The 144179-nt window shown below is 38.5% G+C and overlaps 5 protein-coding genes, 1 long non-coding RNA gene and 2 pseudogenes across 17 annotated transcripts; 4 read left to right on the top strand and 4 right to left on the bottom strand.

Moving 5' to 3' along the window:
- Positions 1-17046: 17046 nt before the first annotated feature.
- Positions 17047-20173, top strand: LOC127446924 (uncharacterized). Its single transcript, XR_007898271.1, has 3 exons — positions 17047-17643; positions 19479-19600; positions 19839-20173. It is a non-coding gene; the product is annotated as an uncharacterized LOC127446924 (long non-coding RNA).
- A 468-nt stretch (positions 20174-20641) lies between these two features.
- Positions 20642-23050, bottom strand: LOC127446923 (uncharacterized). Of its 2 annotated transcripts, none has more exons than XM_051708257.1 (2): positions 22913-23050; positions 20642-22583 (listed from the first exon to the last, which is right to left on the bottom strand). In XM_051708257.1, the coding sequence occupies exon 2, from the start codon at positions 21817-21819 to the stop codon at positions 20881-20883; it is 939 nt and encodes a 312-aa protein (XP_051564217.1). In that variant the 5' UTR covers positions 21820-22583; positions 22913-23050; the 3' UTR covers positions 20642-20880. The 2 variants fall into 2 exon arrangements, with proteins under 2 accessions (XP_051564217.1, XP_051564216.1); XM_051708256.1 differs by having other exon boundaries at positions 20642-22705; positions 22853-23045.
- Positions 23051-27827: 4777 nt separating this feature from the next.
- LOC127446922 (interleukin-1 receptor type 1-like) lies at positions 27828-45836 on the top strand. 3 transcript variants are annotated; one of them, XM_051708253.1, is made up of 12 exons: positions 27828-27985; positions 28158-28251; positions 29883-30026; positions 35485-35710; positions 36136-36298; positions 38360-38519; positions 39449-39505; positions 40472-40586; positions 42633-42766; positions 43346-43489; positions 44744-44902; positions 45409-45836. In XM_051708253.1, exons 3-12 carry the CDS (start codon positions 29942-29944, stop codon positions 45819-45821), a joined length of 1656 nt encoding a protein of 551 aa, XP_051564213.1. In that variant the 5' UTR covers positions 27828-27985; positions 28158-28251; positions 29883-29941; the 3' UTR covers positions 45822-45836. The 3 variants fall into 3 exon arrangements, with proteins under 3 accessions (XP_051564213.1, XP_051564214.1, XP_051564215.1); XM_051708254.1 differs by having other exon boundaries at positions 32821-35710; XM_051708255.1 differs by lacking the exon at positions 29883-30026.
- Positions 45837-53154: 7318 nt separating this feature from the next.
- LOC127446920 (interleukin-1 receptor-like 1) lies at positions 53155-76592 on the top strand. 6 transcript variants are annotated; one of them, XM_051708244.1, is made up of 12 exons: positions 53155-53279; positions 53468-53567; positions 56227-56479; positions 61663-61822; positions 62604-62757; positions 63087-63152; positions 64718-64841; positions 65081-65214; positions 66254-66334; positions 72149-72289; positions 73461-73625; positions 75568-76592. In XM_051708244.1, the coding sequence occupies exons 2-12, from the start codon at positions 53492-53494 to the stop codon at positions 75936-75938; spliced, it is 1725 nt and encodes a 574-aa protein (XP_051564204.1). In that variant the 5' UTR covers positions 53155-53279; positions 53468-53491; the 3' UTR covers positions 75939-76592. The 6 variants fall into 6 exon arrangements, with proteins under 6 accessions (XP_051564204.1, XP_051564205.1, XP_051564203.1 ...); XM_051708245.1 differs by having other exon boundaries at positions 53159-53279; positions 53484-53567; positions 64724-64841; XM_051708243.1 differs by having other exon boundaries at positions 53159-53279; positions 53484-53567.
- Positions 76593-85228: 8636 nt separating this feature from the next.
- Positions 85229-85753, bottom strand: LOC127447614 (transient receptor potential cation channel subfamily M member 2-like; annotated as a pseudogene).
- Positions 85754-92246: 6493 nt separating this feature from the next.
- LOC127446921 (interleukin-1 receptor-like 1) lies at positions 92247-115624 on the bottom strand. Of its 4 annotated transcripts, XM_051708249.1 has the most exons (12): positions 115524-115624; positions 115236-115319; positions 112299-112551; positions 107090-107249; positions 106154-106307; positions 105759-105824; positions 104073-104196; positions 103700-103833; positions 102580-102660; positions 96558-96698; positions 95224-95388; positions 92247-93271 (listed from the first exon to the last, which is right to left on the bottom strand). In XM_051708249.1, the coding sequence occupies exons 2-12, from the start codon at positions 115309-115311 to the stop codon at positions 92901-92903; spliced, it is 1725 nt and encodes a 574-aa protein (XP_051564209.1). In that variant the 5' UTR covers positions 115312-115319; positions 115524-115624; the 3' UTR covers positions 92247-92900. The 4 variants fall into 4 exon arrangements, with proteins under 4 accessions (XP_051564209.1, XP_051564211.1, XP_051564210.1 ...); XM_051708251.1 differs by lacking the exon at positions 102580-102660; XM_051708250.1 differs by lacking the exon at positions 115524-115624 and having other exon boundaries at positions 115236-115362.
- A 3326-nt stretch (positions 115625-118950) lies between these two features.
- LOC127447613 (interleukin-1 receptor-like 2) lies at positions 118951-126584 on the bottom strand. The gene is made up of 5 exons (XM_051709545.1): positions 126404-126584; positions 125401-125457; positions 124334-124448; positions 121620-121780; positions 118951-121113 (listed from the first exon to the last, which is right to left on the bottom strand). The coding sequence occupies exons 1-5, from the start codon at positions 126501-126503 to the stop codon at positions 120707-120709; spliced, it is 840 nt and encodes a 279-aa protein (XP_051565505.1). The 5' UTR covers positions 126504-126584; the 3' UTR covers positions 118951-120706.
- Positions 126585-141189: 14605 nt separating this feature from the next.
- Positions 141190-144179, top strand: part of LOC127447610 (transient receptor potential cation channel subfamily M member 2-like) — a 53452-nt pseudogene continuing 50462 nt past the window's right edge.

Genomic DNA, 144179 nt, shown 5'->3' with positions numbered 1-144179 from the left:
TAATGTGATTCCATCACAACTGTCATTTTGATATATCGATTCGCTATTGTTTTATAATAATAGAATGTATATATTTTCTATATAACCAAGTTACGTTACACTAATGAATGGAGCTTTTTGCATTATCTTGAACATTGTCTAGCATTCATTTCATGTGTTATTGTAGTTTACCTTGCTGAATAATTACAGATTAACATTGGCATTAACCTGACTTTTAGTATAAAGAGAAGATCGTTGGAATTATTTGAAAGTTACAAAGCAAGGTAGCTTGCAATTTGTCAGCATTAGCAGGCAAGATCAAGTTAGCTAAAATGACACCAGTCAATCCTTATGGCACTATATTTCACATGCTTTGCAGTTATGTAAGCTTACCTGTCCAATGAGAAGAACGCCAATTCAGGGTCAGTTTTGATCCACAAAACCAAACGAAGGTCCCTCCAGGAATCAAATGCCCTGCCGATGTTCAGTGTAGTTTTATCTCTAAGATAATTTTACCTAGTGTTGCAGTTTGTTGTTGCAGTTGAATAGTGGAAGAGAAGCTATTACTGTCTGAATCAAGGCTCTCGGGAGCACGCATAAACGTCACATCCTTTGGATTTTCCCGGCAAAGGCGACCCGCATCCTCCGCATGAAAATCAGTCTACAGGCTTTAATAGGCAACCTAGGAAGTCCAGGAAGGGCTCATTTTTTAAGTTGCGTTACAAGCCGTTCACCAACTGGCAAAAAAATGGCGAATTTTACATGAAAAATTTTACATATTGCACCTTTAACTATTAATTATATTATATTATTATATTATATAAATTTTTCAAGAAATATTAATAGAAGATTATACTGCACTACTCTTTATTTACTGTCTCTGGATGTTACACCACATGACATTTTTTACTTTAAGCCCCAGAAAAAATATCAAAATGTCTATGAACTCTATAAGAGGTGTATTTCTTTAATTTTGTGTTAATTCCATTTTCTATGTATTTTTGAATAATTTAAAATATCTGGACAAAAAATAAATAAATAAATAAAATAAAATGGTGTCACTTCATTGGCCCATTATTATTATAAATTAAAGTGTAAATAGACACTTTTGACTAGTGGTTGACCAAAATATCAAAAAGGCTGTTAAATCAGCCATTTGATATTTTAAATAATCAGCATTTCTTTGTGTGAACAAATTGCTAAAATGGGAAAACACTTAAAAATCTTGTTTTGTTATGATTTTTGTACCTAGTTAATATATTTGTGTGAAATCGACTAAATATTATGTTTAAAAAAAAGTTTTTTGTTTTTTTTTGTATGTACATAATTTACTGTCATATTAAATTGAAAAATATTCTATATATCGGCATTTTATCGGCCATTGACCATCCTGCTCTCGATTGTCATTCGCCATTAAAAACCCATATGCTTTCGACTAACTTCTGCAATAAAGCAGAATCTAGAATGAATCATGTAGAGTGAAAATGAGTCAATGAAATGAAGCTTTTGAACCAAGTAAAACTCAATTATAGCTCACTGAGTATGTTTGAGGTGCATCCTGAGATGCTTATTAACCAGTTTTGCCCCAATTCATCCATTTGAAAGACTTAAAAGTTACCTTTTGTAAAGAAATGTATATGTAGACAGTAGGCAATTAATGCTTGTCTACAAAACTAGTTTCAAGCTTTTATACATATTTATTTATTTATTTAATACAATCAAAAATCATGTAGAACATTAATTTAGTTAAGTGCATCCAAACAAATTCTGCACAGCTTTTATGAGAATGTGTATTATGAACTTGTATGGGACTAGTTACGGATTTGTGTAGAATTATCAGGTATTTATTATGCCTTTGTTCGCTGATTTCTAACCCTTGCCTAATAGCCTCTTTACATTTGTTTTTTCCTAACAATGAACTTATTAGGCAAAAACAAAAGATACCAATAACCTTAATAGGTTCTTATTACACTGTGTGAATGTGCAGCTTATAAGTATAAAATAAATATAGAAGGCAGAGACTTTTTTTGTTTAGTGTAAACAGCAACAAAAAGCATCTTCTTTGCACTAAGTGCAAATAGTGTTAGATGCTATTTGCACCCCTATTAAATACCACCATACACTATAGGGGCATCAACATGTTTATTGTGTTTATTTACACCAACCCCTACCACTAAACCTAACCCTAAAATAACCCTGCTTTGTTGAAATACTATATGCATACTACATGTATTATATACTTATAGGCTGCACATTCACATAGAGTGTTGAGAACCTTTAAAGGATGTCATTTGCATGATACTAGATATTGATATGTTTTGTTTTTAGCTAATTAATTCATTATGACAAAAGCAAATGTAAAGGGGCTATAAAGCAAGAATAAGAAATCAGCCAATAAAGGCTTAATAAATACTTTATAATACCAAACAAGTCACTTACAAGTGTAGTTATTAGTCAGGAATTACGGTCTAATTTATGAACCCTAAAATAAAGTTTTACCTTTTACACATATTATACTTTGTATTTTTATGAAGTATTTTTATAGTTTAATATTGAAAGTCTGGATCTGGGATAAGACTAAAACAGTCAAATCTATACATAAAAGGCATTTCAAAAGTACCAAAAATAAATGATGAAGGCCTGGTTAAAAAAAAAAAAAAAAAGTTTCCAATTCAATTATAATGAGACCCTCTTAACAAAATGAATGACATGAGATCTCTTCATTAAAAAATATATAAATAAATAAAATCAACCACGATGACGTGAAATTGACCAAAGTTGAACACCTGTATATAAACATTGAATTAAAAGATAAAGGCACAAGACTTAAATTCTTTCTCATCCCATGAATCATTAAAATAATAAAACATAAGGGGGGCTGGGTAGCTCGGCGAGTAAAGACGCTGACTACCACACCTGGAGTCGTGAGTTCGAATCCAGGGCGTGCTGAGTGACTCCAGTCAGGCTTCCTAAGCAACCAAATGGCCCACTTGCTAGGGAGGGTAGAGTCACATGGGGTAACCTCCTCGTGGTCGCTATAATGTGGTACTCACTCTCTGTGGGGCGCGTGGTGAGTTGTGCGTGCATGCTGCGGAGAATAGCATGAAGCCTCCACACGCGCTATGTCTCCGCAGTAACGCACTAAACAAGCCACATGATAAGATGCGCGAATTGACGGTCTCAGACGCGGAGGCAACTGAGATTCGTCCTCCACCACCCGGATTGAGGCGAGTCACTACGCCACCATGAGGACTTAGAGTGCATTGGGAATTGTGCATTCCAAATAGGGGAGAACATTTTTTTTTTACTTAGTCATTATCAGTGTTGGATAAGTTACTCAAAAAAACTACTACTTACATCTTCTACAGTGTAATTAGATTACTGTACTAAAAAGTAATTGCATTTCTTATTACTAATTACTTTCTAAAACCCTGATCAACCTTGACCAGATGAAAAATACAAGGATAGACATAAAATTGTTCTTTTAATTCTTTCAAATAAATCATATAAAATCAAATAAATTATTCATGAACTGGCGAATTAATTTAAGAGGGCAGCGTTAAATTAGAAAACATATATTTTAACATTAAACGTTAAATATTGATTTTAAATTCACTATTGTTTTATATAGAATTGTTCTAAAATCTATACAGTATTTAACACAATTACATCAGAAGTACCTGTAATTAAATTACTGAAAAATTAAGAGTAATACATTACTTTTTCAATGAAAAGTAATTTAATTACAGTACAACCCTGGTCATTGCATATAAGTAGTTTAAAGTATATAAGTAAAAAATAGTCTGCTGTGTGGGAGTGGGTCGTCGTTGATTTTAATTTCCATGGTAACAGCCAGGTGTACAATGCATTATGATTGGATCAGTCAAGTGCATTAAATGCAAGGTCAATTCAATCCAGTTAAAGAATACCCACACACTATCCAGATACGAAAGTCTGAAACAGACTTAAGGAGATGAGAACTGAAGACATTGAGGTTGAACGTGAGAAGGACCAAAGCTTTCTTCTAAATGTGACCAGGGATAGGTTGGTAAGTTTGATTCATAATGGGTAAAAGATTAAACATGAACAAACACGCGGGAGAGGTTGGGGAGGCCCCATGGATTTAACTGAAATGCCCAGAGGGGTGGGGGAATTCAGAAGGAGTTCAGAGTTTTATTTGTCACATGCAACTGGAGTAAAATGTTTTATACTGTGTATATATACATATATGTAAGAGCTTTAGCAGAGAAAGAGTTTAATCCATCAACCTATGCCTTATGATGCACACAGAATCTGTCAAGAATATATCTGGGTCATATTTCACATAAAATAAAAAATGAAAATGCATTTTGCCTAAAAACAAAAAACAAAATAAAAACTCTTTTTAGGACCAGTACGTTTTGTTGTATTATGACATTATATTTAATGAAAATTAAGCACCCGCTCCCCCAGCTATTATTACCGTAATATGAAAAAAATCGTATTCTCATTACTGCAATATATTTATGCAATATATATATATATATATATATATATATATATATATTGCATATATATATATATATATATATATATATATATATATATATATATATATATATATATATGCAATATATATATATATATATATATATATATATATATATATATATATATATATATATATATATATATATATTTTTTTTTTTTTTAACTGTAAAAAAAATATTTTAAATGTTTGTAGATATCATAGATAATATGTAACACTGCCTTTATGCTCTCTTATAAATTAATTATATAACAGTATTTTTACTGTTTGACATTACAGTAATGAAAATATAATGTGAATCACTATTGAAAATAACGGAAATATAAAAAATAAAAAATAAAAAAATAAAAAAAATCAAGAGTTTGAAGTCTGGATGCATTACCGAGAATATTTTTTTCTTTTAGCTATATTGGCATGAAAATAATCATAACAGTCATTTAGACTTAACTTTCCTAATGCAAAATATGTTTTTTGATTTTGGTATGTTATGTGACCTGGAAATGTTTTACATGAGATTCACCCTTCTACTGCAGCCGTCTGTTGACCAAAGGGATTAAATGAATGAAAAGGTCAGGAAAGGTTGATATATGGAGTTTCCAGGATGGTGTGCTGAGTAAACCTGATGAACAGTGGTTAAGTGTTGGCTGGTGAGGAAGATGGTGACCTTTAAACAATCTGCTGCCACTAAACACCCACTCACACTCACTGCAGTACAGGCAAAAAAAGCTGTAAACAAGCACAAGGTCAAGAAAAAATTCTTTCTATGTTTTTAAAATGACAAAAATACAGATTTAAAAATAAAGCAATTTAATGGTTTGTTGATCTTCTGTGAAAAGGTGAGACCACAGTGTTGGCTTCCTAACTTATTTACATGAGTACTGTTAGAGGTCATTCACACTGAGCATGTTTTTGCATCTGTCTGTGCTGTTTTTCAATTGTTTTTCTATGTGAACATGAACTAGACAGATGTCTTTGACTGTAACGCCTTGTCTCACTGTTTTTTTCAGCATCGCATGAAAAACATGTCTCAAGACATGCGTTCTGCTCTATTCGTAGCAGTGTTTTTTTCCCCATTGTAATAAGTTTTGCGTTCTCTCGCAATAAGTTTTGCTTTCTATCTCAGTAAGTTTTGCGTTCCATCGCAGTAAGTTTTGCATTCCATTGCAATACGTTTTGCATTCCATTGCAATACATTTTGCATTCCATTGCAATAAGTGCTGCATTCCCTCGCAATAAGTTTTGCATTTCTTCACAATAAGTTTTGCATTCCATCGAAGTAAGTTTTGCATTCCATCGCAATAAGTTTTGCATTCCATTGCAATACATTTTGCATTCCATTGCAATAAGTTTTGCGTTCTCTCGCAATAAGTTTTGCGTTTCCTCACAATAAGTTTTGCATTCCATCGAAGTAAGTTTTGCATTCCATCGCAATAAGTTTTGCATTCTCTCGCAATAAGTTTTGCGTTCCATTGCAATAAGGTTTGCATTCTCTCGCAATAAGTTTTGCTTTCTATCTCAGTAAGTTTTGTATTCCATCGCAGTATGTTTGCGTTTCCTCGCAATAAGTTTTGCATTCCATTGCAATAAGGTTTGCGTTCTCTCACAATAAGTTTTGCTTTCCATCGAAGTAAGTTTTGCGTTCCATCGCAATACATTTTGTGTTCCCTCGCAATAAGTTTGCGTTTCCTCGCAATACGTTTTGCTTTCCATCGCAGTAAGTTTTGCGTTCCATCGCAGTAAGTTTTGTGTTCCCTCGCAATAAGTTTTCCTTTCCTCGCAATAATTTTACCATGGTTGTACTACAGTAACCATATTTTAACCATGACATTTGTAATGGAATCATATTAATAATACAGCAAAATGAAAATCTTAATAGTTTATGGGTTTATGGTTTTACTCTACAAATACAATAGTTTAACTCTGGTTACTGTAGTAAAACAGTATAGCTTTACTATAGTAGTAACCATGACTGTAGTTGGCTAACCATGTTTTAACCAAGCGGAATCCATGGTTTTACTATATTAATAGTATGTAGTAACTATGAAAAGTAACCATGGTTTTAATACAGTATACTGTATCCATATTGTAATCATGGTTTTACTATAGATTAACCATAGTTAATCTTGTGGTTACTATTGCTTTACTACAAATATCATGGTTAAATTATTGTATTTGTAGTAAAACCATAATAATCACAAAATTAAGATTTTTATTACCATAGTTTTCGTTTTCCTGTATTATTACTATGGTTTCACTACGAATAACATGGTTCCCTATCTGTCACTCACTCGACGTTGGTGTCGATGTAGTGACACTAGGGGTCACTCTTGGGAGCCCGAGACACCTCTGGTCTTTGATAAAAGGCCAATGATAATTGGCGAGTGGTATTTGCATGCCACTCCCCTGGACATACGGGTATAAAAGGAGCTGGTATGCAACCACTCATTCTGATTTTTTCTTCGGAGCCGAACGGTCATGCTCATTGAGCTGAATGCTACTGTTCATTCACCTCTGCTGGATCTGACGGCGCATTTCAGCGGCTTCTCCCCCCTCTGCACTGGTGCACTGCAGAGAACGCCCCTGGGCGCTTCGGCAGAAAAACTAGAGAGTATATTTTCTGAAAGAGCATTTTCCCTCTAAAAGAGTATATATTTCTCTAAAAGAGCGCACACATGGAATGTCTTTTTAAAGACGCGTCTTTTTAAAGATGCTTTTCTGATTGTGTGTTATTCCTGGTTGTGCTCGTTATCTCTCGCCTTCTAACGGTCATGATCACTGTCTTTCGTGTCTGGGCACTGCTCACGTGGAGACAGCATTCGTGGATGGTCATGTTCTCATTGCGAGAATATGTCCATGGCAAGGTTGTGGTCGCGGCTCACCTTCGTAAGAAAGCGAGCCACACCAGAGGCTCCCACCTCGTCCTTTTACCCACGGGTATGAGGCCAGCGCGGCTAGCACTGGGGGCGATTTGGGGACCCCAATGGGACCGCCTCCGCCGGGTATCCCCCCATGGACCTCCCATTCCCCAGCACGCTCGTCTGCCCCGATCGGGCTTCTGGGTGAGTCCGCCGGCTCGTCTCACGGCGAGTTCGACCTCTTATTCGGAGCCCGCGAAAGTGATGAGCTCTCGAGCGCAGCATCGGAGAGCGGGCTCGTTCAGTCGGAAGCCTCAGCTGGGGTCCTCCCTTCGGGGTCAATTGCCCAGTCACAGGCTGATGCGGAGATGACGACATGCTTTCCCGGGCAGCCGCGAGCGTCGGTTAGAGTGGATTTCACTGCGCTTCCCTGAACCCTCGTGGCTCGGTGATTGGTTCCTGGGCTCGCGGCGCCGCTCAAAGCCACGCCCTGCCCCCGTTCCTTTCTTCCCGGAAGTGCATGAAGAGCTGACAAGGTCGCGGGAGGCACTTTTTACTGCCCGGTCCCAATCTTTTCAGCTTCCCTGCCCTCACTACCATCGATGGTGTGGCGGCCAAGGGCTATTCGGCAATCCCCCAGTGGATAAAGGTGCTCGCGGTGCACCTATGCCCGCAGAGCACTGCCACCTGGCGCAGGTGCCCAAAGCCCCCGTCCAAGGCCTGTAGGTTTAAGTCGTCTCTGACAGCCAAGGCCTACGGTGCCGCTGGACAAGCCGTCTCCGCCCTGCATGCCATGGCTCTCCTGCAAGTCCGCCAAGGCACTAAAGGAACTGCACGAGGGTAGTTCCGCCCTGGGATTGATGCAGGAACTGCACTCGGCGACCGACCTCACTCTCTGAGCGACGGAGGTCATGGCGCGGTCTCTCGTGCGGACGATGGCCACACTAGTGTTCCAGGAGCGCCACCTTTGGCTCAACCTGGTCGAGATGGGTGAGGCCAACAAGACATGATTCCTTGCTGCCCCCATTTCCCAGGCGGGCCTATTCGGCGACACCGTCGAGGACTTTGCCCAGCAGTTCTCGATGGTAGAGCAGTAGATGGATGCTAGCCAGCAAATCCTGTGCCGGCACGGCTCAAGATCCCGCACCCCGTCTACTCATCGCCAAGGGCGTCCCCCTGCGGTGACTGCACCGGCTCCGCCGCAGCCCGCCCCTTCGGCCCGGCCCCGGCATGGAGCCCACCGCAGGAAGCAGACGCCACCTGTCTCCTGGCTGCCCCGAACCCGTGAAAGGCTTCAAAGCGCCCTTGAGACGGGCGACCCAGGGACAATGAAACCCGCTGCTCTGGAGCTGGTAAGCAGATCTCCATCTTTTTGTTACCTTTTGCATTTAATTGCGCTGCATGCCCAAGTGGCTGCAGTACTCAAGAGCTCAGCAAGAGCGGTTTCCTTGTTCCCTGGGTCACGTATCTGGTGTGTATGGCCGTCATCACGACCACCGTCCACCACTCTATTTGGCAGGTTTGGCGCTTCAGCGGCAGTCTCCCGCCCCTGAGCGCCCAGCTGTGGCACAAATCCACCCCCGAAGTGACAGTCTCCATGGGCCACGAGCACAGGTCTCTTCTTCCCCTGTCCCAGGCTGTTCCGGGGATGGTCACAAGGAGCCAGGTAAGTGCTTCGATGTCCTTAGACTCAGAGCTCCGCCACGCCGCGAGGCTCCACCTGCCGGTACATCCGATGACGTTGTCCCTTTGGTCCCCCTTGCGCGGAACTTGGACGCATGGCTTGCGCTTTCCAATCTGTCACGAGGGCTGGTCCGGACCGTCCGACTCGGCTGCGCGACTCACTTCGCCGGGCATCCGCCCAGGTTCAGCGGTGTCCACTTCACCTTGGTGAAAGACGAAAACGCTGCTACCTTGCGCGGAGATCGCTACCCTCCTACGGAAGGGCACGATAGAACCTGTCCCTCCAGCTGAGATGAAGAAGGGGTTTTTCAGCCCCTACTTCATCGTACTGAAAAAAGGCAGTGGGTTGAGGCCAATCTTGGACCTGTGAGTTCTGAACTAGGCTTTACACAGACTCCCGTTCAAGATGCTGACGCGAAAACGCATTCTGGCAAGCGTCCGGCATCAAGATTGGTTCATGGCGGTAGACCTGAAGGACACGTACTTCCACGCCTCGATCCTTCCTCGACACAGACGCTTCCTGCGGTTCGTGTTCGAGGGTCAGGCGTATCAGTACAAAGTCCTCCCTTTCAGCCTGTCCCTGTCTCCTCGTGTCTTTACGAAGGTCGCAGAGGCTGCCCTTGCCCCGTTAAGGGAGGTGGGCATTCGCGTTCTCAACTATCTCAACGACTGGCTAATCCTAGCTCACTCTCGAGACGTGTTGTGCGCACACAGGGACCTGGTGCTCTCACACCTCAGCCGACTAGGGCTTTGGGTCAACTGGGAAAAGAGCAAGCTCCTCCTGGTTCAGAGCATCTCTTTTCTCAGTTTGGAGTTGGACTCAGTCTCCTTGATGGTGCGCCTTACGAATGAGCGCGCCCAGTCGGTGCTGGCCTGTTTGAAGGCGTTCAAACAGGGAACAGCGGTTCCACTGAAACTTTTTCAGAGGCTCCTGGGGCATATGGCATCCTCGGCGGTGGCCACCCCACTCAGGTTGATGCATATGAGGCCGCTTCAGCACTGGCTCCAGACTCGAGTCCCGAGACGGCCGTGGCGCCACGGGACACACCGCGTGGCCATTACGTTGGTCTGTCACCGTCTTTTCAGCCCTTGGACCGACCTCTCGTTCCTATGGGCAGGCATTCCTCTAGAACTGGTCCCCAGGCGCATCGTGGTCACGACAGATGCCTCCAAAACGGCCGAGGCACCGTTTGCAATGGGCACACAGCTGCCGGCCTCTGGATGGGTCCGCGACTGCATTGGCACATCGACTGCCTCGAGTTGTTGGCAATTTTGCTCACCCTGCGGAGGTTTCAGCCATTGATCCAGGGCAAGTATGTGTTAGTTCAGACAGACAACACGACAACGGTAGCATATGTCAACCGCCAAGGTGGTTTGCGCTATCGTTGTATGTTACAACTTGCCCGCTGTCTCCTCCTCTGGAGTCAGCAGCACTTCAAGTCGCTGCAAGCCACTCACATCCCGGGCAACCTCAACACTACGGCGGATGCGCTGTCACAACAGGTTACCCTCAGGGGAGAGTGGAAACTCCACCTTCAGGTGGTCCAGCTGATTTGGAGTCGATTCGACAGGCACAGGTGCACCTGTTTGCCTCCCAAGAATCCTCCCCACTGCCCGCTATGGTATGCCCTGACCGAGGCCTCCCTCGGCATAGATGCGCTGGCACACAGCTGGCCCCCTGGCATTCACAAATATGCGTTTCCCCCAGTGAGCCTGCTTGCACAGACCCTGTGCAAGGTCAGGGAGGACGAGGAGCAGGTCATCCTGGTAGCACCCTACTGGCCCGCCCAGACGTGGTGCTCGGACCTCATGCTTCTCGCGACAGCTCCCCCCTGGCAAATTCCCCTGAGGAAGGACCTTCTTTCTCAGGGAAGGGGCACCATCTGGCACCCATGCCCAGACCTCTGGAATCTCCATGTCTGGCCCCTGGATGGGACTCAGAAGACCTAAGCTGTCTCCCACCTGCGATGGTAGACACAATCACTCAGGCTAGGGCCTTTAAGTGGCATCTGTTTGCTAAGTGGTGTTCTTCCCGTCGGGAAGACCCCCAGAGATGAGCAGTCGGATCAGTGCTTTCCTTCCTGCAAGAGAGGTTGGAAGGGAGGCTGTCCCCTTCCACCTTGAAGGTGTACGATGCTGCCATAGCAGCACACCACGACGCAGTCGACGGTAAGTCCTTAGGGAAGCACGACCTGATCATCAGGTTCCTAAGAGGCGCCAGGAGGCTGAACCCCTCCAGGCCATGCCTCGTTCCCTCATCGGACCTCTGTAGTTCTTCAGGGTCTACAGAGAGCCCCCTTTGAGCCTTTGCAGTCAGCCGAGCTTAAGGCACTCTCCTTGAAGACTGCCCTCCTGACTGCGCTCACTTCCATCAAGAGGGTAGGTGGCCTGCAAGCGTTCTCTGTCAGCAAAACGTGCCTGGAATTCGGTCCAGGTTACTCTCACGTGATCCTGAGACCCTGACTGGGCTATGTGCCCAAGGTTCCCACCATCCCTTTAGGGACTAGGTGGTGAACCTGCAAGCACTGCCCCAGGAGGAGGCAGACCCAGCCCTGTCGTTGCTGTGTCCGGTGCGCGCTTTACGCATCTATTTGGATCGCACACAGAGCTTTAGAATCTCTGAGCAGCTCTTAGTCTGCTTTTGGTGCACAGCGGAAAGGAAGCGCTGTCTCCAAGCAGAGGATCGCCCACTGGCTCATTGACGCCATAACTATGGCATATGTCGCCTAGGGCATGCCGTCCCTGGTAGGGCTACCAGCCCATTCTACCAGGGGTGTAACGGCTCCATGGGCCCTGGCCAGGGGTGCCTCTCTAACAGACATTTGCAGAGCAGCGGGCTGGGCAACACCCAACACCTGTGCAAGGTTCTACAACCTCCGGGTGGAACCAGTTTCGTCCCAGGTAGTGGCACGCAACACAAGCGGATAAGCCCGGGATAGCTGGCCGGGTGTATCGCTTGCACATAGCGCCTTCCACCTCCCTTGGAGCTGAAGACGTGCGCCATTAATTCCCTGTAGTGTTCACAGACTTTGTTCCCTGGTTGACTTCCTCTGAGCCCTGTGGCAATCGAGTTTTCGGAGAGACTCGCTGCCGGCCCAGTACATGCGCTAACTAAGAGTCCTATTCTGGGGTAGGTGCTCTGCATGTGGCGGTTCCCTGTAAGGCTAACCCCATACGAACTATATCTTCCGCTAGTTTGTTTCCCTGCTGGCAAACTGTGTCTTCCTTGGGCAGAGCCCCTCTGCCCCAGTCTCCATGTTTGTAGTAACTCCTCCCCCATTGGGCAGGATCTACCTTGAATGCTCTCCACATGGTTGGAAAGACCATGTGATGTATTCTTCCACTTAAATATCCCCCCCTTTCTTGGGGCAAGGTGTGATCTCCGCAGTGTCTTCCCCTTAGGAGGGACCCCCCTCAGACTAGACCTGGCAGCCCAGCCGGATAATCCCCCTTCTTTTTTAGGGAGTGGAAAAAGAGAAGGGGAAAAGAGGCCACGACTGGGTTAAGCCTGTCTCTATCTTTGGGTAGTCGACTTGTCCCCAAAAAGGGCCGTTCGACACTCATAACTGTGTTGGGGGAGGTTATGTGTCGACCTGGTGTGCTGGCTATGAGGCACACAGCAAGTCTGCCCACCACACACCGCCAGTTCACGTAACACAGTTCAGCCTTGTGGCGTTTTGTATAGGGACCCCTAGTGTCACTACATCGACACCAACGTCGAGTGAGTGACAGATAGGGAACATCATGGTTATTGGTGTAACCTCCGTTCCCTGATGGAGGGAACGAGACATTGGTCCCTCCTGCCACAATGCTGAACTACCCGCTGAAATGGCCGGACCTTATATCGGCTCCTCAGCGTAAAACCTGAATGAGTGGTTGCATACCAGCTCCTTTTATACCCATATGTCTGGGGGAGTGGCATGCAAATACCACTCGCCAATTTTCATTGGCCTTTTATCGAAGACCAGAGGTGTCTCGGGCTCCCAAGAGTGACCCCTAGTGTCACTACATCGACACCAACATCTCGCTCCCTCCATCAGGGAACGGAGGTTACACCAGTAACCATGACGTTAAAATATGGTTACTGTAGTAAAACCATGGTAAATTTATTACGAGGGAACGCAATCTATTTAAAAAATAAATAAATAAATTCTGCCCTGTCCTTTAAGGGGCTCTGTAGAACGGCGCAGTAGTCAAGGCTAAAGATACAGTCTTAAGCAGATATTTTAAGTGTTCTTTCTCAGGTTTCCTACTTTGAGAACAGTTGCCCTAACATGTTAAGCAATTTTTCTTTAGATCTTTAAGTTGAGGCTTTAAAATCATGTTTCCTCTCCAGCCCAACCTTTAGAAAGCAATTTTAAAAGGTTTTACAGATAAACCTTAAAGGCATAGTTCACCCCAAAAACAAAAGAAGAAAATTAACAGCCTTGGTCACCATTTACTTCACAACATTCTGCCTAACATATATTCTTGTGTCCCATGGACAAAATAAGTAAATCAGGTTTGGAACAATATGGATGTGAGAATACCCATGGTTATATTAAAGTTGACAGAACACACAGTATTAAACATACATGTTAGACTCAACAGAGGGCAGCATTAATCATCTTTATAATACAGAATGTGTGTGATCTGTCTGATTGTGTTCTGTACTCGTGTTTGAAACATGAAAGATACTGAATGTTACTACTCACCTTCACGATATTCACAGGAACAAAAACAACTTTCAAATCAAAAATCAAAGTTTTAAGTCTTTTATAAGCTTATATTTTGTAATTATTTTTGAGGGGAGTGCAACAGTCTGGTTCTGTAAGTAAACAGCCAATTCATTTTTTTTAAACCTTTAAAAACAGAGTTGGTTGGTTTGGTTCATAGTTTATAAATATTTTGTGAAGGATTTTATGAAATTACTATAGAAAATATAAATGGGAAAAATACTTCTGGAACCAACACACTCTATATCAGCATGTTTAAAATGTTGCAACTACCTGACGTATATCATGGAGACGTTTTCCCTGCTTTTGCACTTGCAACATCTTCTGTTTATCTTTTTAAAAATGAATTTCATCAGTAACATCTTTCTTGTCTGTTTCTTTTGTCATATTTCAACAGAAATCTAAGTGAGTGCTACAAACAGGCGACAGTGTTGGTAGTTGGTAGAAGAGATGACATCAGAACACTGTGTAGGACCCAAGACGAGCATACAAAAAATCGATTCTCATGTGAATGATCTTTTCTGAAATAGCAGTGTATGCAAGGCAGCAAAGGAATAGTGTTAAAGTTTGAGGTTAGTTTAGGTTAGGTTTTTGTCTGTGATTCTTTTTAAATGAAATTGTTGTGGCACTCAGGACATTTTTGTTTCGGTTTTTTTTTCTCGGCTGTGCACAAGAATCCACCATCACCATCTTTGTAGTGTAAAGAAGACTATATAGATGATTAGATGGACTGTATGAAAGAAGACCAATTCAGTATGCAAACTAGTGCCTGACTGATATTAGCCTTTCACCGATATATCAGTATCGGCGTATATGTTTACTGATATGCGATATGCTTTAGAATTGGTGTCATAACGTATTTTTGTCGTGCTCCGACTCCATTGTTTACGGAGCTGAGCTGACGGTGGCTCTGCAGACAGGGCGGATTTAAGCGGTGTCTTCTCTGTAAGTTGCTAACTAATTTGTGAAACACATACTGGAAAGTTAATAAACAATGACCCCATCATTTTCCCTTTTCAATGTAACTAATATAACATTAACCCTGTCCCTGACAACCATGTCACTCATGTTTATCACATCTGTTTGCTGTTCACCAGCTAGTGCAGTAAGTAATGTAGCAGATTGAAAGGTAAACATCAGAGCATCTTTTCGCAGCTCAGCAGACAACGGTGCAGTGGTGGATTTTGTCTGTTGAGTGTTGATTTCATGCTATGTTGTTACCTAGTTGGTGAGACGCAGTGCTGTTCCATCTTTTACTCTCCATGACTACGAGCTTATAGCTAACTAGCTAACCACATAGCTACTTTCATTGTTGTCAGCTGAGTGGAAGCTAATGTGTAAACATGTATTCACCAAACTGTTTTGTTCAGGATTCACAGTTTGGTACCCCCTTCAACCGAACAATTCCAGTCATTGCATTCATAAAATGTAATATTTAAAAGTCTGGTTTTCCACCATTGAAAGTTTCCCCTGAACTTGTATAGCAGAATACGGTGTAACACTGCTGCCGCTGTTTATCTTGACTCGACAGGTGTAAATGCTTCTTGTTTTATAACCTGCCCCTAATTGACTGGCAGTATTAAAATAGTCAGCATTTGACTGATACTAAACATTCAAATTTATTCTTTATTTTCTCAGTGTTCATTTCTAGAATTTGTTGACAGTGTATAATAATGATGTCAAATATTCTTTGATAAAAATATTTGTTTAAGAAAGCAGCCTTCCGAGTACCTTTGCATAGACATATCAGTGCAAAATCAGTGAACAATCCACACTGAAAAGGTCTGTTTTCATTCCAGCTCAAAAATTAACTATATCGGCCACCATATTGGTAATCAGTGAATTTCCCCCTTCTAAAATCGGTATTGGTCTCAAAAATCCCATATCGGTCGGGCTCTAATGCAAACACTACAATGACGTCATCAGTTAGATTTTGAATGCTGTGCATTGTATGGTAACATTTTACATGTTAATATTATTAATTACTATAGTAATAACAATATGTAAATAAAAACACCTCTATAAAACATTTGCAGAGTAATTACATGTAGTTCATTAGTATAACTCAGTAATTACCTATTTAATAACACAGTAAAATAAACACTAAAATAAAATGTGACCCATTCAATCAATGTATGTCAGTGGGAGATTTTTAAAGTTCACTCTTACATTTCTTTAAGTACAAAGTTTACAAAAACCAAACATAAGACTGCACAAGACAAAGTTAAATGGAGTCTGTGCATCAAGTGGGTTTGGGGTGAATTTATTGCAAAAGTTTAATTCTTTTATGCTTAGAGGTACTTAGTGGTTTAGAAAAAAGCACTAACCAGAATGTTTTGAATATATATATGTACAGTGCTGTTTTACAGTTACTGTAAAGACCCAAAATGTGTATCTCCATACTAAGGCTGGGCAATATATCAAATATTTCTGATCTATTCACAGTGATTGCATCTGTGCTATAAAAATAAGCAGCAATGCAAACATTGCAATTACCATTTCAGAGCAAATACATAAATATAGAGATATAAAATAGGCAACACTTTATAATAAGGTTCTATTCATTTACATTAGTAAATTAATTCCGTTTCATGAACTAACAATAAACAATATATTTTTTCAGCATTTGTTAATCTTGGTTAATTTTACTTTATAAAAAAATACAATATGGGTCATTGTTAGTTTATTTTAGTTCATAATGCATTAACTAATGTTACCATATACTTTTTAAAAATGTATTGGAATATATTGAAGTTAACATTAACAAAGATTAATTCATGTAAAATTGTAAGTGCTGTTAATGCAACTAATCTAGTTGACTAATGTTAACTAATATTATCTTTTTGTAAAGTGTTACCATAAAATACCATTGCAAGGCTAAAAGCTTATGTTCGAATTAAGAAATTTTAGAATCAATTGTGACTCCGATTCTAGCTTGTAGGAATCGATGGAAACGAATTAAAACTAAAACTTTGAATAGCTGAATTTTTCCCAAAATCAGATTAGCATGAAGAGCAATAAAAAAGGGAGTTATTTCAATATTTTTGTGATGAGTTGGACATTTTATTTATCTCTTTTTTGTTTTCTCATTCAATCATATACAGTATTTTTTTCATCATTTAAATTAAATGTAGCTTTGAAATGCAATCAAACAGTCTTGAATGCTAGTTTAGTTATCAATCAAAACAGCATTTCAACGTGTCTGTATAAATCTTTTGAAATCTCTTATTTATATCTAAAAGGATCATCGTTCATGAAGCAGTGCCCTGTGTTTGTGGCGGGTAATGGCATTATATGGTTGACGTAATCTGGACATGGTTTAATGGATCTGAAGAGAATTTCATCTCCCAATATAAAACGGATTGCATTCATCAGAAATGCCTCAAGTGTTTACAGCATTTACTTCTGTTTGTGTGTTGAAGAGAACAGGGTGGCAATATACAAAGCACTTTAATACTAAAGATGTCCTACTTATACTGTATTGATGAATTTTGCATAACTACATAAAATGTTTATTTTTTGTTGTTTTAACCCTTTAAGCATGGATGGGCCCACGGGCGGGCCTGCCGTCAAAATATTAATAACTGCAGTCTTGGGGGCCTGGGTAGCTGAGCGAGTATTGACACTGACTACCACCCCTGGGGTCACAAGTTCGAATCCAGGGTGTGCTGAGTGACTCCAGTCAGGTCTCCTAAGCAACCAAATTGGCCCAGTTGCTAGGGAGGGTAGAGTCACATGAGGTGGATCGCGGAGAGTAGCATGAGCCTCCACATGCTGTGAGTCTCCGCGGTGTCATGCACAATGAGCCACGTGATAAGATGCGTGGATTGACGGTCTCAGAAGCGGAGGCAACTGAGACTTGTCCTCCGTCACCCGGATTGAGGTGAGTAACCGCGCCACCACGAGGACCTACTAAGTAGTTGGAATTGGGCATTCCAAATTGGGGAGAAAAGGGAAAAAAAATTTTTTTAACTGCAGTCTTGACCAACACAAAATAGGTTTAGTTTTAAAGCTTGAAAGCTCTACTTTCCAATCCATGTAGGCATTATGACCAAAACAGAACAAGAGCTTTGACATTTTCAGACAAATCAGAACTGTTCCGTTTTGATAATTTATATATATATATATATATATATATATATATATATAAATTGCACAGTATTATGTATGTATGTACTGTACGTATTATTGCAATCAGTAAAAACATTAAACTGATCAAATAGCCAAGAGTCATATGTTGTTGGAAAGCTCTTAAAGAGTAGAATATGTTGGTTTTGCTTATATGCAGCATTTTCAGTTATAACTTCATGAAAAATAAGCAGAACATAACATCTCACATACCATTATTTAGAGGATACATAGATCATTAGATAATCCACATGAAGCACAATGTTGCAAATGGCCACCAGGAGATGGCGCCAAATACATGACACAGACTCAATGATGACTCAAATGACACAGCATGAAACTCATTCTGTGAAATCTCATTACTAAAATCATATCTGCATGCTATGCAAACCTTTAATAATTGTTGTGTTTTCTTTTCAATGATATCAATCACTTGACCCTCCTTGTTTTTTTTTTTGTTTTTTTTTGGTTTGTTTTTTTGTCGAGTTACAAGCCTTTAATTTTGGGTTTACTACTGAAACAGGAAATTTAAAGGGTTAAACCTTATAGACTAGGGTGGGGCAGTATGATGGTGCATATATAGCATTCAAGAGTAGAAATGTGTCAACTGATTTTGCTATAACGTTTACAGCGGTATAAGTGCACATGCATTCATAGTATATTTTGATGAATTTGCTCACAATCTAAAATTCCACAAGATGAATTTTACAATATTTACAATAATGTGCTTTTAGAGCACGTCATTAGATTAGTTTTGCAATCCATCCTGGACTCTCGAGAGAGTATAAAACTGATGTTTTAGTAGCATTCCGGATTTAAAATTCAAAAGCAAAAATGCTATTAGAGTTGGTAAGTTCGATTCGTTTCATTGAATCAATTAATGACTATGATTAAAACTTGATTTGCGCTATCACTCAGAAATGATTAAGGAAGTGTCCTAGTGGCATTTTTCATCAAATAAAATATTGTTATTTATATATGTTGCATATGAACTAAATGGTTTAAAGTTCTGAAAACAATATTCCGGGATCAATATAAGTTTAGCTCAATCAACAGCATGTGTGTCATAATGTTGATTACCACAAAAACATTTTGACTCATCGCTCCTTTTCTTTAAAAAAAAAAAAAAAAAATAGATAAATAATTTAGAGGTTACAGTGAGGCATTTACAATGGAAGTGAATGATGTCAATTGAGCTTAACTTGTTTTAAACCTGGAATATTCCTTTAAAATATAATTATTTTATGTGTTCAAAGCCTTGACTCTTAACTACATTTTTTCTGTATTTACATTTTTTGCATTAAACTATTTGAATTTGGCAACACTGGCTGTTTGGTTAAAATTATGATTCCTCTGACATAAAAAATAAATAAATAAATAAATAAAATCACCCATTTAAGCTGTTTGTGAACAAATACATAAAAGTACAGATTTTTAAAAATTGTATATTTTGAGATATACAGCCCACCCGTAGATGACACACTCCCAATCACAATTGCAAACTAATCTAAACATTAATTGAATTTTCAAACAGTATTGCATCATTATGTCTGCTCTGTGAAAGTGTTAATGTGTCTTTTCCTTTTAAAGTGAAATTCTAGTGGATGACGGTATTTGACTGATTCACACACGCTGAGTGTCTGAGGTATCAGAGGATGATTATAATCTGAATTTCACCTGTATGATGTTCAGCTCGCGATGACTGAACACAGGTCAATTCACACTCTTCCCTGCAGATACAGGAGTTCAATTTACAATATTTGCCATTTTAAAGTTAAACTGAAACACTATTCAGAACTCCATTTCATGTTGTGCCTTAAAACACCCTTTTGCTTGTAGTAAAATCACTGTTATTTATTGCTTTATTTAACTGTGTTTAATTCATAATTACTACTCTTTGGATGTACTTCATGAAACACAATCTTTTTTCACCTCTCACTACATCAACAGATCCAAACATTGTTTGGAAACACTGCTGTTCATTATCGGAGCTCTTCTGTGCCAATCATTCAAGGTGGAGCTGACCTTGGGGGTCAGGAAGATGTTTCCATTCTTCTACAAAACCACAGGTAGTCATATAAACAGGAAACATCTTTTACACTTTAGCACAGTTACTTGGAAATGACCTACATTACTGCAACTAGAATTCACACCTTCTGATGCACTCACAGCATTCTTAACTGTTTTAATGTGTTATTAGTATATTATAAGTATAGTTTGGCAATCGAGAATCTGTTCTTATACAGAACTGGTTCCATATTTAAATATATATATACACACACACACACACACACACACACACACACACACACACACACAAAAACCATGTGGTTTTCATGATGTTTAGTTCTGTTTGCGGTTTGGATCGTCTGCATTCTGTAACAGTAATGAAATATGCAATAAAAGCATCAGAGACATTGTCATTATGATCATGTCATGATATTGTCTTTTGGCTGCGCATGTGAATCAACAGCCAACTTTGGAGCACGTGAATCAGAGTGTTTAAATGTGCAGTTATAATCGAGCAACAGCTGTTTCTTGCCTAGTCGAGCAACAGCCGTCCGAGTATACACGAAACAATGCGTAATCGAATATTTGAAGGAAGGAGAAGTGACTAGAAGTGGCTGTCATTGGAACTGCTGTTTTCTGTTTGAATGCCTTCAAACAGGCCAGCACCGACTGGCCGTGCTCGTTCGTAAGGCGCGCCGTCAGGGAGACTGAGTCCAACCAGGGCACCGCTGGAGCGCCAATCCTGCAAGATAAAGCCCGTGGACGGTAGTCGTGGTGATGACCGTACACACCGGGTATGTGACCCAGGGAGGAAGGAAGCCGCTCTTTTGCTGAACTGTTGGGTACCGCAGCCACTTGGGCGTGCGGCGAAATCAAACAAAAAGGCAACAAAAGATTTTCCACCCGGTCCTCCACCGGGGGATGGAGTGGTCTTTCTACCAGCTCCACGTGAGTGGGTTCCCTCGTCCCTGGGTTGCCTGTCTCAGGGGCGCTTCGAAGACCTCCGTGGGTTCTTCGGTGCTGGCTGTGAGACGGGTGGCATCGGCTTCCTGCGGTGGGCTCCACGCCGGGGCCGGGCCGGAGGGGCGGGCTGCGGCAGAGCAGGGGGACACCCTTGGCGACGAGCAGACGGGGTGCGGGGTCTTGAGCCGCGCCGGGGCAGGATGTGCCGGATTGCTTCCATCTGCTGCTTTACCGTCGAGAACTGCTGGGCAAAGTCCTCAATGGTGTCGCTGAATAGGCCTGCCTGGGAAATGGGGGCAGCAAGGAACCGTGTCTTGTCGGCCTCGCCCATCTCGACCAGGTTGAGCCACAGGTGGCGCTCCTGGACCACTAGTGTGGCCATCGTCCACCCGAGAGACCGCGCCGTGACCTTCGTCGCCCGGAGGGCGAGGTCAGTCGCCGAGCGCAGTTCCTGCATCAAATCTGGGGCGGAACTACCCTCGTGCAGTTCTTTCAGTGCCTTGGCTTGTTGGACCTGCAGGAGAGCCATGGCATGCAGGGCAGAGGCGGCTTGTCCAGCAGCGCTGTAGGCCTTGGCCGTCAGGGATGACGTGAGCCTACAGGGCTTGGACAGGAGCTTAGGGTGTCCACGCCAGGTGGCGGCGCTCTGCGGGCATAAGTGCACCGCGAGCGCCTTATCCACCGGGGGAATCGCCGTATAGCCCCTGGCCGCCCCGCCATCGAGGGTAGTGAGAGCGGGGGAACTGCGGAGTCGGGGTCGGGCAGTAAAAGGTGCCTCCCACGACTTCGTCAACTCCTCATGCACCTCTGGGAAGAATGGCACTGGAGCGTGGCGCGGCTGGTTTGAGCGGTGCCGCGAGCCCAGAAACCAATCATCAAGCCGCGAGGGTTCAGGGGAGAGTGGAGGGTTCCACTCTAGCCCGACGCTCGCGGCCGCCCGGGAAAGCATGTCCATCATTTCGGCATCGGCCTGTAACTGGGCGACCGTCCCCGAAGGGGGAAGCCCAGCTGAGGCTTCTGCGTCCGACTGGACAAGCCCGCTCTCCGATGCTGCGCTCGAGAGCTCATCATCTGCGACGTGCCGGCGAACTCATCCGGAAGCCCGATTGGGGCAGACGAGCGTGCTGGGGAATGGGAGGTCTGCCATTGAGGTCCCCAAATCGCCCCCAGTGCTAGCCGCGCTGACCTCATACCCGTAGGTAGGAGGACCAAGGCGGGGAGCCGCTGGGGTGGCTTGCTTCCTTATGAAAGCAAGCCGCGACCGCAACGTTGCCATGGTCATGTTCTCGCAGTGAGAACATGAACCATTCATAAACGCTGCCTCCGTGTGGGTCACGCCCAGACACGAAAGACAGCGATCATGACCATCCGAAGTTGAGAGAAAACGACCGCAACCAGGAATAACACGCGAACGGAAAGGCATCTTTAGAAAGACGCGTCTTTAAAAAGACGTTCCGTGTGTGCGCTCTTTTAGAGAAATATACTCTTTTAGAGGGGAAAAAGAAAATATACTCTCTAGTTTTTCTGCCGAAGCGCCCAGGGGCGTTCTCTGCAGTGCACGAGTGCAGAGGAGGGAGAAGCCGCTGAAATGCGCTGTCAAACCTGTATTTATAGTACTCTTAATTATTTACCTGTATTTAATATTTTTCTAGTTATTTTACCTGTATTTAATACTATTCTTAATTATTTACCTGTATTTAATTATTTTTCTAGTTATTTTACCTGTATATAATACTATTCTTTGTTATTTTATCTGTATTTATAGTACTCTTAATTATTTACCTGTATTTAATATTTTTTCTAGTTATTTTACCTATATATAATACTATTCTTTGTTATTTTACCTGTATTTAAAGTACTCTTAATTATTTACCTGTATTTAATATTTTTTCTAGTTATTTTACCTGTATTTAATAGTATTCTTATGTTACCTGTATTTAGAATATTCTTAATTATTTTACCTGTATTTAATACATTCTTAGTAATTGTACCTGTATTTAAAATGCTCTTAATTATTTACCTGTATTTAATATTTTTTCTAGTTATTTTACCTGTATATAATACTATTCTTAGTTATTTTACATGTGTTTATTGTATTCTTAATTGGTTTACCTGTTTAATAATTTTCATTGTTATTTTAGCTGTATTTAATAGTATTCTTAGTTATTTTAGCTGTATTTATAATGCTCTTAATTATTTTCCTGTATTTAATATTTTTTCTAGTTATTTTACCTATATATAATACTATTCTTTATTTTACCTGTGTTTATAGTATTCTTAACTATTTTACCTGTGTTTAATAATATTTATAATTATTTTACCTGTATTTAATAGTATTCTTAGTTATTTCACCTGTATTTATAGTAATCTTAATTATTTACCTGTATTTAATATTTTTCTAGTTATTTTACCTGTATTTAATACTATTCTTAGTTATTTTACCTGTGTTTATAGTATTCTTAATTATTTACCAGTATTTAATATTTTTTCTCATTATTTTACCTGTATTTAATACTATTTTTAGTTATTTTACCTGTATTTAAAGTACTCAGTTATTTACCAGTATTTAATAATTTTTCCAGTTATTTTACCTGTATATAATACTATTCTTAGTTATTTTACCTGTATTTAAATTACTCAATTATTTACCAGTATTTAATAATTTTTCCAGTTATTTTACCTGTATATAATACTATTCTTTGTTATTTTACCTGTATTTAAAGTACTCTTAATTATTTACCAGTATTTAATAATTTTTCCAGTTATTTTACCTGTATATAATACTATTCTTTGTTATTTTACATGTGTTTATAGTATTCTTATTTATTTTACCTGTTTAATAATATTTATAGTTATTTTACCTGTATTTAAGACTATTCTTAGTTATTTAACATGCATTTAATATTATTCTTAGTTATGTTACATGTATTTATAGTATTCTTAATAATTTTTCCTGAATGTAATTTTTGTTGTTATTTTACCTGTATTTTGTACTATTCTTAGATATTTTACCTGTATTTAATACTATTCTTGGTTATGTTACCTCTATTTATAGTATTCTTAATTATTTTACCTTTATTTAATACATTTTCTGTTATTTTACCTGCATTTAATAGTATTGGTTATTTTACCTGTATTTAATAATATTCTTAGCTATTTTTACCTGTGTTTAACAGTATTCTTAGTTATTTTGCCTGTATTTCATCTATAAAGCACTTTGTGCTTCACCGCTGTTCAAACGCTCCTCGGATCGCATCATTTACAGTATTTTATATGGGTAAATATTTTCCAGTAGTCTAAACATTCAATAAAACAAATGATAACGGGGGGGTGGGGGGGTGGGAGGGCTGTGTAGCTCAGCGAATAAAGAAGCTGACTACCACCACTGCAGTTGTGAGTTTGAATCCAGGACATGCTGAGTGATTCCAGTCAGGCTTCCTAAGCAACAAAATGACCTGGTTACTAGGGAGGGTAGAGTCACATGGGGTAACCTCCTCGTGGTCGCTATAATGTGGTTCTCGCTCTTGGTGGGGCACGTGGTGAGTTGTGCGTGGGTGCCGTGGAGAATAGCGTGAAGCCTCCAAATGCGCTATGTCTCCGCGGTAACGTGCTCAACAAGCCACGTGATAAGATGCGTAGATTGACGGTCTCAGACGCGGAGGCAACTGAGATTCATCCTCCACCACCTGGATTGAGGCGAGTCACTACGCCACCACGAGGACTTAGAGCACATTGGGAATTGGGCATTCCAAATTGGGGAGAAAAGGGGAGAAAAGCAAACAAAAAAGAAAACAAATGACAATGAAATTTGAAGTAATCTCTTCAGTAATCAAAATAGTTTTTGAATGTAACTGTAATCTGATTACCAACAATTTAAATTGTAACTGTAGTGGAACACTAATATTTTGTATTTTAAGTACGTAATCACGTTACATGTAATCCACTTCTCTTATATAAATATTTTATTTATTTTAAATCAGTGAAAAAAAGTTACCTTAACTTGTCTGAAATGCAATAAGGTGTTAAGAAATAATTCACCCAAAAATGAAAACCCACATGACTTCCTTTATTCTGTGAAACACAAAAGGAGATGTTCGGCAGAATATTAGTCTCAGTCACCATGAAGTTGCATAGAAGAAAGAAAGTCATATGGGTAAATCGTGACAGGATTCATTCATGTTCATACACACACAGACGTAATAATTGTGTTTCCAGCAAGTACTTATGTGTCTTTCAAACAGGTCACTCTAGTTCTATAATGTTCTTACATTGTCTTCTTCATCACTAGCTTCAACACCGTTCAATTTAAGTTTCACAGGTGGTTTTAAAATGTTAGTAACCACAAATAAGGTGAGAAGCAAGAACATGTTTCTGAGGTCAGTATCTGAACAGTCATTTGAAACTGAACTGGTGAAATGCCTCACTTACATTTGTTAACCGCAGAACAAATAAAACTAATGACAACATAACGGTCTCAGGCTATGTTTAGAACAGTATGCTAAACATGGAACCAGCACTGTAAAAACCAACCCATGTAACAATCATCAACAGTTTCACTTATGTAAAAACTAGAACTGTCAGAGTTAATGTGTAAAATGCATGCACTTAATTGTTTTCTTTCCTAAGAAGGAAATAAGTGCATTTTGACAGGAAAAAATCTCGATGAACTATGAAAAATGATGTGATTAATCGCGATTATTTAATCGACTGACAGCACTAGTAAAAACAGACAGAGGTAAAGAAGAAACCTCATCCATACTACTTATGTAGCTGTGCTTAATAAATAGACCGAATAATAAAACTATATTATTATTACAACAGTTTATGATATAATGGCAAGTGATTTTCTAGAACCAAATTAGCAATTTAGCATGATTACTCAAGGATACTCATTTGTATTGTCTCTGACAACCTTATTTTTAGAATATAGGGAGACTGTCTCAGTTAATTATTCACACTGTTTCATGGAAGTGGACGCTCTTTTGGCCTGATTTCCATTTTTATGGTAACAGTGATTTCTCTAATTGGTTTGTGATCACTACAAAATCTCTACACTGCATAGCGTAGTTCCTCACTGGGAAATTAAATGTGATTTTATAAAAATTAAGATAAAATCACTCTGGCTTGTGGCTTCTACAGAAGCATATATCATTGCTATAAATATTTGAGCTTATGGTAGGTTTATCTGGAAAGCATCATACATTATTGCAATAAATCTACAGTATTCATCTCTGGAGACAATGAATGCAATTTTTACTTTTGGTCGGAACTCCACTGTTGCGCTCCATGTACATGTACAGAATGGCTCCGATAACAAAACTTTCCATATGATTGCTCCAGAACATTGTTGTCCACTGAACACGAATCCAAAGCTCCACAAAGTGAGAATTAAAACGTCTATTTTTATGTTTACATGAGAGAGATGTTGAAAATTGGAACTCTTGCATACCAGAATTAATACAATGTTATCAGATGTGAAATATCACACAAAAAATAGCAGAAATTATGTAAATAAATGCAAACAGATTCATTCATTTGTCATCATATGCTCACCCTCATGTTGTTCCAAACCCCGATGACTTTATTTCTTCATTGGAACACAAAAGGAGATGTTAGTCTTAGAGAATGAGTAAATGATAAATATTTTTATTTTGTAATTTTACTTTTCTGATTTTTATTTTATTTTTCTGTTTGTTCTGTTTGGGGAAACTTGTTTGAAATCTGTCATAATTTTTTTGCAATTCCATTTGATGCCAAGCACACACAGTAAATTGCACCCGTTGCCTTTAAATGCAACACATGAAGATTTTCAGAAAGCCACAAATGACAGTTTCTTCCAGTTTCAGTTCAATGCAGCCTGCTCTTTATCTCTCTGTAGGAGTTTCTGTGGTATCGTGACCTACAGACTTCAGTCAAATCACTCAAAACATTTCCAGTCTTGAGATATGAATCAGGATAGGCTTTTGATATATTAAACATAATATAGATTTATAAATAAATCTGATCTCTGAACAAGGGATATAATTAGAAGCTAAAGAGCAATAATCTATGAATCACTTTTAAACAGAGGAACCTCTTACCAATGACCATTTTTCACTACAAGGCTCTTAAGCTAAATTGTTCTTTGGAGAATGAAATTCTTGATGTTTCATCACAGGTTCTTCAGTTTGAATGTAATATATTGGGTTGTTTGAGACCTACTTTAACAAAATTGCAACACCTTTAAAACATTTATTTTGCTCTATTTTTAAACAAAATATGGGTTAAAACTACATAAAACACTGATTAATCATAGCAACAAATTTGGAAGGAAAATATTTCCCAGCATGCAAAAGTCACACATGGTCACTAGTCTAATCACTCTGTTTTGGGTCCATCTTATTTGACTTACAGTAGCCCATTTATTTACTTATTTAAGTATTTGACCAGCAGACTAATATTTTCCCCGAAATGTTTAGTTAGAGAAATGCTTAAAATGACATTTGAGATACTTTTTCTGAATGTTGCGAAAAACAAACGTTGCCATTTACACAACAAAGTTATTTTTCCACTAAATTATTTTCAGTGTTGCCTAATGAAACTTTAGAGGTGTCAGAGGGCTGCTCAAAGTCAAAACCAACTATTATTACCCCTGATTTTATAACCAGTGGCTTCCTTGAAACACTTTTAAAAGGGGAAACTGTCGATCGGTGCTTGGGGTCTCTGTTGAGGTTAAAGCATAGACTTCTAAAGAACTAAAGAATAAGTTATTTGAACATAGATTCTCATATGTCAAAAAGCAGTAAAATCCTTTTCGATTTCAATTGGAACATTTGATTCACGTGCCCTCGCAGGATCCTTTTATGATTAAAAAACCCCCCCAGACTGAGAATTTTGATAAACAGAAGTCACACACATATTTCCTGAGGCAGCAGGGACGGATGCTGTACTCTCCACACATGGGTGTGTGAATGCATAGTGTCTAAACTAACCGCAGTATTCTGAAGAAGGCAGTATATAATACAGTGTGCTGCAGCGGAAAACAGTCGTAACGTAAGCAGGTGGAAATTCCAAGAAGGCGCGAGAGCAGTTTTGAAAGCGTGCGCATCTCCAGTGAGTTCACTGTATGATTATTACAACACAAGGTAAGGCAAGACTCCTTCCCTCTTACACGTATTTGCAATGAATTCAACTAATTTTGATATTTTGTATCAGAGCGTTATTATATTTTACTTGTAGTATTCTAACTAATCACGTTGCTTTTATGTGATTGGACATTGTATTGAGGCCTTTTAACAATAAATATTTTTTTTCTAGGAAAAATCCGTAGTGCGTTGAAACCAACGGAGAACGTTCTACAACATCATGCATTGAACACGTTTTCGCACAACAACAAAAAAGCTAGACTCAGGTGTGTTTTTTTACAGTTTTAGGGGCAGTTGACTCGGAACGTGTTTTTGCATCTGTCTGTGCTAATGTTCTTTAAAAGTTCTCAAAGTTATGAGCAGATGTTTTTGCAGTAATGTTAATAGAACGTTTTTCAATATTTTCCGTTCATAAACGTTCTCAAAACGGCGTGAAAACGTTATTCATACTTTGTAAGTGGAACGTTTTTGAAACGTTACTAAAATACTGTATGTATATTTCCACAATTTTTTCTTGAGTCAAATTTATACGTACAGCTACTAATGTTGTTCAACTAACAAGAAAATGTTTGTACAATGAGAAAATAATGTTTCAATAACATTCCTATAACCATGCAATGTTCCCAGGAGAAGGTGAGGGAACGTTTGCACAACAAAAAAAGTAACGTTCCAATATATTTTCCAGAATGTTCCTATAACCAAGAAAAAAAAAAAGCTCTTAAAACATTTAAAAAACTGGACGTTTATAACGTTCTTAGATCTTTCAGAAAAAAAACGTTTTCACAACATAATGGTAATGTTAGGAAAATGTTCTTAGAACCTAAATTTGGTGGCCGAGTAGATGGGCATCTCGTGCAGGATTGCATCTTATTTTTACACCAGTTGAAACCAAATCAGACGTGCACAAAAATGCGTTCAGTGTGAACAGCCCTTAAGTTTTTTTTAACATATTTAAAAACATTTTAAAAACGTTTCTGCACAAGATGCATCGCAACGGTTAAAAATGTTCGTCTAGCACATGTTTATATAGAACACCAACTGAAAAACAAATCGGATGGACACAAAAATGTGTTCGGTGTGAACAGCCCTCAAGTTCTTTTTAACATCTGACAGGGCTTCTAAAAACACGCCGTTTCTACGAAAGACAAGTCGCAACGTTTAAAAACATCCGTCTAGCGCATGTTTACATAGAACACCAATTGAAACCAAATCGGACACACATAAAAAAGTGTTCGTTGTGAATGGCCCCTTACTACAATACTACATAGGCTACACTACCCAATAATGTGTCTTATTTTGAAAGAGTAGCTAGCCTAGTTTTTGTGTAACAACCAAATAAGAACATATACAGAACGTTTTCTAATGGGTCTTTTCGAAATGTATGATGTTCCCAGAACGTTACAGTTTTTCCTATAAGAACTTAGACAGAACATTCCTAGAACGTTAAAGAGAGGTTATCTATCATAAGAACTTCATTTTTTGTTTATTTTTTATTACCATAAACCAGGGGTGTAGATTCCAGGGGGTAACCACTCCACCCCCCCCCCTCCAAATAATCAAAACAAGCAAGTGCAACCCGCCCATTATTTATACCATGATCAATGGAAACGTAAATGCTTCATGCTGCAACCCCCTTCAAACCAAATCTACACCCTTGCCATAAACTACTGATCCCAGAACAGGTTTAAATGAAAACATGATATAACTTGACATTCTGCTTTGTCATGTTCCTCAGAAGAAAAGGGGAAATAGCACAATTAGATGTTTTGGTAAGTGTCAGATTGCTCAACGTCAGTTAAAATAAGTGTCGGCTACTCGACGGATGAGGTGACTTTGGACGATCTTATATTCAAAGAATAATGAATAATAGGCTAATATGCTTTATGAAACTTTCCAGGCATTGCGATCACTCTCTTTAAACCTGACTGATCACTCCTGAAGGACGTTTGAGATAAAATGCTCCTGCAGCCACAAAAACCCGAAATGAGCTTTTCCGCATTTTACTTTCGGTGGATTCTACTATTCGCGCTTTGTGTTGAAGGTAAGAGTTTATTGTCATGTTGTTTGTTTTACTCAGCACTGTCTTGTCTAGTAGTCTAAACTAATTTGATCTGGTTAGTCTATCTATTTTCATGTTGACTTTGAGGATATGACATTCAAGAGCGAGGAATATTCTGGGTTTAACACAAGTTAAGCTCAATCGACAGCATTTGTGACATAATGTTGATTTCCACAAAAATTTAATTAGAATTGTCCCACCTTTGCTTTAAAATACAAGACGTAAACAACATGTGTGTTAATGTGATTGTAATGTGATAAATCGATTACTAACTTTTTAAGTGCTTCACATTTCTGCATTTAAACCCTCCAAACCCCAATTCACTTCTATGGTAAGTGCCTCACTGGAACCTTTTTTTTTTTAAAGAAAAGCAGGGACGAGTCGAAATTAACTTTTGTGGTAATCAACATTATGCCACATATTCTGTCGACTGAGCTTAACTTGCATTGAACCCGGAATATTCCTTTAAAGAAATAGTTGATTCAAAAAATAAAATTTCAGCCATCATATACTACAGTACTCACCCTCATGTCATTCAAAAACCACATGCCATTTTTCTGTGGAACACCAATGGAGATATTTTGAAGAATGTTTACGCAGCTCTTTTGCATACAATATCAGGTCATAGTGACCTTGGCTGCCAAACTCCATTAAAGTAGTCCATGATTCTATTTCCCAAGTCTTCAGAAGTCGTACGGTAGTTTTGCATGAGAAACAAACGTCATGGTTACTTATGTAACCTCCGTTCCCTGATGGAGCGAACGAGACATTGTGTCGATGTAGTGACACTAGGGGTCACCCTTGGGAGCCCGAGATACCTCTGGTCTTTGATAAAAGGCCAATGAAAATTGGCGAGTGGTATTTGCATGCCACTCCCCGGATATACGGGTATAAAAGGAGCTGGTATGCAACCACTCATTCAGGTTTTACGCTGAGGAGCCGATATAAGGTCCGACCATTTCAGTGGGTAGTTCAGCGTTGTGGCAGGAGGGACACAACGTCTCGTTCCCTCCATCAGGGAACGGAGGTTACACAAGTAACCATGACGTTCCCTATCTGTCACTCACTCGACATTGTGTCGATGTAGTGACACTAGGGGTCCCTATACGAAACGCCACAATTGCTTGAACTTTGTTACATGAACTGGCGGTGTGTGGTGGGCAGACTACTATGTGCCTCATAGCCAGCATACCAGGTCAACACGTAACCTCCCCCAACATAGTTATGAGTGTCGAACGGTCCCTTGGGGACAAGTCGACTACACAAAAGATAGAGACAGGCTTAACCCAGTCGTGGCCCTTGGCGACGAGCAGATGGGGTGCGGGATCTTGAGCCGCGCCGGGGCAGGATGTGCCGGATTGCCTCCATCTGCTGCTTAACCGCCGAGAACTGCTGGGCAAAGTCCTCGACGGTGTCGCCAAATAGGCCCGCCTGGGAAATGGGGGCAGCAAGGAACCGTGTCTTGTTGGCCTCGCCCATCTCGACCAGGTTGAGCCAAAAGTGGCGCTCCTGGACCACTAGTGTGGCCGTCGTCCACCTGAGAGACCGCACCGTGACCTTCATTGCTCGGAGAGCGAGGTCGGTCGCAGAGCGCAGTTCCTGCATCAATCCTGGGGCGGAACTACCCTTGTGCAGTTCTTTCAACGCCTTGGCTTGGTGGACCTGCAGGAGAGCCATGGCGTGCAGGGCAGAGGCGGCATGTCCAGCAGCGCTGTAGGCTTTAGCCGTCAGGGACGACGTGAGCCTACAAGGCTTGGACGGGAGTTTAGGGCGTCCGCGCCAGGTTGCGGCGCTCTGCAGGCATAGGTGCACCGTGAGCACCTTATCCACCGGGGGAATCACCGTATAGCCCCTGGCCACCCTGCTATTGAGGGTAGTGAGAGCGGGGGAACTGCGGAATCAGGGCCGGGCAGTAAAAAGTGCTGACTTTGTCAGCTCCTCGCGCACTTCCGGGAAGAATGGACCTGGAGCGGTTTTTACAGTGCTGGTTCCATGTTTAGCATACTGTTCTAAACATAGCCTGAGACCGTTATGTTGTCATTAGTTTTATTTGTTCTGCGGTTAACAAATGTAAGTGAGGCATTTCACCAGTTCAGTTTCAAATGACTGTTCAGATACTGACCTCAGAAACATGTTCTTGCTTCTCACCTTATTTGTGGTTACTAACATTTTAAAACCACTTGTGAAACTTAAATTGAACGGTTCAGCTAGTGATGAAGAAGACAATGTAAGAACATTATAGAACTAGAGTGACCTGTTTGAAAGACACATAAGTACTTGCTGGAAACACAATTATTACGTCTGTGTGTGTATGAACATGAATGAATCCTGTCACGATTTACCCATATGACTTTCTTTCTTCTATGCAACTGCATGGTGACTGAGACTAATATTCTGCCTAACATCTCCTTTTGTGTTTCACAGAATAAAGGAAGTCATGTGGGTTTTTATTTTTGGGTGAATTATTTCTTAACACCTTATTGCATTTCAGACAAGTTAAGGTAACTTTTTTTTTCACTGATTTAAAATAAATAAAAAAATTATATAAGAGTAGTGTAATACATGTAACGTGATTACATACTTAAAATACAAAATATTAGTGTTCCACTACAGTTACAATTTAAATTGTTGGTAATCAGATTACAGTTACATTCAAAAACTATTTTGATTACTGAAGAGATTACTTCAAATTTCATTGTCATTTGTTTTCTTTTTTGTTTGCTTTTCTCCCCTTTTCTCCCCAATTTTGCATGCCCAATTCCCAATGTGCTCTAAGTCCTTGTGGTGGCGTAGTGACTCGCCTCAATCCGGGTGGCGCAGGACGAATCTCAGTTGCCTCCGCGTCTGAGACCGTCAATCTGTGCATCTTATCATGTAGCTTGTTGAGCATGTTACTGCAGACCTAGTGCGTGTGGAGGCTTCACGCTATTCCCCGTGGCATCCACGCACAACTCACCATGCGCCCCACCGAGAGCGAACCACATTATGGCGACCATGAGGAGGTTACCCCATGTGGCTCTACCCTCCCTAGCAACAGGGCCAATTTGGTTGCTTGGGAGACCTGGCTGGAGTCACTCAGCACACCCTCATTCGAACTCGTGACTCCAAGTGTGGCAGTCAGCGTCTTTACTCACTGAGCTACCCCGGCCCCCCCGTTATCATTTGTTTTATTTAATGTTTAGACTATTCTGATGGAAAACATTTATCCATTTAAAATACTGTAAATGATGTGATCCGAGGAGCGTTTGAACAGCGGTGAAACACTTTCTTATGATGTGTTACATTCATACGAGCAGACAGAGGGCACTTTTACACTGTTATGAGTGAAAAGATGGATTTGTTGTTATTGAGGATCTTTGGGAGCTTAATAGAGAAACTACAGCATGTTTTTTTTTTTTTTTACAGCTTAACAGAAAACAGTTAGAAATACTTTAATAGATGAAACATAAATCCAATAAATAACAGATTACATGATTCATGTCTTGTCAATGTTTTTCATGTGGTTAGGGTATTTTTTTACAAGAAATGCTAACTAATGTAGCCATTAACAACTTATAGAAAGCTACAAATAATATATTTTCTGCCTCATTCTATGAACAGAATCCACATATGATCAGAAAAAGATGTTGTTGTGTATACGCTGTGGGGTTTTGAAGTTTGGAGCAGCAGAAATAGTTAACCTTGTGTAAATTGTCATTGAAGCATTTAGCTTTATGCTAGGCTAAAATGCTATGACTTGCCTTTACATGCATCTGTTACCAGGCGTGATTATATTTTATAGTGAATTCTATGACAGATATTCACATTGGGGCATCACTTCTTTTCTCTAGTAAGACCTTTGATATTAGGGTAAAAATGTACTGCAAAAATCTTATTCATAATGAGAATTTAAATATTGTTTTTCTGTAAAAAATAAATAAAAATGTAATCTTTAAAACAAGATGAATTTACTTCAGTAGCAAAACTGCATAAGATATTTAGGCTTTTTTTTTTTTTTTTCCAGAGAATGTTTGTTTTTAAATATAGGTGTTTTTTCTTTATTTATTTGTTTATAGTCAAAACAAGTGATAAAATCTACCAGTGCTGAAGAAGTAATCCAAAGTATTTATATTATGTTCCTGACCTTGAGTAATCTAACTGAATACGTTACAAATGATATTTTACAGCATGTATTCTTTAATCTGTAGCGGTATACTTTTTAAAAGTAACCTTCCCAACACTGTGTATATTATACTGACCTTTATATTTCCCGATCAACACTGATGGAATGAATGAAACATTAACAGTGTTTAATAGATGGGCAAATCAGAACACATTAAATGTTACATTTGTTTATATCTTAAACTTTACATTTGAGAATGTTCATTATGACATTTTTGCGACTCACTTTGCATTGAAATAATTTAATTATTTTAATTATTTTTTATTATCATCTATGTCTTGTTGCTGTTTTTATATTGTTGTACACTGAACGCTCCTGTCACCAAGACAAATTCCTTGTATGTGTAAGCATACTTGGCAATAATTCTGATTCTGATTGTAGGTATGCATTTTATTATTATGTGTGTCACCTGGAAATTAAACCCAAACCTTTGCATTGCTAGCACCATGCTCACTGTATAAAATGCAACAATAAAAAATGTTTTTATTAGTTAACAGATAGTTACCTTAACATGTTGTATACAGTATGGTAAAAAGTATGATTTTACCATCAAATTAACTGTAAAAATGTATATTATGTTTAAGAAGACAATACATGGACTTTTTTAACGTTTAAAATTACGGTAAAAAACAATAACAAATACCAGATAGTTTACAGTACGGTTAAAAATTATAATATATTTAATAAGACAGTATATGTAAACTATTTTTACAGTAAAATATTTATTTAAAATATTGCAAAAAAATAAATAAAAATAAATAAAAAGTGGTTAGTATTTTAGTTTTTTAGATGTAAGAAGTATGATTTTACCATATAGTTAACTGTAAAAATTTATATTTTATTTAACGAGAGACTACATGTAATTTATTTACTGTTAAAATTACAGTTAAATTACGGTATGGTACAAAATTATGATATTTTAACAAGACAATACATTTAAACTATTTTTACAGTAAAATGTTTATTAAAAATATTGTAAATAAATATTTTCTTTAGATCTAAAAAGTATGATTTTACCATATAATTAACGGTAAAAAAAATTATTATGACCCATCACATTTGATTATACCAGTCAAGCTAAAGAAATATTTTATTTATAATTACATTTATAAATATATTGTATATAATTAATATTTATGAGCTAAGCCATTACCACGTCATGACATCACAATTTATTTTTCCAGCACCTCAGTCCCTCACTAACCTTTATTATTGAATATATTAAAACAGTTATCAATTCCATAAAAACAAATTTCATTGTAATTTTTCCTCTTCAAGGGAACTCGATGCACATGACACATCTCAGAAAATTTCACTTCACTGCTGGTATTGCATTTAAAATTGAATGCAACAGAGTCAGTGAAATGCAGAATGTGAGTGTGAGCTGGAGCCAAAGGACGAATCGCAGCTTGGAAAACATCACAGGAATAAAAATTAAACACAACACACTGTGGTTTCTACCTGCTGAGTCCTTCCACAGCGGAAATTACTCCTGTTTCAGCAGGTATGGATGCAGTTCACAAAGTTCCTGATCATTTGTACATTCTGAAAACTAGAGCTTACTGATTTTACCACAAATACCAAGAGATTGCATGTTCAGTCAGTGTTATTCTTTATGCAGTTACTGAAGTATTAAAAGGGGTCATATCATGCAATATTTTATTATTGAGTAATTTTGTGTCCAAAAAGGGCATACTTGCAACATTTTATTTTCTGAACAATTCCTGTCAAATGCAAGGGATGTGGAACCAAATACTGAAAACTACTTTATCAATAAAAAAGTGCAAAGTGCGAGCACAAATGTCTAGCTCATGTAAAAATATTTATGTGACTAACTGTATGTTTTGCATCCAGTATTGCGCTGTGGCCGGTCTTTCATCCAGATTGTTGTCTCTCTTTTTGTGTGTGTGTGTGTGTTCTATATGGCAGAAATGGCAATGAAACCTGGGAAACCATCTTTTTGGTCTCCGTTGTGAATGGAACGTGCCCTCATTGGAACAGAAACGATATTGCAAAGAGCACAAAGGAACTTCGTTGTTTCCTGGATCACATCTTTGACTTCGACCCGCAATATCAAATCACCTGGTTCAAGGTAAGACATGACATAACAGAACTGAATCAACAGAATGACACATCATATGTTCATCATATCAAGGGCTTCAGCTTTAGCATGCTTATAGGCCACATACACAACACAAAGTTTTGGGAGTTACAAATGCATCAAAATGCAGAAGTGAATCCCCTTTACACTTAGTCATGCATTTGTACTGTTCAGATGGCTATACAACCATAAAAAGAGCATACATCTGCATACAACTACATAAGTAATTAATCATCCTATGGTATTTGGTCATTTTTGACCTAAATAAATTTTCCTCATTTAAGAAAAATTGTTTCCTTTATCTGAGCAGTACAAGACTTGGTGACTTTTCCTCCATTTGCCATCTGAACATACAAAAAAACAAAAAAACAAATTGGGCTTGATTCGATAAGTCCTTCTGTATTTGCAGTCAAAATTGACCGAGCATTGAAAATGAATGGGAAAGTCCAAAAAAAAGAGCAATATGTTTTTGATCTGTCAAACACAATCAATAAATCAGCCACAATATAGAAAAAAAAAAAAAGAAAAAAAGAAAGAAAAAACCCAGACAGAAATTACAGGGTGAGACTCTAAAACATCCTCAGTGCAAAACATAAACACCCACTCACACACAAACACACTTAAAAACACACAAAAATGAACTGGTGAGACTATAACACAGAGCTTTTTTCTTACATTTGTCCAAAAAAAAAAATTTTTAAAAAAAATCGGTCACATTGTAAACACACACACTCACAATGCAGAACACACACACAAAACAAGAGCATCAATAAGTGGAGCTCTACAGCCATCTTTTGGTCATTGTTGGCATTACAAGTCATCTGTTGTTTTCCAGCTGATGACAGCAATCTGACACACACACACACACACACACAAACACAAGTTTGCAAAATTTTTACTAAGAAAGTTTGAAATTGCAAAATTTACTCAGATTCTTCTGTTTTATACTCTAATTGAATTTTCAGAATTTTGCAGTTCATTTCTGTTTGTTGATGTTCATTTTCTTGACATTATTATGCATTTACTTTGAGTTATTACATTTTTATGTTTGAAATAAATTATTGGTAGAAAAATGTTTATTCTGTGTCTTCTCTTTGTAACACCATGGTCAGGTTTGATTGCAAACATAATGACAAACTGCAAAAACTGACACTTTAAAACATTTTTAAAATACTAAACTTTGACAAATAATAGTTTGATAATGTCTAAATAAACATCCAAATGTATATCTTGTGATAAAATATAACTTTAGGTTACATCAATCTGCCTCCAATTTATGTCACATTCTCATATTTTCTTCATGTTTCAACTTATAGAATTGTATGTTCTGAATTTATTTTTATTTATTTTTTTAAATAAATGTGCTTATTTGTATATACAAATTAATGGTAAAACTTAGAAACATACATGTAAATAAGATCAAAATAGCATTAAATCCCATAAGAAATGTATAATTTTAATGTTCTTACTCCAGGGAAGAAGAAATATTATCATTATCATCATCAAAAAAAAGGGTTACACATCTGACCCTTCTGGTCAAAAATGGCCACGAATACCAAAAGGGAGGTGCCATTTTTAAATACCATTAAATACCAGAGTTTATTATGTAATGACATCACGCTACAAATAATCATTATCCTTCACTGTGGGTGTTGTGTTGTAGCTTCTTGGCATTTTCTTTTTTTTATTCCACTCTTGAAGTTGGAAAAAGACACTGCAGTCGATCTTGTCTCCTGATTTAATGAACAATATACCACGAATTATTTTACTGGACTACACTTGAACGTCTTCTGTGAGTGGTCCCTCATAAATAGAATAGGATAAAATTTTGACTGCTGACATAACACTGTATGTACTGTAAGTGGTGTTTTTAATTTTGCTAGGGTAAATGAGATCTGATCACAGAGATGAGATAAATATCCATATGCTATTCGGATACAAAATGCATGTTTGTGCCATGGGTAACTGGCCAGAGCTGCAGTGTGAACGTGACCATAGACTGCATTTTAATCATCTATTGATTTAGCAAATCTTCTTTTTCTCCCTCTGTAGGACTGCAGCCCATTAAATGTGACTAACAGTACGGTTGTCCAGATCAACAGATCATCAGAGATGGCTGGACTGTACACTTGCTTTGTGACCTTCACTTTTGAAGGGCAAAACTACACTTCTGCCCAGACCACACTAATTAAAACCCACTCCTTAGATGATGGTAAACACAACCATACACACAATATGCAATCTGAAAAGAATGAAGCCACACAGGGAGGGAATTTTATTTTCTAAAATAGTTTGAGTTCCCTTGCAATTATTTTGGGTTCCCTCGCAATAGCTTTATCCATCTCCTATGAAAATTAACCATGTTTGGAATTTGAAGTAAAAACATTACCACAACACTTACCATGAATTTACTACAATAACCATATTTTAACCATGATATTTGTAGTAAAATCATGGTTAATTTGTTGTACATGTACTATGGGTATTTTTTACACCATGATACACTTACGTTTGGTTTTACTACAAAAACCATGACGAAACTATGGTTACTGTAGTAAAACCATTGTTAATTTTTGTAAGGGAGACAAAGCAAACTATTTCAAGGAACGCAAAAGTTATCGTGAGAGAAAGCAAACTGCTGCGAGGGAACGCAAAACTTTTTTTATTGCTGGTATTGAGTGTAATTGTATCTGTTCAAATGCTGTTTAATAATGTCACCTGAAATTCTCCTTTGATTTTGTGGCAGATAAATACAAAAAAACAATGCCATCTGAAATATTGATATACTGTATATTATCATCTGATAGATGTTATGTTATATATTTCAAAAGATAGTGCCTCTATTTAATAGCTTCAGTATATCCCACCCCAAATAACTTGTAGTTTGCTACTTTCTATTAGAAGATTTATTGTAAATAACCACTTTTTTCTTAATTAAAATTATGAGTAACTTGTAGTTTGGGATGGTGCAGTTTCAAAGTAGCTTCCAAAGCACTGAGCAGTAGATGGCAGTATGGATTTGGGGTGGAAAGTTCAAACCTTTAGAAGGTGAATGGTGCAGCTTCAGAAAATAAATCATAATCAAAAGAGAGTTCTGTCTGTGGTTTAATGATGGCTTAAGTGTCTGTCTAATGTTAATAGGATTTACGCAGCCCACAGTTATCTTCCCCAAGAATGAAACACACTCCGTAAAACTTGGTGAGTAATGATGATGATTATTATATTCATCACCTATTATATTCATGTTTTAATTTAATTTATTCATTTTATTGTGCTTTTATTTCTAATTCTAATTCTTTTCATTTTAGTTGAATTTTTATTAGTGTCATGCTATGACTGTTGAACTGTTAATTATTATTATTATTATTATTTAATATATAGTATTTAGTTGCTTTATTTTAATTTTTAGTATTTTATCATTGCCAACTGGTATAATTTAACACTATTAAGTTTCCCAGAGCTGTCTTATCATTATGTAGTAATATTTTCATATTTAATGAAGACGGGTAAAAATAGTTTATTTTTTATTTTTATAAGGTACTGTATATCATAAAAAAAATTTAGATAACATTTTAGTTTAATTTTATTTAGTTTTGGAGTCATTATTTTATTTTATTATTATTATTTTACTTCTGCCATTTCTGTGTTTTTCTCATCTGGTTTACATCTGTATTTAAGTGTACATTACCACTCAAAAGTTTGGACACACAAGCTACATTTTATAAACCTTTAGATCTAAATGCTTAAAATTAGTTTTGTAGACGTATGTTTTTTTGTTTTGTTTTTACAACACTATATTTTTAAATGTGTTAATGGATGAGTTGGAGTGAACAGTGAAAGTAAAGCAGCCAATAAGAGTCCAGCATACATGGAAACTCCATCAATATTGTTTAAAAGCATTTCCAGATGAAGCACCTAATGAAGTTGCTTGAGTGAATGAACACAATATAAGATGGTTTTGAGTTGTGTAATGTTTTTAGACAGCTTTACTCACCATAAGTTCCCTTTGTGTTATTTTATAGTTTTAATGACTTGACAATTATTCTAAAATGTGGAGAGAAAAAGTCATAAAGAATGAGTATGTGTCCAAACTTTTGACTCATCATGGGCATGTGCAATGTGTGTTTGAATTTGAATAGTGCATTAATATGTGTATCACTACAGGTGAAAGTTTTAAGCTCACCTGTAAAGCGTTCATTGGGAAGGACAACATAGAGGAAACAATGATGTATTGGTCGAGTGACTCTGAATCTATAAATCTAAACAACTGCGACATCACGTAAGTACACAAGAAATATTTGCACTTTTGTGTAGCCATTGTCTAGATGGTAACCTTTGCTCTGCGAAATGTTTGTGTGTTACAATGTTTATCCCAAACCTACCTGTAACCACAGTCACCAACTGCCCACAATGTTCACTGACCACTTGATGTACTGTATATTGCTGCAATCGCCAGTTTCAATCTGATTGGTTGGTGCAAAGCAAGTTTTGTGATATGGGACTACCACCTAACCCCGGTTTATTATCATCATATCTACTATATCAGATAAATAAGGCTCTATATGGCTTGTAAAAACAAAATGACCTGTCTTAAGTGGGCAGTTCTTGGCAAGAATAAACTGCAAACCGGACCAGTTTCAATAGTTTAAAGTCTAGCTACAGAACACAAGATTACCCTAACTCTAACCACGGTAGCAGCAAATACAAATTTCACTTTGAAGAGCAAAGGTTACCATCAAAAAATTATGGAAGCACTAAACCGCACCATGAAAAAATTCAGTAGGTGAAAACACATTTTTTTTGGTGTCTAGTGCCTTCTGGAGCATTTGTCCTACAAAAAAAAAAAAAAAAAACTCTCTAAAAAATGTTTCTCTCAATTTTTTTTAATTTATTTATTTATTTTATTTTTTTCACTCAGGTGAGAATTTCTTTTTTTTTTTTTTTTTTTTTTGCTTGCTAGCTAACAATTAGCATGTGCTACCAACCTCAGCCACCAGGTGCCACTATCAGTAAGCCTGAAATATTATTCAGTGATACTGTTGAAGGTAGTGATGTTAAACACAAAGATTTTCGGAGCTCTGAATCATCTGAATCAAATGACTCATTAAGTGATTCAGTGTGCCAAAGAGTTTGAAAAGCCACACATTGGTAACACCTGCTGGTGAAATCATGTGATTTAGCCAGTATCAAGCTTAGAAGCATTGGTTAGAAACATATGATTATTGTTAAGATTTCAAAGCTTTAAAAAGTGTGTTTCTTAAGTGCCTATTAATTGTGTAAGTTTGTTGAGACCTGACCTATTGATTGTTAAAGCAAGACATCAGTTTGATCATTACTATCTATCAAGAAAAGGGAAATAATGTCTCAAAGTGGCTAGTAGTCACTCCTTTTCAGTCAATTCCCATACTATACAACTATTAATGTGTGTGCCAAAAGTGCACAAGTTTTTATGTCAGCCAAAGTTCAGTTGAGGTGTAGGCTAAAAGTGGGTGGGCTGTGCCCCCCTGGTTCCGGCGGCCCTGTATACAACTATAAATCAACAGATGAAGTACCACAGCTGTCATCTGTCACCTCGTAAGATATCAGGCTAACTGATAGTGGCACCTGGTGGCTGAGGTTGTTACCACATGCTAATTGTTAGCTAAAAAAAAAAAAAAAATAATAATAATAATAATCATGTGTTGCCTTTTCAGGAGAGAAAAATAAATAGTTTTGAGAAAAAAAATTGAGGATGTTTCTTTTATTTTATTTTAATTAGAGAGATAGAGAGAGCTTTATTGTTATTTGTTACTGTTTTATTATTATTATTTGTCTTGTCATTATCTGTTTTGTGTATTAATGCTTTGGCAATATTGTATGCAAACACAATCATGCCAATAAAGTACTTTAAAATTGAAAAATTGATAGAGAGAGAGAAAGAGAGAGAGAGAGAGAGAGAGAGAGAGAGAGAGAGAGAGAGTAAAAAAAATGTTTTGAATTATTATTTTTTATAGAGATTTTTTTTTTTTTGAGAGAGAGAGAGAGAGAGAGAGAGAGAGAGAGAGAGAGAGAGAGAGAGAGAGAGAATATATATATATATTTGTGGGACATAGGCTCAGGAAGGCACTAAGACGCCTAAAAAAATGTTTTCACCTACTGAATTTTATTTATTTATTTATTTTTTTTTTTACAGTGCGGTTCAGGGCTTCCGTAAAAATTGACACTTTGTGCATTTAAACAGATTGAAATTCCTTATCATTATGGATGTCACTATCCACTCATAGAATGTGTGCATTTATCTTTTTTTTTTTTTTTTTATTTAATTTTTTTAATCTTTTTTTATCAGTGTGGAAGAGAACAAGTATATGCTTTGTACGCTAAACATCCCTGAAGTCACGGCAGAATTTTTGCATACTAATCTTTACTGTCGCATTCAACACTCAGCAGGACATGATTATGGAACATTGCGGCTTATTCCAGGTGGTTATTTCACCCAGTTACATTTAGTTACAATTAGGCATTAACCGATATTGCAATTTAGCCCAATGCTGAGACATTTTATTGTTCAATACAAAATTAAATGGACAATATTATAAATCTTCACTGTTTTGTCTAAACAGAACTATTTTATAATGTTTGTTAATACTGTTTGTTGTTCCAAACCCACATGGCCCGGATGAATTCTGTGGAACCCAAAAGGATATGTTATGCACAATGTTAGCCTCAGTCACCATTCACTTTCATTGCATGTTTGTTTGTTTGTTTGTTTTCTGTGAGAGTGAATGGTGACTAAGTCAATCTGCTTAACATCTCCATTTGTGTTCCACACAGGTTTGGAACAACATGAGGGTAAATAAATGATTGAAACTATAGTCCACAGTTAAATATCCAACATCTGCTGATAAATACCCAACTTTGACAATACTGATCAATTTTAAAATCCTCCATATGGACTGTTTAGTAATATACTAATGAAATTGTGCATCCCTGCTTACATCTGATGTATATCTAGTCATGTCTCCTTTTTTCTAACCTACTCTATTCTCTTTATCCCTGTAGCCAATCAGAGTGAGCGTTATTGTTGGATAGTTGTTGGTGTAGTCACTGTGCTCATATTATTGGGTGCAGTGCTTTTCCATCTGTTTAAAGTGGACCTGGTGCTGACTTACAGGGATCTCTGCTTGCCTTTGTCTGTACAGAGTGGTATGTGTTTAATTAAGATAATTTAAAATAATGAGTGTGTTTACATGCACAGCAATACGCTGATAACTATCATAAAATCCGACAATCCAAGAAAATTACGTTTACATGAAATTTGAAATCATCATGTTGTTCTTTGCTTTTGACATCAAAACGTAAACAGTCACAACACTAGCGGACATTGGATAAGTTCGTAAGAATGGCGGTAAAGGTGTTTATATGCAACATGAAGGTAATGGGCAAAAATGTACATGTGCAGATCGGTTTATGCTTAAATCGTTTACGATCTTACTTCAATAAATGAACACCATTTAATGCGTTTACATGACCACACACATTGTCAGTTTATTTAAAAATAATGCTTTTAAAAAGAATTACGCAATTAATCATGTAAGCGAAACTTCAGCTGTACAGGCAACATGCAGCTTATACAGAGAACAAACCAACCTTCAGCAGATAACATGAGATGATAACACATTCTTGCGTTCAAAACACAGCTTGATGATGCACATATAAGAACTTAGGGATCTCAAGACGTGTTTTTCTAAGTTTTAAAATACGTTTAACTTGACACAGCGACCTAAAGTGAGACAAGTGTCCGTCTGACGCAGGTGTACATTGACAGGCCCTTAGACAAGCCTTCATAATACATTTTGGACTGATTGACAAATTCAGTTGCAAAATGGATTGCTGTGAACTGTAGGCCAATGATTGGCTTATGTTCAATAATATTCAAGTAAACAGTACATTGAATTCTAAAGCCACTTTTTGTATTGTCTTATCAATGGTGAACTCCTCTGCCGCAATAGTGTAATGCATTTTAATTATCTGAAACAATTCTTTATAATATATATATATATATATATATATATATATATATATATATATATATATATATATAGTATGCATTATTTAGTCATTTTTACAAATATATAATATATAAACAGTATAAAACTATTGTTACATTACAATAATCAGATATTTTTTGGGTTCTGCAATGAAAATGGGGGAGGGAACATTTCTTAAATTATATACATATATATATATATATATATATATATATATACATATATACACACACACACACACACACACATTTTCTTCATGCAAAATATGATTTTTTTTTCTTTGATGTTGTTGCTGCATGTGACCTGGAAATGTTTTTATGACATTCACCCTCATACATTACAGTGTATTTTAAAATATATAATGTAATTTTTTTTATTTATTTATTTTTTTTATATTCTCATGTTTAAGATGGAAAATCTTATGATGCGTATGTCAGTTATCTCCATGGTGACCAACTGAGCTTATCTTCGACAATGACCTTTGCCCTGCATTTCCTTCCTGCGGTCCTGGAGGATCTTTATGGTTACAAACTGTTCATCAGTGGACGTGATGAAATTCCTGGAGAAGGTAAACATGCTGTCAGTCATGTGAACACACTGAGATCGTTCTACAGACACAAACACATGGGCGGGTGATATAACACTAAATTATCTTAAAATAACATATTTGTTTGATTCAGTTCTCAGTATATTTATGTATTTGCTCTGAAATGGCTTAACTTCTTAAACTCTGAATATAAACAATATTCATGTGCATTGTTGCAAAACATTTTAATACATAAAAAATGCCAGGCAGTGACTTTGGTACTTCAGACTTTTGGTGATGTTTCATAAATGGAAATAAATTGAACTTTTCAAATCAGTGAAGCTATTAAAACAAATCTGTATCTGCAAGGAGGGATTCCAAAACTAGTGTAATGACACTTTAAAATAATTTTGATATTCATGATGGTTAATTTTTATATCACCAGCAAAATTATGAATATATCATGAATGTTCGATATATCACACAGTGCCTTTACAAACACTTGCATTGCACAAACACATTTAAAAAATGCAAACATTCTTTTTCAGCGGTGCAGGATGCCATTGCTGATAGAATGAATCAATGTAGAAGGCTGATCATCGTTCTTACGTCACAGAGCTTTGCAAAGCCTCAGACTGACGCCAAAAAGAGTCTTTTATCCGATTGTGAGCTAGCTGTGATGCAAACAAATCCTGTGCAATTATGGGGCACATACGAGCAGCGAGTGGGTCTCTATGACGCTCTTGTGAAGGAGGGTCTGAAAGTGATCCTGGTGCAGGTGGACGACGGGGTGGAAGAGTCTCTGCTGCCAGAATCTCTGCGATACATCAGCCGCAACAAAGGCATCCTGAAATGGAGGACAAACAGCAGCGAAAGCGCAAACAGAAAGTTCTGGAAGTATCTACGGTACCGTATGCCTCCAACACGCCAGCAGAAGAGCAAACAGATTATGACGCTTTGAGAAATGGTCTATCATTGAAGAGACTAGCATGAACTTCAAAGCTGGTCCTGGCTGGTTTACACTGGTTTGCTGCTGGTCTAGCTGGTGGATAAGCATAGCCATGCTGTTCACCAGCAAAACAAATAAACAAAAAATATACTGAACTAGTTGCCAATGTTTTAAAAATAATTTAATAAATATATATATATTTTTTAATGCAAAAAGTTTATTTTTCTTACACCATTAAGGGACTCTACCACCACAGTAATCCAAGAAAGCATGCATGTACCATGGGACTTTTTTACATAGACTGTTATTTGGCCTCAGAGTTGAGAAACTTTGCGAAGTTTATTTTATAGGAATATTCCTAGCTTAAGACATGTTATGCTCTGTCGACAGCATTTGTGGAATAATATTGATAATTGATTGGCACTTACAATGGAAGTCAATGGGGTCAATCTGTAAACATTAAAATACTCACTGTTTCAAAAGTATAGACACAAGACGTAAACAATATGTGTGTGTTAACATGATTTTAATGTGATAAAATCACTTACTAACCATTTCAGTGTAAAGTTATATCCAATTTTACAACTTTGTTGCAATGAACAACGTAATGCTGCCACAAAAACAAAAATGTAAACAATTTTACAGCTCAAATAACACACGAGTTTTAACAGAAGAATTATTGTAAATGCTTTTATAAAATTATAAGCATCACATTTCTGCCTTTAAACCCTCCAAAAATTGGCCCCATTGACTTCCATTCCATTGACTTGTGTTGAACCTGGAATATTCATTTTACTACACAGGAAGATTGGTAATTTTATTACCGAAAATAATTTTTTCGTATTTTCAAAAATAAGTAACTACATATTTTCTACACATGGTATATTTAATTTATATGTACTTGATTGTTTTTTAACATGATATTGTTGAAACGTACAACAATGCGGGTTGTACTTGCATGGATTTATTTATATGTATGTAATATTTACGAGAACATTTGAAATGTAAAGAATGCCACCCAATTATTCTTTCATTTCTGCATGTTGAAGTGTTGAGTTTTATGTGTTTATATGATTCATTCATTTCATTTGAACAACAGTTCAAAGTTTTGATATTGCTTTTTCTAGACTTTTTTGGTTTTGTTATTTATTTTTATTATGAGGAAATATGAGGGAATTATTCATATGTTTGGGGATATTTGGGTATATACTGTATGTACACTTTACAGTTTTTCATTTTACATACATTTATTCATTTGGCAGATGCTTTTATCCAAAGTGACTTACAAAAGAGGAAAACATAAGCGAATCATCTTAAGGAGACAGTGGTATGAAAAGTGCCATATTACAATGTTTCACTAGCATCAGAATGGTAGTATTCAAAACAGATTAAAGTGTAACAAGAATTATTTTATTTTTTTGTTGAAAAACTGGTTAAGTGCTCATGGAAAAAGATGTGTTTTTAGCTGTTTTTTGAAGACAGAAAGTGAGTCAGCTTCACGGATGGAGTTGGGAAGGTCGTTCCACCAACGTGGTATTATGATGCCGAAAGTCCGGGAAAGTGTTTTGGTGCCTCTTTGTGTTGGTACAACAAGGTGACATTCCTTAGCCGACCACAGGCTTCTGGTGGGAACGTAGATCTGCAGAAATTATTTTAGGTATGCTGGAGCAGACCCAGTGAATGTTATGTATGCCAGAATCAGAGCCTTGAATTTGATACGTGCAGCAACTGGCAGCCAGTGAAGAGAGACAAGGAGTGGTGTAACATGCCAGGAGGCTTGCAATGAGAGTGTTACAGTAGTCAAGTCTAGTTATAACAAGTGACTGAACAAGAAGTTGTGTGGCATGTTCAGAGAGGAAGTGTCTTATCTTCCTGGTATTGAAAAGCATAAATCTACATGATCTTGTGGTCTTTGAGATGTGGACTGTGAAATTTAGTTTGTTATCAATGGTTACCTCTAGATTTCTGACCATTTTGGAAGGCATTATTGTAGTTGAGCCCAGCTGCACGGTGATGTTGTGTTCAACATCAGGGTTGGCTGGAAAGACAAGGAGTTTCATCTTGGCTGGGTTGAGTTGCAGGTAGTGTTCATTCATCCAGGCTGAGATGTCTGCCAAACAGGCAGAGATTCGAGCAGTCACTGTGGTGCCATTGGGCTGGAAAGACAAGTAGAGCTGCGTGTCATCAGCGTAGCAGTGGTAAGAGAAACCATGTGCCTGAATGATGGGTCCCAGTGATGTTTTGTATATAGAGAAAAGAAGTGGCCCAAGCACTGAACCCTGAGGTACCACAGTAAGTAGCTGATGTGGCTTGGACACCTTACCTCTCCAGGCTACCTTGAAGGACCTACCTGAGAGATAGGAATTAAACCAGTTAAGCACAGTTCCTATGATGCCCAGCGAAGAGAGGATGGAGAGTAAGATCTGATGGTTGACTGTGTCAAAGGCTGCAAAAAGGTCCAGCAGAATCAGGACGGATGATCTGGATTCAGCTTTGGCCTGTCTCAGTGACAGACAGCAGGGCAGTCTCGGTGGAGTGTCCACTTTTGAAGCCTGACTGATTGTCATCCAGCAGCTTGTTCTGTGAGAGATAGGCAGAGATTTGATTGAAAACTGCCCTTTAAAGTGTTTGATCTGTAGTGTTCTACTTGTGTGGGGTTAAGTGCAGGTTTTTTTCAGCAGCGGGGTAAAATTGTTGTCTTTTATTATATTGTTGTTACCGTGTTATTGAAGCAATAAGCTACAGTCATTTTCCATGGCGAAGGGGTCTCATTTTCATGTTTTGCTGCCTAAGAACACGTCCCACCCATGATAAAATCACAGTAACACACTGCCTCCAGTGGCATATTGCTTTATTTTACATATGAAAGGGATTAGAAATTAAACTTCTCTTTGTTAAGGGGGTCAATTTTATGTGCACTTAACCTTATGATAACCTGTTTTGCACTTACGAAAAATGAGCAGGAAGTTTTTGCCCTACTTGTGGCTTTTTATTTTTATTTTTTTACTTTGAAAATTTTGGCAATCTTGTGTTTGTGTGAGGATGTATTATCTTGCTTCACCACCTACAACACAAGAGGATGTCATTATCTGACTTGCATGAGTGACTAAGCTATGAATGTTTTGCAGTCATATTGTAAATAGGTGTTTTATGCCATAGCGGTTACTATATCATGTATTTTAGCACAGCTGGAACACTATTGCCCAATTCAGGACCGTAATTGCCCGTTTTATAATTCTCAAGTAATGCTGTGTCTTGGGTGGTTAACTAAAGGAATGAAGTGTATATCTGAGACATAGTGTTGACTACTGCACACTCTTCAAATAATATCACACACATTATCTATTGCTATACAGGATATTTTCCCCCATGTTCTCTTATCTGCATTGTCCTTCCCCAAACACACAGACAACATACAAAACATTTTGAGCGAGGTTAATGAACAGTACTTGAATTATGGTCTAGAACGGGTCCACATTCTAAACTGCGATAGAGGGAACTTAAGTACAGATGTAATCACCCAAATCAGCCAAAAATGAAAATTGTCATCATTTACTCACCCTCATGTTGCTCCAAATCCTTAGGAATATCTTTCTTCCTTAGAACACAGAAGGAGAAACAGACTGTCAAAAGTTAAGACATTTCTTTTACACAAAATTGGACAAAATGCAAATAAACGTTTTTCCGCAAGATGATAACTGACCACTGACAGACTTGCTGCAGTGTAATGTCATGTGACAACAATGTAGCAAACTACAGTTTAAAATGTTTAGTGTTGTGTAATGTTTGGTGCATAGACTATTAAAAAATGTGTATATACAGGTACAGTACATATATTAAAATAAATTAAAAAAATATATATATACAGTAGAGTTGAGGTACTCGAGTCAATTTTAATGGACTTGGACTTGTCAAGGACTTGGCATTTTTACTCAGACTTGACTCAGATTCGAGTGTTTGGGACTCGGGATTTTTTGCAGAGTCCAGCCGAGTCCATGACATTTGTGATGCAATGAAAAAATAAAAAATAAATAACAAAACAGAAATTAATGAACACATCTCTGTCTGCATGCAGCTGTATTAGCCCCTGAAGTCGTAGACATAGCCTTGAGTTGTTTCACTGTGTTTAAGCAAACACACGCACACACACCTACGCACGTGCACAGGTACACTCATCAGTCAACCAATATGCTTGAATGTTACAACAGAGACTGCTGTATAACATCGACTACCGAGGTGGCTGGCACAAAGAAAACATAAAGACGGGTATGTATCTAACGTAATAGAAACTAAACAAGGCAGTTTCACATGACACGGGACCTGATAACTGGTAAAACTGCATGTGCCGTTTGTGCAGCCAAGACGGTGCTCGCATCGCAGTTTCATCGTGGTTAAAAATTTAAAATCATTGAATCAAGTCACCCACATCATGTCTCTCACAGTTTACTAAAAACAGCATATCGAAATAAAAATACATAAAAATAGGATTGATATTGGATATAAAGTCTTTTTAGGCGTAATGTATCTACACATGTAGGCTTCTGTAGTCTCCACGCAGTGTTGTCAGCTTGAACTGGTACATAATAGCTTGATGAATTAACTGTGTAACTATTTAAATAGTCGGGGGAAAAGCGTTATTGCTAAAGCAGACAGCAACTCTAAACAGATAAACAGCACCTGTTTATTATTGATTGACTATTTTCAAAGCACTGACGAGCTGCTTAAATGACATTCTTTTACAGCATTTGTCCAACATTCACAACATTCAAACATGCACAATAAAATATTAGGATATTCTGGGCAGTGAAATGTTTTGTTTATAATTTAATTATAGACTATAAAATAAATGTATTATTCAATGACAGAGTTTGTGTATGAAGCTAAACTTCATGTTACGAGTTGAATTTAGTTGGTTATGATGTTTTTATTTTAAATGTTTATTTTATTTTATTTTTTATTGTAAACCAGCGGGTAACTTATGCACATCTTTTTTAGCCTATATCTCTGACACTTTTGAAGGACAATTCTGTTAAATTTATGACTCAAAATTATTATTCTCCATGTTTTTGCAGTTAAAGAAGAGCTCAATGAAATTTTCTTTGGTTGGTATTTAAATATTTCAGAATGATTGCAGACGAACGCGGCTGCCGCTCAAGCAAATATCAATTATTATTATTTGTATCTTCTGTGGCAGCAGCTGTGAGACACACACGGATGCATAAGCGATTTAGGTACACGAGCAGCATGCAGAACTGCCCTGCATTGTGCGGTTTCCTGCAAATTAACTAGAAAATCATGTCCATGACGTCATGGCCCTAATATTATCAGTGGGCTTTTCCAGTGTTTTAGGATGTAGCATTTGCAGTCAAATCGTGAGACGTAAATTCTCAGCGAGTGCTGATTACCACTCTGTTGACTCATTTGTACAGTATGTATTTTCCCAAATCAGTCAGCAGATAGAAAAAAAAGTTTCAGAAAGAAATCTCAGTATAGACGATTATTTCTTTAGATAGGGATGATTTAAAATAAAACTAAATTAAATTGAATTGACAAACTGAAAATGACCTTGGTTGTTATGACAAATTCAGCTTTCACTTTCTTTAGTCTATGTTTGAGTGGAGGGCATCTGAAAAACAGACAGATATCTATAATTAATTTCTTAGTAGTTGAAATTCTAATTTCCAATTTCACATACATATAACAATGTATACTTACTAATAAAAATTATATTTTTTATATCAATAATTACATTGTTACTAGTGCAAGTGTCCATTCCTGATATCAACAATTAAATTACTAGAAAAAAATGCTCATTTTTAATATCCGTAATCTTAGTTTTCACTAGTGGCTATGTTATTTTCAGATATCTAAAATGTAGTTGCAACTAGTAAGAGAGTCTTTAGATTTTTTATTTTAATTTTTAACTGCACTTCAGTTCATTGATATTTGATATCGCTTTCCAGATATCGGAAATACCGAATGTAACATGTCGAAATACACTTACAGATTAAAAATAAATCTCATTTTCACCAGCTGTAATTCGATTGTTGATTTTAGGAGTGGACACTGGCAGTAACAAAGAAATTATTTAATTTAAAAATGATCATTTTACTAGTAAGAAGTACATAGCTGATATCTGTATTTGGAATTCAAACAATTACGAATGAATTACAGATATCTTTGACTGCATTTTGAAAAGGAGTGAATGACAGATCATTGCGAAATTCTACTAGTATAAACTCTGTTACAGATATCACTTCCCCGAGACAAAAGAGCCCACCCCCATGTCTCTACGATGTTCTGATCCTGAGATATGAGTGTTGCTCTATTGTTACTAGGGTGGTCCATCTGGTTGCTAGGCAGTTGCCAGGGCGATGCTTATAGGCTGCTTGCTAGCCCAACTCAAAGGAGCCCACCCCCATGTCTCTACGATGTTTTGGTCCTGAGATACGGGTGTTGCTCTATGGTTACTAGGGTGATCCATCTGGTTGCTAGGCAGTTGCCAGGGCAATGCTTAAAGGCTGCTTGCTAGCCTGACTCAAAGGAGCCCATCCCCATGTCTCTACGATGTTCTGGTCCTGAGATATGGGTGTTGCTATATGGTTACTAGGGTGTTCCATCTGGTTGCTAGGCAGTTGCCAGGGTGATGCTTAAAGGCTGCTTGCTAGCCCAACTCAAAGGAGCCCACCCCCAAGTCTCTATGACATTCTGACCTAGAGAAGTAATCCCTGTGATCCTTTTCTCAATGTATGTCTATGGGATTTCTTTCGCCCGATCACTTATAAAAGTCATAGAAACCATCTCCTCAATAAGCCGGTCCATTTGACACCTCATTCATGTGTGTACAACAAATGGTGTGGGAAAGTTAGGTGCAGAAATTTTGTATGGAAGAAGTATTGGTTTAGGGTTTTTGCAAAATCCACTAGTTTTTACTAGTGCAAACATACTGTAATTACTGATATCAAGCATTTTAATTAATACAAATGTAATTATAGATATCTATATTTCACATACTGCACATGATGAAGTCAGTTCAGCTTGCCATATACTACACCAGATTTGGTAGGAAGTAAGTTTGTATTACATTGCATACAAAGTCATTATCATAAATATGCACTACTTGCCATATGTAGTGTTACTTTATATTAATAAGTACAATTTAAGTTTGCTTTATACCTTCTGATGTTAGAACCTTTTAATGTTTTAAGTATTTTCTGTTTGTTTTTATAGATTCAGTCTTGACTTATGATATCCTGTTCTCAAAAGTATCAGTAAGCAAGAGAGATAAGGTAAAGATTATGTGATATAAGAAGCGTTGTATGAACTGCAACACATCCTCTTTTTTAATGTTCTTCACAGAATTGCCTCGGCACACAGTAGCTGGTTACTTTACACCAAACTCAAATAACTTTACTCCTCAACTTTATTAGACCTTATCCAGAGCCAGTGACACTTCCAGACTTTAATAAGGTAATGTGCTTAGTTATACTTTAATTCTGCTGCAAGTTTGAACTTCTCACCATGAACAAGAAAGACGAGATTGATGCATGTATGGCGATTTGTTAAACAGAATAGATCTTGATGAATGTGAATAATCTGGAAAAGCTTTTCTGAGATATTGCATCATAAAACTGAGATTTTGCCCTTAAATCTTTGAGGTCATTTGCCATACAGAGATTATAATGATGTGGCAGATGTTGATGATTTTCCTCCTGACTGAATTCATTCCAATCTCTTCATATACATCAAACTTCACAGGTAAGATTTATATACAATACCTACATTTTTGTAAAATGATTTTTGCGTGGCTCGTTGTACACATTGAGGCAGATTCCTGGTGAAATGAACACTGGAGGTGCGACAACAATGAATTGTATTCACTTTCACACAAATTACGAATAAAACTGCAGATTATCAGCTATGAACATTTATTTTTCACCCTGTTCCTCACAAAATTCTATCTTATGACATCATTCTATAATTGGGGGTACATTTCATGTAAAAAAAAAGGATGTTTCCCTAGTGAGTTTGTCAACTATGTTAAGGACAAACCGCATGGCATTACAGACATTGATTAAACGCTACATTTCAAGTAACACACATAATTAAGGGTTCGTTTGTCTATCCGGCCATATGTGCAGTAATTATTTTAAAATAATGTTAAGAATTGTATGTTTTTGCAGATATTCATGTGACATTTTCAGCATGGTCACTAGTGACACAATTATTGTTTAAAAAAAAAAAAAAAAAAAAAATCATAAACGAGGGCACACACACCCTCAGTGTCCTCTGACACATACTGGCTTAAATGATGACAAACTGATCTATGGAAAAGAATTCATTATCATCAGCGGACATCAGCGGACACATTAGGGTCATGTCAACTGTGTTACCCTACACGGTAAGTTGACAGGTAACCAGGGTTGGGGAGTAACAGAATACATGTAACAGGATTACGTATTTAAAATACAAAATATAAGTAACTGTATTCCACTACAGTTACAGTTTAAATCATTGGTAATCAGAATACAGTTACATTCAAAAAGTATTTAGATTACTGAAGAGATTACTTTGCATCTTATTTTCATTTGTTTCATTTAATATTTAGTCCTTTCAGATGGAAAACATTTATACATATAAATGATGTGATCCAAAGTGCATTTGAACAGCGGTGAAACACTTTCTTATGATGTGTTACATTCATACGAGCAGACAGAGAAGTACGTCTGAAGTAAGTTTGGAGCAGAAGAAATAGAAATAAACCTTGTGTAAATTGTCAGCTTTACGCTAAGATAAAATGATATTTCTAGCCATTTTACATGCACATGTTACCAGATATGATCATAACGTTGGATCATAATTTCTTTTTTTTCTAGTAAGATCTTTGATATTAGGGCAAAAATCATATTCTTGATAATAATTTTTGTATTGTTTTCCTGTAAAAAAATCAGGGCGATCAGTTTGAATGATCTTGTTTTAGAAACAACACTGCATAAGATATTTATGTTTTTAACATGTGTATTGTGTCTTACTGTACTGACAGAGTTTTTATAGTCAAAACAAGTGAAAAAATCTACCAGTGCTGAAGAAGTAATCCAAAGTATTTAGATTACGTTACTGAGCTTGAGTAATCTAACGGAATACATTACAAATTACATTTTACAGCATGTATTCTGTAATCTGTAGTGGAATACATTTCAAAAGTAACCCTCACAACCCTGCAGGTGACATAGTTTACAATTGCCCCATTTTGACTTGTATTTCAATGGTAGGCCTTGTCTGGCCAACCACATGTCATTTTCTTGATAAGGTTAACCTCAAATTTTAACATATATTTTAGTTCATATAATAAAAATATTGCAAACCATAATACTCACTTCAAAAACACAAAAACTGTCAATTAAGAAAACATCATGACAGTTTCAAGCAAAAAGAAACATGGAGTGCACAAAATATTTCTGTGATATTACAATATGCTTTCCCTTAGTGGATAAAATGGGATTTTTCTGAAGAAAATGGTTAGAAAATATATAATTATCATCAATGTACCCAAAATTATAGAAACACTTGACTTGTGACTTGTTTTAATGTTTGCATTACATAATCAACAGATGCCCCACAAAATGAATTGCATTTTTCATCTCCTATTTGCTTTTTTGCTATCGGTTAGGTTTAGGTTTAAGGTTTAGGGTAGGGAGGTCAGTTTTGTTGATTTAAAACTCGATAGAATATTAACATTAAAAACCTCATCTATTCAGGAGAACATAAATCACTTTAAGTGCCACACAGTGGACATTTCACCTCGAAACTGCCGAAACTGCCTTGATACGTGCAATGAACCTTGTAATATTATTTAGCAGGAAATGTTGCAACAGTTATGTAATTTTCATGCCTGTAAAAGGAGCTTAAGATGATTTGCAGGAAAATGACATTAAAAGAACAAGTGGGGCACAAAAGTTTTAGTCATTTAAACCTGAAAATAAACAGATTTTGAGGATTCTGAAACATTGGAAACAAAGAAAAGTTGCGCTGTAAAATAATTAAGAAATATCTGATATTCTGCACAGCTTCTTGGTCACAAATCAAATTAAATCAAATTTGTCACATTAATCATGTGAACAGATGTTCAGATTTCAGATGCTCTTTGGAACATTCTCAAATCATGTTCAAACCAAAAAAATATTTAAATACATATACATTTAGCAATTCAACTTTTCACTCAAATTGTTAGCTGATAATATAATTTCTGTTTAAAATGTTTGTATTAAATTAGAAAAATGCTAAATTTAGCATTTTCACTAGTGGTCTCAGACTTTTAACCCCACTATATGTTAGTAGAGAAAAATAATTTCCTAAAAATATTCTTAAAAAGCATTTGCGCTTTGGCTGGTCTAAAACAGTTGTGTCTCTTTTTTAGTTTCATGTGAAAGATTTCAAGAAAAGAAAACTTTGAGAGTGAGAGCTGGTGAATCCTTGTATTTACCCTGTTCAAATCTTGACTGCTATGAAGCAACTGAAAATACTTCGTATATTTGGTACAAAAACCTCAGCAAAACATTGCAGTTTGAGCAAATCGGAACGGAGGAGAGCGAGCATGTGCATTACCATGAGTCTGTGCTGTACATCCTTAACTTAACTACGAACGACACAGGAAGTTACATCACACACTGGTGATTACACCTATGCCATTCACTTGTTTGTGCAAAAAATATAAAAAATGAAAATTCTGACATCTTCTACTCACTCTCATGTGGTTCCAAATCCATATGACTCTCTTTCGTTGAATACAAAAGGAGATGTTTTGAAGAATGTCAGAGCTGTTGTTTTCCGTACAATAAGAGTGGACATTGATTTTTACCGTCAAGCTCCAGAATAAGAACACAATAAAGAATAAAAACACAATAAAGCATAAAAAAATATAACAAGATGGCGCCGCTGATTTTTGTTACTTTTGTTTGTTTGTCATGTTTTTTGTCACTCTTTCCCGATCAGTTTCACCAGGGATGAACTGCTGAATATTTGGCAGAGCATACCTGATCATTTTTTTCCAATGTGTTTGATTATTCAGACGTTTTATTAGACATCTTAGATGGAGGTGCAGTGGTGTTCTACAAGTGCTCTAAGAGACACAAGCGATAGTATGCGAGCCGGCGCACTTGTGAAGCTTCGTCAATGCTGCTTTAGGACTCCGCTGCCAAGTATTCATCTGGCGGATGTCCGCTCCCTCACCAACAAAATGGATGAACCGCTTCTGCTCATTCAAACAAATAAGGACTTTTCTAACTCTGCTGCTCTGTGTTTCACGGAAACCTGGCAGAATGGAGGCATCCCGGATAGCGTGTTACATCTGCCGGGCTTCTAGCTGTTCAGAGCGGATCGTGTTGCGGAATCATCAGGGAAAGCGAGAGGCGGTGGAACATGCTTTTACATCAACAAAAGTTGGTGTACGGATGTAACAGCATTGAAGAAGATTTGCTGTCCTAATTTAGAAGTGCTCTTCATCAACTGTAAGCCCTACTCGCCGTGGGAGTTTTCCTTGTTTATTCTGGTGAGCGTGTACATCCCGCAACAAGCATGCATGAACGCAGCGTTGCAACAGCTGTCTAATCACATCACAGACACAGAGCAACACCCAGACTCTCTTATCATTATTCTTGGATATTTAAATAAAGCTAACCTCACACATGAACTGCCAAAATACAAACAACACATCACATGCCCCACCAGAGACAGAAATATACTGGACCACTGCTACACCACTGTAAAGAATGCATATTGCTCTATCCCTCGAGCAGCTTTGGGATTCTCTGATCACTGTCTGGATCTCCCGACCTACAAGCAGAAACTATAATCAGCTAAGCCTGTAGTAAAGTCTGTGAAGAGATGGACCAATGAAGCAGATCTGGAACTACAAGCCTGCTTTGACTGCACTGATTGGAGTGTTTTTGAAGCTACAGCCACAGATCTGGATGAGCTCACAGATGCTGTGACATCATATATCAGTTTCTGTGAGGATATGTGCATCCCTACTAGGACATTTTTATTATTCAATAACGATAAACCATGGTTTAAAGGAAAACTCAGACAGCTTCGTCATGCCAAAGAGGATGCTTACAGAAGAGGGGATAAAATATTGTACAACCAGGCCAGAAACACTCTGACTAAGGAAATCAGAGTGGCTAAAAGAAGCTACTCTGAAAAGCTGAAAAAACATTTTTCAGCCAACGATCCTGCATCTGTGTGGAAAGGCCTGAAAAGCATCACCAAGAACTAGACACCACCCCCTCGCTCTCTAGAGAATCAACAAATGGCTGAGGACCTGAATGTGTTTTACTGCAGGTTTGAAAAGTCAAGTCTCACACCCCTCCCTCGCTGTAATCTTCACTTCACTTCACACACATACTAACACCTCCTGGAACCCCCGTCCACCCACCTCCTGCTACTCAACCTGCACTTATGGTCTGTGAGGAGGATGTGTGCCAGGTCTTCCGGAAAAAACAAAAGACTAGGAAAGCTTCAGGCCTAGATGGTGTTTCACCTCCCTGTCTGAATGTCTGCACTGACCAACTGGCCCCTATCTGCACATATATTTTCAATAGATCACTGGAGCAGTGTGAAGTTCCCTGTTGCTTCAAATGCTCCTCCATCATTCCAGTCCCCAAAAAATCCAAAATCACAGGACTTAATGACTACAGACCTGTCACTCTCAAATCTGTGGTCATGAAGTCATTTATGAGACTGGCTTTGGCTTACCTGAAGGGCCTCACTGGATTCCTGCTAGACCCCTTTCAGTTTGCTTACTGAGCAAACAGGTCTGTGGATGATGCTGTCAACATGGGACTGCATTATATCCTGCAACAGCTCAATAGACCTGGGACTTCTGCAAGGATCCTATTTTTGGCCTTCAATACCATCATGCCTGATCTTCTCTCAACCAAACTGACCCAGCTCTCCGTGCCCAACCATATCTGTTGATGGATCACCAGCTTTCTGGCAGATAGGCAGATAAGTTTGATTCAGCCACCAAATCAGACAGAAGGAAACTACAACGGACAGTCAGGACTGCTGAGAGGATTATTTATTGCCCCCCTGCCCACCCTCCAAGACATAGACAACTCCAAAGTGAGGAAACGTGCAGGTAGAATCACTCTGGACTCAACAAACCCTGCCCACTCCCTCTTTGAACTGTTGCCCTCTGACCGGTTCTACAGGGCAATGAGTGCCAGGACATCTAGGCAAAAGAACAGTTTTTACACTCAGGCCATTTTCCACATGAACAATTAAACAGCCTTCAGGACTCCCCCATAGTGCAATAATGTAAATACAGTGGTGTGAAAAAGTGTTTGCCCCCTTCCTGATTTCTTATTTTTTTGCATGTTTGTCACACTTAAATGTTTCAGATCATCAAACAAGTTTAAATATTAGTCAAAGATAACACAAGTAAACACAAAATGCAGTTTTTAAATGAAGGTTGTTATTATTAAGGGAAAACAAAATCCAAACCTACATGGCCCTGTGTGAAAAAGTGATTGCCCCCTAAATCTAATAACTGGTTGGGCCACCCTTAGCAGCAACAACTGCAATCAAGCGTTTGCGATAACTTGCAATGAGTCTTTTACAGTGCCGTGGAGGAATTTTGGCCCACTCATCTTTGCAGAATTGTTGTGATTCAGCCACACTTGAGGGTTTTCGAGCATGAACTGCCTTTTTAAGGTCATGCCACAGCATCTCAATAGGATTCAGGTCAGGACTTTGACTAGGCCACTCCAAAGTCTTCATTTTGTTTTTCTTCAGCCATTCAGAGGTGGACTTGCTGGTGTGTTTTGGATCATTGTCCTGCTGCAGAACCCAAGTTCGCTTCAGCTTGAGGTCACGAACAGATGGCTGGACATTCTCCTTCAGGATTTTTTGGTAGACAGCAGAATTTATGGTTCCATTTATCACAGCAAGTCTTCCAGGTCCTGAAGCAACAAAACAGCCCCAGACCATGATGTTGTTTTGATGTATGATGTTCTTTTTCTGAAATGTGGTGTTACTTTTACGCCAGATGTAATGGGACACACACCTTCCAAAAAGTTCAACTTTTGTCTCGTCAGTCCACAGAGTATTTTCCCAAAAGTCTTGGGGATCATCAAGATGTTTTCTGGCAAAAATGAGACGAGCCTTAATGTTCTTTTTGCTCAGCAGTGGTTTTCGTCTTGGAACTCTGCCATGCAGGCCATTTTTGCCCAGTCTCTTTCTTATGGTGGAGTCATGAACACTGACCTTGACTGAGGCAAGTGAGGCCTGCAGTTCTTTGGATGTTGTTGCGGGGACTTTTGTGACCTCTTGGATGAGTCATCGCTGCGCTCTTGGGGTAATTTTGGTCGGCCCGCCACTCCTGGGAAGGTTCACCACTGTTCCATGTTTTCACCATTTGTGGATAATGGCTCTCACTGTGGTTCTCTGGAGTCCCAAAGCTTTAGAAATGGCTTTATAACCTTTTCCAGACTTGATAGATCTCAATTACTTTCTGTCTCATTTGTTCCTGAGTTTCTTTGGATCTCGGCATGATGTCTAACTTTTGAAGATCTTTTGGTCTACTTCACTTTGTCAGGCAGGTCCTATTTAAGTGATTTCTTGATTGAGAACAGGTGTGGCAGTAATCAGGCTTGGGTGTGGCTAGAGAAATTGAACTCAGGTGTGATAAACCACAGTTAAGTTATGTTTTAACAGGTGGGGCAAACACTTTTTCACACAGGGCCATGTAGGTTTGGATTTTGTTTTCCCTTAATAATAACAACCTTCATTTAAAAACTGCATTTTGTGTTTACTTGTGTTATCTTTGACTAATATTTAAACTTTTAATGATTTGATGATCTGAAACATTTAAGTGTGACAAATATGCAAAAAAATAAGAAATCAGGAAGGGGGCATACACTTTTTCAAACCACTGTAAATATCTCATGTACAAATGTAAATTCACATATTTAATTCAATAACTGTACATACCCCTACCTTGCACATACATTACCATTTGCACATGTACTTACGCCATTCTATGTTATATGTCCTATTATTTGTATGTCTATTTATACTCTTACCTTGTTTTATATTCTGTGTCTCACTGTAATGTTCTGTGTGCACTTGCTTGTTTCTCCTATCACCCAAAAAAATTCCTTGTGTACGTGAGAACACTTGGCAATAAAGCTCATTCTGATTCTGATTCTAAAAGTAGTCCATATGATGTGTGTGCTATATGCCAAGTCTTCTGAAGTCATGCGATAGTTTTGTGTGAGGAACAGACCAAAACTTAAAGGGATAGTTCACCCCAAAATGATTTTAGTTCAACCTGTGTTGTTATAACCCTATATGACTTGCTTTCTTCATATGCTTTCATAACAATCATGAGTCTCGTAGAATAATTTATTAGACTTCTGAATTATACTTTTGTGTTCTTTTGAAGCTTGAAGAGGTGGTCACCATAAACTACCATTGTATGACATCACTGAGAACAACATGTTTTCACAATTTCTCCTTCTGTGTTATGAAAAAGACAGAAAGTCATATAGGGTTATAACAACAAAGGGGTGAATAAACAATTACTGAATTTTCATTTGTGGGTGAACTATCTCTTTAAATTGTTATTCACTGATAATCTTCACTTCCAGTTGCTGAAACTGGATTATTGAGTTGAAGTAAGAACCGTATCAGTACAATTCATTAACAAATCATTCAGACTGATTCATTTGAACAGAAGAAAGTCATGTGGATTTGGAATGGCATGAGGGTGAGTGAGTGATGACAGAATTGTCATGTGTCAAGTGTTAATGCATACTTTAACAGTGTTTTACTGTATGTTGCCTCTCTGTAGGTGGTATTCAAATAACAGTTGTGATGAATATGAAATTGACATTGTGGTTTATGAAGAATTCAACACAAATCTGTTATACAGTCCAATGTCAGAGATAAAAGTAGCTGGAATTTACTGCCCAGTGTGTGATAAACAGGAGGGTACCTTCACCTGGTATAAGGTATGCTTAGGATAACTGTTATGTATTTGTTATATCTAACAGATGTAGATGCACATGCATGTATGCATTGTGTCCAAAAGGCGTCTAATGAAAATGCTTTTTGCATTTGAAAATTTGTTTAGCATTTTTCGCATTTTTTACGGAAGCAATATTAGTGTTAACGTGATTTTAGTGAGATAAAATTTGCTTACAGTGTGTTGAGTCGTCATGACAACAAAGTTGTAATATTGAATATAACTTTACACAGATAAGGTAAGCGATTTTATCTAACTAAAATCACGTTAACACTTATAATGTTTACATCTGTTTACATTGTTTTCAAAAAAGCTTTCTGAATGTCCCCACATCTGTTATTGATCAAACAGATAGCTTGGTACGGTGGATGACCCAACGTACACCATTGGTTGAGTAACGTTGTTGGGCGGGCCTAAGCAGGTGTCTCAAAACAAACAGAGGAATTTTAATAGCGCCACAGAGACACAGTGTTTTTAATTTAACTATGAATGGCTTACTTATAGTTGTTTCTGCATATTAAGCTGGGATAGAGGAAAGTATTTTAACACTGATTTTTTAACACAAAAAGTTACATACTCCAGCTTTAATAATTAATTAGTTAAAAATAAACTGAAGATTAAATGAAAAAAATCCCAGATTTTCAACATGATCTAAAAAAAATTCAGACCCCACTTTGTTTGTGTATATCAATTCTGATCTAAATTATTGTCCTGAACCAAAACTGATCATACACTAATTTGTATTTTATTTTATTTTTTTTTTTGAGAATTTCACTCTTATTCCAAACCAAGAGTCAGGGCGGATTTTACGCATTCGTAATGCTTCAAAAGACAGCGCTGGAATTTACACCTGTGTTTGTACCTGGGAGCATCATGGCAGAATGTACAACACTTCTGGATCTCGTGAACTGTTGATCAGAGGTAGATTCTTCAGTCGCCCCTATTAAGGAACAATATTTGTCCAATATTACCAAAATACACTTCATATAATGTACACATTCAACAACACCAGACTCTGAGACAGTAAAGATATCTGACAGCTACAGGTCACTACGGTGTCTGCTACTAAACCACTGGATAGACTTAGAAAAAAATGTATGAAATATCAAATGTTAGATGACAGCTAAACCAACAAAATAATTTTTGTTCCTACATTTTAAATATTTGGGGCATTTTTGTCACTTTTAGGTTAATTTCTGACCTTAGGTAGAAGTCTGATCTTTCTCATGATATTCTCCTCTGGTTTATAGATCAGCCTCCCAGCAATCCTACAATCATTCTTCTTCCTGTCAATTCCACTATGATCGCTGATCTGAGTGAGTAAACACAAACAAATATACTAAACAGGTATTCGTTCATCAGTAATGGAATCATAAACACTTTTCAGGACACAAATGGGCCAGGAATCTGTTAAACAGATATCATCATGCTGCTACCGTATTCAGTGGCAAGAAAAAGTATGTGAACCCTTTGGAATTAGCTGGTTATAGTGTAGACAAACACACACAATGTGCTTAAGCCAGTAACACACAAACAGTTATAATCTTTCATGTATTTATTGAACACATCCCATTAAACATTATTGCTGTGGAAAAAGTAAGTGAACCCTTGTATTTAATTACTTGTAGATTCTCCTTTGGCAGCAATAACCTCAATAAGCTGTGGATTAGACCTGCACAACGTTCAGAAGGAATTTTGGACCATTCTTCCTTACAAAACTGCTTCAGCTCAGACATATTGTTAGGATGTCTGGTGTGAACGGCACTCTTGAGGTCATTCCACAGCATTGCTATTGGGTTAAGGTCTGGGCTCTGACTGGGACACTCCAAAAGGTGGATTTTCTTTTTTTGAAGCAATTCTGTAGTGGATTTACTTCAGCATTTAGGGTTATTGTCCTGCTGCATCACCCAACCTCTACTGAGCTTCAGCTGGCGCACAGCCACCCTGACATTATCCTGTAGGATATGTTGATAAACTTGGGAATTCATTTTTTCCCTCGATGATGGCAAGCGGTCCAGGCTCCAAAGCAGCAAAGCAGCCCCAAATCACGATGCTCCCTCCACCGTACTTCACCGTTGGCATGATGTTTTCGTGTTGGTATGCGGTGCCCTTTTTATGCCATACATAGTGCTGCGTGTTCTTCCCAAACAATTCAACCTTAGTTTCATCAGTCCACAAAACATTTTCCCAGTAGCGTTGTGGAGTGTCAAGGTGGTCATTGGCAAACTTCAGGCCTGCAGCAATGTTTTTGTTGGAAAGCAGCGACTTCCTTCATGGTGTCCTGCCATGGACACCATGCCTGTTTAATGTTTTCTGTATAGTAGACTCATGAACAGAGATGTTAACCAGTTCCAATGATTCCTTCAAGTCACTCTAGGGTTCTTTTTTACTTCATTGAGCATTCTGTGGTGTGCCCTTTGAGTCTTCTTGGCTGGACAGCCACTTCTAGGGAGAGTAGCCACAGTACTAAATCATCTCCATTTATAGACAGTTTGTCTATCTGTGGATAGTTAAAGATCTAAGCTCTTCGATAACTTTGTAACCCTTTCCAGCTTTATGCAGAGCAACCATTCTTGATTGTAGGTCTTCTGTGATCTCTTTTTTGAGAGGCATGGTCCACATCAGCAGATGCTTCTTGTGAATAGCAAACTCAAAATGTTTAAGTGCTTTTTATGAGTAAAAGTAGCTCTAACCCACACCTCCAATCTAATTTCATCAACTGAATTCCAGGTTTGCCAACTCTTGATGTCTTTAGCCTATGAGGTTCACTTACTTTTTCCACAGCAATGGAAAACTAATTCCAAAGGGTTCACATCCTTTTTTTTTGCCACTGTATTTTTCAGTCCTAATGTCAAATCTGAACACACTTCTTGTTTGCCAGATACAGAAATAGTCCTCTTGTGTTCTGTGCGCTTTGGAATCAATGTCAGAGGTCAGTGTAAAGTTGAGTGGGAAAGAAATAGGACCCAGCTGATTGGTGTGGATGGATATAAGCAGGAATTCAGGTAAATAACACCAGATGTAGTGTAGAACATTGAGATCTTTAAACAATTTAACCATAGAAATATTCTTTATGCAAGTATGCAGATGCGAGTACTTGGGCAACACCTTGCCATTGTGTGTTGGCAAATTGCATTGCAAAATGTTGTCCTTACTTATCTAAAGAGGTCTCTGAGATCCACACAGAACAGCAAATGGTATTATTAAGATAATCTCACTGATCCTACATTGTTTTCTTCTCCAGAGAGGTAGATGGGGTCTCTCAGTCAGTTTTGACCATCAGTAAAGTTTCACAGGTGGATCTTCAATCTGAGTTTCACTGCAGAGTCGAAGATGCTTTTAAAGTGCGTTATGTGTCAGTAACTCTGAAGAGTCGAGGTGAGATCTTACAAGAGTACAAACACAAACCTCTTAGTAATTCCTCTATAGAAAAAACTATTCACCAATGAGATCTCTTTAATATCTCAAATCTCTCTCCTAGACAGCAATGCAGAGCAAATAGAGACCTTTCCAGGCCTGGAAATGTAATGGAAAATAGCAATATCTTTGAAAAGTCATAAAGATTTATATTTTGCTATAGTGAACATAAATTTTTCTAATATTCTTAGCTCTTAAATATTTCATTAGCTATAAATTGCTGATTTGAGTGCTATAAAATGATAAAAAAAAATATATATATTTATATATATATATATTATTGATCCATTTATTATGAAGAACTGAAGAAAAGAAAAACAGAAAAAACATGCAAATTCATTGGTCAAAAAGTGTAATCACACTGACTCTCTTATGTCAAAAATGTGTTTCTATTTGTCTTTCTTTGTAAAAGTTTTTATGAAAGTCATCTGAGGCTATAGGCTAAAAGTCTATATTTAAATGAAGCTTAACTTAAATCTGCTGAGCTATGAATGAGCAACCAATCAGCAATAACATTTTTGTCTGGGTTACTTTGTAAGTCTGCTGTGCCATCCAATTTTAAATCAGGCCAACATATATTAAAAATATCAAATATATATTAATTAAAGCTGCATTGCACTTAAAAAAATATTTTAGCCTATTTTTAATATTTACGCATTCCAATTTAATAAAATTTCATCAAATTGAATTGTGGAACGTCTAACCAAAATAAATTTATAAAACTTTAAATATTTTAACAAAAATCTATAATGCTTGGATATGTTTTCTGGTAGGGTAGTTAAAGCTTATATTGGTTGTCATGCTTTAATGAATCAAATATTACTCAAGGGATATTGTGTTAACGAGGCTGTATCCAGCTTCTTATTTGCCAGTTTTTATTGATGCTATCTGTTCCCCTTTATTCTTGTATTGCGTTTACCATTCCTGAAGTGTTAAACAGGTGTTCCAGTGAATTAACTGTTTGTGTGTCGCTGTTTATTTCTCCTTTCTTTTACCCCAGTCGCAAAAAATTCACAAGCCTCACTCGCCCTTGTGGAGTGGGACATGGTCATGTGTCTGTCACTGGGGGAGAGAGGAAGCGGTAAGGGCCATCACCTGGTGACTAATGATACGTAACACATGTGTCTCGTTACAGTGACGACGGAGATGGGCTTGAAAAGATTGCTGAGAACGCGAGTAAGGGAGATAGAGTCCCAGTCACACAGACCTGCCAGATCGTGAAGCTAAATGCTGCAAAGCTGTTAACCTTAATCATTTATAAGTTCATGTTGTCTCTTATGACTAAAGCTAAAGTAAAAGACTGTTTGTTAAACTGTGAAAAAACATTAAAGCTTGATTTACCTGGACTGCCATCCTGCTTCCCACTTCCTTATTGTTGAGTCTTCTACACTGGTGCCGAAACCCGGGAATAAGGAAGGAGACTGGTCGCCATGGACACCTCACCTCTAGACGAAGTCATCCATGCCCTGACCAGCATCCAGGAGTCCCATCACCATGCCCTCCTCGTGCAAGAACAGCGCCTCCAGGAGCTCCTCCAAGGATCGGCAGGCCTTGCGGAGCTGGTTAGCTCAGGGCGGTTCCTCCACCACGGCCCCAGAAGCAGTGACGAAGCCACAGCTGTTGCTCCAAAAGATGGGCCCCCAGGACGAGCCGGAGGCATACCTGAGTTTCTTTGAGCAGTCGCCACCGCCTCCGGCTGGCCGTGAACCCAATGGGCCCTCCACATGCTGCCGCTGCTTTCCGGGGATGCTCAGCTCGCGGTGCAGCAACTACCATCTGAGGACCACCTGGACTACATCAAGCTGAAGACTGCTGTACTGCAATGGGTTGGCCCGAGCCCCGAACAACACCATCAGCGATTCCGCTTCCTCACTTTGAGCGATGCCAGCCGCCCATTCGCGTTTTCCCAACAGCTCCGTGATGCCTGCCGTAGCTGGATGCTGGCCAAGGAAGGGCATGGCGTGGAGGATTTTATCGACCAGATGGTGCTGGAACAGCTAACCATTCGCCTGCCCTGAGGAACAGCAGAATGTGTCCAGTGCCATCGCCCCACGTCGGTGGATGACACCATCCAGCTGGCCGCAGCCTACATAGCAACCTACCCTGAAGCTGGCGAGCCGCAGTCCAGATCTCTCTCTCTCTCTTGCTTCTCCTCCACATCCTCTTTCCCCTCCCTCTCCTTCATTTCACCCTATACCCGCTTCTCGGAAACGGGGAGTGGTGCCACCCAAACCAGCGCCCCGCCTTCGCGGGCTGCACGATGTGCCGGTCCCTTCCCCTACCCTTCTCCGTCATCCTTCCCAGGTTGATGTCTCCACCGCCATGGGTGCAGCTGGGAAGCCTGGGCCGGACTGGTGGGAAGCCGAGTCAGTCCAAGACCGCCGACCGGTAATGGAGGTGGAGATGTGGATTCGGGTCCCTGCCACACCACAGTCTGCCCCCGGTCGAGCAGGGACGTACAGGATACCGGAAAAAATTAAGGGACGTACATACAAAGCCCTAGTTGATTCTGGCTGTAATCAAACCTCAATCCACCAAGGCTTGGTTCATGACGGAGCTTTGGGTACAAAACACAAGGTGATGGTGAGGTGTGTGCATGGGAATGTTCACAAACACCTGTTAGTGACTACCGTTATTCAATTTCATGGACTAAAGCATAGAGTGGAGGCCATGGTTAATTCACACCTCACCCATCCACTGATTCTGGGAACCAATTGGCAGGGGTTTAAATGATTATTAAAAGCCTGGGAGTGTCCGCTCAGTGTCAAAATGATGTAGGAGGGGAATCCTCCAGCATTCCTGCCCTCAGGGAATTCCTGGAGGGGGACTTCCCTCGGGAGCATTTGCGTGACGAAACCCTTAGGCATGCCTTTGACCAAGTGAGAGTAACCGATGACCAGCTGCTCCAGCCCGATGTCGCCCTCACATATCCGTATTATTGAATTAGGGACCGGTTGTATCGAGTGATGCAGGACACTCAAACCCATGAAAATACAACCCAGTTGTTAGTCCCGAGGAGTCATCAGGAACACTTTTCCAGGCGGCTCACCACAAACCTATGGCAGTTCACTCAGGGCAAGAAAGAACACTACACTGTTTGATGGCCCACTTTTATTGGCCGGGCATTCACGGGGATGTACGCAGATGGTGTGTGGCATGCCGTGAATGTCAGCTGGTGAATCCACCGGCCACCCCAAGAGCGCAATTGTACCCATTACCGTTAATCGAGGCCCCCTTCGAAAGAATTGGTATGGACCTCGTCGGGCCATTAGAACGGTCAGCACATGGATATCGGTTTGTATTAGTGCTGGTGGATTATGCAACGTGATATCTGGAAGCAGTGCCTTTATGCAACATCTCAGCACACAGTGTTGTGGAGGCACTCTTCAAAATTATCTCCCGGGTGGGGATTAGGAAAGAAATCCTCACCGACCAAGGCACAATGTTTATGTCACGAACACTACGCAAACTTTATAAATTGCTGGGGATTAAATCGATTCGCAACAGAGTTCATTACTCACAAACTGACGGGCTGGTGGAACGGTTTAATCACACCCTAAAAAACATGATTCGTAAGTTCGGACACGAGGATGCTAGAAATTGGGACAAATGGCTGGATCCCCTATTATTTGCATTCAGGGAGTTCCTGCAAGCCTCCACGGGGTTTTCCCCCTTCGAGCGCCTGTATGGATGCCGGCCCTGGGGGGTGCTTGACGTTATACGGGAGGAGTGGGAGGAAGGACCTTCCCAGAGCAAAAATAAAATTCAGTACATCCTTGATCTTTGAGCAAAGCTACACACACTGGGTCAGTTGGCACAACAGAATTTGCTCCAAGCTCAAGAGACACAAAGCCGGCTCTATAATAGGGATGCCCAGCTACGGGAATTTGTACCGGGAGACAAAGTACTTGTATTACTCCCCACATCAAGCTCGAAATTACTCGCCAAGTGGCAAGGACCCTTTGAGGTTACACGGCGAGTCGGGATCCTCAATTATGAAGTTAAACGAACGGATAGAGGCGGGACACATCAAATTCACCACCTCAACCTCCTTAAATTATGGAGAGAGGCAGTCTCCATGTCCATAGTGACAGTAGTTCCAGAGAGGGCGGAGCTCAGGCCAGAGGTGAAGTTCAAAGCCGATCCATTCACCCCGTTCCCTTGTGGAGACCACCTCTCACCGTCCCAGCTCACGGAGGTGGCCAGGTTGCAAAAAGAGTTTGCAGACGTGTTCTCTCCTCTCCCCGGTCGGACTAACCTCATGCAGCACCATATCGAGACCCCATCGGGAGTGGTTGTGCGTAGTCGGCCATACCACATACCCGAGCACAAGTAAAAGGTAATTCGTGACGAATTAGAGGCAGTGCTCTAAATGGGGGTAATAGAAGAATCGCACAGCGATTGGGTGAGCCTGGTTGTTCTTGTATCTAAGAGTGATGGGTCAGTCCGGTTCTTTGTTGATTACTGGAAAGTCAATGCTGTGTCTAAATTTGACGCGTACCCAATGCCCCGAATTGACGAACTGCTCAATCGGTTGGGTGCGGCTCAATTTTATTAGACACTGGATCTAATTAAAGGATATTGGCAGATCCCCTTAACCCCATTATCCCGAGAAAAAACTGCCTTTTCCACACCGTTCAGATTACACCAATTTGTCACTCTTCCGTTCGGTTTGTTTGGGGCTCCCACCACATTCCAGCGCCTCATAGATAAGATCCTCTGGCTACACGCTGCATATGCCTCTGCCTACCTGGATGACATTATCATACACAGTAATGATTGGCAGAGGCATATTCAGCATCTAAGAGCCGTGCTGAGGTTGCTGAGATGGGCGGGACTCACGGCAAACCTGAAAAAGTGCACAATTGGGCGGGTGGAAGTATGGCATCTGGGCTTCCACTTGGGTCATGGGCAGGTATGACCCCAAATTGATAAAACTGCAGTGATAGTGGCCTGCCCATGTTCCAAGTCCATAAAGGAGGTGAGACAGTTTATGGGGTTGGCTGGCTATTACAAAAGGTTTGTGCCTAATTTTTCTGATGTCACCAGACCCTTGACTGATCTCACTAAAAAGGGGGTGCCAGATCCGTTCCAGTGGACGGGGCGTGCCAACAGGCTTTCACGAGAGTGAAATCTGCACTCTGTGGCAGCCGCTCCTACACGCTCCTAACTTCTCTCTCCCCTTACAGACAGATGCATTAGAGAGGGGGTTGGGGGCCGTGCTCTCACAAGAGTATAGCACTATTGAAAAAGAGTGTCTTGTCATCAAGTGGGCGGTCCTAACCCTCCGCTATTACCTGTTGGGGCGTGCCTTCATCCTCCACTTGGATCACGCCCTGCTTCAGTGGCTCCACCGTATGAAGGATGCCAATGCGTGGATCACTCGTTGGTACCTGGCACTTCAGCCCATCAAATTCAAGGCGGTCCACAGGCCAGGGCCGCAGATGCTTGTGGCTGATTTCCTCTCCAGGAATGGTGGTGGGGTGGGAGGTTAGCAGGCTGGACGTTGCAAGGGCCTGAGTCGGGCGGTGGGGGTATGTGAAGCGGGATGTGGTCATGTGTCTGTCACTTTGGGAGAGAGGAAGCGGTAAGGGCCATCACCTGGTGACTAATGATACGTAACACGTGTCTCGTTACAGTGACGACGGAGATGGGCTTGAAAAGGCCGCCGAGAATGCCAGTAAGGGAGAGAGAGTCCCAGTCACACAGACCTGCCAGATCGTTAAGCTAAACGCTGCAAAGCTGTTAACCTTAATTATTTATGAGTTTATGTTTTCTCTTATGACTAAAGCTAAAGTAGATACCTTGTTGTTAAGCTGAAGAGTAAATGCACTGCTGTGAAGCTGAAAAGCCAAAGACTGTTTGTTAGACTGTGAAAAACCATTAAAGCTCTATTTACCTGGACTGCCACCCCACTTCCTGCTTCCTTATAGTTGAATCTTCTACAGCCCTTCTAGCAGATAGTCTGTTTAAACAGATTGGACAATTTAAAACTACATCTAAAAGCCACTATACAGTAGGTACAAGGTACTAAGAGGTAGTTCCCCATTAATGAAACATTAAATTAAAAAGATGTTTTTAAACATGTACAGATTTCATAGAACAGCAATGTATATAATAATTTGTTTAGCCTGTAACAATCTCTTTATTAGAACTTTACTGTCAAAGAAATTATTAGGGAAACTGTTTATTATTGTAATTATATTGCATACTTCTGCATATTATTTTGATGTTAAATTTGATTTCATCCCCATCATTATTGAATAATCTTTTTGTTTTTAGTTTACAGTTTAATTGTGTGCATGCCATTTTAATCTTATAGTTAACCTGCCGGCTTTATCCACCAAGGCTGTGTATTTTAATAGAAAAATAAATAAAGGTCTACTATTTTACTTCTATCAGACATATTATACATTTCACCTCTTAAATTTGGGGTATTTTGTCTGTTGTACAATACAAACTTTAATGTGTAGTGGATAATACACTTCGATAATCATGTAAATAAGAGTGTTTTTTATCTTCCTCAAAGCAAGTCATATCTTGGTTATAAATGTTTGATTTAATAACATTATATAAATCTGAAAATAGCACATTATGACCAGCTCAGCAGGTGAATATATCTAAATGATCACAGGCAATGTCCAGGCAACCTCAAACTATGAGATTTATCTGTGCAGAAGAGCAGTGCCGAAACAAAATTTATGTAAAAAACAAAGCGTTGTTCCTCCGCAAGTCACTTTTTTTCTTTTCTTTTTTTTGGTTTCAACCATAGACATTGAAAGAGAGCCCGAAAGATCAGCAGTGCAGCTTTAATTTATTTTAAATCACAATAAAATGTGTCAATTCAAGGCTTGATGTGTTATTCTAATTTTATTTATGTTTGTATGTTTATCAGATGAAGCATCAGTTCTTTTGGTGGTTTTGCCATGCATCTCTATGTTTCTTCTTCTGCTGGTTAGTGAAATGGTGAAGTGGTTTGCTGTGGATCTGCTGCTGTTTTTGAGGGGAATTTTCACCAAGCTGAACAGAAAAGAGGGTGAAGCACATTATGCGCCTACTCTAGCTTTTACTATATCTTCTGTTTATTTACACTCCATAGACCACACATGTATAAAACCCTTTCAAGGATTAGTTCACCCAAAAAGGATATTCTGTCACTATTTACTCTCCCTCATGTCATTCCCAACCCTTTCCCATGAAACACAAAAGGAAAATTTCTAAAGAATCTTCATGCAGCTCTTTCCTGTACAACAGTTACATATTGTAAAATATATAATGCATGACATTAACCCGATAAGCTTGGCGAGAAAAATAAATAATTGTCAAACGATTAATAATTACAGTTTTGACCAACACAAAATAGGTATTGTTTGAAAGCTTAGAAGCTCTACTTTAAAATGCATGTAGGCATTATGACCAAAGTGTTCCGTTTTGATAATTTAAAAAACAAATTGCACTGTACATATTATTGCAATCAGTAAAAACAGCCATGTGTCATATGTTTTTGGAAAGCTTTCAAAGAGCAACATACCACCAGCCTATTTGTTTTACTCACAAACAAAAATATAGCGAATAATAGATAAGTATATGTCTTTGACATTATGACATTATGCTTCATGTAAACAGGTGATGCTTATATGCTGCGTTTTCACTTATGACTTCACAAAAAATAAACAGAACATAAAATATCGCATACCATTAGAGGAGGTGATTATCTTTCTATTAACACAAACATTTTCTCACTTACAGTTGATATGATAGAGAACAAAACAAAATCAGTTTTTTGGAGCCACCTTATTTACACCCAGAATTATATAATATCAAATCATAAAAAATAAGAACAAACGTAAATGTTTGTGATTTTATATACGTTTCTTAGGCTGAGAGATCATAATCTATATCATTAAACATTTTGAAAAGCTTTCTTTACAATGATACCAAACACTTGAGCCTTTAATTTTGGGTATGCCACTAAAACTAAAAATATGTGATGAAAAAAAAAAAAAAAAAAAAGTATTTCACTGTATATGTGCAAATGTATAATGTGTGACAAAAATAAAGGCTTCTTCTTCTTCTTCTTCTTCTAAACTGGAAATCTTTAAAAACACCCTCAGAGCTTAAAGGGTTAACACTTGTGAGTTAAGAAAAAAATACATAAATGTGTCAGATGAAGTGTTAAATTGATGTTTACTGTGTCCGTTTGACAGATGGTAAAGTATATGATGCGTATGTGATTTACCAGAGAAACAGCTTGGATGAGATGACAGCTAAAACTCTAAGTGACTTTGTCAATGGAGCTCTTCCGACTGTACTGGAGAGATATTACGGCTTTAAACTGTACATTCATGGCAGAGATGACCTACCAGGAGAAGGTATGTTTGCTGAACCTTTACATATAAATGTAAAATAACATAAATCCATTATTTTATGTGTTAAGAGTGTATTCTTAAAGTCTAGATATTAAAGGTACTTGAAGAGATAGGCGGCATGACCAAAATATAACACAGAGTAATAATTTGTATTTATTGTTTTAATATAATAATATAAAATGTAATTATATATTACATTTATGTATTTCTATATCAAATATAGAGTAAGGTGTGTTATATATATATACACACAGTGCATTCAGAAAGTGCTCAGACCCCTTTATTTTTTCACATTTTTCACACAGATTTTTGGTAACTTTTCAAATGTATTAAAAAGAAAAAACTGAAATATCACATTGACATAAGTATTCAGACTCTTAACTCAGTACTTAGTTAAAGCACCTTTGGCAGTGATTACAGCCTCAAGTCTTTTTGGGTATGATGCGACAAGCTTTGCACTCCTGGATTTGGAGATTTTCTGCCATTCTTCTCTGCAGATCCTCTCAAGCTCTGTCAGGTTGGATGGGGACTGTCGGTGGACAGACATTTTCAGGTCTCTCCAGAGATGTTCGATTGGGTTCAGTCCGGACTCTGGCTGGGCCACTCAAGGACATTCACAGAATTGTTCCTAAGCCACTCTTGCGTTGTCTTGGCTGTGTGCTTAGGGTCAGTGTCCTGTTGGAAGGTGAACTTTCGGCCCAGTCTGAGGTCCTGAGCGCTCTGGACCAGGTTTTCATTAAGGATATCTCTGTATTTTGCTGCGTTCAGCTTTCCTTCAACCCTGATTAGTCCCCCAGTCCCTGCCGCTGAAAACACCCCCACAGCATGATGCTACCACCACCATGCTTCACAGTTGGGATGGTACTGCGCAGATGATGAGTGGTGCCTGGTTTCCTCCAGACATGACACTTGGAATTGAGGCCAAACAGTTCAATCTTCATTTCATCAAACCAGAGAATCTTGTTTCTCACAGTCTGAGAGTACTTTAGGTGCTTTTTTACAAATTCCAACCGGGCTTTCAGATGTCTTACACTGATAACCCATAAAGCCCAGATCGGTGGAGTGTTGCAGTGATAGTTGTCCTTCTGCAAGTTTCTCCCATCACACATGATCTCTGGAGCTCAACCAGAGTGACCATCGGGTTCTTGGTCACCTCTCTTACCAAGGCCCTTCTCCCACGATTGCTCAGTTTCAATGGGCTGCCAGCTCTAGGAAGAGTCCTGGTTGTTCCAGACTTGTTCCATTTAACAATTATGGAGGCAACTGTGATCTTGGGAACCTTCAATGCAGCCGAAATGTTTTTGTAGCCTTCCCTAGATCTGTGCCTCGACACAATCCTGTCTCTGAGCTCTGCAGGCAGTTCCTTTGACCTCATGGCTTGGGTTTTGCTCTGATACACATTTTCATCTGTGAGACCTTATATAGACAGGTGTGTGCCTTTCCAAATCATATCCAATCAATTGAATATGCCACAGGTGGACTCCAGTCAAAATGTAGAAACATCTCAAAGATGATTCAGAGAAATGGGATGCACCTGAGCTAAATTTCAAGTGTCATAGCAATGGGTCTGAATACTTATGTCAATGTGATATTTCAGTTTTTTCTTTTTAATAAATTTGCAAAGTTAGCAAAAATCTGGTTTTTGCTCTGTCATTATGGGGAATGGAGTGTAGATTGATGTGAAAAAAATAATTTAAAGCATTTTAGCACAAGGCTGCAACATAACAAAATGTAAAGAAATGAAGGGGTCTGAATACTTTCTGAATGCACTATATATTTATATATATATATATATATATATGTATTAGAGGGGCTTTGGGCAACGTCTGGGAGGACAGCTAAACAATATTAAACTAGATCATCAAACCATCATAGGTTGGTTTAATCTGCCAAGATTTGGTCCTGATCTCTACAAATGTGTGAAACTCACGGTCATCTTTTCCAGACAGTATAAATCTGATTGAAACGAAGATACAGCTCAGCCGAAGACTTATCTTCATTTTAACACCAGGAACAAGTGTTGATCAAAGCGGCATTTCTCCTGAAGCATATGATCTGCAAGTGGGCCTTCATCAGGCTCTCGTACAAGGAGATACGGGTGTAATTTTGATCCAGCTGGGAGAAACACAGGACTACACACATCTGCCTCTTGGTTTACAACATCTTCTTCATAAGAATTCTCCCTTAATGTGGAGAGAAGAGCAATTGTCGCCAAACTCAAGATTTTGGAAACAGGTGCGGTATAGGATGCCCGTTCCATCATCGTGTCAGAGAAACAGAAAAATAAATAACAAGACAGTGCACAGCATCATTTGAAAATCAGGTTTACCAATCGACCCTTTCAGATGAATTTTATAGAAATAATACAAAATCATGATAAAACGCTGTTGCCGGGGGCACTTATAGTCTAAAACGCAAGTTACTCTGAGAGGTTATTTTTCCCAGTATTGAAATCTTTAAATAAATCTTGAGAAGTGCATACTGTGGAATGGATTAAACTATGTGTCAGCCTTTATTCCCAAATGAACATCATCAGTAGGGTTACAAACATAGAAGAGGAAAATATTTCTTTATTGCCACTATGCCATGTGAGATTTAAGTAAACCAGCTTTATGTGCATTTGGAAAAAAAGTCTCATCATTACTAATTAAATGCCAAAATCTGAGATGCATTCATTTAGCTTTTTGGCCTACTGATATCCTAATGTGTCACAAATCAAACAATAACAGGAGAATTGTGACTGTATATAAATATTTCAAGATAAACAGACTAATCTAATTTTCTTCTCTCTTTGATTGATTTTATTACTATTTTATGTGTATTTATGCATTTTCCTTTCTTATCTTTTCCTCTTCTTTTTTTATTTTTCAAACCTATTTTTATTTTTAATCTGTTTTATTCTATGTATGTGAACATCTGTTAAGCACTTTGTTAACACTGTTTTAAAAGGTGATATAAATAAAGCTTTACTTACTCACAGTTCATCTTTTCAGTGCATTGTATTTTACACTATATGTTAACCCTTTAAGCTTGGATGGGCCTGCCCCACGAGAAAAAAAAATAACTGTCAAAATATTAATAACTACATTCTTGACCAACACAAAAAAGGTATCTTTGATAGATCAGAAGCTCTACTTTCCAATGCATGTAGGCATTATGACCAAAAATGAACAAGAGAGTTGAAATTTGCAGACAAATCAGAAGTGTTCCGTTTTGATCATTTATAAAAAATAAATTAAAAATAGCTCTGTACATATTTTTGCAATCAGTAAAAACATCAAACTGATGAAACAGCCATGTGTCATATGTTGTTGGAACTTATACAAACCTTTAGTCATTGTTATTTTTGTATGTGTAATTAGTTCTTATGTACAATTATTGTGTTTTATTTGTTTGGAGAGGATTTTGGACACTTGGGGAAATTTTTTTGTGCACAAGGACAATTTTTTTTTTAATGCTATAACTTTTCTCCGTTACAGTTGACATGATAGGGAAGAAAACAAAAGCAGTTGTTTGGAGCCACCTTATTTACACCCAGAGATATATAATGTCAAATAAGAAAAATAAGAAAAAAAAGGATACTTTTGGCTCAAACTTTTCTGTGATTTTTCATTAGTTTCATCAGACATCAAGGATGTAACCGCAGATCCCAACTTCCGGTGTGAGAATGCTGTGCACGTTTGGCTGCCACTTCACATTTGGACTATATATATATTTTTTTGCCATGTTTGTTTCCATTTGTTTTTCTTTTCATTTCTGGATCTATAACACGTTTGGAATTGGATTCTATGCCTCTCTTTCTGCTCACCGGAGAAAAACAGCATTCACCTGCTGTTGGAGACCGGATAGCTCACACTCCATTTCACGGGTATGTTGCGAGCCCTCTCTTTGTCTGTCATGCACCTCTCTGGGCATGGGTATTGAGTGAATCTCCACTCTCTTTATCACCTGTGTCAACAGTTCTTTGACCGGTTGGGTTGCTTTCCTCTCAATCAACTGTTAGGTGTAGACTAGGCAGGGCTCTGGCTAACGCGATATCGTTGATTGTGGCTGCTGTAGCTGGCATCTCATGACTGTTTTTGCTCTATATCTCGCATGTGAACATGTCTTGGATTTCATCTATTAAAGTGTTTTTTATCTTCCTCACTCTCGTCCTTGGCATAAATGCCACGGAAATCCAACTACTGACATCACGACTTAGAGTCTTAAACTGCAATCCACGTTTAGACTCTGAGACATATGAACTCTGTCATGAACTCTGAATCCTCCGGTGGCAGCGGTATATCATCGCTCACCACGGAATCTCCAGTCTGTCTATAGCTCATCTCCCACAGCAATTCCATCTATCTGGACAAGAAGACGGTGTGGCAAGGTGCTCAAACTCAATTTCACTGAGGCATTTAACTAAAGATGATCACTGCTCCACATCAAAACACTTCGGATTTGTTCGTCAGGATTTGGCACTATTGAACTGTCGCTCTATAATGGACAAAGCGTCAATTCTCAATGAACTCATCACTGATACAAAACTGGACATGCTACTGCTAACTGAAACCTGGTAAATACCTAATGACTTTCTACAACTGAATTTGCTTAATCCACAAGGATACAAATATTTGTCTAAACCCCGACCTCACGGAAAAGGGGGCGGACTAGCTGTTGTTTAACGAGATGGCATGAGAGAGGTTTTGACTGAATTTCATAATGTCACATCTTTTGAATATCTGGCTCTCAAGATTGTTGGTGAAACTCCTCTCATTGTGTTAAAGTATCAGCCTCACTTTACCTCTGAACTTAGTGAAATACTCACTCTTGCCTGTGCTATCTCTCCCCATGTTATACTGCTTGGTGATTCAATATCCATGTTGATACTGACTGTTCAAATATAACTGAACTCATGAATGTTCTTGAATGCTTCAATTTAACACAGCATGTGAATTTTTCTACCCATACTCATGGTCAAATACTTGACTTAGTTTGTACATCAGGTCTTAATAATGTTTCTACAACTAGTACACAAATTGGCATCTCGGATCACAAACTTATAGAATTTTCATTTAATTTTCCTTGCTGTAAGTCATACAAGAAACTGTGGTATCTTATTGCAACCTAAAAGCAGTCGACCCCTCATCATTCTCCACCTTTGTCTGTGCACCCTTACTTTCTGACTCTTTGAAACTGTCCTGTCCTTCAAACATCCTCTCAAATTATAATTCAGCTATCTCAGCTGCTCTTGAAGAGCATGCCCCCTTCAAGACAAAGCTGGTGCCCTCTTCTCGCTCATCACCTTGGTTTACTCCTGAATTGCAGGCAATGAAGAGAGTGGGTCGTCGTCTTAAATGACTCTATAGAAAAACAGGCCTCACTGTTCTACGCACCAAAAGGCTGAACCAAGTGCAATTTAATTCTGATATTCTTCTTTGGTTATTGCACCGACTGTGTCCTATTATATAGTCCATTCCCTCAAGCACCAATGATTTAAACAAAGACATATTCATAAGAAGCTGATAGTGTAAATGGACTGTATGCAATGAATTAGATGAATTGAAAATTACGTTCTTTTGTGCATTAACAGCATCCTTGATAAATATCAGACATATTTCTATGACAATGACATGCTCCTTTTTATATGCATAGAAAATTGGATTCTCATCAGAATTTGGATGCATGCTCTGTTAAATTATTATTAGTTATAATTAATCATTGTCATCTACTTAAACACAAATCATGGCTAATATTTAAAACTATTGTATCGGCTCGCACTTCGCTTCTACTGGTTGATTTTTGATTTTGAAAGTTAAATTCATTCAATGAAACATGAAAAAATTAAACCAAAAATAGTTCTCAATTCAAATTAAACTTCAAATGAAATGAAAATGTAATAAAAATAACGAAGTGGTAAAAAAAAAATCATACTAAATCCAAACATTTTACTCTGTCCAACTTCTTCCACCGGCCACATTTACAGTGACTTAAAAATTACTCTCAACAACAAGTGGAAAATTACTAGTAAAAATTAAATCATAAATACAATTATAAATATACAATAATAATAATACATAAAAACATAACAATAAAAATAATAATAATCAAAAAAATAAACCATTACCTCTAGAAAGTTTAACACAAATCTCATAATTTCAACAAACGGGACATGAAACTTATTGGACATGAAATTTATTCCCACCTGCTGGTGGAATCTCCAAACTGCAAATGCAGAAACTGAAATTGGACTTTGCGCTGAGATAAGAGGTCTTAGTGCAATGACATATTTCTCAGGAAAATAGCAAATTGTGCTTTGCTATTACATACATATAATACACTCAGAGTTTGCGCAAACTGTCCCTCCTATGCCCACTTGTCCTTTGTGCTGGCATAAAAATTGCACTTAAAATCAGTGCTCTCATGGACAAGAATTTGTGTACATTTGTAGCGCTGCGCTTTGCGCATTCACGAAAATAGAGCCCCATGTTTTTAAAAACTCTACTTGTATCACAAAATAACCGTTGTCTTACTGAAGTAAAACTGTAGTAGGCCAACCATGTTATATATATATATATATATATATATATATAGTTATTATTTTTATTACCATAGTTTTGGTTTTCCTTAGTAGTTGAACTGTGTTACATGGATTGGCGGTGCGAGACGGGCAAACCATTGTGTGCCTCATAGCCAGCGCACCTGGCCTTCACGTAGCCTCCCCCAACACTCCTACGAGCATCGTACGGTCCCCTGCACCTCGGGGACAAGTCAACTGCCCAAAATGGGGACAGGCCACCCCAGCCGTGGCCTCTTCTCTTCTTTATTTTCTCCCCAAAAAAGAATGGAAATCATTCAGCTGGGGGCCATAAATGTCTGCGTGGGGGGGTATCCATTCTCAAGGGGAAGACACCACGGAGACCACATCCTGCCCGAAGGGGAGGCAGTTGTGTGGAAATACGTCACATGGTCTTACCGAGTCTTGTCGGCAGTGTCACATGTGGAGAAGTCCCCATGGTAGGTCCTACCCAGAGGGGACAGAGCTCTACAAACACGGCAACCAGTGGCAGAGGGAAACTCTGCCCAAGCAAGACGCGGGTTTATCAACAGGGAAACCGTCTCGTGGAAGATACATCACATGGGGTTACAAACAAGCAACCAGCGCATGTGGATCACCTACCCCAGTACAGGGCCCAATAGCACACGTACTGGGCCGGCATCAAGTTTCTCCGCAAACTCGCCTGCCACAGGGCTAAGGAGGAAGGACATCCAGGGTCCATGACCTCGTGAATACGGCTGGGGGGTAAAAAGTGCACGTCTCCCCCTCCGAAGGTATTGGGTGTTGCCCTGCCCGCTGCTCTACCAATGTCTGCCAAAGAGGCGCCATTGGTTGGGGCCCAGGAGTCCGCCACACTCCTGGTGGAGTGTGCCCAAAGCCCCAAGGGGGGCGGCATGTCCTGGGCATAGTATGCCCAAGCGATGGCATCAACAACCCAGTGGGCGATCCTCTGTTTGGAGACAGCATTCCCATTCTGCTGTCCTCCGAAGCAGACAAAGAGCTGCTCAGAGCACCTAAAGCTCTGCGTGCAATCCAAGTAGATGCACAAAGCACGCATTGGACACAGCAACGAAAAGGCTAAGTCTACCTCCTCCTGGGGCAGCTTCGCTTGCAGGTTCACCACCTGATCCCTAAACGGGGTCGTGGGAACCTTAGGCATATAGCTCGGTCGGGGCCACAGGACCACATGAGAGTATTCTGGACTGAACTTCAGGCATGTGTCGTTGACAGAGAATGCCTGCAGGTCCCCTTCCCTCTTGATGGACGTAAGCTCAGTCAGTAGGGCAGACTTCAAGAGACTGCCTTTAGCTCAACTGACTCCAGGGCTCAAACGGGGCTCCCCGCAGGGCCACGGAGAGATCCAATGAGGGAATTAGTCGCGGTCTGGGAGGATTCAACCTCCTCGTGCCTCTAAGGAACCTGATGATCAAGTCGTGCTTCCCTAAATACCGTCAACTGCATTGTGGTGCGCCTCCATAGCGGCCACGTACACCCTCAAGGTGGGGGGGACAGCCGCCCCACCAGCCTCTCCTGCAGGAATGAAAAAAGCACCAACGTGACTGAGCATCTCTGGGGGTCTTCACGTCTGCCGCGCTGTCGAAGTCACACGGGATGTGAGTGGCTCACAATGACTTGAGTCGCTGCTGACTCCAGAGGAGGAGGCAGCGGGTGAGTTGTGACATGCGACGAAAGCACAGGCCACCTTGGCGGCTACTGTACGCTACCATTGCCGTGTTGTCCGTCCAGACCAACATGTGCTTGCCCTGGATCAACGGCCGAAACCTCTGCAGGGCGAGCAACACTGCCAGAAACTCGAGGTAGTTGACATGCCAGCGCAGACACGGCCCTGTCCAGGAGCCCGCGGCTGCGTGCCCATTGCACACGGTGCCTCAGCCACGCTCGGAGGCGTCTGTCATAACCACGACACGCCTGGGGTACTTGCACTAAGGGTACTCCTGCCCGCAGGAATGCAATGCCCATCCAAGGGCTGAACAGGTAGCGGCAGATCGGCGTGATGACCATGCGATGTGTGCCACGGTGCAATGCCCATCTCGTGACTTGAGTCTGAAGCCAATGCTGAAGCGGTCTCATATGCATCGACCCGAGCGCCGTGACCACCGTCAAGGACGCCATATGCCCCAGGAGCCTCTGAAAAATGCTTCAGTGGGATCGCCGTGCTCTGCCAGAACAACTTCAGGCAGTTCAGCATTGACTGCGTGCGCTCGCTCATGAGGCGCGCCATCATAGAGACTGAGTCTAACTCCAACCCAAGAAAAGAGATGCTCTGTACCGGGGAGAGCTGCTCTTTCCCCAGTTGACCTGAAGCCCCAACCGGCTGAGGTGCCTGAGCACCAGGTCCCTGTGTGCACACAACAAGTCTCAAGAGTGAGCTAGAGCCAGCCAGTCGTCAAGACTGTTGAGGATGTGGATGTCAACTTCCCTTAGCAGGGCAAGATCTAACTCTGCAACTTCCGTGAAGACGCGAGGTGACAGGGACCGACCGAAGGGGAGGACCTTGTACTGGTGCGCCTGGCCCTTGAAGGCAAACCAAAGAAAAGGTCTGTGCCAAGGAGAAACCGAGACGTTGAAGTACACGTCCTTCAGGTCTATGGCTGCGAACCAATCCTGATGCTGGACACTCACTAAAATGCATTTCCGCGTCAGCATCTTGAACGGGAGTCTGTGCAAGGCCCGGTTCAGAACTTGCAGGTCTGTGATTGGCCGCAACCCACCGTCTTTCCTTGGTATGATGAAGTAGGTGCTGTAGAACCCATTCTTCATCTCAACTGGAGGGACAGGCTCTACTGCATCCTTCCACAGAAGGGACGTGATCTCCACAGGCAGGCCAGCGGTGTTCTCGGCCTGCACTTGAGGTAAAACAGACGCTGCTGAACCTGGGCGGGTGCCTGGCGAACTGAATCGCATATCCGAGTCGGATGGTCCCGGTCAGCCATTGCGACGGGTTGGGGAGCGCAAGCCATGCCCCGAAGCTCTGGGCAAGGGGGATCAAGGAGACAATAGTGTCGGACGTACCGGCAGGTGGGGCAGAGCGGTGGGGCGGAGCCGGAGCGGCTACGTTGAGGGGGCTCAGACCCCGAACTCGTGGCTGTGCTGAGTCTGGTGACATCGAATCACTTACCTGGCTCCGGGTACCCACCATAGGTCCAGTCAGCGACGGGGGAGGAGGAAACTGTCCTCGTAATCCATCACAACTGCCCGGGCGGGTGTGTTGTGCCGCAGCTGGGCACGCAGGGGCGGGGGGCCCAAAACATTAAATGTTTTGTACATGAAAAACTGTTTTTTACGTTGTTTTAGTAGCATTTAAACATGATTTAATCTATTAAAAAATTTGTAATTACAATACATCTCCACTTTATACAGAGCACCCCCACTATTTTCAGAAGCACCCTCAGTGATTTTTATCTGGGGGGCGCCAATTGAAAATCTTGCCTAGGGCACCAACAGAGCCTGGGCCGACCCTGGCTCGAATTAATTGCATACATACATATACATACATACATATACACATATATGAGATCTGAAATTAGAGCATTAATTGCATTACTTTATACACAAAAATAAGACGGTTGCTAGGGAGGGTAGAGTCACATGGGGTAACCTCCTCGTGGTCGCAATTAGTGGTTCTCGCTCTCAATGGGCCACGTGGTAAGTTGTGTGTGGATCGCGGAGAGTAGCGTGGGCCTCCACATGCTGTGAGTCTCCACGGTGTCATGCACAGCGAGCCACGTGATAAGATCCATGCGGATTTACGGTTTCAGAAGTGGAGGCAACTGAGACTTGTCCTCCACCACCCGGATTGAGGTGAGTAACCGCGCCACCACGAGGACCTAGTAAGTAGTGGGAATTGGGCATTCCAAAATTGGGAGAAAAGGGGATAAAAAAAAAAAAGGTAAAAAAAGGACAAAGGTCAACTATATCATTAGGCAGATTTTTATCATAAGGTTAAAATGTGTCCCTAGGACAAAAGTACTTTTTAATAAAAAGTTATTCGGGGGTCGGGGCATGTTGTCACATTGTTTTTGGGGCATGTTGTCACGTGTTTTAAATGTCATTAATTCACACAATTTATCAATTACAATATTTGTTAGCTACATTTTTTTTGTTGTTGTTGATATTTTTATACCTTACCTTTTCAATTTTTATTGTTTCATGAATAGTTTTGTGATTCATACTTGTTAAATGCAGTGAAATGTTGCTGATGTTGTAACAGGCTATTTAATGCAGGCATAGATTTAGTTTTGGTGGTTGTGATGGTGGTGCCCTTTCCCCTATATAGTGTAACAACATTTCCCAGTGGGGCAAGTTGTTACAAAAGTTCAGTATGTGTTCAGTGAACTGTATCTTTTTTCCTGGGCAATAACAGTGAAAAAGTTCAAGAGCTTTTTTTGTAGCCAAGACTTTAAAGTATGTGGCTGATCAGAAATTTACTTTAAAAAATAAACATAGCCTGAGAAATATCCACTGGAGTAAAAAGTGTGACAGTGTGATTTTTAAAGGGATTGCTAGTGATTTTCTGTGCTATTGTAGAACTGTATTTCCTCTATTTTAGATACAGTATACCTTTTTGATGTGTCGAGTTGTTCTTACATTTGGAAACAACATCATTTGAAATAATGCCTGCTGAAGAATTATGCACAATAAGACCAAGAATGTGTATTAAGATATAAATATGTTCATTTTTATTTCATTTTGACTTTAAAGTAGTCTCTATAAAATGATAGCTCTAAACTCTGGTTGGATAAGCAGCTTAAAATGCTAATAAACATTTGATTGACATTTTATATTTACATGCCAAGTTGCTGTGTTACTTGGCAATCGTAAACAGCCCACTGGTAGAATACTGACCTGTATAACTTGGTACAAGAATTGTTTATTCTGACTATTAATATTAATAAATGTTACTATTGAATGAACATTGGCATCTTTAATCATATTGCTGTTGCCACGCTTTTATAAAATCAACAAGCCACTTGAGTGGCTTATTGCTTATTAAAGTATAAACATTGTCCTGATGTGCTCATTTTTGTGTTTTCAGGTGAGTGAATCATCTCACGTCACGATGGATGAGTGTGTGACGGTTGTGGATGACACCCCATGTTGCTACTCCTATGACTACGATCTGTCCCTCCATTGAGCTGCTGCTGAGTGTGTAATCTCGCACGGCCATTCCCACGTGTTTCCATCACACCCGTATGTGTGCCCCAGGTCAAGATCCACGCACCTGTCAAAGGTAAACACTGTTAACTTTAAGTCTAGATGTCTCAGAATAGGTGACTAAGAGATGTTGATTCATTCAAAGAAATGAAAATTTTGTCATTATATAATTTTTCTGTCATTATATATACTGTTTACTTTCTATTTACAATTTACTTTACCACGTTCAGGCTGCTATACCTGTGGTCTGAGTGACTTTGATGAGACCGCAATGGAATTTGTCCTTCAGTTAAGTTTTCGTGTGGAAGTTCTTGGCTCCACCGGTCACTGATATCAGCAGGTTTGGAGGACGAAGTTTCCACTGATCTGTCATCAGCTGATACAGACTGTCAGACGGGGTGTCCATCGACACATGAACATACCACACACACACACACACACACACACACACACACACACACACACACACACACACACAGACACACACACACACACACAAACAACTGAATTCCTTTTACAAGTTCATATTTCCATATAATCTTTTATTTAAAAAATAAATAATAGAAATTAATGAGAATTTGGTGGTGGCAGGGATAATGCTGATTTTTTAAAAATCATTGTATTTTAGATTTTTGAAAGTTAGAAATCAAATTTAAAAATGACTTTGGTTCTGGCTGTAGAGCCCCTGCAGCAGGGTGTTTGGGTGACGTCTCAGCAGCATACTCGTAGGACAAAGCGATACTACTCTCCCGTTCCTGTTAGGATTTCCAATAGATTCTGCCCACTCAGTGATGCACCCACTGATAATCATGTTGAAAGAGCCCTTGTTATTAGTGATTCTATTGTAAGGAACATGGAAATAGAGACTCTAGCCACTATTGTTAAATGCATTTCGGGTGCAAGAGCATCTGACGTCCAATCATATTTACAAGTGCTGGCTAATGCTAAATGTAGATTTTCTAAGATTGTTATTCATGTCAGCACTAATGATGTCCAGCTTCGCCAGCCGGAGATCACTAAAGATAATGTTAAAGAGGTGTGTGAACTTGCAAAAATTATGTCAGACACTGTAATATGCTCTGGTCCCCTCCCTGCTCGTAGTGGTGATGAGGTTTATAGTAGATTAGTGTGACTGAATGGCTGGATGTCTGAGTGGTGTCCGGAGAATAGCATAGGATTTATAGACATCTGGACAATTTTTTGGGGTAGACCTGACCTGCTAAAGAGAGACGGACTCCATCCATCCAGGGAAGGTGCCGCTCTCCTCTCTAGTAACTTGGCTCATAGTCTTAATAGTAATAGAGTTTGACTAACTGGGGCCCAGGTCAGGAAGCAGACAAACTGGCTAAACCGAACATCTGCTAGCTGCCTTGAGACATCATACAGGTCACATAAACTACAACACATAGAGACTGTATCACCTAGATATCATATAGAGACTGTGTCAGTTCCCCGAACTACCAAACACAGAACTTTCACTAAGTCATTTATAAAAACAAATATTAATATCAAACTTGAAAATAATGATAAACATCATATAAAGGTAGGGCTACAAAACATTAGATCACTTTCATCTAAAGCACTAATTGTTAATGAAATTAGTAAAGATCATAGTTTAGATTCACTCTGTTTGACTGAAACCTGGCTTAAACTGGAAGAATATATTAGTTTAAATGAGTCTACTCCCCAAGGTTATTGTTATAAACATTAGGAGGAGGAGGTGTTGCTACAATTAACAGTTATGTTTTTATTGTTACTCAGAGGTCAGGATTTAAGTAAAATTATTTTGAACTGATAATACTTAATGTGAAATCGTCAGATATAAATACAAAATCTGTGTTGTCTTTTGTTCTTGCTACAGTATATAGACCACCAGGGCCATATTCTGATTTCCTTAGAGAATTTGATTTGATTGCTTATTTTCTGTCAGATCTAGTAGTTACTGTGGATAGAGCTTTAATCATTGGTGACTTCAACATTCACATAGATAAAGAAAATGATACACTGGGATTAGCATTTATCGATATTCTCAACTCAGCTGGGGTCAGACAAAATGTGACAAGATCTACCCATCACCATAATCATATGCTAGATTTAATTCTGTCATATGGAACTGATGTTGATATTTTAGCTATTCTGTCACATAGCGATGACATCTCAGATCATTACCTCATCTCTTGTATGCTGCACTTAGCAAAAGTCACTCATACAGGTTTGGAACATCATGGCTATAAGTACAGAAAATGATGACAGAATTGTCATTTCTGGGTGAAATATCCCTTTAAAAGCTTATGGGCGAGTGAATAGTGCTGTAAAGTGGGAGACAGAGAGAGATATCAGACACCCTTAACAGTGCTCACAGCGATGGATTGCACAAGGGTTGGCTCCACTGCTGCCTCATCCATGCTTACAATCAGACAGAGAGAGTGAATGAGATAGAGAGGTGAATGAGAAAGAGAGAGAGAGAGAGAGAGAGAGAGAGAGAGGGAGGGAGAGACAGGGGAGGGTGTGTACATGATGGCCTGCAGTGCATTTACTGCTGCAGTGTAAAACTGTGCCCTGTTGTTGCATCTGTGATGTCATTCACGTGAGACAAGAGCTACAGGAAGGGCAACATTTCTGAAAACTGACCAATGTCTGAAAGCTTCAATTACTTCAAAACTCACTGAAGTACTTAGAGAAATGATTCAAAGTTGGTCATTTGTTGCAGTATAAGTATCGATTGTTTTATGAATCACAATGAAAAGCAGCTTTACAAAGAAAGGTAGTAGATAGACAAGCAGACAGGCAGGCAGGCAGACAGACAGACAGACAGACAGACAGACAAACAGACAGATAGATAGATAGATAGATAGATAGATAGATAGATGAAAAAGTATGTGAACCCTTTGGAATTAGCTGGTTTTCTGCATTTATTGCTCATAAATTGTGATCTCATCTTCATCAAAGTCACAAGTATGGACAAACACAATGTACTTAAGCTAACAACACATAAACAATAAAAATATTTTATGTCTTTACTGAACACATTCCATTAAACATTCACAGTGCTGTGAAAAAAGGAAGTGAACCCTTGGATTTAATAACTGGTCGATTCTCCTTTGGCAGCAATAACCTCAACCAAGCGTTTCCGGTAGCTGCGGATTAGACCTGCACAACATTCAGGAATTTTGGACCATTCTTCCTTACAGAACTGCTTCAGCTCAGCCATATTCTTAGGATGTCTGGTGTGAATGGCTCTCTTGAGGTCATTCCACAGCATCTCAATTAGGTCTGGGCTCTAACTGGGACACTCCAAAAGGTGGATTTTCTTTTTTTGAAGCCATTCTGTAGTGGATTTACTTCGATGTTTAGGGTCATTGTCCTGCTGCAGCACCCAACTTCTACTGAGTTTCAGCTGGTACACAGCCACCCTGACATTATCCTGTAGGATATTTTGATAAACTTGGGAATTTACTTTTCATTCGATGATGGTAAGCGGTCCAGACTCCAAAGCAGCAAAGCAGCCCCAAATTATGATGTTCCCTCCACCGTACTTCACCGTTGGGATGATGTTTTTGAACTCTTGATCTCTCACGATCAATATACATCAGCACTGCACTTTATTAATCTTATTATCTCACACTGGACTGTCATAAATTATATTCTTTCTTAACAACACACTGGCAACTGACTATCAACCGAAAGCCTGAATGTCAATACAGTAAATATAACCTACTGTACATTTTATATATACTATATATACTATTTTTATTGTATAATGTGTATTCTATATTGTGTGTATTGTATAATGTACATTGTATGTATGTAAATCTGGAGTGGTGGCATAGTGGACAAAGCACTGAACTGGTAATCAGAAGGTTGTTGGTTTGTTCCCCACAGCCACCACCATTGTGTCCTTGAGCAAGGCACTTAACTCCAGGTCGCTCTGGGTGGATTGTCCCAGTAATAAGGGCACTGTAAGTTGCTTTGGATAAAAGTGTCTGCCAAATGCATAAATGTAAATCTGAAGTTTATTGTAAATTGGTACATGTCTCATTACTGCTATGTTGCTCGGAACTGCACCCAAGAATTTCACACACTATTGCACTTGTGTATATGTTTGTGTGACAATAAAAGTGATTTGATTTGATGTTGGTAGGCAGTGCCTTTTTTACACCATGTAGTGCTGTGTGTTCTTCCCAAACAATTCAACCTTAGTTTCATCAGTCCACAAAACATTTTCCCAGTAGCGTTGTGGAGTGTCAAGGTGGTCTTTGGCAAACTTCAGGCATGCAGCAATGTTTTTGTTAGAAAGCAGTGGCTTCCTTCATGGTGTCTTGCCATGGACACCATACCTGTTTAATGTTTTCTGTATAGTAGACTCATGAACAGAGATGTTAACCAGTACCAATGATTCCTTCAAGTCTTTATCTGTCACTCTAGGGTTCTTTTTTTACCTCATTGAGCATTCTGTGGTGTGCCGTTTGAGTCATCTTGGCTGACCGGACACTTCTAGGTAGAGTAGCCACAGTACTAAATCGTCTCCATTTATAGACAGTTTGTCTAACTGTGGACAGATGAATATCTATGTTCTTCAAGATAATTTTGTAACCCTTTCCAGCTTTATGCAAAGCAACAATTCTTGATCGTAAAGTCAAAGTAGCTCTAACCCACACCTCTAATCTTATGTCATTAATTGGATGCCAGGTTTGCCAACTCCTGACACTAATTAGCTTTTGTTGATGTCTTTAGCCTATGAGTTCACTTACTTTTTCCACAGCACTGTGAATGTTTAATGAGATGTGTTCAATAAATACATGAAAGATTATAATTGTTTATGTGTTGTTATCTTAAGCACACTGTATTTGTCTATACTTGTGAATTTGATGAAGAGCTGATCACATTTTATGACCAATTAATGCAGAAGTCCTGCTAATTCCAAAGGGTTCACATACTTTTTTTTTGCCACTGTAGATAGATAGATAGATAGATAGATAGATATGTAAATAGACACACATCTCACCTGTGTGTCTGTATGTTTAACAATAATCTATTCAGTCTTATATTTCCTACTTGGATGTTGTTGACACCTTTTGGACTTTCTCATCTGGTGGGCACAGCATTTCTGCGGAAGAAAGTTATTATCTGCTTTTGCATTTAAAACATGCTGTTGTGATTCATGGAATTTTCTCAGACAAAAATAAAATGTAGCTGTCAACGAATTACCTTTTAACTGTATAACTTCCAGATATTATTGCAAATTATATATTTTATATTATTTTATTAGGTAGAATATATTGCAAATTTGATCAAATAATTTTAATACGTTATATGTATAATATAATATAATTAGGTGTTATAAATTTTAACATTAAATAAAAAATAGAAATTTTGTTCTTGCGCAAATAAAAATATGTGGCTTCAAATAAAACATATAATTTTTGTTTAAGGACCAAAAAAATGTAAAAATCTCTGAACAAACTATATGCCATCAGAATGTTTTTTTATTTTTATTTTATTTATTTTTTTGAAGTAATTAACTTTTAAAGTTTGTGCTAACTATAAAGAAACAGTATTAGAGGATAAGTTAGTGAATTAGTTTTTTTAGTTGGCTTTTGGTTCTTCATGGACACTGTGATTGGTCATAGTCTCTTAGTTCACAGCCTCATATATTCCTCATATAAGAGTTGAACCGTTTGCAGTTCTTGTCATGAATGAAAGTTGCCATAGTAATTGTCATCAAGTGAAACTCAAAGCAAATTCAAAGTGAGAAACACAATTCTTTACATGAGTGATCAGATTACATTATTAAAAGCATAATGGTGTTGGATTTCCAGGCACTGATTGGACATATAAAGACTGCATGCAAATTCTAATTCTGCTTAAATAGCAGTTTTGAAACCAGTTTAAATGGTGTTCGAGAGCTGATCTGGATTTGTTTATTAACCCTTTAATCTTGGATGGTGTTTTTAAAGATGCCCTGTTTCAGTGGCATACCCAAAATTAAAGGCTTATAACTCCACAAACAAACATGATTTTAGTAATGAGATTTCACAGAATCAGTTTCATTCTGTGCCCTTTGAGTCATCATTGAGTCTGTGTCATGTACTGGGCACCATCTCCTGATGGCCAAATGTAACAGTCACCAATCACATGTGTTTCTGCCCAAATATGGATGATTTTTGCACCGGTTTAGCATTCCATGGCGCCACACCATTTCCGATGGCATCATCTGATACAGGAAAGCTAATGTGTTTTCAGCCAGATTGCAAGATGCCAGATAGCCAGATGCTGTGTGTACATTGTGCACATTGTGCTTCGTGTCAAATATCTAATGATCTATGCATCTGATTATGTTGTGTATGGGCTCGTTTGAAAGATAATCGCCTCCTCTATGTAATGATATTTTATATTTTATGTTCTGTTTATCTTTTGTGAAGTTATTAGCGAAAACTGTGGCATACAAGCAACATCTGTTTACATGAAATATTTTGTCAAAGACATTTATTAGATATTACTCCCTATATTTTTGTCTGTGAGTAAAAGAAATAGGCTGGTTGTATTCTACTCTTTGAGAGATTTCCAACAACATATGACACATGGCTATTTGATAAGTTTGATGTTTTTACTGATTGCAAAAATATGTACAGAGCTATTTTTAATTTATTTTTATAAATGATCAAAACGGAACACTTCTGATTTGTCTGCAAATTTCAACTCTCTTGTTCAGTTTTGGTCATAATGCCTACATGCATTGGAAAGTAGAGCTTCTGATCTATCAAAGATACCTTTTTTGTGTTGGTCAAGTCTGTAGTTATTAATATTTTGACAGTTATTTGTTTTTCTCGTGGGGCAGGCCCATCCAAGCTTAAAGGGTTAACATATAGTGTAAAATACAATGCACTGAAAAGATGAACTGTGAGTAAGTAAAGCTTTATTTATATCACCTTTTAAAACAGTGTTAACAAAGTGCTTAACAGATGTTCACATACATAGAATAAAACAGATTAAAAATAAAAATAGGTTTGAAAAATAAAAAAAGAAGAGGAAAAGATAAGAAAGGAAAATGCATAAATACACATAAAATAGTAATAAAATCAATCAAAGAGAGAAGAAAATTAGATTAGTCTGTTTATCTTGAAATATTTATATACAGTCACAATTCTCCTGTTATTGTTTGATTTGTGACACATTAGGATATCAGTAGGCCAAAAAGCTAAATGAATGCATCTCAGATTTTGGCATTTAATTAGTAATGATGAGACTTTTTTTCCAAATGCACATAAAGCTGGTTTACTTAAATCTCACATGGCATAGTGGCAATAAAGAAATATTTTCCTCTTCTATGTTTGTAACCCTACTGATGATGTTCATTTGGGAATAAAGGCTGACACATAGTTTAATCCATTCCACAGTATGCACTTCTCAAGATTTATTTAAAGATTTCAATACTGGGAAAAATAACCTCTCAGAGTAACTTGCGTTTTAGACTATAAGTGCCCCCGGCAACAGCGTTTTATCATGATTTTGTATTATTTCTATAAAATTCATCTGAAAGGGTCGATTGGTAAACCTGATTTTCAAATGATGCTGTGCACTGTCTTGATATTTATTTTTCTGTTTCTCTGACACGATGATGGAACGGGCATCCTATACCGCACCTGTTTCCAAAATCTTGAGTTTGGCGACAATTGCTCTTCTCTCCACATTAAGGGAGAATTCTTATGAAGAAGATGTTGTAAACCAAGAGGCAGATGTGTGTAGTCCTGTGTTTCTCCCAGCTGGATCAAAATTACACCCATATCTCCTTGTACGAGAGCCTGATGAAGGCCCACTTGCAGATCATATGCTTCAGGAGAAATGTCGCTTTGATCAACACTTGTTCCTGGTGTTAAAATGAAGATAAGTCTTCGGCTGAGCTGTATCTTCGTTTCAATCAGATTTATACTGTCTGGAAAAGATGACCGTGAGTTTCACACATTTGTAGAGATCAGGACCAAATCTTGGCAGATTAAACCAACCTATGATGGTTTGATGATCTAGTTTAATATTGTTTAGCTGTCCTCCCAGACATTGCCCAAAGCCCCTCTAATACATATATATATATATATATATATATATATATATAAATATATAGTGCATTCAGAAAGTATTCAGACCCCTTCATTTCTTTACATTTTGTTATGTTGCAGCCTTGTGCTAAAATGCTTTAAATTATTTTTTTCACATCAATCTACACTCCATTCCCCATAATGACAGAGCAAAAACCAGATTTTTGCTAACTTTGCAAATTTATTAAAAAGAAAAAACTGAAATATCACATTGACATAAGTATTCAGACCCATTGCTATGACACTTGAAATTTAGCTCAGGTGCATCCCATTTCTCTGAATCATCTTTGAGATGTTTCTACATTTTGACTGGAGTCCACCTGTGGCATATTCAATTGATTGGATATGATTTGGAAAGGCACACACCTGTCTATATAAGGTCTCACAGATGAAAATGTGTATCAGAGCAAAACCCAAGCCATGAGGTCAAAGGAACTGCCTGCAGAGCTCAGAGACAGGATTGTGTCGAGGCACAGATCTAGGGAAGGCTACAAAAACATTTCGGCTGCATTGAAGGTTCCCAAGATCACAGTTGCCTCCATAATTGTTAAATGGAACAAGTCTGGAACAACCAGGACTCTTCCTAGAGCTGGCAGCCCATTGAAACTGAGCAATCGTGGGAGAAGGGCCTTGGTAAGAGAGGTGACCAAGAACCCGATGGTCACTCTGGTTGAGCTCCAGAGATCATGTGTGATGGGAGAAACTTGCAGAAGGACAACTATCACTGCAACACTCCACCGATCTGGGCTTTATGGGTTATCAGTGTAAGACATCTGAAAGCCCGGTTGGAATTTGTAAAAAAGCACCTAAAGTACTCTCAGACTGTGAGAAACAAGATTCTCTGGTTTGATGAAATGAAGATTGAACTGTTTGGCCTCAATTCCAAGTGTCATGTCTGGAGGAAACCAGGCACCACTCATCATCTGCGCAGTACCATCCCAACTGTGAAGCATGGTGGTGGTAGCATCATGCTGTGGGGGTGTTTTCAGCGGCAGGGACTGGGGGACTAATCAGGGTTGAAGGAAAGCTGAACGCAGCAAAATACAGAGATATCCTTAATGAAAACCTGGTCCAGAGCGCTCAGGACCTCAGACTGGGCCGAAAGTTCACCTTCCAACAGGACACTGACCCTAAGCACACAGCCAAGACAACGCAAGAGTGGCTTAGGAACAACTCTGTGAATGTCCTTGAGTGGCCCAGCCAGAGTCCGGACTGAACCCATTCGAACATCTCTGGAGAGACCTGAAAATGTCTGTCCACCGACAGTCCCCATCCAACCTGACAGAGCTTGAGAGGATCTGCAGAGAAGAATGGCAGAAAATCTCCAAATCCAGGAGTGCAAAGCTTGTCGCATCATACCCAAAAAGACTTGAGGCTGTAATCACTGCCAAAGGTGCTTTAACTAAGTACTGAGTTAAGAGTCTGAATACTTATGTCAATGTGATATTTCAGTTTTTTCTTTTTAATACATTTGAAAAGTTACCAAAAATCTGTGTGAAAAATGTGAAAAAATAAAGGGGTCTGAGCACTTTCTGAATGCACTGTGTGTATATATATATAACACACCTTACTCTATATTTGATATAGAAATACATAAATGTAATATATAATACCATTTTATATTATTATATTAATACAATAAATACAAATTATTACTCTGTGTTATATTTTGGTCATGCCGCCTATCTCTTCAAGTACCTTTAATATCTAGACTTTAAGAATACACTCTTAACACATAAAATAATGGATTTATGTTATTTTACATTTATATGTAAAGGTTCAGCAAACATACCTTCTCCTGGTAGGTCATCTCTGCCATGAATGTACAGTTTAAAGCCGTAATATCTCTCCAGTACAGTCGGAAGAGCTCCATTGACAAAGTCACTTAGAGTTTTAGCTGTCATCTCATCCAAGCTGTTTCTCTGGTAAATCACATACGCATCATATACTTTACCATCTGTCAAACGGACACAGTAAACATCAATTTAACACTTCATCTGACACATTTATGTATTTTTTTCTTAACTCACAAGTGTTAACCCTTTAAGCTCTGAGGGTGTTTTTAAAGATTTCCAGTTTAGAAGAAGAAGAAGAAGAAGCCTTTATTTTTGTCACACATTATACATTTGCACATATACAGTGAAATACTTTTTTTTTTTTTTTTTTTTCATCACATATTTTTAGTTTTAGTGGCATACCCAAAATTAAAGGCTCAAGTGTTTGGTATCATTGTAAAGAAAGCTTTTCAAAATGTTTAATGATATAGATTATGATCTCTCAGCCTAAGAAACGTATATAAAATCACAAACATTTACGTTTGTTCTTATTTTTTATGATTTGATATTATATAATTCTGGGTGTAAATAAGGTGGCTCCAAAAAACTGATTTTGTTTTGTTCTCTATCATATCAACTGTAAGTGAGAAAATGTTTGTGTTAATAGAAAGATAATCACCTCCTCTAATGGTATGCGATATTTTATGTTCTGTTTATTTTTTGTGAAGTCATAAGTGAAAACGCAGCATATAAGCATCACCTGTTTACATGAAGCATAATGTCATAATGTCAAAGACATATACTTATCTATTATTCGCTATATTTTTGTTTGTGAGTAAAACAAATAGGCTGGTGGTATGTTGCTCTTTGAAAGCTTTCCAAAAACATATGACACATGGCTGTTTTTACTGATTGCAATAATATGTACAGTGCAATTTGTTTTTTAAATTATCAAAACGGAACACTTTGGTCATAATGCCTACATGCATTTTAAAGTAGAGCTTCTAAGCTTTCAAACGATACCTATTTTGTGTTGGTCAAAACTGTAATTATTAATCGTTTGACAATTATTTATTTTTCTCGCCAAGCTTATCGGGTTAATGTCATGCATTATATATTTTACAATATGTAACTGTTGTACAGGAAAGAGCTGCATGAAGATTCTTTAGAAATTTTCCTTTTGTGTTTCATGGGAAAGGGTTGGGAATGACATGAGGGAGAGTAAATAGTGACAGAATATCCTTTTTTGGGTGAACTAATCCTTGAAAGGGTTTTATACATGTGTGGTCTATGGAGTGTAAATAAACAGAAGATATAGTAAAAGCTAGAGTAGGCGCATTATGTGCTTCACCCTCTTTTCTGTTCAGCTTGGTGAAAATTCCCCTCAAAAACAGCAGCAGATCCACAGCAAACCACTTCACCGTTTCACTAACCAGCAGAAGAAGAAACATAGAGATGCATGGCAAAACCACCAAAAGAACTGATGCTTCATCTGATAAACATACAAACATAAATAAAATTAGAATAACACATCAAGCCTTGAATTGACACATTTTATTGTGATTTAAAATAAATTAAAGCTGCACTGCTGATCTTTCGGGCTCTCTTTCAATGTCTATGGTTGAAACCAAAAAAAAGAAAAGAAAAAAAGTGACTTGCGGAGGAACAACGCTTTGTTTTTTACATAAATTTTGTTTCGGCACTGCTCTTCTGCACAGATAAATCTCATAGTTTGAGGTTGCCTGGACATTGCCTGTGATCATTTAGATATATTCACCTGCTGAGCTGGTCATAATGTGCTATTTTCAGATTTATATAATGTTATTAAATCAAACATTTATAACCAAGATATGACTTGCTTTGAGGAAGATAAAAAACACTCTTATTTACATGATTATCGAAGTGTATTATCCACTACACATTAAAGTTTGTATTGTACAACAGACAAAATACCCCAAATTTAAGAGGTGAAATGTATAATATGTCTGATAGAAGTAAAATAGTAGACCTTTATTTATTTTTCTATTAAAATACACAGCCTTGGTGGATAAAGCCGGCAGGTTAACTATAAGATTAAAATGGCATGCACACAATTAAACTGTAAACTAAAAACAAAAAGATTATTCAATAATGATGGGGATGAAATAAAATTTAACATCAAAATAATATGCAGAAGTATGCAATATAATTACAATAATAAACAGTTTCCCTAATAATTTCTTTGACAGTAAAGTTCTAATAAAGAGATTGTTACAGGCTAAACAAATTATTATATACATTGCTGTTCTATGAAATCTGTACATGTTTAAAAACATCTTTTTAATTTAATGTTTCATTAATGGGGAACTACCTCTTAGTACCTTGTACCTACTGTATAGTGGCTTTTAGATGTAGTTTTAAATTGTCCAATCTGTTTAAACAGACTATCTGCTAGAAGGGCTGTAGAAGATTCAACTATAAGGAAGCAGGAAGTGGGGTGGCAGTCCAGGTAAATAGAGCTTTAATGGTTTTTCACAGTCTAACAAACAGTCTTTGGCTTTTCAGCTTCACAGCAGTGCATTTACTCTTCAGCTTAACAACAAGGTATCTACTTTAGCTTTAGTCATAAGAGAAAACATAAACTCATAAATAATTAAGGTTAACAGCTTTGCAGCGTTTAGCTTAACGATCTGGCAGGTCTGTGTGACTGGGACTCTCTCTCCCTTACTGGCATTCTCGGCGGCCTTTTCAAGCCCATCTCCGTCGTCACTGTAACGAGACACGTGTTACGTATCATTAGTCACCAGGTGATGGCCCTTACCGCTTCCTCTCTCCCAAAGTGACAGACACATGACCACATCCCGCTTCAAATACCCCCACCGCCCGACTCAGGCCCGTGCAACGTCCAGCCTGCTAACCTCCCACCCCACCACCATTCCTGGAGAGGAAATCAGCCACAAGCATCTGCGGCCCTGGCCTGTGGACCGCCTTGAATTTGATGGGCTGAAGTGCCAGGTACCAACGAGTGATCCACGCATTGGCATCCTTCATACGGTGGAGCCACTGAAGCAGGGCGTGATCCAAGTGGAGGATGAAGGCACGCCCCAACAGGTAATAGCGGAGGGTTAGGACCGCCCACTTGATGACAAGACACTCTTTTTCAATAGTGCTATACTCTTGTGAGAGCACGGCCCCCAACCCCCTCTCTAATGCATCTGTCTGTAAGGGGAGAGAGAAGTTAGGAGCGTGTAGGAGCGGCTGCCACAGAGTGCAGATTTCACTCTCGTGAAAGCCTGTTGGCACGCCCCGTCCACTGGAACGGATCTGGCACCCCCTTTTTAGTGAGATCAGTCAAGGGTCTGGTGACATCAGAAAAATTAGGCACAAACCTTTTGTAATAGCCAGCCAACCCCATAAACTGTCTCACCTCCTTTATGGACTTGGAACATGGGCAGGCCGCTATCACTGCAGTTTTATCAATTTGGGGTCGTACCTGCCCATGACCCAAGTGGAAGCCCAGATGCCATACTTCCACCCGCCCAATTGTGCACTTTTTCAGGTTTGCCGTGAGTCCCGCCCATCTCAGCGACCTCAGCACGGCTCTTAGATGCTGAATATGCCTCTGCCAATCATTACTGTGTATGATAATGTCATCCAGGTAGGCAGAGGCATATGCAGCGTGTAGCCAGAGGATTTTATCTATGAGGCGCTGGAACGTGGTGGGAGCCCCAAACAAACCGAACGGAAGAGTGACAAATTGGTGTAATCCGAACGGTGTGGAAAAGGCAGTTTTTTCTCAGGATAATGGGGTTAAGGGGATCTGCCAATATCCTTTAATTAGATCCAGTATCTAATAAAATTGAGCCGCACCCAACCGATTGAGCAGTTCGTCAATTCGGGGCATTGGGTACAAGTCAAATTTAGACACAGCATTGACTTTCCAGTAATCAACAAAGAACCGGACTGACCCATCACTCTTAGATACAAGAACAACCAGGCTCGCCCAATCGCTGTGCGATTCTTCTATTACCCCCATTTAGAGCACTGCCTCTAATTCGTCACGAATTACCTTTTACTTGTGCTCGGGTATGTGGTATGGCCGACTACGCACAACCACTCCCGATGGGGTCTCGATATGGTGCTGTATGAGGTTAGTCCGACCGGGGAGAGGAGAGAACACGTCTGCAAACTCTTTTTGCAACCTGGCCACCTCCGTGAGCTGGGACGGTGAGAGGTGGTCTCCAAAAGGGAACGGGGTGAATGGATCGGCTTTGAACTTCACCTCTGGGCTGAGCTCCGCCCTCTCTGGAACTACCGTCACTATGGACACGGAGACTGCCTCTCTCCATAATTTAAGGAGGTTGAGGTGGTGAATTTGATGTGTCCCGCCTCTATCCGTTCGTTTAACTTCATAATCGAGGATCCCGACTCGCCGTGTAACCTCAAAGGGTCCTTGCCACTTGGCGAGTAATTTCGAGCTTGATGTGGGGAGTAATACAAGTACTTTGTCTCCCGGTACAAATTCCCGTAGCTGGGCATCCCTATTATAGAGCCGGCTTTGTGTCTCTTGAGCTTGGAGCAAATTCTGTTGTGCCAACTGACCCAGTGTGTGTAGCTTTGCTCAAAGATCAAGGATGTACTGAATTTTATTTTTGCTCTGGGAAGGTCCTTCCTCCCACTCCTCCCGTATAACGTCAAGCACCCCCCAGGGCCGGCATCCATACAGGCGCTCGAAGGGGGAAAACCCCGTGGAGGCTTGCAGGACCTCCCTGAATGCAAATAATAGGGGATCCAGCCATTTGTCCCAATTTCTAGCATCCTCGTGTCCGAACTTACGAATCATGTTTTTTAGGGTGCGATTAAACCGTTCCACCAGCCCGTCAGTTTGTGGGTAATGAACGCTGGTGCGAATCGATTTAATCCCCAGCAATTTATAAAGTTTGCGTAGTGTTCGCGACATAAACATTGTGCCTTGGTCGGTGAGGATTTCTTTCCTAATCCCCACCCGGGAGATAATTTTGAAGAGTGCCTCCACAACACTGTGTGCTGAGATGTTGCATAAAGGCACTGCTTCCAGATATCGCGTTGCATAATCCACCAGGACTAATACAAACTGATATCCATGTGCTGACTGTTCTAATGGCCCGACGAGGTCCATACCAATTCTTTCGAAGGGGGCCTCAATTAACGGTAATGGGTACAATTGCGCTCTTGGGGTGGCCGGTGGATTCATCAGCTGACATTCACGGCATGCCACACACCATCTGCGTACATCCCCGTGAATGCCCGGCCAATAAAAGCGGGCCATCAAACAGTGTAGTGTTCTTTCTTGCCCTGAGTGAACTGCCATAGGTTTGTGGTGAGCCGCCTGGAAAAGTGTTTCCTGACGACTCCTCGGGACTAACAACTGGGTTGTATTTTCATGGGTTTGAGTGTCCTGCATCACTCGATACAACCGGTCCCTAATTCAATAATACGGATATGTGAGGGTGACATCGGGCTGGAGCAGCTGGCCATCAGTTACTCTCACTTGGTCAAAGGCATGCCTAAGGGTTTCGTCACGCAAATGCTCCCGAGGGAAGTCCCCCTCCAGGAATTCCCTGAGGGCAGGAATGCTGGAGGATTCCCCTCCTACGTCATTTTGACACTGAGCGGACGCTCCCCACACAATGCTTTTAATAATCATTTAAACCCCTGCCAATTGGTTCCCAGAATCAGTGGATGGGTGAGGCGTGAATTAACCATGGCCTCCACTCTATGCTTTAATCCATGAAATTGAATAACGGTAGTCACTAACAGGTGTTTGTGAACATTCCCATGCACACACCTCACCATCACCTTGTGTTTTGTACCCAAAGCCCTGTCATGAACCAAGCCTTGGTGGATCGAGGTTTGATTACAGCCAGAATCAACTAGGGCTTGGTATGTACGTCCCTTAATTTTTACCGGTGTCCTGTATGTCCCTGCTCAACCGGGGGCAGACTGTGGTGTGGCAGGGACCCGAATCCACGTCTCCACCTCCATTACCGGTCGGCGGTCTTGGACTGACTCGGCTTCCCACCAGTCCGGCCCAGGCTTCCCAGCTGCACCCATGACGGCGGAGACATCAACCTGGGAAGGATGACGGAGAAGGGTAGGGGAAGGGACCGGCACATCGTGCAGCCCGCGAAGGCGGGGCGCTGGTTTGGGTGGCACCACTCCCTGTTTCCGAGAAGCGGGTATAGGGTGAAATGAAGGAGAGGGAGGGGAAAGAGGATGTGGAGGAGAAGCAAGAGAGAGAGAGAGAGAGAGATCTGGACTGCGGCTCGCCAGCTTCAGGGTAGGTTGCTATGTAGGCTGCGGCCAGCTGGATGGTGTCATCCACCGACGTGGGGCGATGGCACTGGACCCATTCTGCTGTTCCTCAGGGCAGGCGAATGGTTAGCTGTTCCAGCACCATCTGGTCGATAAAATCCTCCACGCCATGCCCTTCCTTGGCCAGCATCCAGCTGCGGCAGGCATCACGGAGCTGTTGGGAAAACGCGAATGGGCAGCTGGCATCGCTCAAAGTGAGGAAGCGGAATCGCTGATGGTGTTGTTCGGGGCTCGGGCCAACCCATTGCAGTACAGCAGTCTTCAGCTTGATGTAGTCCAGGTGGTCCTCAGCTGGTAGTTGCTGCACCGCGAGCTGGGCCTCCCCGGAAAGCAGCGACAGCAGGTGGAGGGCCCATTGGGTTCACGGCCAGCCGGAGGCGGTGGCGACTGCTCAAAGAAACTCAGGTATGCCTCCGGCTCGTCCTGGGGGCCCATCTTTTGGAGCAACAGCTGTGGCTTCGTCACTGCTTCTGGGGCCGTGGTGGAGGAACCGCCCTGAGCTAACCAGCTCCGCAAGGCCTGCCGATCCTTGGAGGAGCTCCTGGAGGCGCTGTTCTTGCACGAGGAGGGCATGGTGATGGGACTCCTGGATGCTGGTCAGGGCATGGATGACTTCGTCTAGAGGTGAGGTGTCCATGGCGACCAGTCTCCTTCCTTATTCCTGGGTTTCGGCACCAGTGTAGAAGATTCAACAATAAGGAAGTGGGAAGCAGGATGGCAGTCCAGGTAAATCAAGCTTTAATGTTTTTTCACAGTTTAACAAACAGTGTTTGGCTTTTCAGCTTCACAGCAGTGCATTTACTCTTCAGCTTCACAACAAGGTATCTACTTTAGCTTTAGTCATAAGAGACAACATGAACTTATAAATGATTAAGGTTAACAGCTTTGCAGCATTTAGCTTCACGATCTGGCAGGTCTGTGTGACTGGGACTCTATCTCCCTTACTCGCGTTCTCAGCAACCTTTTCAAGCCCATCTCCGTCGTCACTGTAACGAGACACATGTGTTACGTATCATTAGTCACCAGGTGATGGCCCTTACCGCTTCCTCTCTCCCCCAGTGACAGACACATGACCATGTCCCACTCCACAAGGGCGAGTGAGGCTTGTGAATTTTTTGCGACTGGGGTAAAAGAAAGGAGGAATAAACAGCGACACACAAACAGTTAATTCACTGGAACACCTGTTTAACACTTCAGGAATGGTAAACGCAATACAAGAATAAAGGGGAACAGATAGCATCAATAAAAACTGGTGAATAAGAAGCTGGATACAGCCTCGTTAACACAATATCCCTTGAGTAATATTCGATTCATTAAAGCATGACAACCAATATAAGCTTTAACTACCCTACCAGAAAACATATCCAAGCATCATAGATTTTTGTTAAAATATTTAAAGTTTTATAAATTTATTTTGGTTAGACGTTCCACAATTCAATTTGATGAAATTTTATTAAATTGGAATGCGTAAATATTAAAAATAGGCTAAAATATTTTTTTAAGTGCAATGCAGCTTTAATTAATATATATTTGATATTTTTAATATATGTTGGCCTGATTTAAAATTGGATGGCACAGCAGACTTACAAAGTAACCCAGACAAAAATGTTATTGCTGATTGGTTGCTCATTCATAGCTCAGCAGATTTAAGTTAAGCTTCATTTAAATATAGACTTTTAGCCTATAGCCTCAGATGACTTTCATAAAAACTTTTACAAAGAAAGACAAATAGAAACACATTTTGGACATAAGAGAGTCAGTGTGATTACACTTTTTGACCAATGAATTTGCATGTTTTTTCTGTTTTTCTTTTCTTCAGTTCTTCATAATAAATGGATCAATAATATATATATATAAATATATATATATTTTTTTTTATCATTTTATAGCACTCAAATCAGCAATTTATAGCTAATGAAATATTTAAGAGCTAAGAATATTAGAAAAATTTATGTTCACTATAGCAAAATATAAATCTTTATGACTTTTCAAAGATATTGCTATTTTCCATTACATTTCCAGGCCTGGAAAGGTCTCTATTTGCTCTGCATTGCTGTCTAGGAGAGAGATTTGAGATATTAAAGAGATCTCATTGGTGAATAGTTTTTTCTATAGAGGAATTACTAAGAGGTTTGTGTTTGTACTCTTGTAAGATCTCACCTCGACTCTTCAGAGTTACTGACACATAACGCACTTTAAAAGCATCTTCGACTCTGCAGTGAAACTCAGATTGAAGATCCACCTGTGAAACTTTACTGATGGTCAAAACTGACTGAGAGACCCCATCTACCTCTCTGGAGAAGAAAACAATGTAGGATCAGTGAGATTATCTTAATAATACCATTTGCTGTTCTGTGTGGATCTCAGAGACCTCTTTAGATAAGTAAGGACAACATTTTGTAATGCAATTTGCCAACACACAATGGCAATGTGTTGCCCAAGTACTCGCATCTGCATACTTGCATAAAGAATATTTCTATGGTTAAAGTGTTTAAAGATCTCAATGTTCTACACTACATCTGGTGTTATTTACCTGAATTCCTGCTTATATCCATCCACACCATCCAGTTGGGTCCTATTTCTTTCCCACTCAACTTTACACTGATCTCTGACATTGATTCCAAAGCGCACAGAACACAAGAGGACTATTTCTGTATCTGGCAAACAAGAAATGTGTTCAGATTTGACATTAGGACTGAAAAATACAGTGGCAAAAAAAAGGATGTGAACCCTTTGGAATTAGTTTTCCATTGCTGTGGAAAAAGTAAGTGAACCTCATAGGCTAAAGACATCAAGAGTTGGCAAACCTGGAATTCAGTTGATGAAATTAGATTGGAGGTGTGGGTTAGAGCTACTTTTACTTATAAAAAGCACTTAAACATTTTGAGTTTGCTATTCACAAGAAGCATCTGCTGATGTGGACCATGCCTCTCAAAAAAGAGATCACAGAAGACCTACAATCAAGAATGGTTGCTCTGCGTAAAGCTGGAAAGGGTTACAAAGTTATCGAAGAGCTTAGATCTTTAACTATCCACAGATAGACAAACTGTCTATAAATGGAGACGATTTAGTACTGTGGCTACTCTCCCTAGAAGTGGCTGTCCAGCCAAGAAGACTCAAAGGGCACACCACAGAATGCTCAATGAGGTAAAAAAGAACCCTAGAGTGACTTGAAGGAATCATTGGAACTGGTTAACATCTGTTCATGAGTCTACTATACAGAAAACATTAAACAGGCATGGTGTCCATGGCAGGGCACCACGAAGGAAGTCGCTGCTTTCCAACAAAAACATTGCTGCAGGCCTGAAGTTTGCCAATGACCACCTTGACACTCCACAACGCTACTGGGAAAATGTTTTGTGGACTGATGAAACTAAGGTTGAATTGTTTGGGAAGAACACGCAGCACTATGTATGGCATAAAAAGGGCACCGCATACCAACACGAAAACATCATGCCAAAGGTGAAGTACGGTGGAGGGAGCATCGTGATTTGGGGCTGCTTTGCTGCTTTGGAGCCTGGACCGCTTGCCATCATCCAGGGAAAAAATGAATTCCCAAGTTTATCAAGATATCCTACAGGATAATGTCAGGGTGGTTGTGCGGCAGCTGAAGCTTAGTAGAAGTTGGGTGATGCAGCAGGACAATAACCCTAAACGCTGAAGTAAATCCACTACAGAATGGCTTCAAAAAAAGAAAATACACCTTTTGGAGTGTCCCAGTCAGAGCCCAGACCTTAACCCAATAGCGATGCTGTGGAATGACCTCAAGAGTGCCGTTCACACCAGACATCCTAACAATATGTCTGAGCTGAAGCAGTTTTGTAAGGAAGAATGGTCCAAAATTCCTTCTGAACGTTGTGCAGGTCTAATCCACAGCTTATTGAGGTTATTGCTGCCAAAGGAGAATCTACAAGTAATTAAATACAAGGGTTCACTTACTTTTTCCACAGCAATAATGTTTAATGGGATGTGTTCAATAAATACATGAAAGATTATAACTGTTTGTGTGTTACTGGCTTAAGCACATTGTGTGTGTTTGTCTACACTATAACCAGCTAATTCCAAAGGGTTCACATACTTTTTCTTGCCACTGAATACGGTAGCAGCATGATGATATCTGTTTAACAGATTCCTGGCCCATTTGTGTCCTGAAAAGTGTTTATGATTCCATTACTGATGAACGAATACCTGTTTAGTATATTTGTTTGTGTTTACTCACTCAGATCAGCGATCATAGTGGAATTGACAGGAAGAAGAATGATTGTAGGATTGCTGGGAGGCTGATCTATAAACCAGAGGAGAATATCATGAGAAAGATCAGACTTCTACCTAAGGTCAGAAATTAACCTAAAAGTGACAAAAATGCCCCAAATATTTAAAATGTAGGAACAAAAATTATTTTGTTGGTTTAGCTGTCATCTAACATTTGATATTTCATACATTTTTTTCTAAGTCTATCCAGTGGTTTAGTAGCAGACACCGTAGTGACCTGTAGCTGTCAGATATCTTTACTGTCTCAGAGTCTGGTGTTGTTGAATGTGTACATTATATGAAGTGTATTTTGGTAATATTGGACAAATATTGTTCCTTAATAGGGGCGACTGAAGAATCTACCTCTGATCAACAGTTCACGAGATCCAGAAGTGTTGTACATTCTGCCATGATGCTCCCAGGTACAAACACAGGTGTAAATTCCAGCGCTGTCTTTTGAAGCATTACGAATGCGTAAAATCCGCCCTGACTCTTGGTTTGGAATAAGAGTGAAATTCTCAAAAAAAAAAAATAAAATAAAATACAAATTAGTGTATGATCAGTTTTGGTTCAGGACAATAATTTAGATCAGAATTGATATACACAAACAAAGTGGGGTCTGAATTTTTTTTAGATCATGTTGAATATCTGGGATTTTTTTCATTTAATCTTCAGTTTATTTTTAACTAATTAATTATTAAAGCTGGAGTATGTAACTTTTTGTGTTAAAAAATCAGTGTTAAAATACTTTCCTCTATCCCAGCTTAATATGCAGAAACAACTATAAGTAAGCCATTCATAGGTAAATTAAAAACACTGTGTCTCTGTGGCGCTATTAAAATTCCTCTGTTTGTTTTGAGACACCTGCTTAGGCCCGCCCAACAACGTTACTCAACCAATGGTGTACGTTGGGTCATCCACCGTACCAAGCTATCTGTTTGATCAATAACAGATGTGGGGACATTCAGAAAGCTTTTTTGAAAACAATGTAAACAGATGTAAACATTATAAGTGTTAACGTGATTTTAGTTAGATAAAATCGCTTACCTTATCTGTGTAAAGTTATATTCAATATTACAACTTTGTTGTCATGACGACTCAACACACTGTAAGCAAATTTTATCTCACTAAAATCACGTTAACGCTAATATTGCTTCCGTTAAAAATGCGAAAAATGCTAAACAAATTTTCAAATGCAAAAAGCATTTTCATTAGACGCCTTTTGGACACAATGCATACATGCATGTGCATCTACATCTGTTAGATATAACAAATACATAACAGTTATCCTAAGCATACCTTATACCAGGTGAAGGTACCCTCCTGTTTATCACACACTGGGCAGTAAATTCCAGCTACTTTTATCTCTGACATTGGACTGTATAACAGATTTGTGTTGAATTCTTCATAAACCACAATGTCAATTTCATATTCATCACAACTGTTATTTGAATACCACCTACAGAGAGGCAACATACAGTAAAACACTGTTAAAGTATGCATTAACACTTGACACATGACAATTCTGTCATCACTCACTCACCCTCATGCCATTCCAAATCCACATGACTTTCTTCTGTTCAAATGAATCAGTCTGAATGATTTGTTAATGAATTGTACTGATACGGTTCTTACTTCAACTCAATAATCCAGTTTCAGCAACTGGAAGTGAAGATTATCAGTGAATAACAATTTAAAGAGATAGTTCACCCACAAATGAAAATTCAGTAATTGTTTATTCACCCCTGTGTTGTTATAACCCTATATGACTTTCTGTCTTTTTCATAACACAAAAGGAGAAATTGTGAAAACATGTTGTTCTCAGTGATGTCATACAATGGTAGTTTATGGTGACCACCTCTTCAAGCTTCAAAAGAACACAAAAGTATAAATTAGAAGTCTAATAAATTATTCTACGAGACTCATGATTGTTATGAAAGCATACGAAGAAAGCAAGTCATTTAGGGTTAGAACAACACACGTTGAACTAAAATCATTTTGGGGTGAACTATCCCTTTAAGTTTTGGTCTGTTCCTCACACAAAACTATCGCATGACTTCAGAAGACTTGGCATATAGCACACACATCATATGGACTACTTTTAGAATCAGAGTCAGAATGAGCTTTATTGCCAAGTGTTCTCACGTACACAAGGAATTGTTTTGGGTGATAGGAGAAACAAGCAAATGCACACAGAACATTACAGTGAGACACAGAATATAAAACAAGGTAAGGGTATAAATAGACATACAAATAATAGGACATATAACATAGAATGGCGTAAGTACATGTGCAAATGGTAATGTATGTGCAAGGTAGGGGTATGTACAGTTATTGAATTAAATATGTGAATTTACATTTGTACATGAGATATTTACAGTGGTTTGAAAAAGTGTATTCCCCCTTCCTGATTTCTTATTTTTTTGCATGTTTGTCACACTTAAATGTTTCAGATCATCAAACAAGTTTAAATATTAGTCAAAGATAACACAAGTAAACACAAAATGCAGTTTTTAAATGAAGGTTGTTATTATTAAGGGAAAACAAAATCCAAACCTACATGGCCCTGTGTGAAAAAGTGTTTGCCCCACCTGTTAAAACATAACTTAACTGTGGTTTATCACACCTGAGTTCAATTTCTCTAGCCACACCCAAGCCTGATTACTGCCACACCTGTTCTCAATCAAGAAATCACTTAAATAGGACCTGCCTGACAAAGTGAAGTAGACCAAAAGATCTTCAAAAGTTAGACATCATGCCGAGATCCAAAGAAATTCAGGAACAAATGAGACAGAAAGTAATTGAGATCTATCAGCCTGGAAAAGGTTATAAAGCCATTTCTAAAGCTTTGGGACTCCAGAGAACCACAGTGAGAGCCATTATCCACAAATGGTGAAAACATGGAACAGTGGTGAACCTTCCCAGGAGTGGCGGGCCGACCAAAATTACCCCAAGAGTGCAGCGATGACTCATCCAAGAGGTCACAAAAGTCCCCACAACAACATCCAAAGAACTGCAGGCCTCACTTGCCTCAGTTAAGGTCAGTGTTCATGACTCCACCATAAGAAAGAGACTGGGCAAAAATGGCATGCATGACAGAGTTCCAAGACGAAAACTACTGCTGAGCAAAAAGAACATTAATGCTCGTCTCATTTTTGCCAGAAAACATCTTGATGATCCCCAAGACTTTTGGGAAAATACTCTGTGGACTGACGAGACAAAAGTTGAACTTTTTGGAAGGTGTGTGTCCCATTACATCTGGTGTAAAAGTAACACCGCATTTCAGAAAAAGAACATCATACATCAAAACAACATCATGGTCTGGGGCTGTTTTGTTGCTTCAGGACCTGGAAGACTTGCTGTGATAAATGGAACCATAAATTCTGCTGTCTACCAAAAAATCCTGAAGGAGAATGTCCAGCCATCTGTTCGTGACCTCAAGCTGAAGCGAACTTGGGTTCTGCAGCAGGACAATGATCCAAAACACACCAGCAAGTCCACCTCTGAATGGCTGAAGAAAAACAAAATGAAGACTTTGGAGTGGCCTAGTCAAAGTCCTGACCTGAATCCTGTTGAGATGCTGTGGCATGACCTTAAAAAGGCAGTTCATGCTCGAAAACCCTCAAGTGTGGCTGAATTACAACAATTCTGCAAAGATGAGTGGGCCAAAATTCCTCCACGGCACTGTAAAAGACTCATTGCAAGTTATCGCAAACGCTTGATTGCAGTTGTTGCTGCTAAGGGTGGCCCAACCAGTTATTAGATTTAGGGGGCAATCACTTTTTCACACAGGGCCATGTAGGTTTGGATTTTGTTTTCCCTTAATAATAACAACCTTCATTTAAAAACTGCATTTTGTGTTTACTTGTGTTATCTTTGACTAATATTTAAACTTGTTTGATGATCTGAAACATTTAAGTGTGACAAACATGCAAAAAAATAAGAAATCAGGAAGGGGGCAAACACTTTTTCACACCACTGTATTTACATTATTGCACTATGGGGGAGTCCTGAAGGCTGTTTAATTGTTCATGTGGAAAATGGCCTGAGTGTAAAAACTGTTCTTTTGCCTAGATGTCCTGGCACTCATTGCCCTGTAGAACCGGTCAGAGGGCAACAGTTCAAAGAGGGAGTGGGCAGGGTGTGTTGAGTCCAGAGTGATTCTACCTGCACGTTTCCTCACTTCAGAAAGCTGGTGATCCATCAACAGATATGGGTGGGCACGGAGAGCTGGGTCAGTTTGGTTGAGAGAAGATCAGGCATGATGGTATTGAAGGCCACAAATAGGGTCCTTGCAGAAGTTCCAGGTCTATTGAGATGTTGCAGGATATAATGCAGTCCCATGTTGACAGCATCATCCACAGACCTGTTTGCTCAGTAAGCAAACTGAAAGGGGTCTAGCAGGAATCCAGTGAGGCCCTTCAGGTAGGTCAAAGCCAGTCTCATAAATGACTTCATGACCACAGATTTGAGAGTGACAGGTCTGTAGTCATTAAGTCCTGTGATGTTGGATTTTTTGGGGACTGGAATGATGGAGGAGCATTTGAAGCAACAGGGAACTTCACACTGCTCCAGTGATCTATTGAAAATATATGTGCAGATAGGGGCCAGTTGGTCAGTGCAGACATTCAGACAGGGAGGTGAAACACCATCTAGGCCTGAAGCTTTCCTAGTCTTTTGTTTTTTCCGGAAGACCTGGCACACATCCTCCTCACAGACCATAAGTGCAGGTTGAGTAGCAGGAGGTGGGTGGACGGGGGTTCCGGGAGGTGTTAGTATGTGTGTGAAGTGAAGTGAAGATTACAGCGAGGGAGGGGTGTGAGACTTGACTTTTCAAACCTGCAGTAAAACACATTCAGGTCCTCAGCCATTTGTTGATTCTCTAGAGAGCGAGGGGGTGGTGTCTAGTTCTTGGTGATGCTTTTCAGGCCTTTCCACACAGATGCAGGATCGTTGGCTGAAAAATGTTTTTTCAGCTTTTCAGAGTAGCTTCTTTTAGCCACTCTGATTTCCTTAGTCAGAGTGTTTCTGGCCTGGTTGTACAATATTTTATCCCCTCTTCTGTAAGCATCCTCTTTGGCATGACGAAGCTGTCTGAGTTTTCCTTTAAACCATGGTTTATCGTTATTGAATAATAAAAATGTCCTAGTAGGGATGCACATATCCTCACAGAAACTGATATATGATGTCACAGCATCTGTGAGCTCATCCAGATCTGTGGCTGTAGCTTCAAAAACACTCCAATCAGTGCAGTCAAAGCAGGCTTGTAGTTCCAGATCTGCTTCATTGGTCCATCTCTTCACAGACTTTACTACAGGCTTTGCTGATTATAGTTTCTGCCTGTAGGTCGGGAGATCCAGACAGTGATCAGAGAATCCCAAAGCTGCTCGAGGGATAGAGCAATATGCATTCTTTACAGTGGTGTAGCAGTGGTCCAGTATATTTCTGTCTCTGGTGGGGCATGTGATGTGTTGTTTGTATTTTGGCAGTTCATGTGTGAGGTTAGCTTTATTTAAATATCCAAGAATAATGATAAGAGAGTCTGGGTGTTGCTCTGTGTCTGTGATGTGATTAGACAGCTGTTGCAACGCTGCGTTCATGCATGCTTGTTGCGGGATGTACACGCTCACCAGAATAAACAAGGAAAACTCCCACGGCGAGTAGGGCTTACAGTTGATGAAGAGCACTTCTAAATTAGGACAGCAAATCTTCTTCAATGCTGTTACATCCGTACACCAACTTTTGTTGATGTAAAAGCATGTTCCACCGCCTCTCGCTTTCCCTGATGATTCTGCAACACGATCCGCTCTGAACAGCTAGAAGCCCGGCAGATGTAACACGCTATCCGGGATGCCTTCATTCTGCCAGGTTTCCGTGAAACACAGAGCAGCAGAGTTAGAAAAGTCCTTATTTGTTTGAATGAGCAGAAGCGGTTCGTCCATTTTGTTGGTGAGGGAGCGGACATCCGCCAGATGAATACTTGGCAGCGGAGTCCTAAAGTAGCGTTGACGAAGCTTCACAAGTGCGCCAGCTCGCATACTATCGCTTGTGTCTCTTAGAGCACTTGTAGAACACCACTGCACCTCCATCTAAGATGTCTAATAAAACATCTGAATAATCAAACACATTGGAAAAAAATGATCAGGTATGCTCTGCCAAATATTCAGCAGTTCATCCCTGGTGAAACTGATTGGGAAAGAGTGACACAAAACATGACAAACAAACAAAAGTAACAAAAATAAGCGGCGCCATCTTGTTATATTTTTTTATGCTTTATTGTGTTTTTATTCTTTATTGTGTTCTTATTCTGGAGCTTGACGGTAAAAATCAATGTCCACTCTTATTGTACGGAAAACAACGGCTCTGACATTCTTCAAAACATCTCCTTTTGTATTCAACGAAAGAGAGTCATATGGATTTGGAACCACATGAGAGTGAGTAGAAGATGTCAGAATTTTCATTTTTTATATTTTTTGCACAAACAAGTGAATGGCATAGGTGTAATCACCAGCGTGTGATGTAACTTCCTGTGTCGTTCGTAGTTAAGTTAAGGATGTACAGCACAGACTCATGGTAATGCACATGCTCGCTCTCCTCCGTTCCGATTTGCTCAAACTGCAATGTTTTGCTGAGGTTTTTGTACCAAATATACGAAGTATTTTCAGTTGCTTCATAGCAGTCAAGATTTGAACAGGGTAAATACAAGGATTCACCAGCTCTCACTCTCAAAGTTTTCTTTTCTTGAAATCTTTCACATGAAACTAAAAAAGAGACACAACTGTTTTAGACCAGCCAAAGCGCAAATGCTTTTTAAGAATATTTTTAGGAAATTATTTTTCTCTACTAATATATAGTGGGGTTAAAAGTCTGAGACCACTAGTGAAAATGCTAAATTTAGCATTTTTCTAATTTAATACAAACATTTTAAACAGAAATTATATTATCAGCTAACAATTTGAGTGAAAAGTTGAATTGCTAAATGTATATGTATTTAAATATTTTTTTGTTTTGAACATGATTTGAGAATGTTCCAAAGAGCATCTGAAATCTGAACATCTGTTCACATGATTAATGTGACAAATTTGATTTAATTTGATTTGTGACCAAGAAGCTGTGCAGAATATCAGATATTTCTTAATTATTTTACAGCGCAACTTTTCTTTGTTTCCAATGTTTCAGAATCCTCAAAATCTGTTTATTTTCAGGTTTAAATGACTAAAACTTTTGTGCCCCACTTGTTCTTTTAATGTCATTTTCCTGCAAATCATCTTAAGCTCCTTTTACAGGCATGAAAATTACATAACTGTTGCAACATTTCCTGCTAAATAATATTACAAGGTTCATTGCACGTATCAAGGCAGTTTCGGCAGTTTCGAGGTGAAATGTCCACTGTGTGGCACTTAAAGTGATTTATGTTCTCCTGAATAGATGAGGTTTTTAATGTTAATATTCTATCGAGTTTTAAATCAACAAAACTGACCTCCCTACCCTAAACCTTAAACCTAAACCTAACCGATAGCAAAAAAGCAAATAGGAGATGAAAAATGCAATTCATTTTGTGGGGCATCTGTTGATTATGTAATGCAAACATTAAAACAAGTCACAAGTCAAGTGTTTCTATAATTTTGGGTACATTGATGATAATTATATATTTTCTAACCATTTTCTTCAGAAAAATCCCATTTTATCCACTAAGGGAAAGCATATTGTAATATCACAGAAATATTTTGTGCACTCCATGTTTCTTTTTGCTTGAAACTGTCATGATGTTTTCTTAATTGACAGTTTTAGTGTTTTTGAAGTGAGTATTAAGGTTTGCAATATTTTTATTATATGAACTAAAATATATGTTAAAATTTGAGGTTAACCTTATCAAGAAAATGACATGTGGTTGGCCAGACAAGGCCTACCATTGAAATACAAGTCAAAATGGGGCAATTGTAAACTATGTTACCTGCAGGGTTGTGAGGGTTACTTTTGAAATGTATTCCACTACAGATTACAGAATACATGCTGTAAAATGTAATTTGTAATGTATTCCGTTAGATTACTCAAGGTCAGTAATGTATTCTAAATACTTTGGATTACTTCTTCAGCACCGGTAGATTGTTTCACTTGTTTTGACTATAAAAACTCTGTCAGTACAGTAAGACACAATACACATGTTAAAAATACATTCTCTGAAAAACATAAATATCTTATGCAGTGTTGTTTCTAAAACAAGATCAATCAAACTGATCGCCCTGATTTTTAGATATTTTTACAGGAAAACAATACAAAAATTATTATCAAGAATATGATTTTTGCCCTAATATCAAAGATCTTACTAGAAAAAAAGAAATTATGATCCAACGTTATGATCATGTCTGGTAACATGTGCATGTAAAATGGCTAGAAATATCATTTTATCTTAGCGTAAAGCTGACAATTTACACAAGGTTTATTTCTATTTCTTCTGCTCCAAACTTACTTCAAACGTACTTCTCTGTCTGCTCGTATGAATGTAACACATCATAAGAAAGTGTTTCACTGCTGTTCAAATGCACTTTGGATCACATCATTTATATGTATAAATGTTTTCCATCTGAAAGGACTAAATATTAAATGAAACAAATGACAATAAAATGCAAAGTAATCTCTTCAGTAATCTAAATACTTTTGGAATGTAACTGTATTCTGATTACCAATGATTTAAACTGTAACTGTAGTGGAATACAGTTACTTATATTTTGTATTTTAAATACGTAATCCTGTTACATGTATTCCGATACTCCCCAACCCTGGTTACCTGTCAACTTACCGTGTAGGGTAACACAGTTGACATGACCCTAATGTGTCCGCTGATGTCCGCTGATGATAATGAATTCTTTTCCATAGATCAGTTTGTCATCATTTAAGCCAGTATGTGTCTGAGGACGCTGAGGGTGTGTGTGCCCTCGTTTATGATTTTTTTTTTTTTTTTTTTTTTTTAAACAATAATTGTGTCACTAGTGACCATGCTGAAAATGTCACATGAATATCTGCAAAAACATACAATTCTTAACATTATTTTAAAATAATTACTGCACATATGGCCGGATAGACAAACGAACCCTTAATTATGTGTGTTACTTAAAATGTAGCGTTTAATCAATGTCTGTAATGCCATGCGGTTTGTCCTTAACATAGTTGACAAACTCACTAGGGAAACATCCTTTTTTTTTACATGAAATGTACCCCCAATTATAGAATGATGTCATAAGATAGAATTTTGTGAGGAACAGGGTGAAAAATAAATGTTCATATCTGATAATCTGCAGTTTTATTCGTAATTTGTGTGAAAGTGAATACAATTAATTGTTGTCGCACCTCCAGTGTTCATTTCACCAGGAATCTGCCTCGATGTGTACAACGAGCCACGCAAAAATCATTTTACAAAAATGTAGGTATTGTATATAAATCTTACCTGTGAAGTTTGATGTATATGAAGAGATTGGAATGAATTCAGTCAGGAGGAAAATCATCAACATCTGCCACATCATTATAATCTCTGTATGGCAAATGACCTCAAAGATTTAAGGGCAAAATCTCAGTTTTATGATGCAATATCTCAGAAAAGCTTTTCCAGATTATTCAAATTCATCAAGATCTATTCTGTTTAACAAATCGCCATACATGCATCAATCTCGTCTTTCTTGTTCATGGTGAGAAGTTCAAACTTGCAGCAGAATTAAAGTATAACTAAGCACATTACCTTATTAAAGTCTGGAAGTGTCACTGGCTCTGGATAAGGTCTCATAAAGTTGAGGAGTAAAGTTATTTGAGTTTGGTGTAAAGTAACCAGCTACTGTGTGCCGAGGCAATTCTGTGAAGAACATTAAAAAAGAGGATGTGTTGCAGTTCATACAACGCTTCTTATATCACATAATCTTTACCTTATCTCTCTTGCTTACTGATACTTTTGAGAACAGGATATCATAAGTCAAGACTGAATCTATAAAAACAAACAGAAAATACTTAAAACATTAAAAGGTTCTAACATCAGAAGGTATAAAGCAAACTTAAATTGTACTTATTAATATAAAGTAACACTACATATGGCAAGTAGTGCATATTTATGATAATGACTTTGTATGCAATGTAATACAAACTTACTTCCTACCAAATCTGGTGTAGTATATGGCAAGCTGAACTGACTTCATCATGTGCAGTATGTGAAATATAGATATCTATAATTACATTTGTATTAATTAAAATGCTTGATATCAGTAATTGCAGTATGTTTGCACTAGTAAAAACTAGTGGATTTTGCAAAAACCCTAAACCAATACTTCTTCCATACAAAATTTCTGCACCTAACTTTCCCACACCATTTGTTGTACACACATGAATGAGGTGTCAAATGGACCGGCTTATTGAGGAGATGGTTTCTATGACTTTTATAAGTGATCGGGCGAAAGAAATCCCATAGACATACATTGAGAAAAGGATCACAGGGATTACTTCTCTAGGTCAGAATGTCATAGAGACTTGGGGGTGGGCTCCTTTGAGTTGGGCTAGCAAGCAGCCTTTAAGCATCACCCTGGCAACTGCCTAGCAACCAGATGGAACACCCTAGTAACCATATAGCAACACCCATATCTCAGGACCAGAACATCGTAGAGACATGGGGATGGGCTCCTTTGAGTCAGGCTAGCAAGCAGCCTTTAAGCATTGCCCTGGCAACTGCCTAGCAACCAGATGGATCACCCTAGTAACCATAGAGCAACACCCGTATCTCAGGACCAAAACATCGTAGAGACATGGGGGTGGGCTCCTTTGAGTTGGGCTAGCAAGCAGCCTATAAGCATCGCCCTGGCAACTGCCTAGCAACCAGATGGACCACCCTAGTAACAATAGAGCAACACTCATATCTCAGGATCAGAACATCGTAGAGACATGGGGGTGGGCTCTTTTGTCTCGGGGAAGTGATATCTGTAACAGAGATTATACTAGTAGAATTTCGCAATGATCTGTCATTCACTCCTTTTCAAAATGCAGTCAAAGATATCTGTAATTCATTCGTAATTGTTTGAATTCCAAATACAGATATCAGCTATGTACTTCTTACTAGTAAAATGATCATTTTTAAATTAAATAATTTCTTTGTTACTGCCAGTGTCCACTCCTAAAATCAACAATCGAATTACAGCTGGTGAAAATGAGATTTATTTTTAATCTGTAAGTGTATTTCGACATGTTACATTCGGTATTTCCGATATCTGGAAAGCGATATCAAATATCAATGAACTGAAGTGCAGTTAAAAATTAAAATAAAAAATCTAAAGACTCTCTTACTAGTTGCAACTACATTTTAGATATCTGAAAATAACATAGCCACTAGTGAAAACTAAGATTACAGATATTAAAAATGAGCATTTTTTTCTAGTAATTTAATTGTTGATATCAGGAATGGACACTTGCACTAGTAACAATGTAATTATTGATATAAAAAATATAATTTTTATTAGTAAGTATACATTGTTATATGTATGTGAAATTGGAAATTAGAATTTCAACTACTAAGAAATTAATTATAGATATCTGTCTGTTTTTCAGATGCCCTCCACTCAAACATAGACTAAAGAAAGTGAAAGCTGAATTTGTCATAACAACCAAGGTCATTTTCAGTTTGTCAATTCAATTTAATTTAGTTTTATTTTAAATCATCCCTATCTAAAGAAATAATTGTCTATACTGAGATTTCTTTCTGAAACTTTTTTTTCTATCTGCTGACTGATTTGGGAAAATACATACTGTACAAATGAGTCAACAGAGTGGTAATCAGCACTCGCTGAGAAGTTACGTCTCACGATTTGACTGCAAATGCTACATCCTAAAACACTGGAAAAGCCCACTGATAATATTAGGGCCATGACGTCATGGACATGATTTTCTAGTTAATTTGCAGGAAACCGCACAATGCAGGGCAGTTCTGCATGCTAAATCGCTTATGCATCCGTGTGTGTCTCACAGCTGCTGCCACAGAAGATACAAATAATAATAATTGATATTTATTGAGCGGCAGCCGCGTTCGTCTGCAATCATTCTGAAATATTTAAATACCAACCAAAGAAAATTTCATTGAGCTCTTCTTTAACTGCAAAAACATGGAGAATAATAATTTTGAGTCATAAATTTAACAGAATTGTCCTTCAAAAGTGTCAGAGATATAGGCTAAAAAAGATGTGCATAAGTTACCCGCTGGTTTACAATAAAAAATAAAATAAAATAAACATTTAAAATAAAAACATCATAACCAACTAAATTCAACTCGTAACATGAAGTTTAGCTTCATACACAAACTCTGTCATTGAATAATACATTTATTTTATAGTCTATAATTAAATTATAAACAAAACATTTCACTGCCCAGAATATCCTAATATTTTATTGTGCATGTTTGAATGTTGTGAATGTTGGACAAATGCTGTAAAAGAATGTCATTTAAGCAGCTCGTCAGTGCTTTGAAAATAGTCAATCAATAATAAACAGGTGCTGTTTATCTGTTTAGAGTTGCTGTCTGCTTTAGCAATAACGCTTTTCCCCCGACTATTTAAATAGTTACACAGTTAATTCATCAAGCTATTATGTACCAGTTCAAGCTGACAACACTGCGTGGAGACTACAGAAGCCTACATGTGTAGATACATTACGCCTAAAAAGACTTTATATCCAATATCAATCCTATTTTTATGTATTTTTATTTCGATATGCTGTTTTTAGTAAACTGTGAGAGACATGATGTGGGTGACTTGATTCAATGATTTTAAATTTTTAACCACGATGAAACTGCGATGCGAGCACCGTCTTGGCTGCACAAACGGCACATGCAGTTTTACCAGTTATCAGGTCCCGTGTCATGTGAAACTGCCTTGTTTAGTTTCTATTACGTTAGATACATACCCGTCTTTATGTTTTCGTCGTGCCAGCCACCTCGGTAGTCGATGTTATACAGCAGTCTCTGTTGTAACATTCAAGCATATTGGTTGACTGATGAGTGTACCTGTGCACGTGCGTAGGTGTGTGTGCGTGTGTTTGCTTAAACACAGTGAAACAACTCAAGGCTATGTCTACGACTTCAGGGGCTAATACAGCTGCATGCAGACAGAGATGTGTTCATTAATTTCTGTTTTGTTATTTTATTTTTTTCATTGCATCACAAATGTCATGGACTCGGCTGGAGTCCTAAACACTCGAATCCGAGTCAAGTCTGAGTAAAAATGCATCTGAGTCCGTGACAAGTCCAAGTCCGTTAAAATTGACTCGAGTACCTCAACTCTACTGTATATATATAATTATTTATTTATTTTGATATATATACTGTACCTGTATATACACATTTTTTAATAGTCTATGCAACAAACATTATACAACACTATACATTTTAAACTGTAGTATGCTACATTGTTGTCACATGACATTACACTGCAGCAAGTGGTTTTGCATTTTGTCCAATTTTGTGTAAAAGAAATGTCTTAACTTTTGACAGTTTGTTTCTCCTTCTGTGTTCTAAGGAAGAAAGATATTCCTAAGGATTTGGAGCAACATGAGGGTGAGTAAATGATGACAATTTTCATTTTTGGCTGATTTGGGTGATTACATCTGTACTTAAGTTCCCCCTATCGCAGTTTAGAATGTGGACCCGTTCTAGACCATAATTCAAGTACTGTTCATTAACCTCGCTCAAAATGTTTTGTATGTTGTCTGTGTGTTTGGGGAAGGACAATGCAGATAAGAGAACATGGGGGAAAATATCCTGTATAGCAATAGATAATGTGTGTGATATTATTTGAAGAGTGTGCAGTAGTCAACACTATGTCTCAGATATACACTTCATTCCTTTAGTTAACCACCCAAGACACAGCATTACTTGAGAATTATAAAACGGGCAATTACGGTCCTGAATTGGGCAATAGTGTTCCAGCTGTGCTAAAATACATGATATAGTAACCGCTATGGCATAAAACACCTATTTACAATATGACTGCAAAACATTCATAGCTTAGTCACTCATGCAAGTCAGATAATGACATCCTCTTGTGTTGTAGGTGGTGAAGCAAGATAATACATCCTCACACAAACACAAGATTGCCAAAAAGTTTCAAAGTAAAAAAATAAAAATAAAAAGCCACAAGTAGGGCAAAAACTTCCTGCTCATTTTTCGTAAGTGCAAAACAGGTTATCATAAGGTTAAGTGCACATAAAATTGACCCCCTTAACAAAGAGAAGTTTAATTTCTAATCCCTTTCATATGTAAAATAAAGCAATATGCCACTGGAGGCAGTGTGTTACTGTGATTTTATCATGGGTGGGATGTGTTCTTAGGCAGCACAACATGAAAATGAGACCCCTTCGCCATGGTAGCTTATTGCTTCAATAACACGGTAACAACAATATAATAAAAGACAACAATTTTACCCCGCTGCTGAAAAAAACCTGCACTTAACCCCACACAAGTAGAACACTACAGATCAGTCTCTCTCATCCCATTCATAGCAAAAACACTTGAAAGGGCAGTTTTCAATCAAATCTCTGCCCATCTCTCACAGAACAAGCTGCTGGATGACAATCGGTCAGGCTTCAAAAGTGGACACTCCACCGAGACTGCCCTGCTGTCTGTCACTGAGACAGGCCAAAGCTGAATCCAGATCATCCGTCCTGATTCTGCTGGACCTTTTTGCAGCCTTTGACACAGTCAACCATCAGATCTTACTCTCCATCCTCTCTTCACTGGGCATCTCCTATCTCTCAGGTAGGTCCTTCAAGGTAGCCTGGAGAGGTGAGGTGTCCAAGCCACATCAACTACTTACTGGGGTACCTCAGGGTTCAGTGCTTGGGCCACTTCTCCTCTCTATATACACAACATCACTGGGACCCATCTATCAGGCACACGGTTTATCTTACCACTGCTACGTCGATGACACGTAGCTCTACCTGTCTTTCCAACCCAACGACACCACAGTGACTGCTCGAATCTTCACTGCTGTTTGTCCTCCATTTCAGGATGCCTTTGTTGCGGCTGATGTATCGCAGAGATTCTGGCAGCAGAGACTCTTCCACCCCGTCGTCCACCTGCACCAGGATCACTTTCAGACCCTCCTTCACAAGAGCATCATAGAGACCCACTCGCTGCTCGTATGTGCCCCATAATTGCACAGGATTTGTTTGCATCACGGCTAGCTCACAATCGGATAAAAGACTCTTTTTGGCGTCAGTCTGAGGCTTTGCAAAGCTCTGTGACGTAAGAACGATGATCAGCCTTCTACATTGATTCATTCTATCAGCAATGGCGTCCTGCACCGCTGAAAAAGAATGTTTGCATTTTTTAAATGTGTTTGTGCAATGCAAGTGTTTGTAAAGGCACTGTGTGATATATCGAACATTCATGATATATTCATAATTTTGCTGGTGATATAAAAATTAACCATCATGAATATCAAAATTATTTTAAAGTGTCATTACACTAGTTTTGGAATCCCTCCTTGCAGATACAGATTTGTTTTAATAGCTTCTCTGATTTGAAAAGTTCAATTTATTTCCATTTATGAAACATCACCAAAAGTCTGAAGTACCAAAGTCACTGCCTGGCATTTTTTATGTATTAAAATGTTTTGCAACAATGCACATGAATATTGTTTATATTCAGAGTTTAAGAAGTTAAGCCATTTCAGAGCAAATACATAAATATACTGAGAACTGAATCAAACAAATATGTTATTTTAAGATAATTTAGTGTTATATCACCCGCCCATGTGTTTGTGTCTGTAGAGCGATCTCAGTGTGTTCACATGACTGACAGCATGTTTACCTTCTCCAGGAATTTCATCACGTCCACTGATGAACAGTTTGTAACCATAAAGATCCTCCAGGACCGCAGGAAGGAAATGCAGGGCAAAGGTCATTGTCGAAGATAAGCTCAGTTGGTCACCATGGAGATAACTGACATACGCATCATAAGATTTTCCATCTTAAACATGAGAAAATAAAAAATAAAAAAATAAAATACACTGTAATGTATGAGGGTGAATGTCATAAAAACATATCCAGGTCACATGCAGCAACAACATCAAAGAAAAAACAAAAGAAAAACAAAAAAGAAATAATGTTTATATATATATATAATTTAAGAAATTTTCCCTCCCCCATTTTCATTGCAGAATGCAAAAAAAAAATATATATATCTCTTATTGTAATGTAACAATAATTTTATACTGTTTATATATTATATATTTGTAAAAATTACTAAATAATACATACTATATATAGTAAATATATATATAGAGAGAGAGAGAGAGAGAGAGAGAGAGAGAGAGAGAGAGAGAGAGAGAGAGAGAGTTGTGCTCAAAAGTTTGCATACCCTGGAAGAAATTGTGAAAGGTTAGGCATTGATTTTGAAAATATGACTGATCATGCAAAAAAACTGTCTTTTATTTAAGGATAGTGATCATATGAAGCCATTTATCATCACGTAGTTGTTTGGCTCCTTTTTAAATCATAATGATAACAGAAATCACCCAAATGACCCTGATCAAAAGTTTACATACCCTTGAATGTTTGGCCTTGTTACAGACACACAAGGTGACACACACAGGTTTAAATGGCAATTAAAGGTTAATTTCCCACACCTGTGGCTTTTTAAATTGCAATTAGTGTCTGTGTATAAATAGTCAATGAGTTTGTTAGCTCTCACGTGGATGCACTGAGCAGGCTAGATACTGAGCCATGGGGAGCAGAAAAGAACTGTCAAAAGACCTGCGTAACAAGGTAATGGAACTTTATAAAGATGGAAAAGGATATAAAAAGATACTCAAAGCCTTGAAAATGCCAGTCAGTACTGTTCAATCACTTATTAAGAAGTGGAAAATTCAGGGATCTCTTGATACCAAGCCAAGGTCAGGTAGACCAAGAAAGATTTCAGCCACAACTGCCAGAAGAATTGTTCAGGATACAAAGAAAAACCCACAGGTAACCTCAGGAGAAATACAGACTGATCTGGAAAAAGACGGTGTGGTTGTTTCAAGGAGCACAATACGACGATACTTGAACAAAAATGAGCTGCATGGTCGAGTTGCCAGAAAGCCTTTACTGTGCCAATGCCACAAAAAAGCCCGGTTACAATATGCCTGACAACACCTTGACAACACCTTGACACGCCTCACAGCTTCTGGCACACTGTAATTTGGAGTGACGAGACCAAAATAGAGCTTTATGGTCACAAACATAAGCGCTATGTTTGGAGAGGGGTCAACAAGGCCTATAGTGAAAAGAATACCATCCCCACTGTGAAGCATGGTGGTGGCTCACTGATGGTTTGGGGGTGTGTTCCCCGTGCCTACACCTCAACTGAACTTTGGCAGACATAAAAACTTGTGCACTTTTGGCACACACATTAATAGTTGTATAGTATGGGAATTGACTGAAAAGGAGCGACTACTAGCCACTTTGAGACATTATTTCCCTTTTCTTGATAGATAGTAATGATCAAACTGATGTCTTGCTTTAACAATCAATAGGTCAGGTCTCAACAAACTTACACAATTAATAGGCACTTAAGAAACACACTTTTTAAAGCTTTGAAATCTTAACAATAATCATATGTTTCTAACCAATGCTTCTAAGCTTGATACTGGCTAAATCACATGATTTCACCAGCAGGTGTTACCAATGTGTGGCTTTTCAAACTCTTTGGCACACTGAATCACTTAATGAGTCATTTGATTCAGATGATTCAGAGCTCCGAAAATCTTTGTGTTTAACATCACTACCTTCAACAGTATCACTGAATAATATTTCAGGCTTACTGATAGTGGCACCTGGTGGCTGAGGTTGGTAGCACATGCTAATTGTTAGCTAGCAAGCAAAAAAAAAAAAAAAAGAAATTCTCACCTGAGTAAAAAAAAATACAAAAAAATAAATAAATAAAAAAAATTGAGAGAAACATTTTTTAGAGAGTTTTTTTTTTTTTTTTGTAGGACAAATGCTCCAGAAGGCACTAGACACCTAAAAAAATGTGTTTTCAGCTACTGAATTTTTTCATGGTGCGGTTTAGGGCTTCCATATTTTTTTGATGGTAACCTTTGCTCTTCAAAGTGAAATTTGTATTTGCTGCTACCGTGGTTAGAGTTAGGGTAATCTTGTGTTCTGTAGCTAGACTTTAAACTATTGAAACTGGTCCGGTTTGCAGTTTATTCTTGCCAAGAACCGCCCACTTAAGACAGGTCATTTTGTTTTTACAAGCCATATAGAGCCTTATTTATCTGATATAGTAGATATGATGATAATAAACCGGGGTTAGGTGGTAGTCCCATATCACAAAACTTGCTTTGCACCAACCAATCAGATTGAAACTGGCGATTGCAGCAATATACAGTACATCAAGTGGTCAGTGAACATTGTGGGCAGTTGGTGACTGTGGTTACAGGTAGGTTTGGGATAAACATTGTAACACAAACATTTCGCAGAGCAAAGGTTACCATCTAGACAATGGCTACACAAAAGTGCAAATATTTCTTGTGTACTTACGTGATGTCGCAATTGTTCAGATTTATAGATTCAGAGTCACTCGACCAATACATCATTGTTTCCTCTATGTTGTCCTTCCCAATGAACGCTTTACAGGTGAGCTTAAAACTTTCACCTGTAGTGATACACATATTAATGCACTATTCAAATTCAAACACACATTGCACATGCCCATGATGAGTCAAAAGTTTGGACACATACTCATTCTTTATGACTTTTTCTCTCCACATTTTAGAATAATTGTCAAGTCATTAAAACTATAAAATAACACAAAGGGAACTTATGGTGAGTAAAGCTGTCTAAAAACATTACACAACTCAAAACCATCTTATATTGTGTTCATTCACTCAAGCAACTTCATTAGGTGCTTCATCTGGAAATGCTTTTAAACAATATTGATGGAGTTTCCATGTATGCTGGACTCTTATTGGCTGCTTTACTTTCACTGTTCACTCCAACTCATCCATTAACACATTTAAAAATATAGTGTTGTAAAAAAAAAACATACGTCTACAAAACTAATTTTAAGCATTTAGATCTAAAAGTTTATAAAATGTAGCTTGTGTGTCCAAACTTTTGAGTGGTAATGTACACTTAAATACAGATGTAAACCAGATGAGAAAAACACAGAAATGGCAGAAGTAAAATAATAATAATAAAATGAAATAATGACTCCAAAACTAAATAAAATTAAACTAAAATGTTATCTAAATTTTTTTATGATATACAGTACCTTATAAAAATAAAAAATAAACTATTTTTAAATTAAATATGAAAATATTACTACATAATGATAAGACAGCTCTGGGAAACTTAATAGTGTTAAATTATACCAGTTGGCAATGATAAAATACTAAAAATTAAAATAAAGCAACTAAATACTATATATTAAATAATAATAATAATAATAATAATTAACAGTTCAACAGTCATAGCATGACACTAATAAAAATTCAACTAAAATGAAAAGAATTAGAATTAGAATTAAAACCACAATAAAATGAATAAATTAAATTAAAACATGAATATAATAGGTGATGAATATAACAATCATCATCATTACTCACCAAGTTTTACGGAGTGTGTTTCATTCTTAGGGAAGATAACTGTGGGCTGCGTAAATCCTATTAACATTAGACAGACACTTAAGCCATCATTAAACCACAGACAGAACTCTCTTTTGATTATGATTTATTTTCTGAAGCTGCACCATTCACCTTCTAAAGGTTTGAACTTTCCACCCCAAATCCATACTGCCATCTACTGCTCAGTGCTTTGGAAGCTACTTTGAAACTGCACCATCCCAAACTACAAGTTACTCATAATTTTAATTAAGAAAAAAGTGGTTATTTACAATAAATCTTCTAATAGAAAGTAGCAAACTACAAGTTATTTGGGGTGGGATATACTGAAGCTATTAAATAGAGGCACTATCTTTTTAAATATATAACATAACATCTATCAGATGATAATATACAGTATATCAATATTTCAGATGGCATTGTTTTTTTGTATTTATCTGCCACAAAAACAAAGGAGAATTTCAGGTGACATTATTAAACAGCATTTGAACAGATACAATTACACTCAATACCAGCAATAAAAAAAGTTTTGCGTTCCCTCGCAGCAGTTTGCTTTCTCTCACGATAACTTTTGCGTTCCTTGAAATAGTTTGCTTTGTCTCCCTTACAAAAAAATTTAAAGTTAAAAAATTAACAATGGTTTTACTACAGTAACCATAGTTTCGTCATGGTTTTTGTAGTAAAACCAAACGTAAGTGTATCATGGTGTAAAAAATACCCATAGTACATGTACAACAAATTAACCATGATTTTACTACAAATATCATGGTTAAAATATGGTTATTGTAGTAAAATCATGGTAAGTGTTGTGGTAATGTTTTTACTTCAAATTCCAAACATGGTTAATTTTCATAGGAGATGGATAAAGCTATTGCGAGGGAACCCAAAATAATTGCAAGGGAACTCAAACTATTTTAGAAAATAAAATTCCCTCCCTGTGTGGCTTCATTCTTTTCAGATTGCATATTGTGTGTATGGTTGTGTTTACCATCATCTAAGGAGTGGGTTTTAATTAGTGTGGTCTGGGCAGAAGTGTAGTTTTGCCCTTCAAAAGTGAAGGTCACAAAGCAAGTGTACAGTCCAGCCATCTCTGATGATCTGTTGATCTGGACAACCGTACTGTTAGTCACATTTAATGGGCTGCAGTCCTACAGAGGGAGAAAAAGAAGATTTGCTAAATCAATAGATGATTAAAATCCAGTCTATGGTCACGTTCACACTGCAGCTCTGGCCAGTTACCCATGGCACAAACATGCATTTTGTATCCGAATAGCATATGGATATTTATCTCATCTCTGTGATCAGATCTCATTTACCCTAGCAAAATTAAAAACACCACTTACAGTACATACAGTGTTATGTCAGCAGTCAATATTTTATTTTAAAAATCCTATTCTATTTTTGAGGGACCACTCACAGAAGACATTCAAGTGTAGTCCAGTAAAATAATTCGTGGTATATTGTTCATTAAATCAGGAGACAAGATCGACTGCAGTGTCTTTTTCCAACTTCAAGTGTGGAATAAAAAAAAGAAAATGCCAAGAAGCTACAACACAACACCCACAGTGAAGGATAATGATTATTTGTAGCGTGATGTCATTACATAATAAACTCTGGTATTTAATGGTATTTAAAAATGGCACCTCCCTTTTGGTATTCGTGGTCATTTTTGACCAGAAGGGTCAGATGTGTAACCCTTTTTTTGATGATGATAATGATAATATTTCTTCTTCCCTGGAGTAAGAACATTAAAATTATACATTTCTTATGGGATTTAATGCTATTTTGATCTTATTTACATGTATGTTTCTAAGTTTTACCATTAATTTGTATGTTCAAATAAGCACATTTATTTAAAAAAATAAATAAAAATAAATTCAGAACATACAATTCTATAAGTTGAAACATGAAGAAGATATGAGAATGTGACATAAATTGGAAGCAGATTTCTGCCATCTGGTGAACAAAATATAAATAACATGACTTGAAAACCACGTCATGCCAGTAACAGACAGTATATGTCTGTAGTCACCTACTGTATAGTCTGATGGCTTGATGTAACCTAAAGTTATATTTTATCACAAGATATACATTTGGATGTTTATTTAGACATTATCAAACTATTATTTGTCAAAGTTTAGTATTTTAAAAATGTTTAAAGTGTCAGTTTTTGCAGTTTATGTAATTATGTTTGCAATCAAACCTGACCATGGTGTTACAAAGAGAAGACAAAGAATAAAAATGTTTCTACCAATAATTTATTTTAAACATAAAAATGTAATAACTCAAAGTAAATGCATAATAATGTCAAGAAAATGAACATCAAGAATCAGAAATGAACTGCAAAATTCTGAAAATGTAATTAGAGTATAAAACAGAAGAATCTGAGTAAATTTTGCAATTTCAAACTTTCTTAGTAAAAATCACAATCAGAATCAGAATTATTGCCAAGTATGCTTACACATACAAGGAATTTGTCTTGGTGACAGGAGCATTCAGTGTACAACAATATAAAAACAGCAACAAGACATAGATGATAATAAAAAATAATTAAAATAATTAAATTATTTCAATGCAAAGTGAGTCGCAAAAATGTCATAATGAACATTCTCAAATGTAAAGTTTAAGATATAAACAAATGTAACATTTAATGTGTTCTGATTTGCCCATCTATTAAACACTGTTAATGTTTCATTCATTCCATCAGTGTTGATCGGGAAATATAAAGGTCAGTATAATATACACAGTGTTGGGAAGGTTACTTTTAAAAAGTATACCGCTACAGATTAAAGAATACATGCTGTAAAATATCATTTGTAACGTATTCAGTTAGATTACTCAAGGTCAGGAACATAATATAAATACTTTGGATTACTTTTTCAGCACTGGTAGATTTTATCACTTGTTTTGACTATAAACAAATAAATAAAGAAAAAACACCTATATTTAAAAACAAACATTCTCTGGAAAAAAAAAAGCCTAAATATCTTATGCAGTTTTGCTACTGAAGTAAATTCATCTTGTTTTAAAGATTACATTTTTATTTTATTTTTACAGAAAAACAATATTTAAATTCTCATTATGAATAAGATTTTTGCAGTACATTTTTGCCCTAATATCAAAGGTCTTACTAGAGAAAAGAAGTGATGCCCCAATGTGAATATCTGTCATAGAATTCACTATAAAATATAATTACGCCTGGTAACAGATGCATGTAAATGCAAGTAATAGCATTTTAGCCTAGCATAAAGCTAAATGCTTCAATGACAATTTACACAAGGTTAACTATTTCTGCTGCTCCAAACTTCAAAACCCCACAGCGTATACACAACAACATCTTTTTCTGATCATATGTGGATTCTGTTCATAGAATGAGGCAGAAAATATATTATTTGTAGTTTTCTATAAGTTGTTAATGGCTACATTAGTTAGCATTTCTTGTAAGAAAATACCCTAACCACATGAAAAACATTGACAAGACATGAATCATGTAATCTGTTATTTATTGGATTTATGTTTCATCTATTAAAGTATTTCTAACTGTTTTCTGTTAAGCTGTAAAAAAAAAAAAACATGCTGTAGTTTCTCTATTAAGCTCCCAAAGATCCTCAATAACAACAGATCCTTCTTTTCACTCATAACAGTGTAAAAGTGCCCTCTGTCTGCTCGTATGAATGTAACACATCATAAGAAAGTGTTTCACCGCTGTTCAAACGCTCCTCGGATCGCATCATTTACAGTATTTTAAATAGATAAATGTTTTCCATCGGAATAGTCTAAACATTAAATAAAACAAATGATAACGGGGGGGCCGGGGTAGCTCAGTGAGTACTGACACTGACTAACACACGAAGTTTGTCAAGTCACGAGTTTGAATCCAGGGCATGCTGAGTGACTCCAGCCAGGTCTCCCAAGCAACCAAATTGGCCCGGTTGCTAGGGAGGGTAGAGCCACATGGGGTAACCTCCTCGTGGTCGCTATAATGTGGTTCGCTCTCGGTGGGGCGCATGGTGAGTTGTGCGTGGATGCCGTGGAGAATAGCATGAAGCCTCCACACGCACTATGTCTCCACGGTAAAGCGCTCAACAAGCTACATGATAAGATGCACAGATTGACGGTCTCAGACGCGGAGGCAACTGAGATTCGTCCTCCACCACCTGGATTGAGGCGAGTCACTACGCCACCACAAGGACTTAGAGCACATTGGGAATTGGGCATGCAAAATTGGGGAGAAAAGGGGAGAAAAGCAAACAAAAAAGAAAACAAATGACAATGAAATTTGAAGTAATCTCTTCAGTAATCAAAATAGTTTTTGAATGTAACTGTAATCTGATTACCAACAATTTAAATTGTAACTGTAGTGGAACACTAATATTTTGTATTTTAAGTATGTAATCACGTTACATGTATTACACTACTCTTATATAATTTAATTTATTTTTTAATTAAGTGAAAAAAGTTACCTTAACTTGTCTGAAATGCACTAAGGTGTTAAGAAATAATTCACCCAAAAATGAAAACCCACATGACTTCCTTTATTCTGTGAAACACAAAAGATGTTAGGCAGAATATTAGTCTCAGTCACCATGCAGTTGCATAGAAGAAAGAAAGTCATATGGGTAAATCGTGACAGGATTCATTCATGTTCATACACACACAGACGTAATAATTGTGTTTCCAGCAAGTACTTATGTGTCTTTCAAACAGGTCACTCTAGTTCTATAATGTTCTAATTCCAATAAACTCAATGACCGTTTGACCTAGAGACGTGAAACCAACTGCAAAACACTCAGAATATTATTCTTTATATAGCACAAGGCTTGTTTTGGGGAGTAAATGTTCAGTACTTTTTATACAGATATTTGTTTTGGAATTCTTCGAGTTTTAGTTTACCTGTGTACTCTTTGCATGTATTAACTATTGTCACTTGTTTTTCTATGTGTTTTGTTTGTTTCAGATTCAGTGTGAAAGCTGTGAACACTGGTTTCATGACTGTTGCCTGAAATCATATAATGTCCCAGACAAACAATCTACATGGTATTGTGTCCTGTGTCTTTCAATAGTAAATAAAACATAGAACAGGACAAGAGGGGGAAAAAAATGAGAAAAGGTGCTAATTATTTTTAATTATTAAAGGACTTTTTTTTTCACCTAAAGTGTATTTATTGGAGTTTTGGTTTATTATTATGTTTTTTTCTATTTAACAAAATATTTATAATTTTTATAAAAAAAAAAAAAAAACTTATATTGTACTTTCAGATATTCTATCATTATTTTCTTATCTATTTTGCACAACTACTGATTGGATTTGAACAATAACTGTGATGCCTCTCTTTTTTAGCCAGCCGTCTTCACTATCTTGAACCTTCTTGTAATAATAATGCTTTGCCATTGGTTTTGAGTCCTCTAGGTCAAACGGTCATTGAGTTTAATGGAATTAGAATATTACAAACATTTACGCAACTATATTTATTTGAAAACATATAGAATGTAAAATCCACAAACAGAGCCTTGTGTCATGAAAGGAATATTTTTAACAACATTTCATATTTGTTGTGATGTCATAATGTCAAATGGTTAAATTGTTTAATTGATTTATAGGGTTTATAAAATTAATATGAAAAAAAAATCATCTTTGTGCTAGGCAAAGAAAACTTATTCATGCATTTCCAAGTTGGTTTGGCTTGAAAATGTGATAGGCACGGAGAGTTTAATGGGTATTGTCACGAATGTCAAACGAATGTCAAATATAAAACTAACTTTACCGCACTACCGTGGCTTGAATATTCTGTAGAGTGCGACACATGCTTTTGATTTCCATGTCAAGTATTTGGTGTTGCTTTCTCCGAGAAGGATACTTTCATTTCAACGGGTTTTAGAAACTGGAAAGCAGCATTAGTACATGACCGTGGTCTTCAAAAACATGCTTGTAGTATTGTATATTTTTCTATATCATAGTATATTTCTTTATATCAAAAATAAGAAAAGTACTTATATAGAATAGCCTGAACTTTGTGTGACCCAGGAGAGAGCATATGAGGTTATTAAAAGTGTTTATGCTGCAAGAAACACACAGTGCACTCAGCTGTAGCAGAGACAATGGTACCATGATACGAGAAAGCACTGGGAAACACGTTAAAGATTAACACAGCCAGTGGTCAAAGTGACCGTATTATTCTCAGACTGTTATATTTTATTTACTCAAAATGTATACTTTTATAATAAATGAAATTAAAAGTTTATTAAAAACAATGGACTAAAAGCCAGGTTTCCACCATTAAAAAGAAATTAGAGGCTCTGTGAAATAATGGTGGCAGACGGTATCCATTGACTACAAAAAATAATAAAGGGGTATAGACATGAGGTAATGCCAGATAACAAACTGTATAAAAGATGAGGGTCTGGGCCAAGAGATTCAGATCTCAGCTAAGATCCTCAGCTGGTTTGTTGGTCTGCTCAATAAACAATAAACCTTTGACACCTGGAACTCCTGACTTCGAGAGTTTTCTTACTGAGAGGGAAGAAAAGTTTTCGATACTCCATGACAGCCAGGCTCATTTACAAGCCTCCCACCGACAGGTGTCAGGGGAGACCGTAGCATGTTGCCCCCAACAGATAGAAAAGAATCGATATTACATAAAAAGCGTGGCAGGTGTTGTGAAATTTTTAGCAGTCAATGAGCTTCCATTACGTGGAGATCGGGAAACATTTGACAATGAGGATTGCATAGCTGCAGGGCTTTTTGCCAAGCTGTTTTAATACACGTTGGAAAAGACAAATACCTTGCTGACATTACGTCAAGTATCCCAGAAAATGCAAAGTACACTTCCAAAACCATCCAGAATGAAGTGACTGAAATTTTGGCATCCATGGTTCTGAAAAAATAAATATAACAGAAATATGACACTGCTGATTCAGCTGCATTCTGTTTAAAAAGTGATGGCACAAGGGATCGGTGCAACATTGAAAATATGTCTGTTGTAATCCGCTTTGTGTGCAATGGTGTGCCAGAGGAACATCTCATTGGCTTGTTAGAACTACAGCAGCTTGATGCAGATTACATCACCACCGAAATATTAAGACACTTGTCTCATACAGGATTCAGTTCTGACAATATACTGAGCCAGTGTTATGATGGAGCATCAGTGATGAGTGGGGTGTAAGGCGGTGTTCAGGCTTTTTTGCAAAAAAGGTTGGGCAGGCATATCCCCTACATCCACTGCTATAACCACCAGCTTCACCTCTCCATCATACATGTAATTCAAAGTGAACCTTGCACCAAAAGATTCTTTGACTTGTCAGGCTCCCTGTACTCTTTTTTCAGGCATCATTTTGTCTGTCAGAGGTACCGTTGCGCATATCTCAAGAGGTTGTTAGAAATCCGCTGGACAAGTCATTTTGAAGTTACCAAATGTGTTGTGGAGAGCGAGGAAGTCATTCCTGACATTCTTTCCTAGGTTTTTGAAGATGACAATGCCTCGGTTGACCTTGCAAAATAAGCTTCTGGGCTTCTCTCTCAGCTGAAGTGACGCCATTTTTTTGGAAGTTGGCAAATTTCTAATTCATCTTCTTGCCATTTTGAAACCAGCCAATGCCATCCTACAGTCTCACCATGTTGATTTGTGCAGTGCAGCTGAAGTACTGCAGGTATCTCTTAGTGCACTGAGAAATCTCAGAGATGACTGCAGCAGTACTGCACTGGCATGTCTAATGATGAGCCCTCACCAAAACGTCTAAGGACTATTAATCCCTTCTATGCTGACTCTGTCATTTTATCACCTATAGGGCAAGAAGGGCAGTCAGGCTCTGAATGTTCCACTGAAGCACTAAGGCAACAGATGATAAATATTGCTGATACAGCTGTATCAGAGATGGAAAACAGGTTTTCCACAAAGAATTTAGAGCTGATGCAAGCCCTCTCATATTTGATGCCAAAATCCAACACATTTCTTGACATTCAGCTGTTTGAGCCTTTCTGTAGTCTTGCAGGGGTTGCAAAAAGTGAGCTGCATAGTGAAATTCTTGTTGCCAGACCAATGCTGACCAAAAATTCCAAATGATGCTGACTGTTCGGCTGTTTGCAAACTCTTGCAGGAATACAAAGATGCATTTCCAGGTCTTCATAAATTGTATGTGTCTGCCCTGGTCATGGGCGTTTCTACTGCTTCATGTGAGAGCTCATTCTCCACTCTGGCAAGAATTTTTACACTGTTTCGCCACACAAAAATCTTGTACTTTTAGCTCATGAAAAATCAATAACACGTGAACTGGACATGGATGAGTTTGTGACTGAATTTTCTAAAACAAGCAGAAAACTAATGTTGTAAATATTATAGTAGTGATATCAGTAGTTCGATGCACAGTCTCAGACCTGCACCTGTTGTGATAAAATCTACAGTTACTAAATTGTTACAAAATCTGTTATAGAGGACAATAAAATTATATTAAAAACAGAAAAAATGTAAAAAAAAAAAAAAAAAAAACTAGATACAAATGTTCATCATGACAAACATTATGTTGGCTTGAGAAAGCCTGGCCAATATTTTTAAAAGCTTAAAGTTTGAAAGTTAAGTTTAAGGATGGATGTAGATAGATAGATAGATAGATAGATAGATAGATAGATAGATAGATAGATAGATAGATAGATGATAGTTGATAGATAGATAAATAGATAGATAGATAGATAGATAGATGATAGATAGATAGATAGATAGATAGATAGATAGATAGATAGATAGATAGATAGATGATAGTTGATAGATTGATAGATAGATAGATGATAGTTGATAGATAGATAGATAGATAGATAGATAGATAGATAGATAGATAGATAGATGATAGTTGATAGATTGATAGATAGATAGATGATAGTTGATAGATAGATAAATAGATAGATAGATAGATAGATAGATGATAGATAGATAGATAGATAGATAGATAGATAGATAGATAGATAGATAGATAGATAGATAGATAGATGATAGTTGATAGATTGATAGATAGATAGATGATAGTTGATAGATAGATAGATAGATAGATAGATAGATAGATAGATAGATAGATGATAGTTGATAGATAGATAGATAGATAGATAGATAGATAGATAGATGATAGTTGATAGATTGATAGATAGATAGATAGATGATAGTTGATAGATAGATGATAGTTGATAGATAGATAGATAGATAGATAGATAGATAGATAGATAGATAGATAGATAGATAGATGATAGTTGATAGATAGATAGATAGATAGATAGATAGATAGATAGATAGATAGATAGATAGATAGATGATAGTTGATAGATAGATAGATAAATAGATAGATAGATAGATGATAGATAGATAGATAGATAGATAGATAGATAGATAGATAGATAGATAGAACACAGTATGAATACAATAACACATGAATGAATCTGTTTGCATTTATTTACATAATTTCTGCTATTTTTTGTGTGATATTTCACATCTGATAACATTGTATTAATTCTGGTATGCAAGAGTTCCAATTTTCAACATCTCTCTCATGTAAACATAAAAATAGACGTTTTAATTCTCACTTTGTGGAGCTTTGGATTCGTGTTCAGTGGACAACAATGTTCTGGAGCAATCATATGGAAAGTTTTGTTATTGGAGCCATTCTGTACATGTACATGGAGCGCAACAGTGGAGTTCCGACCAAAAGTAAAAATTGCATTCATTGTCTCCAGAGATGAATACTGTAGATTTATTGCAATAATGTATGATGCTTTCCAGATAAACCTACCATAAGCTCAAATATTTATAGCAATGATATATGCTTCTGTAGAAGCCACAAGCCAGAGTGATTTTATCTTAATTTTTATAAAATCACATTTAATTTCCCAGTGAGGAACTACGCTATGCAGTGTAGAGATTTTGTAGCGATCACAAACCAATTAGAGAAATCACTGTTACCATAAAAATGGAAATCAGGCCAAAAGAGCGTCCACTTCCATGAAACAGTGTGAATAATTAACTGAGACAGTCTCCCTATATTCTAAAAATAAGGTTGTCAGAGACAATACAAATGAGTATCCTTGAGTAATCATGCTAAATTGCTAATTTGGTTCTAGAAAATCACTTGCCATTATATCAAACACAGTTGAAAGCTATTTGGTTCATTAAATGAAGCTTAACATTGTCCTTGTGTTTGTTTTTGAGTTGCCACAGTATGCAATAGACTGGCATGTCTTAAGGTCAATATTAGGTCAAAAATGGCACAAAAAAAAAAAAAAAAAAAGAAACAGCTTTCTCTAGAAACTCATCAGTCAATCATTGTTTTGAGGAATGAAGGCTATACAATGCTTGAAATTGCCACAAAAAAAAACAAAAAAAAAACTGAAGATTTCATACAAAGGTGTACACTACAGTCTTCAAAGACAAAGGACAACTGGCTCTAACAAGGACAGAAAGAGATGTGGAAGACCAGATGTACAACTAAACAAGAGGATAAGTACATCAGAGTCTCTAGTTTGAGAAATAGACACCTCACATGTCCTCAGCTGACAGCTTCATTGAATTCTACCCGCTCAACACCAGTTTCATGTACAACAGTAAAGAGAAGACTCAGGGGTGCAGGCCTTATGGGAAGAATTACAAAGAAAAAGACACTTTTGAAACAGAAAAACAAAAAGAAAAGGTTAGAGTGGGCAAAGAAACACAGACATTGGACAACAGATAATTGGAAAAGAGTGTTCTGGATCTTAACCCCATTGAGCTTTTGTGGGATCAGCTAGACTGTAAGGTGCTTGAGAAGTGCCCGACAAGACAGACACATCTATGGCAAGTGCTACAGGAAGTGTGGGGTGAAATGTCACCTGAGTACCTGGACAAACTGACAGCTAGAATAACAAGGATCTGCAAAGCTGTCATTGCTGCATGTGGAGGATTTTATGATGAGAACTCTTTGAAGTAGTTAAAAAAATTTTCAAATTGTAATAGTAATTTTTCATGTTATTAATGTCCTGACTATACATTGTGATCAGTTGAATGCCTCTTTGGTGAATAAAAGTACCAATTTCTTTCCATAAGAGCAAAATCTGGGCACTTGGCCGCCAGTGTATATATATATATATATATATATATATATATATATATATATATATATATGTTTATGTATGAATATATACAGTACTGTATAAACAGTATAATATTTGATATATGTTTTATACATAAAATAGATCACTGTAAGTCAGTAGTATTATACTGATTATACTATCGTAGTTTTTTAAATAAATTACAAAATTAGCAATGCTTCATGGAATATTACTTTTAGGAATATGATATACTGTATATGATATATCATTATAAATATGATACATATCATATAATGATATATAATAATAATTACACAGTAAACAGTCTTGTATGTTCTTTTTTCTGATTTTCAAATACATATTTTGCTTCAAATCAAAGTTTGTAATGTTGTGATTCATCTAAGAGCTGGTTGATTTGTTTTTTCGAACTATTTATTGAATTTATTTTTTAGTATGTCTATGGAAAAAATTAATCGGAAAAAGACCAGGCCCACTGAAAAAATGTGCATTCACTGTTGCACTCTTTAATTAAGATAAAAACTAACTTCTTATATTTACACATTTTGCTGACACTTTTATCCAAAACGACTTACAGTGCATTCAAGGTATATCTTTTAATCAGATGGTAGGTGTTTTCCCTGGGATATGAACATATGCCCTTGGCATCGTTAGCGCCGTGCTCTACCAGTAGAGCCAGGGCTGGACTGGGACAAAAAATCAGCCCTGGCATTTTTGGTCCAGGCGGCCCACCACTATGATCCAGAATCGGTCCAGTCAGACACCACCCATATATATACACTGTCGTTCAAATTAAACACACACACACACACACACACACACGCAGAGGTGAGATTGAATTGACTGAAGTAATCAGGAAATACATGATAAATACATGATAACAATACTGGTATCTTTAATCTAGAACAATGTGGAGAGACTTCAGTTTCTTTATCAACTCAGTCTTTTCTGCAACTCTGTCAATTACAGTGTCTGTGTCCAAAGCCACAAGAATGTCCTTTTCAATGGCCATCAGCATGAAGGCTTCTAATTGACTGGAAGACAGGCAACTCCTGAGCTTGCTCTTTATGTATTTCAGGGTTGAAAATGATCGTTCACAGGCCACCTGGGTTATTGAGAGTGTCAGCAAGAACTTGTATGCACGTCCAAGCAGGTGATATGCATCTGTGAGCATGTTGATTCTTTGGAGAATCTGAAAGCAGCAAAGTGGGCACTCTTTGCAGGACTCACAGCTTTTGTTTTTAATATCCATGTCCTCTTCCTTTCCATCAGGTCCTTCCTCCACTGTCCTGATCATATACTCCTCCAATGGAGATTGTTTCAGCTTGTCCCACTGGCCTTCTAAGCTTTTCAGCTCTGACTGCAGGTTGTCAACTGTTGCCCTGCTATCAAATTTAACCAGGCACTTGCTGAGACATCTCTTCTGGCATGGCTTTTTTCTTCTTCATTCTCTTCTGTGGCAGTGCAGTCTCCTCATCCAGCTTCTCAATTTTTTCATTTGCCCATTTCACAAAGTTGTCAGCAGCATCCTTGACAGCCTGGAAATCTCTGGCTATCTGTTTGACAGCATCTTGTGTTGACATGACCATCTTATGGACAGAGAGGATGTCCATTCCTCCCATCTGCAGGTACTTTGACAGTGGACCTGTATGCTCAAATATCCGGAGGAACAATTGAGCCGTCAGAATTTACTCATACCTGAGTAGGCCCTCTTTGTACCCTCTGGCTTTGGTGCGTACATTTGCTTTCACTGTCTTCTGTTCCTGTATGGATGCAAGTGTGGACACCACATCAATGTACAAACAGTTTTGAGGCTTTCCGAATGACCCAAATATTTTTTTCAGGGTTTCGTGCTTCGCCCACCATCGTGTCTCTCCAATCAGAGCAATGCGCCTGTGTCTCTTGTCATACTCTCTGGTATGAATCCTTGATAAACACTGCTGTGTCATTAAGCAGATCAAAAAGCGATCCACTCTCAATCACTATTTGAGTGGTGTCAGACAACATAAGATTGAGGACATGTGCATAGCACCATACATGAACATGGTTGTGGGATTGTGATGCCAGCAGCGCAGAGAAGCCTCTGTACTACCCCTGCATGTTTGAAGCCCCATCTGTGGAATTTCCAGTGCACATGCTTATATCCAGGTTCAAAATGTTCAAGGACCTTTGTCAGTATCTTCACAAAGGACTGTCCAGTGGACGCATGGCAATGGACCACTGCAACTCATTAACTGTTTAATTAATTTAATTAACTAATTAATTGTCTCATTAACAACATCAGTCACATACCTCAAAATGACTGAGCAGTGGTCTTGTCCTGTTATGTCCTGGGTTGTATCCAGCTGGACAGAAAACATTCCAGCTTTCTGGATGTCAGTGGAGATATTTTCCTGAATTAAGTTATGGATGGTATCAATCACAGAGTTGATGGTAGTTTTCGACAGTAAAGTAATGAGGGAACCTCTGCCTCTTGATCTTGATGCATGCAATTTTTTGCTTTTCTCAATAACATTGCTGAGATGCTCTTTCAAGCAGACATCATACTTTCCCAATAAAATGATCATCTCCAAAAAATGTCCATGGTCAATGCTATTGATGTCCAACGTATACGCAGCCTCATTCTCCACCTGTCTGTAGCTTAGGCCTCTCTTCCCTATAAATTTCATGACCTCCACTACCCGTTCCAAAACTTGACGCCTCCTCTTTACCTGATCTCTGTGTGCTGTCAGTTGTCTGGCTCCTAATATGTTGCTAATGTCAGCTTTTGAGCGTTTAAAAAAATAAGCTTCAGCACAATTTCTGTGTGTCATGCTTTTCTCGTGCTCTTCAATTCTCCGGTGCACATATCTCCAGTCTGACATTCCAGTCGCAAATGTGCTGGAGTCAGTTGCCTTTCTGAAGGCCAGGCATACAAAACAAAACAAAGCGTGATGTTTGTTGCAATACGTCAGCCACTTTCTGATTGTGCCATCTCTACTGGTGAACACTTTCTTCACCACAGGGTTGTTCACATCTTGTCTGGGGTGATGTTTTAAAAATGCCTGAATCATGGCCGGGTCGGGACGAACAAAGTAATCTAATCCCTGATCCTCCCCTCTCTCCTCTACTTCTACAACCTGGCTTGACTAGAGAGAGAGAGAGATGATTAACTGAGGTATTTCCCTGACAAAGTCTTGTTAAAATCTGTACAATTTAAACAAAACCATACTGGTAATGAGCAGAGTTGTTTATTCAACATTTAATGCATGGAGCTGTTCTAATTTATTTCATTGGATAGCCTATTAAATATTCAGTTCATACAGGTTTCAAATATCCAAATATTGATGATGAAAATATCTTAATGTTTACACAGATAAGATCATCCTTTTGTTTAATATTAATGATAAGAAAGGAGATATTAGGTATTTATTTGTATGTGACATAAGGCAATTAGGTCAACGCTGTACATGTTTGGGAACGTTGAGCAATGGATAGTGGCTGCAAAAGTGACTCCACAGCTTGCTTCCATTTAGTGGGATTACTCTTCACCTGATTAAAAAATTTAGCCTTTCTGGTCTTCATTGATGCAAGGACAAAGTTTGAGCGTGCTCACGCAATATCTGAGTGAGAGCAGAGGCAATTCATAAGAGAACACTCACTGTATATTTGAAAGCACTCGTCCAGTTTTGTGCGAGAGCGAAGGAATTTCCCCTGCAAGTGGAGAGATTCGCGCTCGCACATTAAATGATGGATGCGCTATCGCGTTACAATAATGCGCTCTCAACATTTGTCATTAACATAATGCCATAGAAACTGCCTAAAATGAACTATAAAGAAGAGAAGAAAGTCGTATCTAAAAGCTGTGTGCGCGGGCGGTGCCCCTGCATGCCGCCCCTCAGCGCGTTGCCTCCCTAGGCGGCTGCAGCTGCCTATATTGCCTATGCCAGGGCAGGATCCGCCACTGCACGCACACACATTAGGACAGGTTACCTCCCTCTAAACATGTCTGTAATCTTTGCACATTTGGTGGCATCCGCCTCCAAACTTTTAAGCCTCTTATCCCGGAGCTTTTCAGCACCACCTTTGTGCTTTGGTCTGTCCATTTTGAGAAATGAAGAAGAAGGGGGAGGGGTGAAGCGATATTTATATAGGCAGAGCAAGATTTTTAATCGCTCCGTCTATGGCGCATTGTGATTGGGTTTACGCTGTCAGTACAGAAGATAAACCAATGGGCTGCTGTCCCAGCATGATGGTCCAGTCCTTGGCAAAAAAAACAAAAGAAAACATTGTATCGGCCCCAAAGTGCGTCGGCCCACCGGGAAAATGCCCGGTATGCCAGATTACCAATCCAGCCCTGAGTAGAGCTGTAGGAACAAAAACTTTAACAAAAGCTTTTGTTGCCTTCACTAGGTCCTTTATTGCATTAATACAAGCAGTGTTACTTGGCCTCAAATAGTTCCATGTAGTGTTCATTTAAAAACTAAACCAAACGTTGCTCTTTTTAGCTTTGCCTCTGAAAGGCATGTGGTAGCCCACCTCCCTCCAGAAGCGTGCAGAGGGGTCAAGAGAGTTTATACAGTCCTCTGACTTCCTGTCCAAGAACATCCACCTCTTTCTTCTTTTCCAGGCCTGCAAAGGTCCTGTTTTTCCTGAATGAGGCACACAGATTCCGGGAGCTGCAGGCGTCTCGAATTTCCTCCATCTCTAGGAGAACAATGCTAATCCTGTTCTCCACCAGGGTGTGGTGCAGACCCATCTATTGTTCTGTCCACTCCAGAGCTTCTGGGCTGCAGAGTGAAGATGCAGTATAGAGCAGAAGCAGTCTGCGACACCGACTCAAAGTGTCTTGCACGGCATCCACCACAGCTGAAGAGACGGAAACATGGAAAATTAGTGAGGTACGATGAAACGTGGATGCTTTACAGATGAAATACAAGCAAAATAACTAAGAATACTGTTAAACACAGGTATAAAATAGCTAAGAATATTATTAAATACAGATAAAATAACTAAGAATACTATTAAATGCAGGTAAAATAACAGAAAATGTATTAAATACAGGTAAAATAATTAAGAATACTACAACCCCAATTCTGAAAAAGTTGGGACAGTATGAAAAATGCTAATAAAACAAAAATTAGTGATCGTAAATTATATTCACCCTTTGCTATATTGAAAGCACTACAGCTACACATTATATGATGTTTTTCCTTGTGAATTTCATTGTTGTTTGAAAACGTACAGTCAGATGATTGCAACACACTCCAAAAAAGTTGAGACAGGGGCCATTTAAGACTAATAACAATTTGACGAGTTGAAATAACAAGGCGATGTGAAACAGGAGATGTTAAACAGGTGAGGCAATCGTGTCATAATATACAGGGAGTCTCCAAAAACAGCCTAGTCCTTCAAGAGCAAAGATCATTCAAAGACTTGTCAATTTGCCAACAGATGCTTCTGCAAATAACCCAGCACTTTGAGAACAATGTTCCCCAAAGACAAATTGGAAGGATTTTGGGCATTTCACCCTCTACAGTGCACAATATAGTTAAAAGATTCAAGGAACCTGGTCAAATCCCGGTGCGTAAAGGGCAAGATGAAAACCACTTCTGAATGTTTTAAGGAAGTAAAGAAAACATTTTCCCCTCTATCTCCTTTTGTCACAAAATGCTGATCTGAAATGTAGGTGGCACTCTAACGCATTTTAGCCATCGCAGATGTGCTCATCCATGGACATTCAGTCTAATTTTCAGTTCTTGCACCACCCTCAATTTTTCATTGAATATCTCGGCCTCTGAGTGGACTAGAAGCTCAAACTAGGTGTCATTAGAAAGCTTTTATCACCAGTAGTCGATAACATATTTTCAGATTATTTGTTTTGCATTCTTTTCCTGCTGTACTGCATATTTTGTTCAGGACATCTAAGATATAACATTGGATTATTCACACAAGCTAGCTAACAGACAAGTAAAAAAAATACTTCCTAAGGTAAAAGCAGATATAAAGTTTTTAGCTATTTGGTTACAGCAGTTATCAGTGCATAAAAGGGATTTGTATTTTATGTCTTACAAATATCATATTTCACTTTGTGATTCTTTAAAAACTAATTTAAACTGTGGTATTAGGACAAAAAACCTAACTATACAGTCACATTCATGAGAATGAGAGCTTTCATTTGATATATGATTTATCTGTTTAAGTGCTATTTTAAAGACTTTTATATTCATATTCATTTTTCTACCACATAACCACTAGGCAGCGTTTATTTGTGACACGGTTGTTTAAAGGCCTTATTTTGTTATTTTAAGTAACATAAATGCAGAATTGATGGTTATCTCTGAAAAGTTCAAATTCTAAGATTTCAAATGATATTATATATAGTATGCCTGACTTATGTATCAGAATCAGAATGAGCTTTATTGCCAAGTATGCTTACACATACAAGGAATTTGTCTTGGTGACAGGAGCTTCCAGTGTACAACAATACAAAAACAATACAAAAACAGCAGCAAGACATAGATGATAATAAAAAATAAAACTAATTATACACATACGTACAGACACACACATACATACACACATACACATGGGTAGTGCAATACAATCTGTTATGTACAGTGCAAATACAAATCTGTTATGTACAGTGCAAATGTTTTTTTGTTTGTTTTTGTTTTTTTCAGACGGGGACTTGAGCATACTTGAGTATATGGGGACTTGAGCATTTTAAGCGTAAACGTTTTTAGCGATACATTGCCCCCCTTTGGAGAGTTTAAGAGATTAATGTTTCTTGTTTCTTAACATTTCATTTATGGTTCTTTTATTAATTTTGAAAAAAGTATGAAGAACAATTTTTGGAAAACAATTCCCAAATTTGGGCAGTTCACATCTAGCAACTCAAGCATGCCTACATGATTTTAGTGTGATAAAATCACTTACTAACCTTTTCTGTGTAAAGTTGTATCTAATTTTACAACTTCCTTGCTATGACGACATAACATATTAAACACTAAAACTCTAAAACAAGAGTAAAAATTATGATTTAAAGAGCTTTACAGCTTAAATAATACGTGAGTTTTAACAAAAGAATTCATGTGTGTTTTTTTTTAAATATAAGCTGCACATTTCTGCCTACAAACCTCCAAAAACTGGCCCCATTCACTTCCATTGTGTAACGTTTGAAGAAGGTCACGAGAGCGGGATCTAGAAGCAGCTTAACATTAATTAAAAAATAAAACAAAATACAAAACAGGATAAACGTTGGAACAGGGCAAGACTGGGAACCAGGGAGTAAAAACAAATGTAAACAAACAGGAAAGAAACCGGAGCACGAACTGGAGAGAAACACAACAACTGACAAAGGTGAAACAGACATCAGGGCAATATATACACAGGGATAAATGATGTAAATGAAACACAGGTGAGAACAATAGGGAACAGCTGGTAGTGATCAGGGCAGTGAATTATGGGAAATGTAGTGTAAGGGAGACTAGAGACAGATGACAGAAGCAAAACACAGGGCAAAACAACAGTGAATCATGGGACCCAGGAGACCACCTCAGGGTAGGGACTGGATCAGGATACCTGGTTGGCGGCCACAGGGCTGAAACAGGGTCAGGAGGCCTGGGAGGCGGCCACAGACTAGAGACTGGAGCCGTGGAAGACTCTGATGGCAGAGCTGTGGAAGGCGGAGCCATGGGAGGCTCGA

The sequence above is a fragment of the Myxocyprinus asiaticus genome, chromosome 10, assembly GCF_019703515.2.
Source record: "Myxocyprinus asiaticus isolate MX2 ecotype Aquarium Trade chromosome 10, UBuf_Myxa_2, whole genome shotgun sequence".
NCBI lineage: Eukaryota > Metazoa > Chordata > Actinopteri > Cypriniformes > Catostomidae > Myxocyprinus > Myxocyprinus asiaticus.
This window is presented reverse-complemented; position numbering and strand designations above follow the sequence as displayed.

Coding starts and splice junctions, on each gene's coding strand:
- LOC127446921 (XM_051708249.1), bottom strand. CDS start 115,311: ATGATGTGGCAGATGTTGATGATTTTCCTCCTGACTGAATTCATTCCA. Junction 96,699..102,579: donor ACTGGGGGAGAGAGGAAGCG/GTAAGGGCCATC, acceptor TATGTTTATCAG/ATGAAGCATCAGTTCTTTTG. Junction 95,389..96,557: donor CAAGCTGAACAGAAAAGAGG/GTGAAGCACATA, acceptor TCCGTTTGACAG/ATGGTAAAGTATATGATGCG.
- LOC127446922 (XM_051708253.1), top strand. CDS start 29,942: ATGCTCCTGCAGCCACAAAAACCCGAAATGAGCTTTTCCGCATTTTAC. Junction 35,711..36,135: donor AATTACTCCTGTTTCAGCAG/GTATGGATGCAG, acceptor TCTATATGGCAG/AAATGGCAATGAAACCTGGG. Junction 42,767..43,345: donor AACATTGCGGCTTATTCCAG/GTGGTTATTTCA, acceptor TTATCCCTGTAG/CCAATCAGAGTGAGCGTTAT.
- LOC127447613 (XM_051709545.1), bottom strand. CDS start 126,503: ATGGCTGGACTGTACACTTGCTTTGTGACCTTCACTTTTGAAGGGCAA. Junction 125,458..126,403: donor AACCCACTCCTTAGATGATG/GTAAACACAACC, acceptor TAATGTTAATAG/GATTTACGCAGCCCACAGTT. Junction 121,114..121,619: donor TGATGAAATTCCTGGAGAAG/GTAAACATGCTG, acceptor ATTCTTTTTCAG/CGGTGCAGGACGCCATTGCT.
- LOC127446920 (XM_051708244.1), top strand. CDS start 53,492: ATGATGTGGCAGATGTTGATGATTTTCCTCCTGACTGAATTCATTCCA. Junction 66,335..72,148: donor ACTGGGGGAGAGAGGAAGCG/GTAAGGGCCATC, acceptor TATGTTTATCAG/ATGAAGCATCAGTTCTTTTG. Junction 73,626..75,567: donor AGATGACCTACCAGGAGAAG/GTATGTTTGCTG, acceptor CATCTTTTCCAG/ACAGTATAAATCTGATTGAA.
- LOC127446923 (XM_051708257.1), bottom strand. CDS start 21,819: ATGATGGACATGCTTTCCCGGGCGGCCGCGAGCGTCGGGCTAGAGTGG.